The sequence below is a fragment of the Triticum urartu genome, chromosome 5A, assembly GCF_056163025.1.
Source record: "Triticum urartu cultivar PI428250 chromosome 5A, HENAU_Tu73, whole genome shotgun sequence".
Taxonomy (NCBI): Eukaryota; Viridiplantae; Streptophyta; class Magnoliopsida; order Poales; family Poaceae; genus Triticum; species Triticum urartu.
Window position 1 is genome coordinate 530,957,666 of NC_141877.1, and position 144,179 is coordinate 531,101,844.

Genomic DNA, 144,179 nt, shown 5'->3' on the forward strand with positions numbered 1-144,179 from the left:
TCATAGAGATGGCGTAGGCCGAAAAGCTAAATGAAGCCCACACGCACGCACTCGCCGCTGCGCGTTCCTCTCTAGTCTCTCTTCTCCGGTGCTTCCTATTCGGCACGTAGGGCGCCGTCGAGCAACCGCGCGCGTACCCCCTCGCGCGCTGGATTTCGTACGGGCCAACCCATTTGACGTTTTTCCTTCATTTTTTCCTTTTCTTTTTTCCTTTTCTGTTTTCCTTTCCTTTTTTCCTCTTTCCTTTTTATCTGTTTTCCTTTCCTTTTCTCTTTTTATTTAATATTTTCATTTTTGTGTGAATTTTCTTATCAAATTCGTGAACATTTTTTGTTTATCCAATTCAAAAAGTGTTCATCGAATTCATTTTCTGTTCATCGGGATTTTTTCATCAAATTCAAAATTTGTTGATTGAATTTAAGAAAGTTCACCAATTCGAATTTTGTTCATCATTTAAAAAAATTCATCAAATTTGAATTTTTTTTCGTCAATTTCTGAAAATGTTCATCAAATTCAAAATTTCTTCATCGAAATTCGAAATTGTTCATCCATATTTTTCAGAAAAAATGTTTATCTAACTCAAAAAATGTTCATTGTATTCAAACTTTGTTGACCATAATTTTTAAAAATGTTCATCAAATTCATAAAATGTTCATTCACTTTTCAAAATATTTGGCCAAATTTTCAAAATAAAATTCTTGAATTGAGAATTTATTCATCAAGTTCAAAAAATGTTCATCAAATCAAAATAGTTTCATCTTATAAAAAATGTTCATTAATATCCAAATTCACGAATATTTTTTGAAATCACTAACATTTTTCAAATTCGTAAATATTATTTGGAGGACATTTTTTGCTTCATGAAATTTTTCAAACTTCGCATTTTTTTGATTTGTGTAAATATTTCGAAATCCTGAATTATTTAAATTAGAAAAAACAAAAATGGAATAAAAAACGAAACAAGAAAAATACGGGGCGGCCTGCCGCCGCTCATGGGCCGGCTCAAATGGGCGCGCGAGGGGTGAGCTCCCCTCTTCTCCCATGTCCCCGCCGGCGATCCATCCGGCGCGGCGCGGCGCGGCCGGAGATTGCAGGCGCAGCCGCGGCGGTTCTTTTGCGAATCAGCGCTTCCTCTCCTCGAATCAGGTTCGTGTCAGGAAATACCCCTCTTCTCGCCGTAGATCCTGGCAGAATCCCGACTGACCGCGTGTGTGCGTGCGTGCGGGTGCGGCGCAGGTGGTCAAGGACGTGGCGGCGCGGTCGCTGGAGGTTGAAGAAGCTCGATCGCTTCCTCCAGTACGCCGAGAGGTAACCCCCTCGTTCGCATCTCTCCCGGCCTGTGAATGATTAGTCCAACCAGATCGGAGTAGATTCGAGGAGAAACGATCTCTTCTCTAGCAGACGCAACTTTTTTTCGGTGCATACTAGATATGTAAACAAGAATTTCTTTCTGATTTGTTAGACAAAGATCATGCTATTTCAGTATTTCATGGCTTACATCCACTGGATTTCTGAATAAGAATGATGTTTCTTTTTGTGTTGGGCATGCATGTGCTGTTGCAAGTGATTGTAATTATTATTTTTGTAATGCTACCGACCGCTGCAGGCGCCAAAACGAAGTTCTCATTTCTCTCAACGTATTCCACAAGGATTCATCAGCCTTATGGTAAACCTGGCTGGTATCGGATTATATGCCATGCTGTCGCTCCGCTTGTGTTGGTGGCTGTAAAGAAATTGCCGTATGTTAGCAAATGTACTGGTATGCACTTCGCAGCCTCTTGACTTGCTTCCAGAGGAAAGCACAGCTTTGGTGGAGATTTGTTTTGTTAAGAACAACCTGCTTCTCATTTTGCATTGATTCTCTGAATGAAGCCTGCTCATGGTTTTGCAGATTGTGGATACTTTCTTCTGTGACAATTCCTACGGAGTAGTGGGGGTGAAGCGACGGTGTCAGGAGGCCACTGAACCAAGAGTTTATTTATAGCTGAAGAGAAGTACTCCATGACTGGGCGAGGGGACAATACCATGATGAGTTCAGAACATGCAATTTGCAAGCAGATCAAGGCAACGTGATGGGGATCAGATATTGATATGGCGCCAATTGTTTGGTCCATGCTGGGTGCATCACAATGCACTACCAGTGCCACATTGGTGGATTAGTAGCATGAGGATCCCATGCAAACTGGGTTCAACATGTGAGGACCAGTTCTGTTGCTATCGTGCAATGAGATGTTGGCAGGCACGTCTTCTGATTGCCATGGGAAAAGCTAGCCAGAATGGTTCAGAAGTTCGGTGTTCAATGGTCTTATTTTAGCAGGTGAGAAGCTGACTTGATTGGGTTTGTGATTGTGCTTAATGTGTGTTCTTAATTTTTATTATTAAGGTTGAAGATAGACTCAGTTAGTTGATGCAAGGAACACAACTTGATGAACAGTGTTGTATCTTAGTTCTGTTGATGAGCATTGCATGTGGCATCCATTTCTTAGTGCCTTCTCTGCACTTTCGTATGGGTCATTTGACCAGCTGTAAAGCATGGTTTGTGAATTTAGCTGCTAACTGAAGGTATGAATAATAGACATGTACTCAATGCAGTACCGACACACTTCTCATTGAGCATTTTCTGGCCTACTGCCTGCTGTACAGTTTAATTGGTTCATGCGCATTCAAATTTTAGGTAACATTTAAGCATCAGTTGCTTGTTTCTACTAAAGAGACCTGCCGTATACTGCTAAATAAAACCTGGTTTCTCTTCCATTACCTTTTTTTCAACTAGTTTGGTATTTCTTACCCCGAGGACCTTCTCAAGTTATATCCTGAGGGTTCATCACTGCATATAGATTGTGCCGCACAGTCATTTCACTTTCTTACAGTTTTTATAATATTTTTTAAGGACTTACTTAGTGCTAGATTGTACAGAGGCAGAGAGATTAATTATTGTATTCAATTTAAATTTCAGTAAAACAATGACAGCTAGTGCTGAATTGCTGATTGCCCATGTCCCTGCTTGCTTGCTTGCATGATCAAAAAGCTTTACATAACAATTTCCTTTTCCTATTGCCTATTATCTAACTCTTACACTATCCAGGTATTAACTACAACAAGCAGAAGACAACATTAGGGTCTCTGCACACATGTTTTTCAGGGGTTACGAACAGCAAATTTGCTGGCTGGCTCCAACAGTTGGCATCACAGAAACAGTGTAGTGGCAAGATATCACCATAGAACTCAGCAATGCCTTCTCAACCTCGGCAGAGGCATCTCTGCTGAGCAAGCACATGACATACTCCATCACTGCGGCATCACAAGGCAGTGTGATCTTTCCATTGCTTGCGAAACCAAACTCTTCCTGGGACACTCTTAGGAGCTCTCCGAAGACCATCATGCTGAGGTACACCAACGGGACCTCGAAACGGCTTCCGTCGGTCGTGTACATGATGCAGTGGCCCTTTACCACTCCAGAGGTGCAGCATTCTTCATCTTCTTTGGCTGTCACTGTGAGCCTCTTCCTGCCAAGTGCCGCCACCCTCTGCCACTTCTTTGCCAGTTGAGCAAGTCTCTTCATGCTAATCATGGTTGGTTCTGGGTCTTATTTTTTCAGCTCCAGAGAAAGTGAGCTATGGGTGTTGTAGTGCTCAGTTGGTGGTGGGTGAGCTGATGAAGTGATGGTATTGAGCTTAGCCGCTCCCTGAATTTATAGGCAAGGTGAAGGGCATTGTGCTGGTGAAGAGTAGTTGTCACTGTGAAAAGTTGGCCAGGGACAAGGCCATGTGATCAGTGCATGCAGTGTTGCAGCATGATCACTTTGGAGTAGATTGTGATGGGGCCAAATGTTTGGGGCATGCTGGAGCCAATAGTGGTAGCAATAGCATCATGGCACGATCTATTCTGCGATGCAGATATGGATGGATTCAGTTGAGATATCATCAGTTTCGCACATCATGCTATTATTTTGGAGCTCCAAATTGACACTTGACCAGCTGAAAGGAAACGAAAGTGTGTTGGACTAATGATCAGGAACTTGTTCATGGTCTTACCAGTCGCCGCTGAACCTTCAGTCTTAGATGTGTTGTTGATCAGTCGGATGGTGTGCATGCCTGAATTAACTTGCTCGACAGATGTTGCTGTTTGTTCACTTCGTGATCTGCTCCATGCATGTCTGGTCTCCAGTCCAGCATCTCATGTGGTCTTCATTTCATTGTTGCTTCCACCATTTGGAGTCTTAAGTTAGAAAGGAAAGAACTCTATTTCAAAAGGTATGTATTGTAATTTTTCTCTAAAAAACCAGTGTAATTTTTGTCCAAAGTTGTACCATGTTTAGCTAGGGTCAAGTGTTCTGCAACTTGCTATAAATTACTGAATCTGTAGCTGGCTGTTTCTGCTGAGTGTTTTGTTTAATGGAAGTTTTCCTTCGGAAAGTAATTTTGACAACTAGTTTCCCGTGCATCATATATTCTCTCTCCCCTGTTTCTGATTTTCGCAGTTTGCATTTTTTTTTGAAATAATTCATGGATGCAAGCCGCATCTGTGAAAATTCATACCAAAATATAACTTCTTGTGACCTGTACAAAAATGATAACTTATATCATGTGCATGCTATTTAACTGAGCACTATACATTTGGATATTGTTTTTTTTGTCTAGGTCAGAAATGGTCATATTATTAGATGAATTTCTGCAGGTGCACATCATATAGCATTACTAACATCAATGAATCATTTGGAAAATCAGAAAATATAGAAAAGAGGAGAGAACAGAGAATATGGGTTGCACAGGCAACTGGCTGCACCAAATCCTCTCGTTTTTCCCTTCTTCTATTTCTAAGCTATTAAAATGGGAAACTCATTTGGCATGCATCTATGACTCCTAATTTGTCTTTTCTTAATTCGTTTGCAAATTATGCTCATGTCTCTTTCAGGAAAAAAAATGTCCAAAATTCAGTAGTTTATAGTTTCTAAAATAGGAGTGCACGTTAGTTGAAGAGAGATGCTACACCTATGGACGAATTCTTATGGGATTAAAGTTACAAGGGATGGGGGACTCACAGTGAAAATCAGGTTGGAGATATAATAAGCAATTGTTCATGCTCCTAATAATCTATTCTCTCTAAACATTCATATGAAATCTTGTGCTGGTCTAGTACATGATCTAATTGATTTTCGGCATTCCACATGGTAACTGTTTCTTCTTGCATTCCACATCTCTTGGGTACAAGGAGTAGAGGACTAGAACCAAACCTATAGTGAAGCAACTTGTTGAACAGAGTCATATCTCAGTTCTTGATGGCCTACCTGCCTTGTAGCATTGCATGTGCAAGCCATACCTTAGCCCTTTCTCTGCACTTTCCGGCCTTCAGGCAACTCGAACTAGCCTTTCGGGCCTTCAGCCGGCTGCGTGCCTGAAGATTGTGAATAATATGCGTATACCAAATCTTGTGCCCACACACTTGTTACTGAGCATTTTTCAGGCCTAGCCCCTACTCCCCCCCCCCCCCCCTTGCTTACGACTTCACCATTGAAAATGGCTCATCTTCCACCTTGTCATTTTACTAATTCAATATTTTTGGATCTTTTAATTCCCTGACTTAGCTGATAGATTGTAGAGAAACATCTAAAGATAGAATCACAACCATTGTTTGTTCATTGGACAGTTGTATGCAATTAAAAGATTGCGCAAGTCTTTTGGCACTGGCCATGGTTGGTTGTCGATCTTTGTGAGGATATAAAGAAGTATGTGCTATGGATGTTGCAGTGCTCAGTTGGTGGATGAGCTGATGAAGTGATGGTGTTGAGCTAGCCACTTTCTGAATTTATAGGCCAAGGGAAGGATACCGTGATGGTGAACTGTGTGGTTCTCACCGAGAAGAGTTGCCAAGGGACAAGGCCATGTGATGTGCATGCAGTGTTGCAGCATATGATTAGTTTCGATTAGATTGCTGTGTGGCCAAATGTTTGGTGTATGCCGGATCCTATGGTCGTAATTGGTTTGGTTTCTTACCTATCGTGGCTGCCATACCTAACCGTGTAGCGAATAGGAGACATTTCTAGAACAGGCATAGACAGAGCCATGGGCTCATAACATGCAGTGCTGCCTGCATGGGCAGGGCCAAGCAATGTGGTCTTGAGTTGATCTTTCTTGGGCCATCGGTTTGGGACTGGCGGTACTAGGAGTGCTTGCTTGCTTTGGATGTTTGGCCATCTCAAATTTGCTGCCATACTGACCTGTTTCTAGCAGTGGCTAAGATATATGCACAAGAGACATATGAGTGAGGACCACCTGTAAATTCGGTCCATTTCTGTTTGTGATCGTCCAAAGAGGTATAATTCGTTTTTTTGTGCTTGATTATATCCTAATGATAAGAAGCTTATAGAGTGGCCCCCGAGATCGACAAAGTGCTTCATGGATCTCTAACAGGAGTTATGAACATCCATTTGAAAGCTTGTGCTGGTCTAGGATGTGGTCTGAATGTCTGATTGATTTTCAGCATCTTACATGGTGGCTGTTTCTTCTTGCATTTCATATCTCACATGGAGTACATGACTAGAACCAAACCAGTGTCATACCTACCAGACTAACATCTGGAAGCTATTCCTTAGCTCTTTCTATGCACCTTCCTTTGGTGCTTCAACCAGCTGCATGTCTGCAGATTGTGAGTAACAGACATGTACCAAATCCTTGCACCGACACGATACACTTGTTATTGCACGTCTTTCAGGCCTAGTTCCTACTACCTTCTTTAAAGTTTTGTGGATTGCCTTATACTCACAAATAAACCTGCTTTCTGTTCATTTTGTGTTTTTATCCTAGTTTTTGTATGCCTTATATTTCCCCCCTGAGAGTTCACCATTGAAAACGGCTGCTCTTCCACCTTGTCGTTTCACTAATTAACAATTTTGTAGATCATTTTTATTGTCTGACTTGGATGATATAGGTCGTATAGAAACTTCTTGCGAATTCTCCTAGCAGCAGTATGAAACTATCAACATCTAAAAATAGTTGCAACCTTGTTGGGTCACTGGACAGTTGTATGCAACTAAAATGCAAGAGAAGTATGGCTGCAAGCCTGCAATTGCTAGTTGCCAGAATGCTGCTTTGTTGCTTTTATGAATACATACAGAAAACATCTCCTAGTGTCTCTTATCTAACTATCTTACACTATCCAGGCAAACTACGAAAAAACAGAAGGCAACATCAGGGTCTCTGCATTCATATTCTTCAGAAGCTACAAACAACAAATTTGTTGACTAGCTCCAACAGTAGGCATCATATGGCCAGTGTAGTGGCAAGATGTCACCATAGAGCTCAGCAATGTACTCTCGACGCCGGCAGTGGCGTTTCTCCTAAGCAGGGACATGACATACTCCATCACCCCGGCATCACAAGGCAGTGTGATCTTCCCATCGCTTGCAAAGCCAAATTCCTCCTGAGACATCCTTAGGAGCTCGCCGAAGACCATCGTGCTGAGGCACTCCAACGGGACCTCGAAACGCCTCCCATCGGCTGTGTACATGACACAGTGGCCCTTGGCCGGTATAGAACTGCAGCAGTCTTGGTCTTCTTTGGTTGACATTGTGAGCCTCTTCCTCCCAAGTGCTTCAACCCTCCACTTATTTGCCAATTGCGCAAGTCTTTTGGCACCGGCCATGGTTGGCTCTCTATCTATCTTTGTGAGAATTTGAAGAAGTGTGTGATATGGATGTTGCAGTGCTCAGTTGGTGGATGAGCTGATGAAGAGGTGATGGTGTTGAGCTAGACGCTTGCTGAATTTATAGGCCAGGGGAAGGACATCTTGACTGTGAACTGTGCTTGTCATTGAGAAAAGTTGGCACGGGACAAGGCCATGGGATCGGTGCATGCAGTGTTGCAACATGATTAGTTTGGATTAGATTGCAGTGGGGCCAAATGTTTGGTGTATGCTGGAGCCTATAGTCATAACTGTTAGGCATTGGTCCGCTTTCTTACCATTCGTGGATGCCATACCAAGCTGTGTAGCGAACAATAGACATGTCGAGAACAGGCTATTGGCAATGTGCTAGGAGGGAACAGTGATGGCTTCCAGATTCAGGGATCGAACAGTTCGGTAAGCCCTGATCGATTAGGCTATCTCTGTGCTTTCTCCTGGCAGATACTTGACATTGTAACGTGCATTGTTCATGCACCTGATCAATCTATTTTCTGCTGACATTCAGTCGAAAAGCCATGCTTGGTCTAGCAGATCATCCGTTTGATATGCGGCATGCCACATGTTTACTGTTCATTCTTGCCTTCTATTTCTTTTGGGTACAGGAGCATATGGCTAGAATCAGACCACTATATACTAATTTGAAGCTGAAGCAGATGTCTCTGATGTGTGTTGAGTTGACTCTGGGGTTCCGTATTCATGCATAACAATTTCAATGTGATGTTTCCAGTCATAGTTGGGTTTCTCAGGCACAACTTTTTGGACTAAATACAGATGATCCTGAAAAGGAAACCTCTCTCTAATTAAGAATGTCATGACATACATGTGTACTAATTCTCCTTTTGGCTCTGAACTTGTATGTATTTTTAGATATCATTTTTTTGGTAGACATGGTGCAGTTAATCTGTTCCATTGACTGAATTTGCAGGCAACGGAAAGATGGGACTGGAGGGGGCCACAGGGGGAGGCTGGTGAAGTGGGTTGCACCTGTCAGTGCAAAAAGGCAGCGAAAGGACTAGTCTCAAATTTGTTTTTCTTTTTTGCTTGGAGGGAAGAAGGGACTAGTCGGTCAGCAGGCAACATGTCCGTGCCATACCTCACCAGTGTGGTTCTGGTGCTTTGCTTGCACATTAATAGTGTTTGGCAGGTGAGGAGGTCATGAGCTTGGTGAGTGCAATGGTGGCTCCCAAGGGAGGCAGTGATATTCAGATAATGGCCATGCTTGTGTGTTCTTGGTTCTTAGGTATGTTGCTTAGAAATTCTTTATCTGTGAGTTTGTTGATGAAGTGGTGGTGTACTACTATGTAGCCCATGAATATATAGGCACAGACATATGACTAATTTGCATTTGGCAGGGGACAAGGCCATGAGCTTGGTGCATGCAATGGTGGCTGTAAGGGGCAGCAGCCAGATTCAGATCAGATTTTGCTGGGCCATGGCTTTCTGTATAGGCAAAGGTAGTGGACTACTTGCTAGGCACTCAGATGCATACTACAGTAGTACAGTCCTTGATGCTTTACTCGGTAGATGCATTTTGCAACCATCCAGGGTCCAGTATTTAGGGATGTGCTCTTTTTTGTTCAGCACTCTAATCAAGAGATTGGAAGATATGCTGATTCAAGAACAATCACTTTAATGTTCTGATGACCTATATCTGTGCCTTTGCTTCAACTGCGTGATTGCAATTAGGTGAGGTACAGAGCTAGCATCATAAGGGACATAGCACATGATGGTCCGGGAGCCTTTCACAGGCAGATGCGGAGTTCACTTCACTGCTTTCGGGTGTCTACTTTACACTTACAGTTGCAGCTGCATGTTAGGTGTTTGCTGGTTTAACAGTGATTTGATTGCTTCAGATCTGGCAGGTTGCTGGGAAGTTCCATATCTCATTGTCCACCCATGGTCTGCATGGTTTCTAGCATAGCACGTGTCAGCCATTTTCCGGTATCTTCCTTGCATTTAGCTGGGAATTTGAGAGTTTCCAGGCCACGCATATATCCTTGAATCTATCCAGTGACTTGTGATTAGTTTTGCTTTGGTATATCTTTTGAGGAAGTGAGCGCTGTAATGTGAGTCACAATGCAAGGCTTATTTGTTAGTCTTTATTAGACAATGAACCTGGCCTTGCCTGATGATTTACTTTGACTTCCATGACACAAGCATAGCATGAAATTTTGTTTTGCCAAGCACAAATCTTGATGAGTTTATTCTGCAGGACATACCTGATTTTTGAACATTTGGTGATTTTATCATCGGTTTAACAACTTGCAGTAGCCTTTGTCCAAAAGGTCACATCCCATCTCCAGCTGCATATACTCTATCATGGGTTGTCGGCTGAATAACTTTCTTCATAATATTTTGGGTCTGAGGCCATACAATTGCAAAGGAATTTGTCGACGCTTACTGCTTAGGCCCTAAAAAATCGTGATCGAATATTTGTCTTTGGAACAAAGTATATGCATACATTGAAAGAACATTGTCTCTAACTATGGTCCATCTTCCTTGATTGCTTCTTTGCCAGCAAGATCAAAATGCTTACACACAATGTGTTTTCCTTAATCTATTTTCCTATATCTCTGCAGATGGTAATCAGGAGCTGCAGACACCATAATGCTGGCTAACTCTGAGATGTTGCTCCGCATGATAGTGGCATGGCATCGCCATGGTGTTGAGGAATGCAGCCTCCATCTCTGAGGACGCATTTCTCCTGAGCAAGCACATGGCGTACTCCATCATTGATGCGTCACAGGGCAGCGTGATTCTGCCACCATCAACGCGTGTGAAGCCGAACTCCTCTTGGGACATCCTCAGGAGCTTGTCGAAGACGGTCGTGCCAAGGAACGCAAGCGGCACCTCGAACCTTGCACCGTCGGTAGTGTACACGACGAAGTGGCCCTTGCCAGCCACAGGCGAGCACGACGTGCCACACGGCCCTCCGGTTTCCTCCCCTGATGTTGATGAGGTGAGCCTCTTCCTCCCCATAGCCACCACCCTCTGCCACTTCTTGGCCAGCTGAGCGAGGTTCTTGGCACTCATCATGGTAGTTTCTTGTGTTTCTGGAAACTGGAGAAATTGTTCTGCTAGTTCAAGGCTGGAATGCCTTTTGTCTGTGGATGAAGTGGTGGTGTTAGGAGAGCATTTAGCCATGGATTTATAGTCCAAGGGTAAAGCTGGCGCCGACACGGTGGACTGTGATGGTATGCAATGGGTAGGGTACGTGCAGTGCTGCGGTTTTGGAGGTGCCATGGTGTGATCTGGATCAGGTCTGCTGGGCCCAAGTGCTTGGCACTTCCTGGAGCTTGCGTTGGAAAACTCGCCTGCACAGCCGTGGTGATCGGTTTGCTAGGGAATGGCACAAGCACGAGGACCCCATGTGCTTCTCTAACCAGAAGCACATTTCAGACATGGATGGCGCTTGGAAGTCTCATCAAAATCATCATCACGTTTGGTGTCTGAACATTGCACACAGAGCACTCATGGCATTGTCCCCTTTCCAATGCTCTTGCTGAGAGCTACACACTACCCACACACATATGCACTGCCCTGAGTCCTTTCTTCCTTATACTATAAATCCATGGCCTTCTCAGCACAAACTTCATCTCATCTCAAGCAGCATCACAATCTACAACACACCTTCAGACTTCCACAGCCAAAGTGAAATTTAGCCAGCCGGGAACACATCCGACTCAACCATGACCCATCCAAGGAAGCTTGCTCAGCTGGCCAAGAAGTGTCAGCGGATGTTGGTGGCCAGAGCTGGTGCCCGCCATCGGCGTGCCTCAGACACGGCCGACGACGAGTGCTGCAGCACAGTGTCATCTGTGGTTGCCGATGAGGGCCACTGCGTGATGTACACCGCAGACAGAACCCGGTTCGAGGTCCCTCTGGCGTACCTCGGGACTACGGTCTTCGCTGAGCTCCTGAGGATGTCTGAGGAGGAGTTTGGCTTCGTGAGCAGCAGTGATGGAGGCAGGATCATGCTGACCTGCGATGCCAGTGTGATGGAATATGTCTTGTGCCTGGTCAGGAGAGAGGCCCCTGAGGAGGTTGAGAGGCGTTCTTGAGCTCCATTGTTGGGCATTGGCACAACTACAATGCTAGCTGCATGATACCATCAATGGGACTCGGCCATCAGTTTGCTCTTTGTACTTAGCTACTAGCTTAGCTTCTGAAATATTTTTAATTAGGACTGAGAGGAGCTCTGTAGAGAGCCTCATGTAAGATTCAATGATCACAGGAAATGATACAAAGGGACAATTTTTTTGGGAGAAGTTGGATTGTTTTACACATCCTTGAACATAGTTCATACATATTCTAGTGAAGGAAGTAGAAGGAAACCATGGACTTAAAGTTTGTGGTTAGGTGGCTGAACTTGGTGATGGTGCTGCGAAGGGGTTGGGGATGAGAGGATTGATGGACAATGAACAAACTGCTGATTGTTTACTAAAAATAGAACTGCTGTTCCTACCTCCAACTATAAACGTTGGATTGAGACTGCGTGTCCCAGATGGAGGTGGGTTGAGCAGTTCATAAGTTTTGGTTAGAGGTAGTATGTGTCATTGCCGGAAGTGGCCAATTCCGGATCTCCATTCCTCATGTGCTAGAGACTGCTCTGCATTGGCTTCACGGATTCTCATCAGCTCACCACACTTTGGTGAAAAGCTAGCATCAGAGGGGACATGGCACATGATGGTCCAGGAGCCTTTCACAGGCACATGCGGAGTTCACTTCATTGCTTTTGGGTGTGTACTTTGCACTTACAACTGCAGCTGTATGTTAGGTGTTTGTTAGTTTAACAGTGCTTTGATTGCTACAGATCTGGCAAGTTGCTGGGCAGCTACATAACTCATTGTCCACACACGGTCTGCATGGTTTCTAGCATAGCATGTGTCAACCATTTTTCCAGTATCTTCCTTGCATTTAACTGGGCAGTTGAGGGTTTCTAGGTCACAGCCTTGAACCTATCCAAGGGCTTGTCATTAGTTCCATGTTGGTATTTCTTTTGGGGAAGTGAGCATCCTGATGAGGACATCTATGACACAAACATAGCATGGAAATTTATTTGCCAAGTACAAATCATGATGAGTTTATACTGCATGACAGACCCGATTTCTGAACGCTAGTAGGTTTGCTGGTCCTGACTTGAGTATAATTCGATGAATCTGTCATCAGTTGAACAACTTGCAGTAGCCTTTGTCCAAAGGTCACCTCTCTAATCTATCTGCCAGGACTTACCTGCGCAACCTAAACTTTCTTTGTAATAACTTGTGTCTGAGGCCATTTAATTGCAATTTTTTCTGTCGACGCTTAATGCTTAGGTCCTAAAAACTGTGATTAATCATTTATTTTTGAAACAAAGTATATGCATACACTGAAGAGTAATGTATCTAACTACTGTCCATCTTCCTTGATTGCTTCTATGCTAGAAAGATCAAAATGCTACACAAACTGTTTTCCTTAGTCTATTTTCCTATATCTCTGCAGATGGTAATCAGGAGCAGCAGACACCGAAATGTTGGCCAACTCCCAAATGTTGGGCCACATGATAGTGGCATGGCATCGCCATGGTGTTGAGGAACACGGCCTCTATGTCTGCGGAGGCGCTTCTCCTGAGCAAGCAGATGGCATACTCCATCACCGATGCATCGCAGGGAAGTGTGATTCTGTCACTGTCAACTCCTGCGAAGCCGAACTCCTCCTGGGACATCCTCAAGAGCTCACCGAAGATGGTCGTTCCAAGGAACACAATGGGCACCATCGGCAGCATACACGACGCATTGGCCCTTGCCGGCCACTGACGAGCACGACGTGCCGCACGGCCTTCTGGCTTCTTCTGTGGACATTGATGGCGATCAGGTGAGCCTCTTCCTCCCGATAGCCGCCACCCTCTGCCACTTCTTGGCCAGCCGAGCGAGTGTCGTGGCACTCATTATGGTAGTTTCTTGTGTTTCTGGAACTGGAGACATTCTTCTGCTAGTTGGAGGTTGGAATGCCTTTCTCTGTGGATGAAGTGGTGGTGTTTGGTGGTCACTAGCCATGGATTTATAGCTGAAGAGTGAAGGAGTACCCACATATGGTGTAGTGTGTGATGGTTTGGCAGGAGACAATGCCATGTGTATGGCACATGCGCTGTTGCAGTTTTGGAGGTGCCGTGATGTGATCTGGATCAGGTCTGCTGGGGCCAAGTGTTTGGCACTTGCTGGAGCTTGCGATGGACGTCCCACCTGCACAGCCATGGTGACCGGTTTCCTGGGGAAATGGCACGAGCACGAGGGCCCCATGGGGCTCTCTAGCCACAAGCACATTCATCACATTTTCTGCAGCTACTTCAACACAACGCTCTCACTGATAGCTACACACAACCTACACGCATATGCACTTCCCTTAGCCCTCTTTGTTGTTCGTTCTACTATAAATCCATGACCTGCTAAACACAGCTTCTTCATCTCATTTCTGCTCTTTGGGCTTACCTCAAGCCTTTCAGACTTTTTGTTACTTTGCTCTCTTAATTTATAAAAATTGCAGTGGGGTTTTACCCTACTGTTTATAGTCAAAAAAAAAACAATCTACAACACACATTCAGACTTCCAGAGCCAAAGTGAAATTTAGCCAGCTATGATCCATCCAAAGAAGCTTGCTCAGCTCGTCAAGAAGTGCCAACGGATGTTGGCAGCTGGAGCCGGTGCCCGCCGTCGGCATGCCTCAGACACGGCCGATGATGAATGCTGCAGTACAGCATCTGTGGCTGCTGATGAGGGCCACTGCGTGATGTACACCACCGATGGAGCACGGTTCGAGGTCCCTCTGGCATACCTCGGGACGACGGTGTTCGCTGAGCTCCTGAGGATGTCCGAGGAGGAGTTTGGCTTCACGAGTGGCGGCGACGGAGGCAGGATCATGCTGCCCTGCGACGCCACGGTGATGGGAGTATGTCTTGTGCCTGGTCAGGAAAGAGGCCTCCGAGGAGGTCGAGAAGGCGTTCTTGAACTCCATTGCTGGGCACTGTCACAACTACAATGCTAGTTGCATGGCCCCATCAATGGGAATCACCCGTCAGTTTGCTCTTTGTACTTAGCTACTAGCTTAGTTTCTGAAATACTGTTTTGGTTAGGACTGAGGAGATCTATAGTCTGATGTAAGATTCGATCATCACAGGAAATGATACAGAAGAGACAATTTTTTGGGATTTTTTTTGGATTATGTGACACATCCTTCAACATTCTGCTCAAAGTTCTTGAGGTGAATTGTGGGTGCAGCGGCTAAAAGCAGGGGATGTGAATGATGGAACTCGGCAACAGCGCCGGCGAAGGGGAGAGATGAACGATCAACGAGCTGCCTTTCCTACCTCTAGCAAGGACCATCGGATTGACAATTTGACATTGTGTGAGCTGTTTATAAGATTTTGGAGAGAACGTGCTCCACGTAGACCTGCCTCGGAGATGGACGCTTGAACTACCGCTGGCGTGTGATGTCCGATACGCAGCTAGCCTCTGTGTGGGTGTGCTCGGTGGCATCTTGCTTGCTCGAGCACCTCCTCCATACTCCGGTGGGAATTCCAGACTGGAGTAATCTCATAGCAAAGAGATCAAATTTGATTAGGTTAGGTCTGTAGTTACAGAAAAGATGAGCAAGTCGATCTGCTTTATGTAATTCAAGAAACCAAATAATCCAAGTTTAATTTGGATATAAAGTATTCACCTTTCTGAAGAAATTAGGACATCATACATATCTCTGATACTCTGCTTTTGATCTTTTGTTTTGTAGGCATTACCCCAAAAGTAGATAAACACTTAACATGGTTATACTGTGCTATAACATGATTTTTACTGGCATTTAAAAGAGGGTATCTGTTCATTATTTTTTTATGCAAATTGAATACATTTTTCGTTCAGATAGGTTCAAAAGAAAATCAGAAGAAAAAAGATTGACTGTAGGTGCTGGGTTAACAGGTTTCTGCTAGATTCGTTACAGCCTTGCAAGATTGAAAAGGCTTTACATAGCAATTTCTCAAGTGGAAGCGGGAAGAATGCCAATGATTTCATGAACACTAAGAGAAGCACAATTTCCATTTCCCTTCTATCTCTGTCCGACTACTTTACTAACACATAAACATACGGAGCTGCAAACAGCCAGTTCTTGCTTGACAGTTAACCATCACTTGCTTTTACCCCAATAATTGAAATCTTCCTTATGCCCATTAAAACTTGTGGAGTAAACCCTGCTTTCTATTCCATTTTGTTTTTGTTATCATACTTCATTTCTATTGGATTGTTGTCATTGCAATACTTTTCTAGAGGATTCATCATTAAAATGGTTCCTGTACCACCTGATCATTTCAATGATTCACAAGTTTTTAATGCCTTGGCTTAGATGATAGATTGTACAGAAACTTGTTGTGGAGCAGGATGGAACTACCGATGCCTAAAAATAATTGCAACCATTGTTGGTATATTGTACACTTGTACGGAACTGAAATGTATCCTCCTTGGGTGTTCCTTCTCGAGGCACGTCTGGTCCGAGATCCTCTCCTGGATGCGCATGACTTGCAGGCCCCCGAGCAATGAGGCTACCCTCTTTGATTGGTGGCATGATGCCCGGCAGGTCACGCCCAAGGCGATGCGCAAGGGGCTGGCATCCGCGACACTTCTTACCTCCTGGATGATCTGGAAGCATCGCAACGATTGCGTCTTCAACGACGCACGCCCTTCCATCCGGACGCTAGTTCACGGCATCAAGGAGGAGGCCAAACTTTGGGCTACGGCAGGCGCTGCTGGGCTCAGAGTAGTCTTGCCCCCGACCTGGGACGTGCACTAGCTCGTGTCCCCTGACTGTAATTCGCCTCCTAGGAGGACTGTAACATAAAACACTCTTTCTCTTCAATACAATGAAACGCAAAGCTTTTGCGTTTTCCCGAAAAAGAACAATGCATACTGCTGGTGGCCATAATACTGCTTTGTTGCATTATTGATCAGTTGCTATATATACAATTTTCCTGCTCCTAGTTTCTGCTGTCTTTTGTTAAAAAATAATAATTCTACTGTCTAACTATCTTACACTATCCAGCCAAACTACACAAGACAGAAGACATCATCAGGGTCCTGAATGCATGTTCTTCAGAAGCTACAAACAGTAAATCTGGTTGCTGTCTCCAACAGTAGGCATCACACAGCCAGTGTAGTGGCAAGACGTTACCATAGAGCTCAGCAATGCACTCTCGACCTCGGCGGAGGCCTTTCTCCTGAGCAAGCACATGGCATACTCCATCACTGCAGCATCACAGGGCAGTGTGATCTCGCCATCGCTCGCAAAGCCAAACTCCTCCTGGGACATCCTCAGGAGCTCACCGAATACCGTCGTGCTGAGGTACTCCAACGGGACCTCAAAATGCCCCCCATCAGCCGTGTACATGACACAGTGGCCCTTGGCTGGTACAGAACTGTAGCAGTCTTCATCTTCTTTGGCTGACGCCGTGAGCCTCTTCCTCCCAAGTGCTTCCACCCTCTGCAACTTCTTCGCCAATTGAGCAAGTCTCTTGGCACCGACCATAGTTGATTCTCGGTCTTTGAATTTTCAGCTGGAGATCTGAAGAAGTGAGCTATGGATGTTGCAGGGATGAGCGGATGAAGAAGTGATGGTGTTGAGCTGAGCCACTTGCTGAATTTATAGGCCAGGGGAAGGACGTCTTGACGGTGAACTGTGCTTGTCATTGAGAAAAGTTGGCAGGGGAGTGGGGCCAAATGTTGGTGTATGCTGGAGCCTATAGTTGCAATTGGTAGGCATGGGTCTGCTTTCTTATCATTTGCGGCTGCCATACCGAACCACGTAGCCAACAAGAGGTGTGTCGAAAACATGGCTACAGGCAACGTGCGAGGAATACAACAATGGGTTCCAGATTCAGGGACTGAACAATTTCGGTGAGCACTGATCAATTATATGCCATATATTGATGTGCTTCTCTTGATTGGAGTGTCATGATAATGTTTATTGTTCATGCACCTGATCAATCTATTCTCTGTGAACATTCAGTTGAAAAGCTCGTGCTCGGTCTAGCACATGATGTGTTCAATTTCCGGCATGTCACATGTTTATGGCCCATTCTTGCCTTGTGAATGGGCTGTTACTTTTTTTTTAGAAAAGGAGGATGACCCTCGGCCTCTGCATCTGGGCGATGCATACGGGAGTACTTGTTCATTATTCCAGAGGGAGTATTTGTTATGGGTACATGAGCACATGACTAGAACAAGACCTGTTCTGAAGCCGCCTTAATTTGTATCCTCTGAAAGTGTGGTAGGTACGTCATGTTTGCAAGGTGAAGCATACGCCTCTACCGTGTGTTGGGTTGACTACTCACTGGGTTCCGTATGTATGCGTGACGTTTGCAGTGTGATGTTTCCTGTTATAGTTGGGTTTCAAACACAAATATTTGGACCATCCTGAACTGAGAAGGAAACCTCTCTCTGAATGTGATGACACACATGTATGTATACTAGACATGTGTGCAGCTCCTTTTGTTTCTGAACCTGTGATCATTTAGTTTTTTCTTGAGCTACATTGGCCGCTTTATTCCCTTGAGATTTGACTGCTTGAGAATCATAGGATCTGGTTGGCTTAATTAGCATTGCGACTGAAACTGGTGGTTAGAGACGGTGCAGTTCCATCTGTTGAATAATGACTGAATTTGTGGGCGATGGAGAAGATATGATTGGGGGGCCTGGTGAAGTGCATTCTGCATTCTACTAGTACCTTTCAGTGTGGCAAAAAGGCTTCTAGTCAGTCAGCAAGCAACGTGTAATTCAGTCATTAAGCAAGGCGATGGAGAAGATATGCGGTTCCCAACGTGGCGAGCGTGTGTGGTCTCCGCTTCCATTGACAAGCAATGTGGTTCCCATGAAGCCTTGCACTTGCACGCGCCCTGGTTAATTAATTACGGACGCATTAAGCACCCTGATTTGATATCATCTTGGCTGGCTTTACGCTTTGCAGGTACGTGTATACTCCCTCCCTCCGTTCCTAAATGTAAGTTTTTCTAGAGATTTCAACACGGACTACATACGGAACAAAATAAGTGAATCTATACTCTAAAGTATATCTATATACATCCGTATGTAGTCCTTATTGAAATCTGTAAAAAGACTTATATTTAGAAACGGAGAGAGTATATATGTAGTATTGAATGTCGCGCTGACGTGGCGCGCTTCAAGGTGCCCCTGAGGCACTCGGCATAGCGGTCGTCGGCGAGCTCCTAGGGATGCTGCGGCGGTGACGGAGGACGTCATGTGTGTACTCCGTTCTCGGAAGGGGCGAAGGAGGCTGAGAGGGTTCGCCACTACCAAAATTGCTCCATCATAGCAGTCATCCAAGGGGCCTAGTGGAATAGTAGCGCTAGCTGCTTCTAGCTAGTTTCTGACGATGCACCATGTCTTAGACTAGCTTCTTAGCCATTATTTTCTTTAGAATGATGATGCATGTAAATGCTGCACTTAAAATTTTGAGACATGAATGACATTAGCATGGATTTCTTCTTCTCTTCGATCTCAAGATGAAAAAACCGCCCGATCTACATAAATAATGCGGAGGGGCGGTCCTCTCCTCCCACATCCTGGAGGGGCTGCTAGACCTGGGCATTCCGTAGAAACCGAAATTTCAGTTTCTACTGTTCGGTTTATTTGTGAATTCGGTTAGCAAAAATCAAAACCGAAATAAACACACAAAAAAAACAGCTAACCGAAATTTCGGTTCGGTTCGGTTCGGTTTCCAGATTAAACCGAACGATGCCTTGTGTTGAGCGCTTCCATTCTCAGGAACATATTATATCACCGAGCGCTCAGCGCTCTGTCCTCTTGTGCATGGCCAGTAGAGGTGGGGACCAAACCACCTTCACCTCCCATCGTACACTTCACTAGTCCACAGAAGCACGTCATGTTGTGTTTGGACTTTGCAATCACGTGGCCGGCTCATACTTATCAATCAACAACAGCCGCTGCCTAGCAGGCCTTGGGCCGTTCGTCCTGTAAGTGCTGGCTAGCGCATCTGGCGCTCGCACGCGGTGCGTAGCGGGCCGGCCCAATCAACCTGTGAAAAAAAACGAGAATGGAACATGTTCAACGTTAAATCGATAAAACAGGGAATCGATCTCTGCTCGCTTAATTGGACAGCTTCGAGCGTTCCCACCAGACTAGGCTAACTTTGTTGCCTTTGTCCAAGAAATAATCCTATTTGATCCCTCTTTTAGTACGAACATTAAAATATACTCAACTCTGTTCACGTTGATTAATATAAAAATGAAAAAGTTTACAAATTCAAAATGTTCACGGATTTTTTTTTAAAAGTTCATCAAATCTGAAAAAATTCATTGATTTTGAAAAGAGCTCACCGGATTTGAAATAAGTTCATTGGTTTTTTGAAAAAATGTTCATCGAGTTGAAAAAAGTTCACCGAATGTGAGAAAAAGTTCACAAATCTGAATAAAAGTTCGTAGAGTCAAAAAAAGTTCATCAAATTTCACAAAAAGTTCATCAATTTTAAAAAAGTTCACATATGCCTCAATTTAAATAATATTTTTAAATCATCAACTTTTAGAAATAGTTCACTAAAATAAAAGAAAAGTTCATCTATTTGGAAAAAGTTCCCGCATTTAGGAAATGTAAAAAAATTAAAATGGATGAGGGAAGAAACGGGGAAGAAGAAAAAAACAGAAAACAAAAGTGACAAAAAAAGAGAACGAAAAAAGAAGAAGAAACAAATAAAAGGAAGAAAGGTTGCAACATATCAGATCTCCCTCTCTAGCGGGGTGGTTATACAGCAAATTTGACAATTTTGACCTCTGGACGAAATCAATTCACAAAATAAACTGCCCGTGAAACAATTTCACGCCCCTGACTCTTTTGTGTAGCGCCCGCCACGCAGGCGCCACACCCTACGGTGTAACGCCCAGCTCGGGGGCGTTGCACGCCAGTCCACCGTGGCAGCCCCTGGGCCCGCACCCAGCAGTGCAGCGCCTCCGAGCTAGGCGCCACACATGTAATGTGCAGCCCCTAGGCCCGCACCCAGCAGTGCAGCGCCTCCGAGCTAGGCGCCACACATGTAATGTGCAGCGCCTAGCCGTCGGGCGCTGCACTGTGACTTATCCACCGCGGCGGCCCTCTCCTCCCCCCACCCCATTGCACCACCAGTTACAGAAACAGCATAGCCGCGGCGGCGGCCCTCTCCTCTCCCCCTCTCAATCCCCTCTCCCAAATTCTTCAGATCTGACGATTTGGTCTGTGGATTCCTTCACCAATCCATCCTAGAAGGCACTCTCCTCCGATCCCCTTCTTTCTATCCATAGAATGTATGATATTTTGAAGATTTGAGGAACCCTTGTTTGAATCTTGCATGTATTAGATTTGGGGAACCCTTGTTAGATTAGAATGTTGCATGTATTAGAATCTTGCATGTATTAGATACCTAATTTAGCAACCCTAGTTTAGTATATTTTATTGGAAAGATATGGTTTGGATACATAGGTTGACATGTTATTTTATATGGAAAAGAGATTTGTATTAAATCTTGCATGAAGTAGGCCTAGTTTAGTTTATTTGTGTTAAAATTATATTTGTATTGACAAGAATGCTTTGGATACATATGCTTTGAATTTTGTATGTACTAGGCGTACTTTAGTTTATTTGTATTCAAAAGATAATCGTGTTGACAAGAAAGCTTTCTTTCAAAATTGTTAGGATGGTTTGGCTTCTCGATGATCACTGGGACAAACAACACCGGTCATACGCTTTGGCGGTGGAGCAGCGGGTAATAATGAAAGTGGCTGGTTTTATGAATTTCGTGTTTATTTCAAACACAAATGCCCCATATGTAATGTTATGATTTGTTTGTTTGTAGGAGCTTGCACCTCTGAAGCTTCGTTCTCACGGGGTCACCCTTGGGTGGATGCGCTATGATGAGCGATACACACCATGTAAGGGAGACATGACTTCTCCCTTTCATTCAGATGGTCAGACGGTCGATGCCACCCAACAATGCTCCAGCACTCACCGCGCTTATTGATCATTGGCGGCCGGAGACACACAGTTTCCATCTTCGGACCAGGGAGATGACCGTGATGCTCCAGGATATTGCTATGATCACCGGTCTTCCTATCGATGGGAATCCTCTATGTATGAGCAACGATTCTGATGGGTGGCGCGCGCAGATGAATGCCCTTATCGGTATGGTTCCTCCGAAGCCTCGGGAACCAGCAACAGAAGACAAGAAGAAGGAAAGAGTCGCAGCCGATGCTCCTTTCACGTGGATTACTGAGCGCTTTGGTACTTGCCCACCGGAAGCTAATGAGGACACCGTCAAGACATATGCTCGTGTCTACATGTGGTACGTGATATCCAGGACTATGTTTGCTGATGGCACAGGCAAGAATGCTCCATGGATGTGGCTGAAGGCGTTGACCGTCTTTGATGGCAATTGGAGTTGGGGTTCAGTGACATTGGCTTACTTGTATAGACAGGTATGAAGTTGTTTCTTTTTCACTTCATTGCTACATTATGAATGCGATCTTGCTCTTAATTCAACCATGTTCTCTTTTATGTGCAGTTGGACGAAGCCTGTTGTAGGTCATCTGGAGGTATTGGTGGTTGTTTGCTCGCACTTTTCATATGGAGCTGGGAGCGTTTGCCGGTTGGACGCCCGAAGACCGTGAAGTGCGAGGATTGGGACGACAAAGGCGACCCACTACGGCTCCCCACTTGGGCTTACAAGTGGGATATGTTAAATGAGACGACAGATGATCCCTCGGTCATGTACAAGTTGTACCAGAGCGAGCTTGACGCGATCACGCCTGGGCAGGTGAATCGACATTGCATAAGTGGTTATGATGCTTCTATTGTAAGTCGATATCAATTTTGCATTCTATGCCATTTTGCAGGTGGTATGGGAGCCGTATGGGACAGGAGACAGTTTTGGTAACCCTATAGAGTTCAGGCTGAATCCGATGTGCACTAGGGATAGCGATCTCTAGCGTATGCGATGCCCACTCATATGCAACTGGGCGGTTGAGCTTCACCTCCCACATCGAGTGTGCCGTCAGTTTGGTTTGTCCCAGGCACACCCGCCGGAGTGGGAGGACACGGACAAGTTGCTACACGCGTAAGATATAATTAACCTTGAGCACTTAGCAGCTTCTCGGCAGTTTTGATGGTGCTAATATTCTGTTTCTAACTTGCAGGTTGGATAGGAAAAGGCAGCGGAAGATCAAGGATTGAGACGAGCATCACAGGAAGTATGTCGTACAGTTTACGCTTAGTGTGGAGCAAGCTAGGGCTGGAAAAGGAGTCCAGCTTCGTGAGCACTGCCCGATCGCATTCAACAACTATCTCACATGGTTTCTTGCAAGTACCCGTGTGGAGGTATGAGGAGATTTTGGAAGAACCCACCGTTTTTGATGAGGTAGCCCAGCACCAGTACAACGCATTAGTTAGGAAAGGCAACTCAGTGATCCCTTCAGCTCCAATGATGAACTTTGTGGTATTTTCCCTCTTTGCTTTTCATTCACACTACTCACATCTTCGCTTTCCTAACACGTTAATACCATTTCTGTTCATAGCGTGCCCAGATCAAGAAAGCAGCTGATGAGACCGAGACTATTCTTGAAACAACCCCGGCTGGCAAAAGCAATGGGGAAGGTGCACTTCGAGCATTCATCAAGGTTCACATCTCCTTCAAACTAGCACTTAACATGTGTTGCTACGTCGGATGTCTCATTCACTTGTACATGTTGCAGCGCCAGGGCCAAAAGTTAAGGCGGCTATCAAACCTTTTCGGTTGTCGTGACCCCGAGTATGTATCACCAGAATAGTCTAGGTCGGCGACACCATCAGATCCCGCTTCGGGGCAGGGCCATGGTGATCATTTGGAGGATGATGATGTGGGTGTGGTCACCCAAGAGGTTGTTGGGGATCGTAGCAGAATTTTAAAATTTTCTACGCATCACCAAGATCAATCTATGTAGTCATCTAGCAACGAGGGAGAGAGGAGTGCATCTACATAACCTTGTAGATCACGAGCGGAAGCATTCAAGAGAACGGGGATGATGGAGTCGTACTTGACGTGATTCAAATCACCGATGACCTAGTGCCGAACGGACGGCACCTCCGCGTTCAACACACGTACGGAGCGAGTACGTCTCCCACGCCTTGATCCAGCAAGGAGGAGGGAGAGGTTGAGGAAGAGGGCTCCAACAATAGCATGACGATGTGGTGGTGGTGAAGCTGCAGTACTCCGGCAGGGCTTCGCCAAGCTCCTATGGAGGAGGAGATGTGTTGGGGAGGGGAGGGGCTACGTCTTGGATGTGGTGTGCAGCCCTCCACTCACCCCTCTATTTATAGGGGAAGGGGGAAGGGGGCCGGCCCCCTCTAGATGAGATCTAGAGGGGGGGGGGCAAGGGGAGGGGGGCTTGCCCCCCAAGCAAGGGGGCGCCCCCCTTTAGGGTTTCCCCCAAACCCTAGGCGCATGGGCCCTAGGGGGTGTGGCGCCCCAGCCCACTTGGGCTGGTTCCCTTCTCCATACATCCCATAAGGCCCTCCGGAAGAGGTGGCCCCTCCCGGTGGACCCTCGGAACCCCTCCGGTGGCCCCGGTACAATACCGATATGCCCCCGAACCTTTCCGGCGACCGTATGACAACTTCCCATATATAAATCTTTACCTCCGGACCATTCCGGAACTCCTCGTGACGTCCGGGATCTCATCCGGGACTCCGAACAGCATTTGATAATCACATACAAGTCTTCCTAACAACCCTAGCGTCACCGAAACTTAAGTGTGTAGACCCTACGGGTTCGGGAGACATGCAGACATGACCGAGATGACTCTCCGGTCAATAACCAACAGCGGGATCTGGATACCCATGTTGGCTCCCACATGCTCCTCGATGATCTCATCGGATGAAGCACGATGTCGAGGATTCAATCAATCCGTATACAATTCCCTTTGTCAATCGGTACGTTACTTGCCCGAGACTCGATCGTCGGTATCCCAATACCTTGTTCAGTCTCATTACCGGCAAGTCACTTTACTCGTACCGTAATGCATGATCCCATGATCAGCCACTTGATCACATTGAGCTCATTATGATGATGCATTACCGAGTGGGCCCAGAGATACCTCTCCGTCATACGGAGTGACAAATCCCAGTCTCGATTCGTGCCAACCCAACAGACACTTTCGGAGATACCTGTAATGTACCTTTATAGTCACCCAGTTACGTTGTGACGTTTGGCACACCCAAGGCACTCCTACGGTATCCGGGAGTTGCACAATCTCATGGTCTAAGAAAATGATACTTGACATTCAGAAAAGCTACAGCAAACGAACTACACGATCTTTGAGCTAAGCTTAGGATTGGGTCTTGTCCATCACATCATTCTCCTAATGATGTGATCCCGTTATCAATGACATCTAATGTCCGTAGTCAGGAAACCATGACTATCCTTTGATCAACGAGCTAGCCAACTAGAGGCTCACTAGGGACGTGTTGTGGTCTATGTATTCACACATGTATTACGATTTCCGGATAACACAATTATAGCATGAACAATAGACAATTATCATGAACAAAGAAATATAATAATAACCATTTTATTATTGCCTCTAGGGCATATTTCCAACAGTCTCCCACTTGCACTAGAGTCAATATTCTAGTTCCATTGTGATGAATCGAACACCCATGCAGTTCTGGTGTTGATCATGTTTTGCTCTAGGGAGAGGTTTAGTCAACGGATCTGCTACATTCAGGTCTGTATGTACTTTACAAATCTCTATGTCTCCATTTTGAACACTTTCACGAATGGAGTTGAAGTGACGCTTGATATGCCTGGTCTTCCTGTGAAACCTGGGCTCCTTGGCAAGGGCAATAGCTCCAGTGTTGTCATAGAAGAGAGTCATCGGGCCCGACGCATTGGGTATGACTCCTAGGTCGGTAATGAACTCCTTCACCCAGACTGCTTCTTGTGCTTCCTTCGAGGCTGCCATGTACTCCGCTTCACATGTAGATCCCGCCACAACGCTTTGCTTGCAACTGCACCAGCTTACTGCCCCACCATTCAAAATATACACGTATCCGGTTTGTGACTTAGAGTCATCCAGATCTGTGTCGAAGCTAGCATCGACGTAACCCTTTACGACGAGCTCTTCATCACCTCCATAAACGAGAAACATTTCCTTAGTCCTTTTCAGGTACTTCAGGATATTCTTGACCGCTCTCCAGTGTTCCATGCCGGGATTACTTTGGTACCTTCGTACCAAACTTACGGCAAGGTTTACATCAGGTCTGGTACACAGCATAGCATACATGATAGACCCTATGGCCGAGGCATAGGGGACGACACTCATCTTTTCTCTATCTTCTGCCGTGGTCGGGCATTGAGCCGTGCTCAATCTCGTTCCTTGCAATACAGGCAAGAACCCCTTCTTTGACTGATCCATTTTGAACTTCTTCAATATCTTGTCAAGGTACGTGCTCTGTGAAAGACCAATGAGGCGTCTCGATCTATCTCTATAGATCTTGATGCCTAATATATAAGCAGCTTCTCCAAGGTCCTTCATTGAAAAACACTTGTTCAAGTAGGCCTTTATGCTTTCCAAGAATTCTATATCATTTCCCATCAACAGTATGTCATCCACATACAATATGAGAAATGCTACAGAGCTCCCACTCACTTTCTTGTAAATGCAGGCTTCTCCATAAGTCTGCATAAACCCAAACGCATTGATCGTCTCATCAAAACGAATGTTCCAACTCCGATATGCTTGCACCAGCCCATAAATCGAGCGTTGGAGCTTGCACACCTTGTCAGCATTCTTAGGATCGACAAAACCTTCCGGCTGCATCATATACAATTCTTCCTTAAGGAAACCATTAAGGAATGCCATTTTGACGTCCATTTGCCATATCTCATAATCATAGAATGCGGCAATTGCTAACATGATTCGGACGGACTTCAGCTTCTCTACGGGTGAGAAAGTCTCATCGTAGTCAACCCCTTGAACTTGTCGATAACCCTTAGCGACAAGCCGAGCTTTATAGATGGTCAAATTACCATCCGCGTCTGTCTTCTTCTTAAAGATCCATTTATTTTCTATGGCTCGCCGATCAACGGGCAAGTCAGTCAAAGTCCATACTTCGTTTTCATACATGGATCCTATCTCGGATTTCATGGCTTCCAGCCATTTGTCGGAATCCGGGCCCGCAATCGCTTCTTCATAGTTCGAAGGTTCACCGTTGTCTAACAACATGATTTCCAAGACAGGGTTGCCGTACCACTCTGGTGCGGAACGTGTCCGTGTGGACCTACGAAGTTCAGTAGCAACTTGATCTAAAGTTTCATGATCATCATCAACTTCCTTTCTAGTCGGTGCAGGCACCTCAGGAACATTTTCTTGAGCTGCGCCACTTACCGGTTCAAGAGGTAATACTTCATCAAGTTCTACCTTCCTCCCACTTATTTCTTTCGAGAGAAACTCTTTCTCTAGAAAGGACCCATTCTTGGCAACAAAGATCTTGCCTTCAGATCTAAGGTAGAAGGTATACCCAACAGTTTCTTTAGGGTATCCTATGAAGACACATTTTTTCGATTTGGGTTTGAGCTTTTCAGGTTGAAGTTTCTTGACATAAGCATCGCATCCCCAAACTTTTAGAAACGACAGCTTAGGTTTCTTCCCAAACCATAATTCATATGGTGTCGTCTCACCGGATTTCGACGGAGCCCTATTTAAAGTGAATGCGGCAGTCTCTAAAGCATAGCTCCAAAGTGACAGCGGTAAATCGGTAAGAGACATCATAGATCGCACCATATCCAATAGAGTGCGATTACGACGTTCGGACACACCATTACGCTGAGGTGTTCCAGGCGGCGTGAGTTGTGAAACTATTCCACATTTTCTTAAGTGTGTGCCAAATTCGTGACTCAAGTATTCTCCCCCACGATCTGATCGCAAGAACTTGATTTTCCTGTCACGTTGATTCTCAACCTCACTCTGAAATTCCTTGAACTTTTCAAAGGTCTCAGACTTGTGTTTCATTAAGTAGATATACCCATATCTACTCAAGTCATCAGTGAGGGTGAGAACATAACGATAGCCACCGCGAGCCTCAACACTCATTGGACCGCATACATCAGTATGTATGATTTCCAATAAGTTGGTTGCTCGCTCCATTGTTCCTGAGAATGGAGTCTTGGTCATTTTACCCATGAGGCATGGTTCGCACGTGTCAAATGATTCGTAATTAAGAGACTCTAAAAGTCCATCTGCATGGAGCTTCTTCATGCATTTGACACCTATGTGACCAAGGCGGCAGTGCCACAAGTATGTGGGACTATCATTATCAACCTTACATCTTTTGGTATTCACACTATGAATATGTGTAGCATTATGCTCAAGATTCATTAAGAATAAACCATTCACCATCGGAGCATGACCATAAAACATATCTCTCATATAAATAGAACAACCATTATTCTCGGATTTAAATGAGTAGCCATCTCGAATTAAACGAGATCCTGATATAATGTTCATGCTCAAAGCTGGCACTAAATAACAATTATTGAGGTTTAAAACTAATCCCGTAGGTAAATGTAGAGGTAGCGTGCCGACGGCGATCACATCGACCTTGGAACCATTCCCGACGCGCATCGTCACCTCATCCTTCGCCAGTCTCCGCTTATTCCGCAGCTCCTGCTTTGAGTTACAAATGTGAGCAACCACACCGGTATCAAATACCCAGGAGCTACTACGAGTACTGGTAAGGTACACATCAATTACATGTATATCACATATACCTTTCGTATTGCCGGCCTTCTTGTCCGCTGAGTATTTGGGGCAGTTCCGCTTCCAGTGACCACTTCCCTTGCAATAAAAACACTCAGTCTCGGGCTTGGGTCCATTCTTTGGCTTCTTCCTGGCAGCTTGCTTACCGGGCGCGGCAACTCCCTTGCCGTCCTTCTTGAAGTTCTTCTTACCCTTGCCTTTCTTGAACTTAGTGGTTTTATTCACCATCAACACTTGATGTTCCTTTTTGACTTCTACCTCTGCTGATTTCAGCATTGAATATACCTCAGGAATGGTCTTTTCCATCCCCTGCATATTGAAGTTCATCAAAAAGCTCTTGTAGCTCTGTGGAAGCGACTGAAGGATTCTGTCAATGACCGCGTCATCCGGGAGATTAACTCCTAGCCGAGTCAAGCGGTTATGCAACCCAGACATTCTGAGTATGTGCTCACTAATAGAACTATTTTCCTCCATCTTACAGCTGAAGAACTTGTCGGAGACTTCATATCTCTCGACCCCGGCATGAGCTTGGAAAACCATTTTCAGCTCTTTGAACATCTCATATGCTCCGTGTCGCTCAAAACGCTTTTGGAGCCCCGGTTCTAAGCTGTAAAGAATGCCGCACTGAACGAGGGAGTAATCATCAGCACATGTCTGCCAAGCGTTCATAACGTCTTGGTTCTGTGGGACGGGTGCATCACCTAGCGGTGCTTCTAGGACATAATCTTTCTTGGCAGCTATGAGGATGATCCTCAGGTTTCGGACCCAGTCCGTATAGTTGCTGCCATCGTCTTTCAGCTTGGTTTTCTCCAGGAACGCGTTGAAGTTGAGGACAACGTTGGCCATTTGATCTACAAGACATATTGTAAAGATTTCTAAGTTCATGATAATTAAGTTCATCTAATCAAATTATTCAATGAACTCCCACTCAGATAGACATCCCTCTAGTCATCTAAGTATAACATGATCCGAGTTAACTAGGACGTGTCCGATCATCACGTGAGACGGACTAGTCAACATCGGTGAACATCTTCATGTTGATCGTATCTTCTATACGGCTCATGCTCGACCTTTCGGTCTTCTGTTTTCCAAGGCCATGTCTGTACATGCTAGGCTCGTCAAGTCAACCTAAGTATACTGCGTGTGTAAATCTAGCTTACACCCGTTGTATTCGAACGTTAGAATCTATCACACCCGATCATCACGTGGTGCTTCGAAACAACGAACCTTCGCAACGGTGCACAGTTAGGGGGAACACTTTCTTGAAATTATTACGAGGGATCATCTTATTTAAGCTACCGTCGTTCCAAGCAAATAAGATGTAAAACATGATAAACATCACATGCAATCAAATAGTGACATGATATGGCCAATATCATTTGCTCCTTTTGATCTCCATCTTCGGGGCTCCATGATCATCGTTGTCACCGGCATGACACCATGATCTCCATCATCGTGTCTTCTTGAAGTTGTCTCGTCATCTATTACTTCTACTACTATGGCTAACGCTTTAGCAATAAAGTAAAGTAATTACATGACGTTTATGTTGACATGCAGGTCATAAATAAATAAAGACAACTCCTATGGCTCCTGCCGGTTGTCATACTCATCGACATGCAAGTCGTGATTCCTATTACAAGAACATGATCATCTCATACATCACATATATCATCCATCACATCCTTTGGCCATATCACATCACAAAACACTTGCTGCAAAAACAAGTTAGACGTCCTCTAATTGTTGTTGCAAGTTTTTACGTGGCTGCTATAGGTTTCTAGCAAGAACGTTTCTTACCTATGCCAAAACCACAACGTGAATTGCCAATTTCTATTTACCCTTCATAAGGACCCTGTTCATCGAATCTGATCCGACTAAAGTGGGAGAGACAGACACCCGCCAGCCACCTTATGCAACTAGTGCATGTCAGTCAGTGGAACCGGTCTCACGTAAGCGTACGTGTAAGGTTGGTCCGGGCCGCTTCATCCCACAATGCCGCCGAATCAAGATAAGACTAGTAACGGCAAGATAATTGACAATATCGATGCCCACAATTACTTTGTGTTCTACTCATCCATAGTAACTACACATAGACCTAGCTCTGATGCCACTGTTGGGGATCGTAGCAGAATTTTAAAATTTTCTACGCATCACCAAGATCAATCTATGTAGTCATCTAGCAATGAGGGAGAGAGGAGTGCATCTACATACCCTTGTAGATCACGAGCGGAAGCGTTCAAGAGAACGGGGATGATGGAGTCGTACTCGACGTGATTCAAATCACCGATGACCTAGTGCCAAACAGACGGCACCTCCGCGTTCAACACACGTACGGAGCGAGGACGTCTCCCGCGCCTTGATCCAGCAAGGAGGAGGGAGAGGTTGAGGAAGAGGGCTCCAACAACAGCACGACGGCGTGGTGGTGGTGAAGCTGTAGTACTCCGGCAGGGCTTCGCCAAGCTCTTATGGAGGAGGAGATGTGTTGGGGAGGGGAGGGGCTGCGCCTTGGATGTGGTGTGCAGCCCTCCCCTCACCCCTCTATTTATAGGGGAAGGGGGAAGGGGGCCGGCCCCCTCTAGATGAGATCTAGAGGGGGGGGCAAGGGGAGGGGGGCTTGCCCCCCAAGCAAGGGGGCGCCCCCCTTTAGGGTTTCCCCCAAACCCTAGGCGCATGGGCCCTAGGGGGTGTGGCGCCCCAGCCCACTTGGGCTGGTTCCCTTCTCCATAGAGCCCATAAGGCCCTCCGGAAGAGGTGGCCCCTCCCTGTGGACCCCCGGAACCCCTCCGGTGGCCCCGGTACAATACCGATATGCCACCGAACCTTTCCGGCGACCGTATGACAACTTCCCATATATAAATCTTTACCTCCGGACCATTCCGGAACTCCTCGTGACGTCCGGGATCTCATCTGGGACTCCGAAAAACATTCGGTAATCACATACAAGTCTTCCTAACAACCCTAGCATCACCGAACCTTAAGTGTGTAGACCCTACGGGTTCGGGAGACATGCAGACATGACCGAGATGACTCTCCGGTCAATAACCAACAGCGGGATCTGGATACCCATGTTGGCTCCCACATTCTCCTCGATGATCTCATTGGATGAACCACGATGTCGAGGATTCAATCAATCCGTATACAATTCCCTTTGTCAATCGGTACGTTACTTGCCCGAGACTCGATCGTCGGTATCCCAATACCTTGTTCAGTCTTGTTACCGGCAAGTCACTTTACTCGTACCGTAATGCATGATCCCATGATCAGCCACTTGATCACATTGAGCTCATTATGATGATGCATTACCGAGTGGGCCCAGAGATACCTCTCCGTCATACGGAGTGACAAATCCCAGTCTCGATTCGTGCCAACCCAACAGACACTTTCGGAGATACCTGTAATGTACCTTTATAGTCACCCAGTTACGTTGTGACGTTTGGCACACCCAAGGCACTCCTACGGTATCCGGGAGTTGCACAATCTCATGGTCTAAGAAAATGATACTTGACATTCAGAAAAGCTACAGCAAACGAACTACACGATCTTTGAGCTAAGCTTAGGATTGGGTCTTGTCCATCACATCATTCTCCTAATGATGTGATCCCGTTATCAATGACATCTAATGTCCATAGTCAGGAAACCATGACTATCCTTTGATCAACGAGCTAGTCAACTAGAGTGTCAGTAGGGACGTGTTGTGGTCTATGTATTCACACATGTATTACGATTTCCGGATAACACAATTATAGCATGAACAATAGACAATTATCATGAACAAAGAAATATAATAATAACCATTTTATTATTGTCTCTAGGGCATATTTCCAACAGAGGTATGGCATGAGCATATATATCCAATTGTTGATGCATTGCTAACTATATCCTCACACACGGTCTTTCCATATCTTTTGTTGATGCATAGGTTACTGATGATATGACCTTGGGGACGTACCAGGTTAGGTCCGCATACAGGTTAAAGCCTAGGACGGGAATCAACAAGTACACACCTGAAGACTTCACTGCTACGTCTCGAGCTAGCGTTGGTTTTCCCTAAAGAGGAGGGGGTGATGCAGCACAGTAGCGTAAGTATTTCCCTCGGTTTTTGAGAACCAAGGTATCAATCCAGTAGGAGGTCACGCGCAAGTCCCTCGTACCTGCACAAAACGGTAGCAACTCGCAACCAACGCTTAGGGGTTGTTAATCCCTTCACGGTCACTTATGAGAGTGAGATCTGATAGATATAATATTTTTGGTATTTTTGGTATAAGGATGCAAAGTGAAAAGTAAAAGCAAAACAAGTAAAATAAAGTAATGGAGATTGATATGATGAGAATAGACCCGGGGGCCATAGGTTTCACTAGTGGCTTCTCTCAAGAGCATAGATATTCTACGGTGGGTGAACAAATTACTGTTGAGCAATTGATAGAATTGAGCATAGTTATGAGGTTATCTAGGTATGATCATGTATATAGGCATCACGTCCGTGACAAGTAGACCGACTCCTGCCTGCATCTACTACTATTACTCCACTCATCGACCGCTATCCAACATGCATCTAGAGTATTAAGTTAAAAACAGAGTAACGCCTTAAGCAAGATGACATGATGTAGAGGAATAAATTCATGCAATATGATAAATACCCCATCTTGTTATCCTCAATGGCAACAATACAATACGTGCCTTGCAACTCTTTCTGTCACTGAGTAAGGACACCGCAAGATTGAACCCAAAGCTAAGCACTTCTCCCATTGCAAGAACTACCAATCTAGTTGGCCAAACCAAACGGATAATTCGAAGAGACTTGCAAAGATAACTCAATCATACATAAAAGAATTCAGAGAAGATTCAAATATTATTCATAGATAAGTTGGATCATAAACCCACAATTCATAGATCTCAAGAAACACACCGCAAAAAGAAGATTACATCGAATAGATCTCCACGAGAGAGGGGAAGAACATTGTATTGAGATCCAAAAAGAGAGAAGAAGCCATCTAGCTACTAGCTATGGACCCGAAGGTCTGAAGTAAACTACTCACACTTCATCGGAAGGGCTATGGTGTTGATGTAGAAGCCCTCCGTGATGGATGCCCTCTCCGGCGGAGCTCCGGAACAGGCCCCAAGATGGGATCTCGTGGATACAGGAAGTTGCGGCGGTGGAATTAGGTTTTTGGCTCTGTCTCTGGTCTAATGGGGGTACGTAGGTATATATAGGAGGAAGGAGCACGTCGGTGGAGCTCCGAGGGGCCCACGAGGCAGGGGGGCGCGCCCAGGGGGGGCGCCCTCCACCCTCGTGACCTCCCCGGAAACTTCTTGGAGTAGGGTCCAAGTCTCCTGGATCACGTTCGGTGAGAAGATCACGTTCCCGAAGGTTTCATTCCGTTTGGACTCTGTTTGATATTCTGTTTCCTCGAAATACTGAAATAGGCAAAAAACAGCAATTCTGGGCTGGGCCTCCGGTTAATAGGTTAGTCCCAAAAATAATATAAAAGTGGAAAATAAAGCCCAATATAGTCCAAAACAGTAGATAAAGTAGCACGGAGCAATCAAAAATTATAGATACATTGGAGACATATCAGGCACCCCCAAGCTTAATTCCTGCTCGTCCTCGAGTAGGTAAATGATAAAAAGAGAATTTTTGATGCGGAGTGATACTTTGGCATAATTTCAATGTAAATCTTCTTAATCATGGTATGAATATTTAGATCCGAAAGGTTCAAGACAAAAGTTCATATTGACATAAAAATGATAATACTTCAAGCATACTAATTAAACAATTATGTCATCTCAAAATAACATGGCCAAAGGAAGTTCATCCCTACAAAATCATATAGTTAGGCTATGCTTCATTTTCGTCACACAAAGATGTTCCCAACTTCTATACCCCCGATGACAAGCCAATCAATTGTTTCATACTCAAATAATCTCAAACTTTTTCAACCTTCACGCAATACATGAGCGCGAGCCATGGACATAGCACTATGGGTGGTATAGAATATGATGATGGGGATTGTGTGGAGAAGACAAAAAAGGAGAAAGTCTCACATCAACGAGGCTAATCAATGAGCTATGGAGATGCCCATCAATTGATGTTAATGCAAGGAGTAGGGATTGCCATGCAACAGATGCACTAGAGCTAAGAATGCTCAACAAAAGAAAACTAGTGGGTGTGCATCCAACTTGCTTGCTCATGAAGACCTAGGGCATTTCGAGGAAGCCCATCATTAGAATATACAAGCCAAGTTCTATAATGAAAAATTCCCACTAGTATGAACAAGACAACTTATGAGACTCACTATATGAAAATCATGGTGCTACTTTGAAGCACAATATATGAGACTCACTACATGAAGAACAAGGTGCTACTTTGAAGCACAAGTGTGGAAAAAGAGATAGTAGCATTGCCCTTTTTATTTTCTCTTTTTTTGGGCCTTTCTTTTTTTTCTTTTTGGCCTTTCTCTCTCTTTTTTTGATTGGGCAATGCTCTAATAATGATGATCATCACACTTCTATTGATTACAACATAATGATTACAACTCGATACTAGAACAAGATATGACTCTATATGAATGCCTCCGGCGGTGTACCGGGATGGTGCAATGAATCAAGAGTGACATGTATGAAAAATAATGCATGGTGGCTTTGCCACAAATACGATGTCAACTACAAGATCATGCAATGGCAATATGACAAAAGTAAAGCATGTCATGATGATGATGATGATGATGATGGAAGTTGCATGGCAATATATCTCGGAATGGCTATGGAAATGCCATGATAGGTAGGTATGGTGGCTGTTTTGAGGAAGATATAGGGAGGTTTATGTGTGAAAGAGCGTATCATATCACGGGGTTTGGATGCACCGGCAAAGTTCGCACCAACTCTCAATGTGAGAAAGGGCAATGCACGGTACCGAAGAGGCTAGCAAATGGCAGAAAGGTAAAAGTGCGTATAATCCATGGACTCAACATTAGTCAAAAGAACTCATATACTTATTGCAAAAATTTAGAAGTCATCAAAAATCAAGTACTACGCGCATGCTCCTAGGGGGATAGATTGGTAGGAAAAGACCATCGATCGTCCCCGACCGCCACTCATAAGGATGCACAAGCCAGGTACACTTCATGCTTCAAATTTGTTACACAACTTTAACCATACGTGCATGCTACGGGACTTGCTAACTTCAACACAAGTATTTCTCAAATTCACAACTACTCAACTAGCACGACTATGATATTATCACCTCCATATCTCAAAACAATTATCAAGCATCAAACTTATCTCAGTATTCAACGCACTAAAAAGAAAGTTTCACATATCTTGAATACCAAGTATATTAACATTAAGCAAATTACCATGCTATTAACGACTCTTAAAATAATCTAAGTGAAGCATGAGAGATCAAGTTTCTTTAAAACAATCCACCACCGTGCTCTAAAAGATCTAAGTGAAGCACTAGAGCAAAAATTATCACGCTCAAAAAGATATAAGTGAAGCACATAGAGTAAACTATCAAGCTCAAAAGATATAAGTGAAGCACATAGAGTATTCTAACAAATTTCAATTCATGCATGGCTCTCTCAAAAGGTGTGTACAGCAAGGATGATTGTGGTAGACTAACAAGCAAAGACACAAATAATACAAGACGCTCCAAGCAAAACACATATCATGTGGTGAATAAAAATATAGCTCCAAGTAAATTACCGATGGAAGTGGACGAAAGAGGGGATGCCTTCCGGGGCATCCCCAAGCTTTGACTTTTTGGTGTCCTTGGATTATCTTGGGGGTTCCATGGGCATCCCCAAGCTTAGGCTCTTGCCACTTCTTGTTCCATAATCCATCAAAAGAATTCACCCAAAACTTGAAAACTTCACAACACAAAACTCAATAGAAATCTCGTGAGCTCCGTTAGAGAAAGAAAACAAAAGACTACTTTAAGGTACTGTAGTGAACTTGTTCTTTATTTGTATTGGTGTTAAACCTACTGTATTCCAACTTCTCTATGGTTTATAACTATTTTACTAGCCATAGATTCATCAAAATAAGCAAACAACACACACAAAACAGAATCTGACAAAAACAGAACAGTCTGTAGTAATCTATTACTAACGCAAACTTCTGGAACCCAAACAATTCTACCCAAATTAGATGACCTGGGCAATTTGTTTATTGATCAGCAGCAATTGGAATCACTATTTTATCACGTTCTGGTGATTTTTGAAAATTCGGGCACTGAGCGCAAAGATTCTGGAAATTACAGCAAGATCAAATAACTATCTTCCAAGAAGATCTAATAGGTTTAACTTGGAAAAAACACTAATTAAAAGATAAAACCACATCTAAACAGAATCTAGATGGATTATTTATTACTAAACAGAACCAAAAATAAAAAACACAAAATAAAATTGGGTTGCCTCCCAACAAGCGCTATCGTTTAACGCCCCTAGCTAGGCATAAAAGCAAGGATAGATCTAGGTATTGCCATCTTTAGTAGTCAATCCATAAGTGGCTCTCATGATAGATTCATATGGTAATTTTATTTTATTTCTAGGAAAGTGTTCCATGCCCTTCTTTAAGGGAAATTGGAATTTAATATTCCCTTCCTTCATATCAATAATTGCACCAATCGTTCTAAGGAAAGGTCTACCAAGAATAATAGGACATGAAGGATTGCAATCTATATCAAGAACGATAAAATCTACGGGCACATAATTCCTATTTGCAACAATAAGAACATCATTAATTCTTCCCATAGGCTTTTTAATAGTGGAATCCGCAAGATGCAAGTTTAGAGTGCAATCATCAAAGTCACGGAAATCTAGCAAATCACACAAAGCTTTGGGGATAGTAGAGACACTAGCACCCAAATCACACAAAGCATAAAACTCGTAATTTTTAATTTTAATATTAATTGTAGGTTCCCACTCATCATGGAGTTTTCTAGGGATAGAAACTTTCAACTCAAGCTTTTCTTCATAAGATTGCATTAAGGCATCAACAATGTGTTCGGTGAAGGCCTTATTTCGACTATAAGCATGAGGAGAATTTAACACGGATTGCAACAAGGAAATACAATAAATTAAAGAGCAATTTTCATAGTTAAATTCCTTGATATCCAAAATAGTGGGTTTAGCAATATCTAGATTTTTATTTCTTTCAATCCCCTTTTTATCAATTTCATCATTAGGATCTAAAAACTCAGAATTCTTAGAACGCCTTCTAGGTAAGGGAAGATCATAATCAGATTCATCAAGATTCATATTGCAAAACAAAGATTAAATAGGGGACACATCAATAACTTTTAGATCTTCATCTTGATTTTCATAGTTATTCGGTTTAGCGGCCATCTTATTGACTAAGGTGGCTTGCATATCCGAAATGTCAGCGGTCATTTTTTCAAGATGAGCAATTTGGGCTCTTACACCATCAAATTCTTTGGACATATCATCGAGCTCTTTATTCATATAACTCATAAAACTCTTTTGTTACTTAAGCTCGTTTCTAAAGAAATTATTATGCTCAAATTGCAAGACCATAAACTTCCTGACATTGTTTTCGATATCTTCTAGCCTTTTAAGGTGAAGATCACCAAAATTAGGTAAGGCCATCGTGACGAACAAGCAAGCAAACTAACACACGAGCAAACAAAAGGCAAAGGGAAAGAGAGGGCGAATAAAACGGCAAGGGTGAAGTGGGGGAGACGAAAACGAGAGGCAAATGGCAAATAATGTAATGCGAGAGATAGAGATTGTGATGGGTACTTGGTATGTTGACTTTTGCGTAGGCTTCCCCGGCAACGGCGCCAGAAATGGCTCGTTGACGGGAGAGTAAATCTTGACTTGACTTGGCGTAGGCCTCCCCGGCAACGGCGCCAGAAATGGCTCGTTGACGGGAGAGTAAATCTTGACTTGATTTGGCGTAGGCCTCCCCGGAAACGGCGCCAGAAATCCTTCTTGCTACGTCTCGAGCTAGCGTTGGTTTTCCCTGAAGAGGAGGGGGTGATGCAGCACAGTAGCGTAAGTATTTCCCTCAGTTTTTGAGAACCAAGGTATCAATCCAGTAGGAGGTCACGTGCAAGTCCCTCGTACCTGCACAAAACGGTAGCAACTCGCAACCAACGCTTAGGGGTTGTCAATCCCTTCACGGTCACTTACGAGAGTGAGATCTGATAGAGATAATATTTTTGGTATTTTTGGTATAAAGATGCAAAGTGAAAAGTAAAAGCAAAACAGGTAAAATAAAGTAATGGAGATTGATATGATGAGAATAGACCCGGGGGCCATAGGTTTCACTAGTGGCTTCTCTCAAGAGCATAGATATTCTACGGTGTGTGAACAAATTACTGTTGAGCAATTGATAGAATTGAGCATAGTTATGAGGTTATCTAGGTATGATCATGTATATAGGCATCACGTCCGTGACAAGTAGACCGACTCCTGCCTGCATCTACTACTATTACTCCACTCATCGACCGCTATCCAGCATGCATCTAGAGTATTAAGTTAAAAACAGAGTAACGCCTTAAGCAAGATGACATGATGTAGAGGAATAAATTCATGCAATATGATAAATACCCCATCTTGTTATCCTCAATGGCAACAATACAATACGTGCCTTGCAACTCTTTCTGTCACTGAGTAAGGACACCGCAAGATTGAACCCAAAGCTAAGCACTTCTCCCATTGCAAGAACTACCAATCTAGTTGGCCAAACCAAACGGATAATTCGAAGAGACTTGCAAAGATAACTCAATCATACATAAAATAATTCAGAGAAGATTCAAATATTATTCATAGATAAGTTGGATCATAAACCCACAATTCATCGGTCTTAACAAACACACCGCAAAAAGAAGATTACATCGAATAGATCTCCACGAGAGAGGGGGAGAACATTGTATTGAGATCCAAAAAGAGAGAAGAAGCCATCTAGCTACTAGCTATGGACCCGAAGGTCTGAAGTAAACTACTCACACTTCATCGGAAGGGCTATGGTGTTGATGTAGAAGCCCTTCCGTGATGGATGCTCTCTCCGGCGGAGCTCCGGAACAGGCCCCAAGATGGGATCTCGTGGATACAGGAAGTTGCGGCGGTGGAATTAGGTTTTTGGCTCTGTCTCTGGTCTAATGGGGGTACGTAGGTATATATAGGAGGAAGGAGCATGTCGGTGGAGCTCTGAGGGGCCCACGAGGCAGGGGGGCGCGCCTAGGGGGGGGGCGCCCTCCACCCTCGTGACCTCCCCGGAAACTTCTTGGAGTAGGGTCCAAGTCTCCTGGATCACGTTCGGTGAGAAGATCACGTTCCTAAAGGTTTCATTCCGTTTGGACTCCGTTTGATATTCTGTTTCCTCGAAATACTGAAATAGGCGAAAAACAGCAATTCTGGGCTGGGCCTCTGGTTAATAGGTTAGTCCCAAAAATAATATAAAAGTGGAAAATAAAGCCCAATATAGTCCAAAACAATAGATAAAGTAGCATGGAGCAATCAAAAATTATAGATACATTGGAGACGTATCATTCACCCAAAGAGGCAAAAGGACGGTCGGCACCTCGCGGATGGCGGCTTTGGATGACTATTTGGATGACGATGTGGATGACGTGGAGGAACCGGAGCAGGAGCAGGAGCGGGTTCCTCTTCCTAGGAAGGTGAAGAAGTTAGCCAGCAAGAGGAGGGAGCAGCCAAAAAGCGCTCAAGGAACTAGTCATCGTCCTCTATTTGTAATGTTGAACTTGAAGTGGTGGTAGCTTGTAGTAATATGGAACTTGTTATATCGGTGAACTTGGAGTTGTGGTAGCTCTATGTTGAACTTGATCCTCTTGTATGTCTTAGTTATGTTGAACTTGGAGTGGTTGTCTTAGCAATGTTGAACATGTTGTCTTAATAATGTTCAACTGTGACTGAAATGTTGAACTTAACGATCCTGTCTGCTTATTCTAGGAAATGTTGAACTATGCCTGAAAATGACCAAGTTTGCAAGTTACAGCCGTGCAACGCCTAGCCTGGAGGCGCTACACTGAGTAGTGCAACACCTAGCTCCAGGGTGTTGCACTGCTCAGTGTGGCGCCTCCAGGCTAGGCGCTGCAGCGGCTGTAACTTGCAAACGTTTTGTTTGCTCTTTGTTTAGCTCATCCCAGGAGTGCAATGCCTCCCAGGAGTGCAACGCCTCCGAGCTAGGTGTCACACTGTACAGTGTGACGCCTATCCCTGAGGTGTTGCACTTCTTGGATGAGCTAAACAGAGAACAAACAAAACGTGATTGAAATTCTAACCATTCATCAACCTTGGGTGGGAACTTGTACTTGTACTTGCGCGGGTTCTCACTCGCTATCTATGCATCAATTTTCATCGAGTACTTTAGAAAGTACGCATTCATCTTGTCAAATGTGTATTGAATTATTTGAAGGAAATATGCCCTAGAGGCAATAATAAAGTTATTATTTATTTCCTTATATCATGATAAATGTTTATTATTCATACTACAATTGTATTAAGCAGAAACGTAATACTTGTGTGAATACATAGACAAACAAAGTGTCACTAGCTCGTTAATCGAAGATGGTTATGTTTCCTAACCATAGACATGAGTTGTCATTTGATTAACGGGATCACATCATTAGGAGAATGATGTGATTGACATGACCCATTCCATTAGCTTAGCACCCGATTGTTTAGTATGTTGCTATTGCTTTCTTCATGACTTATACATGTTCCGATGACTATGAGATTATGCAACTCCCGTTTACCGGAGGAACACTTTGTGTGCTACCAAACGTCACAACGTAACTCGGTGATTATAAAGGTGCTCTACAGGTGTCTCCAAAGGTACATGTTGGGTTGGCGTATTTCGAGATTAGGATTTGTCGCTCCGATTGTCGGAGAGGTATCTCTGGGCCCTCTCGGTAATACACATCACTTAAGCCTTGCAAGCAATGCAACTAATAAGTTAGTTGCAAGATGATGTATTACAGAACGAGTAAAGAGACTTGCCGGTAACGAGATTGAACTAGGTATTGAGATACCGACGATCGAATCTCAGGCAAGTAACATACCGATGACAAAGGGAACAACGTATGTTGTTATGCGGTCTGACTGATAAATATCTTCGTAAAATATGTAGGAGCCAATATGAGCATCCAGGTTCCGCTATTGGTTATTGACCGGAGACGTGTCTCGGTCATGTCTACATTGTTCTCGAACCCGTAGGGTCCGCACGCTTAACGTTACGATGACAGTTTCATTATGAGTTTATATATTTTGATGTACCGAAGGTTGTTCGGAGTCCCGGATGTGATGACGGACTTGACGAGGAGTCTCGAAATGGTCGACACATAAAGATCGATATATTGGACGACTATATTTGGACACCGGAAAGGTTTCGGGTAAGATTGGGACAATACCGGATCACCGGGAGGTTATCGGAACCCCCCGGGAGGTATATGGGCCTTATTGGGACTTAGTGGAAAGGAGGGGAAAGGAGCAAGGGAGGGGGCGCCCCCCCCAAGCCCAATCCGAATTGGGAAGGGGGCCGACCCTGATGAAGCTATGTACCTAGGGTAGGGGCACGGACCCGTCCAAAGAGTCCTACCCAAGGGCATCCCTAGAAGAAGTCACCTTTCAATCGACTTGAAGGTATCCCACTCGACAGGCTCAAGACACTCGACCAAGAAGCTATCACTCGACCATGAAGCCAACCACTCGACTGCCAGGAGACCTAAAGTCACTCCACAGGCAAACGGTCGGCTGCTAAGTAGTCTTTATGGTCATTATAGCACTTTATTAAGAGCGTTACCAGTAACGCCCGATCTTAAATGTGCCTTAAACCCTGCATTACTAAGGGCAGGAGGGGGCCGGCGAACTCTATATAAGCCACCCCTCTCCTCAGTATGAAGGGTTCGCACCCCCTGTAATCCATACACGCATAATCCAGTCGACTGCCTCCGGGCTCCGAGACGTAGGGCTATTACTTCCTCCGAGAAGGGCCTGAACTCGTAAACCTCGCGTGTAACAACTTCCCAATAGCTAAGATCTAGCCTCTCCATACTCACCCCCCTACATTACTATCAGAGTTAGAACCACGACAGTTGGCGCCCACCGTGGGGCAGGAATCTTAGCGCTTAGTTGGAGAAGTTGCGATCTTTTCCGATCCCTTTGATCATGGTTTCCTGCGGAGTTTTGGTGGAGGGCCGCGAGATCCATCTCGGCACGCTCACCTTCATCGCCGATGACTCCGTCTGGCTTCAGGAGGCACCACTCAACATCGAGGCGCTCCCCGTCCGCGGTGTGACGCACTTCCGTGCTTGCATTCATGGCGTCCTCCTGCGGCAGCCATCGACCCAATATCGGTCGGCCCCTGCGTCGTCTCCCCGCCCTGTCTCCCACCAGCGCAAGCGCTCCGGTCGGTCGAGACTTCAGCAGTGGGTGAGGCATGCCGTGTCCCGCCAGTCGGCAGTCCCACAAGTCGCGGCAATCGAGCCCGTCGAATCCCTCTACGGCCTGTTCGACTGGCTCCGCGGAGACCGCATCCGAGTGCGACAGCAGCGACCTAGTGGCTGAGGTCCTGGCGGTCGATGGGACACACAATCCCCCCGGTTTCCCTCGCGCGGATGGGGACACGGGTGGGAGCGACCCGTTGCGTCCCCACGATGAGTATCTCCCCGAACCTCTCACGTCATTCCAGCGAGAGGAACTTCGCCGCCGGAACATGGACGCACTCCACACTCCTATTGTCGGAGAAACCCCCGAGGCCCGGGCCTTGGAGGACGCGCGCCTGGCTAACCTGGCCGAGCGCACTCGACTGGAAAATCTCCAGCGAATACTCAACGAGCAAGCACGTCAGCGAGCTCCCGAGTCCAGTCAACGTCAACGAGCTCCCGAGTCCAGTCGGCGTCAGCTCTTCTCACCGCCTCAGGTATATCGAACCCCAGTTCAGAATTTGGCCGCCGTAGCCCGTATAGCAGAATCAATTCAGCCCTCCCAATCGGAGGCTGGCAGGGGCTTGTTGCAGATCAGAGCGTTGCTCCGGGCGGCGGGAAACCATAATTCCGCCATTTCTCAGTCGCGGGATAGGATCCACAGTCGATCCGTTGCGACAGAAACAGTCCAGTCAGCTCATAGCCCGAGATCTCCCCCAAGGCGTGAGGGGCGTGATGATCGGCGTGATCAGTACAGGAGGAATGAGCAGTATGACCACCGCCCCGATCGTGATGATCGACGTCGAGTGCCAACCCCTCCCCCGAGGAGTGGGTCATATGCGCCTCGACGGCAAGATAACAGACGTCCTCACAATATTGAGCAGAGGATTCCAGTCGACCCCAGGGACCCAGGCTTTGATGCGAGATCTATCCTCATTCAAGGTTTGGTTGACAAGAACAGAGCTCATCGTGGAGGTCACAACAGGGATGCGCCTGCCAGCAGCAGCAGAGCACATGTTTCAGGGCCAAAGTGTTTCAGTTGATCCATCAGAGCCGCAGTGATTCCCCCCAACTTCAGGTTGGCGACTGGAGTTAGCAAGTTCACCGGTGAGTCTAAGCCTGACACTTGGCTCGAAGATTACCGAGTGGCTGTACAGATTGGCGGTGGCAATGATGAGGTGGCCATGAAGCATTTGCCTCTCATGTTAGAGGGCTCAACCAGAGCATGGTTAAATCAGTTGGCACCCAGCAGCATCTACACTTGGGAGGACCTCTCCCGAGTGTTTGTCACAACCTTCGAGGGAACATGCAAACGACCCGCAGGCCTTACGGAATTGCGGTCTTGTGTGCAGAAGCCGAATGAAACTCTGAGGGATTACATCCAGAGGTGGATCACACTGCATCACTCGGTTGAGAATGTGCCAGACCATCAAGCAGTTTGTGCCTTCAAGGAAGGCGTCAAGTACAGAGAATTGAATCTGAAGTTCGGTCGAACTGGAGAGATGTCTCTGAATCGGATGATGGAGATTTCCACCAAGTACGCTAATGGTGAAGACGAAGATCGACTCCGGAGCGGCAAGTACAAGGCAGTCGCCCAAGAAACCGGAGGGAACTCCAGTCGGAAACAGAAGCGGAAGGCCGAGCCGGCTTCCCCTGGGGAGGCCCTGGCCGTAGCCCAGGGAAACTTCAAGGGAAAACCCAAGGGCACCTGGAAGCCCAAGAAAGTAAAGGATCAGGATGGAAACGATGTGTTGGATCTGCCATGTCACATCCACACCAAGAAAGATGCAGAAGGTAATTTTATTTACCCGAAACATACCACTCGACAGTGCCGGCTCCTAATCCAGCAGTTTCAAGGCAAGCAGTCCAAGGACAAGGAGAAAGAGCTGGACAGAGTTGAGGATAAGGAAGACAGTGACGATGGATACCCCAAGTCAATTCCACCCTGATGATTTTTGCCGATGTCGAGAGCAAAAGTCGACTGAAAGTCATTAACCGCGAGGTGAACATGGTTGCCCCGGCAACACCCAGTTACCTGAAGTGGTCTCAGACTGCCATCACATTCGACCGATCTGATCACCCGACGCACATTGCCACCCCTGGGAGGCAAGCTTTGGTGGTCGACCCAATTGTCGAAGGCACTCGACTGACCAAAGTCCTGATGGACGGTGGCAGTGGCCTGAACATACTGTATGCTAAGACGTTGAAAGGGATGGGCATTCCGATGTCCAGGCTCAGTACCAGTAACATGAGCTTCCACGGAGTCATTCCTGGGAAGAAAGCCCAATCGCTCGGCCAGATTGCTCTTGATGTGGTTTTCGGTGATTCAAAGAATTACCGCAAGGAAAAGTTGACATTCGAGGTTGTGGATTTCCAAAGTGCCCATCATGCCATTTTGGGCAGGCCAGCTTACGCACGCTTCATGGCCCGACCATGTTACGTATATCTCAAATTAAAGATGCCTGGCCCCAAAGGTGTGATCACTGTTACAGGCAATCGGAAGAAGGCAGAAGAGTGCTTTCAGAAGGGCTCAAAGATTGCAGATGCTCAGATGGCTGTGGTCGAGCTGCAAGAGTAACAAAAGACTGCCGATCCGAGTGAATTGCTACGAGCCAAGAAGCCTGCTTCAGAATCTGCTTTCCAGTCGTCCGGTGAAACAAAGACAGTCCACGTTCACCCGACCGACCCCGACGCTGCCCCGACTCACATCTCAACGACGCTCGACTCCAAATAGGAAGAAGCGCTCGTCCAGCTCCTCCATGAGAACTGGGATATCTTCGCATGGAAACCCTCTGACATGCCTGGAGTTCCCAGGGGGCTGGCTGAGCACCGTCTACGAGTCGACCCAAAATTCAAGCCTGTGAAGGAACATCTGCGACGGTGCGCCGTCCAGAAGAAGCAAGCCATTGGCGAGGAGGTGGCTCGGCTCTTAGCAGCAGAGTTCATCCGAGAGATCTACCACTCCGAGTGGCTTGCCAATGTCGTCATGGTTCCCAAGAAGGACAAGTCACTTCGCATGTGCATTGATTTCAAACATATCAATCGGGCCTGCCCGAAAGACCATTTTCCTCTCCCTCGCATCGACAAAATAGTCGACTCGACTGCGGGGTGCGAGAGACTGTCTTTTCTAGATGCCTATTCCGGGTACCATCAGATCCGTCTGTATGGACCCGACGAGATCAAAACAGCTTTCATCACTCCATTCAGATGCTTATGTTATGTCACCATGCCGTTCGGCCTCAAGAATGCCGGAGCTACGCTCATGAGAATGATTCACAAGTGTTTACTCACTCAAATCAGTCGGAATGTGGAAGCATACATGGATGATATTGTGGTCAAGTCACGCAAAGGTTCCGACCTGCGGACTGACCTTGCCGAAACCTTTGCCAACCTCAGGAGATATGATATCAAGCTCAATCCATCAAAGTGCACATTCGGAGTTCCAGGTGGAAAGTTACTCGGTTTCCTCGTTTCCGAACGAGGGATCGACGCCAATCCTGAAAAAGTCGGCACCATACTCCGGATGAAGCGTCCTGTTCGCGTGCACGATGTCCAAAAGCTTACAGGCTGCTTGGCCACCCTAAGTCGATTCATTTCTCGTCTCGGTGAAAAGGCATTACCTCTTTACCGACTGATGAAGAAGGCCGACAAGTTCGAGTGGACTCCAGAAGCTGATGCAGCATTTGCAGAGCTCAAAGCTCTGCTCTCCACCCAGCCGGTGCTTGCTACCCCAATCAGCAAAGAGCCTCTGCTGCTTTACATTGCAGCCACAGGGCAAGTTGTCAGCACAGTACTTACGGTCGAGCGGGAAGAAGGAAAGGCCTTCAGAGTTCAGCGCCCAGTCTATTATGTGTCTGAAGTTTTGACACCTTCAAAACAAAGATACCCTCACTACCAGAAGCTTGTATATGGGATTTATATGACCACGAAGAAGGTTGCGCATTACTTCTCTGACCACTCCATTACAGTCGCCAGCGACGCCCCGCTGTCAGAGATTCTGCATAACAGAGATGCAACTGGTCGAGTGGCCAAGTGGGAGATTGAACTCCTTCCCTTAGATATCTAGTTCAAAGCAAAGAAGGCCATCAAATCCCAAGCAATCGTAGATTTCATCGCCGAGTGGATTGAACAGCAACTTCCGACTCAAGTTCACTCGGAGCACTGGACCATGTTCTTCGATGGATCTAAGATGCTGAATGGGTCCAGTGCTGGGGTAGTATTAGTATCCCCCCGAGGAGATAAGCTCAGATACGTTCTCCAGATTCAATTCGATTCCTCCAATAATGAAGCAGAATATGAAGCACTTTTATATGGGTTGCGCATGGCCATTTCACTCGGCGTTCGTCGCCTCATGGTCTATGGCGACTCAGATTTGGTGGTCAATCAGGTGATGAAGGAGTGGGACGTCAGAAGTTCGGCGATGACTGGTTATTGCAACGCAGTGAGAAAGCTAGAAAAGAAATTCAAGGGGTTAGAACTTCATCACATCCCCCGACTGAAAAATCAGGCAGCTGACGATTTGGCAAAGATAGGCTCCAAGAGAGAAGCCATTCCCAGCAACGTGTTCCTGGAACACATTCACTCGCCGTCAGTCCAAGAAGATCCTTTTACAGAAGAAGCCCCACAGCCGAAAGGTGCCACAGATCCGACTGAAGTCGAAGTTCCTGCCGTGGTCGACCTGATCATGGAAGTCTTGGCCATCACCCCCGACTGGACGATACCGTACATCGCGTATATCCTAAGGAAAGAGCTCCCAGAGGACGAGGAAGAGGCTCGACAGATCGTCCACTGATCCAAGGCCTTTACAGTCATAAAGGGACAGTTGTACAGAGAAAGCGCGACTGGAATCGGTCAGAAGTGCATAACACTAGAAGAGGGTCGGATAATCCTTGATGATATCCACTCGAGGACCTGTGGTCACCATGCGTCCTCTCGGACCATTGTGGCTAAAGCATACCGAGCGGGATTTTACTGGCCAAGAGCAAATGAGATGGCAAAGGACATAGTCGACAAGTGTGAAGGGTGCCAGTTCTACTCCAACATGTCACACAAGCCTGCATCAGCCCTGAAGACCATTCCACTCATCTGGCCCTTTGCTTTCTGGGGACTAGACATGGTCGGTCCACTGAGAACAGGCAGGAGCGGTTTCACTCATGTGCTTGTGGCAGTCGACAAATTTACCAAATGGATTGAAGCTAAGCCCATCAAGAACCTTGATGCTTGCACTGCTATCAGTTTTGTCAGAGGACTAACATTCAGATATGGAGTCCCTCATAGCATCATCACTGACAATGGGTCAAACTTCGATTTAGACCAGTTCAGAGCCTTTTGCGCCTCTCAAGGCACGCGAGTCGACTACGCTTCGGTCGCCCATCCCCAGTCGAATGGACAAGCCGAGAGAGAAAACGGTCTGATTCTCAAAGGACTAAAGCCTCGACTAATGCATGATCTCAAGCACGCGGCAGGTGCCTGGGTCGACAAACTTCCGTTAGTTCTGTGGGGATTGAGGACCACCCCTAACCGGTCGACTGGAAGAACTCCATTCTTTCTGGTCTATGGAGCCGAAGCAGTTCTGCCGACTGATCTTCTTCACAACGCACCCCGAGTCGAACTCTACACTGAAGATGAAGCAGAACAAGCCCGGCAAGATGCAGTCGACCTCCTAGAAGAAGAGAGAGAGATGGCCATTATCATATCGACCATTTATCAACAAGACTTGCGTCGATTCCATGCCCGACATGTGAAGAGTCGGGCCTTCCAAGAGGGAGATTTGGTCCTCTGAGTGGATCAACAGAAACCACACAAGCTTGCTCCTACTTGGGAAGGCCCCTTCATCGTCACCAGAGTCCTCCACAATGGAGCGTATCACCTCTACAGTGTTGATCGCCAGATCGACGAGCCGCGAGCTTGGAACACGGAGCTGCTCCGCCACTTTTACACTTAAATTCCTTCCTCTAAAGATGTAATAAGAGAAACTTCTGCAGTTCATTTTTATCAAAGAAGAGAGTGTTCCAATGATTGCTGTCACTTTTGTTTGCATACGAAATCCCCCAGTGGGTGACTTAGCCGCGGACCCGTTTCGCCTAAGATTGAAAAATCCTACCGAGTGGAGAGCAAACCTCCCACTCGGGGGCTTAGCTGCAGTCCAGCACTCGCCTAAGTTCTCCCACTAAGAGACTTAGCTGCAGTCAGGCACTCGCCTAAGTTTGAAAAATCCTACCGAGTAGGGAGCAAACCTCCCACTCGGGGGCTTAGCTGCAGTCCAGCACTCGCCTAAGTTCTCCCACTAAGAGACTTAGCAGCAGTCAGGTACTCGCCTAAGTTTGAAAAATCCTACCGAGGGGAGAGCAAACCTCCCACTCGGGGGCTTAGCTGCAGTGCAGCACTCGCCTAAGTTCTCCCACTAAGAGACTTAGCTGCAGTCAGGCACTCGCCTAAGTTTGAAAAATCCTACCGAGTGGAGAGCAAACCTCCCACTCAGGGGCTTAGCTACAGTCCAGCACTCGCCTAAGTTATCCCACTAAGAGACTTAGCTGCAGTCAGGCACTCGCCTAAGTTTGAAAAATCCTACCGAGTGGGGAGCAAACCTCCCACTCGGGGGCTTAGCTGCAGTCCAGCACTCGCCTAAGTTCTCCCACTAAGAGACTTAGCTGCAGTCAGGCACTCGCCTAAGATTGAAAAATCCTACCGAGTGGGGAGCAAACCTCCCACTCAGGGGCTTAGCTGCAGTCCAGCACTCGCCTAAGTTCTCCCACTTAGAGACTTAGCTGCAGTCAGGCACTCGCCTAAGATTGAAAAATCCTACCGAGTGGAGAGCAAACCTCCCACTCGGGGGCTTAGCCGCAGTCCAGCACTCGCCTAAGTTCTCCCGCTAAGAGACTTAGCTGCAGTCAGACACTCGCCTAAGTTTGAAAAAATCCTACCGAGCGGAGAGCAAACCTCCCACTCGGGGGCTTAGCTGCAGTCCAACACTCGCCTAAGTTCTCCCACTAAGAGACTTAGCTGCAGTCAGACACTCGCCTAAGTTTGAAAAAATCCTACCGAGTGGAGAGCAAACCTCCCACTCGGGGGCTTAGCTGCAGTCCAGCACTCGCCTAAGTTCTCTCACTAAGAGACTCAGCTGCAGTCAGACACTCGCCTAAGTTTTTTAAAAAAATCCTACCGAGTGAGAGCAAACCTCCCGCTCGGAGGCTTAGCTGCAGCCCAGTGCTCGCCTAAGTGTCAACAAAATCCTACCAAGTGAGAGCAAACCTCCCACTCGGGGGCTTAGCTGCAGCCCAGTGCTCGCCTAAGTATGAAACACATCTCATTCCTCAAGGACGACGAGGGACAGGTCGACTGTCACCTTCTCCTAGAGAGCTTCGCCACAAATACAATGTGCGCTCCGACCCACTTTGGAGTAATAGGGTGGGGGTCGACGGCCACCTTCTCCTGGAGAGCTTCCCCACAAATACAATGTGCGCTCCGACCCACTCTGCAGTAACAGGGTGGGGGTCGACGGCCACCTTCTCCTGGAGAGCTTCGCCACAAATACAATGTGCGCTCCGTCCCACTCTGCAGTAACAGGGTGTGGGTCGACCGCCACCTTCTCCTTCGAGTGAAGATCAAGTTCCACTCAACGGATCATCCACAAAGATGTTCAACAATAAATCAAGTTCAAATAAAGCCTAAAAGGTCCCAGACCTCAGATCAAAAGTATTCAAGCCCTCGGCTCGACTGAGTTTAACTGTTACAATTCCACTCGGCATTCCGAGGCAAATTTAAGGCAGAAGTTCAGCGGTTACAGATCCACTCGGCATTCCGAGGCAAATTTAGGTAGAGCTTAAAAGTTTTTCATTCCTCAGGTGGAGGACTGGAAGGGGCGACGAACTCATCCAAGTCGATCCCATCTGCGATACGAGTGGCAGCAGCAATAAATGTCTCCATGAAGTCCTGGAAGTTGTGCTTCCTTGTGTTGGCAACTTGGATGGCGGCCAGCTTCTCCTCCCGCGCCTCCTTGCAATGGACGCGGACCAGAGACAGAGCCACATCAGCACCACACCGAGCAGAAGACTTCTTCCACTCCTGCACTCGGTCAGGGATCCCGTTAAGTCGAGTCATCAGAGACTCGAGGTCGTTCTGGAGCGTAGACTCTGGCCAAAGTGTCGGGTCGATCCGCGACATGGCAACCTTCAGTCGAGCCAAGTAATCCACGACGCCGTCAATGCGAGATTCCAGTCGGAGCAGATTCATGGCAGCTTCATCTTTCACCGGAGAGTTGATTGGATCCAAACCCGTTTCAATCTGCCCAGTCTCCTCTTCAAAGTTTTGGCAAAGCTCTGCATACACGATCCAAGGATAAGTCAATTTTCATAGGATTGAGTCGACACAAAAAGAAATCAGTCGGAACTGAATGTGCACCTTCAAGCTTGATGTACAACTTCTTGGCAAGGCTCCTCAAGTAACTCTCCAGGTCGTCCCTCCTGCGAGCGATGCCTTCCATCTTCTCGCCCTGGATGAGGTGCTCCTTCTTCCAACGCGAACACTCCCTGTTGGCATCATTTAGGGCGGTCTTCAACCTAGTATTCTCTCCCTCTAATTGGTCGACCGAAGCCAGCTTCTGTGCGGCCAGAGCGGTCTTGTCATCAGCTTCCTTACGGGCAGCAGCCAAGTCCTGATCCTTCTTCTCCAGAGCTTCTTTCAGTTTTTCTGCAAAGAAATGATGATCGAGTCGGAAATAGAAGAAAGATACTCAAGCCTGAAAACTAACCAGTCGACAAAGGCGTCTTACCTGCGGCGCCGTCTCTGACCTTCTGCAGCTCTGTTCTGGCTAGCTCCAGATCAAGGTTCAGCTGAATTTGCTGCTTCTCCAAGTCAGCCAAGCGGGCTCCAAGATCACAAGATTTCTAAAGTCAAAGGGGAGAAGTTATCATTTCAGTAAAAAAACAACAAAGGCAATAAATACTAAGACTACGGTCGACTGCCAGCAGTCCACCATAGTCTCGGGGACTACACCCAGTGGGTGCACTTAGCATGCCCTCACCGGCTCCTATCCCACCCGACCGACCCCCGAAGTCGAGTCCAAGACAAGTTGCTCCCGAGTAACTAAGAGACAATGATGGCGTTTCTAAGACTACAGCCGAAGCAAAAATTCGACAGTAGTCTCGGGGACTACACCCAGTGGGTGCACTCGGCGTGCCCCCACTGTAAAAAAAAGAGAGAAGAAAGTCGACTGCCCGCAGTCGACAGGATATCGTTCCATTCGACATGGCCCGACCAGACCGAGTGAAGAAATAAAGCTACAACAACTCAACAGAAAGACTACAGTCGACCGCCCGCGGTCCACCATAGTCTCGGGGACTACACCCAGTGGGTGCACTTAGCGTGCCCCCACTCGTCCAAGAATTGGCAGACACACCCAGTGGGTGTACAAACATAAAAATCTTCAGAAAAGAGATTCTTCAAAGAACATATCGTAACAGACCAAGAGATGGACGTTGCTCTGAAGGGCCAAGCTTGCGTCATAAGCCGCCTGGCAGGCCTCCCGAGCCACCTTCACTTGCTCCATCATGATCCCCGCCTGGCGTACAGCCTCCTTCGCAGTAGCCGCTTGGTCTTCAGGGACGGGGTACGCAGCAAAAGGCGAAGACGGATCCGCAGTCGACGCTGAAGGCTGCACACTCGTCGGAGGAATGGCGAAAGTCACGGAATCTCGAGTGGGTTTGCCATCGTCCCGAGCTGCGGCCTCAGGCGCCGGAGTGGATTGTGGGGTCCTGCTAGCCGACGCCCTCTTCTTCCTCCTCACTTTTAGCGGTTCGTTGTCATCGTCGTCCGGAAGGTCGATAACATGGGGAGGAGCTGCAAGGAAAACATTCAATCGACCAGAGTTGCAATAAAGGTTCAGTCGACTCAAAAGCAGGACGTCAGCGATCGTACCAGGGTTGGAAGTAACAGCATCCTCCATCTCTTGGTCATCGTCCTTGGCGGAGACCTCAGAAGTAGCACCGCTGCAAATCTCGAAAGTCAGTCAGTTGACTCAGTGAATCGACCAAGGATCCGTCCACGGTCGACAAAGAAAAGCAAGTCTTATATTTACCCGGAAATGGTAGCAACGGCTATCTTCATCTTGGGCAGAACCTTGGGCGGCTTGGATGGCGTCGCTCGTGGGTGCTTGGGAACCTTCTCAGTCGGCGGAGGAGAAGAGGTCCGAGGGCGTTTCGACGACTGCCCAACTGGAGCAGTCGCCTTGCCACGTTCCCGCGCTAGATCGTGGGTGAGCTTGGATCTCCCCTCCAGGCGGGGGGGTTCAACCTCCTCCTCCTCTTCACTGGAGAAGACGTCGTCGCCTCCCTCTCCCTCACCGTCGGACTCCCACTCGCCTTGGTCGTCCCCGCTCTCGCCTCCCCTTCCTCAGTCGACCCTTGTGCCCCGTTGGGCGTCGAGTACATCTCGGTGGTCGCCTGGAAAACAACAGACAAGACGAAAGTCAATCGACTTACTCAAAGAAGACCAATGCAGAAGACAAGATATCGGTCGGGAGCACAAAGGCATACCTGGTCCACCTCGTATGAGTTGTCGAGTGGGATTACCCTCCTGGCTCCTCGGGGGTTGTCTCTGTTCCCCGTGATGCTCGACAGCCACCCCTCCACCATCTCGTCGGTGACCTCCTCCGGGTGGACCCGAGTGGTGTCGTCGAGGCCCGAATACAGCCACATCGGGTGGTCGCAGGCCTGGAGCGGTTGGATGCGCCTTTGGAGAAAGACCTCCAGCAGGTCCATACCAGTCACACCCTCGCGGACAAGCTCAACCACTCGGCCTGCCAACACCTTGACTTGGGCTCTTTCCTCCAGCGCGACTTTCAGAGAGGCGGGTTTCTCGGCTCGGTCGAGGGAAAAAGGAGGAAGACTAGTCGACTGTCCCGGGGTCGCCTCGTCCTTGCAGTAGAACCAGGTCGACTGCCAGCCACGGACCGACTCCGGGAAGGTAATGGATGGAAAACAACTCTTCCCCCTCGTCTGGATCGCCAGGCCCCCGCACAGCTGGATCACCTACGTCCTCTCGTCACTCGACTTGGCCTTCTTAACCGACTGAGAACGGCAGGTGAAGATGTGTTTGAAGAGTCCCCAATGGGGGCGACAACCCAAGAAAGCCTCACACATGAAGATGAAAGCGGCAAGGTAGACAATGGAGTTGGGAGTGAAGTGGTGGAGCTGCGCTCCGAAGAAATTCAGGAAACTCCGGAAGAAAGGATGGGGCGGCAGAGAAAACCCTCGGTCGATGTGGGTGGCTAGGAGCACGCACTCACCGTCGCGGGGTTGAGGTTCTATCTCTCCCCCCGGAAGACGCGCAGCTTCATGGGGAATGACTCCCCCCTCGACCATGTCGTCGAGGTCCTCTTGCCGGGGAACCGATGGCATCCAGTCGCCCTGGATCCAGCCTTTGGGCAGAGCGGTCCTGGAGGAGGATCCGCCCCGAGCAGACCTCTTTCCTTTCCCCGCCGCCGCCGCCTTCTTCGCGCGCTCCAAAGCAGTGGTCTTGCCCTTCACCATCGTCGCCGGCGAGATCTCACGCGGGCTTGCAGTGCTAGGGCGAGAGCGGAAGCAGCGGAAGGACTAGCGAAGGAAGAGAGGAAGAAGGAAGAAGAAGAGAGTGCACGGCGTGGAAACCTCAAGCCGACAGCTTATAAGGGGCCGCTCCCGAGTGACTGACTGGTAGGCCCAGGCTATCCAGTCAAATCCCGCAGCAGACGCACGCGCAGTACGTGGCAAAAAAGGCGATGCGGAGATCGAGGAGCTTCCGCTTTATCGCTTCCGATTACTGCGGCTGCTCCCGTCCCGCGCGCTTCCCAAAATCCGAACCCCGCGACATCCGCGGGCCGCAGAAAAACTTGCCAGAAACAGAAGACCCCGCTCGCACCGACACTCGACATGTCACAAGCAAAGAAATTCACTCGACGAAAGGCCTAGAATGGATCAAGGCGACTGAAAGAGGTTGATCACGTCATCCGTGACGATCGGCCCGAAACGAGGCACTCGTGTAGCCCGAAGAACCAGTAGGAGAGGTCCCAACTCTTTCCCCACTCTAACCTCAATCCATTCGGGGGCTAATGATGAAGCTATGTACCTAGGGTAGGGGCACGGACCCGTCCAAAGAGTCCTACCCAAGGGCATCCCTAGAAGAAGTCACCTTTCAATCGACTTGAAGGTATCCCACTCGACAGGCTCAAGACACTCGACCAAGAAGCTATCACTCGACCATGAAGCCAACCACTCGACTGCCAGGAGACCTAAAGTCACTCCACAGGCAAACGGTCGGCTGCTAAGTAGTCTTTATGGTCATTATAGCACTTTATTAAGAGCGTTACCAGTAACGCCCGATCTTAAATGTACCTTAAACCCTGCATTACTGAGGGAAGGAGGGGGCCGGCGAACTCTATATAAGCCACCCCTCCCCTCAGTATGAAGGGTTCGCACGCCCTGTAATCCATACACGCATAATCCAGTCGACCGCCTCCGGGCTCCGAGACGTAGGGCTATTACTTCCTCCGAGAAGGGCCTGAACTCGTAAACCTCGCGTGTAACAACTTCCCAATAGCTAAGATCTAGCCTCTCCATACTCACCCCCCTACATTACTGTCAGAGTTAGACCATGACAGACCCCCCTTTCCTTCCTCCCTCCTTCCTCTTCCTTCCCTCTCCTACTCCTAATAGGAAAAAGGGGAGTCCTACTCCCGGTGGGAGTTGGACTCCCCCCTTGGGAGCGCCACCCTCCTTGGCCGGCCCCCTCCTCCACTCCTTTATATACGGGGGCAGGGGGGCATCCCAGAGACACAACAATTGATCATTGATCTCTTAGCCGTATGCGGTGCCCCCCTCCACCATAATCCTCGATAATATTGTAGCGGTGCTTAGGCGAAGCCCTGCTACGGTAGAACATCAAGATCGTCACCACGCCGTCGTGCTGACGGAACTCATTCCCGACACTTTGCTGGACCGGAGTCCATGGATCGTCATCGAGCTGAACGTGTGCAAAAACTTGGAGGTGCCGTAGTTTCGGTGCTTGATCGGTCGGGCCGTGAAGACGTACGACTACATCAACTGCGTTGTTATAACGCTTCCGCTTCCGGTCTACGAGGGTACGTAGACAACACTCCCCCCTCTCGTTGCTGTGCATCACCATGATCTTGCGTGTGCGTAGGAATTTTTTTGAAATTACTACGTTCCCCAACAGTGGCGTCTGAGCCTAGGTTTTATGTGTTGATGTTATATGCACGAGTAGAACACAAGTGAGTTGTGGGCGATATAAGTCATACTGCTTACCAGCATGTCATACTTTGGTTTGGCGGTATTGTTGGATGAAGCGGCCCGGACCGACATTACGCGTATGCTTACGCGAGACTGGTTCTACCGACGTGCTTTGCACACAGGTGGCTGGCGGGTGTCAGTTTCTCCAACTTTAGTTGAACCGAGTGTGGCTACGCCCGGTCCTTGCGAAGGTTAAAACATCACCAACTTGACAAACTATCGTTGTGGTTTTTTGATGCGTAGGTAAGATTGGTTCTTGCTAAGCCCGTAGCAGCCACATAAAACTTGCAACAAACAAAGTAGAGGACGTCTAACTTGTTTTTGCAGGGCATGTTGTGATGTGATATGGTCAAGGCATGATGCTAAATTTTATTGTATGAGATGATCATGTTTTGTAACCAAGTTATCGGCAACTGGCAGGAGCCATGTGGTTGTCGCTTTATTGTATGCAATGCAATCGCCCTGTAATGCTTTACTTTATCACTAAGCGGTAGCGATAGTCGTAGAAGCATAAGATTGGCGAGACGACAACGATGCTACGATGGAGATCAAGGTGTCGTGCCGGTGACAATGGTGATCATGACGATGCTTCGGAGATGGAGATCACAAGTACAAGATGATGATGGCCATATCATATCACTTATATTGATTGCATGTGATGTTTCTCTTTTATGCATCTTATCTTGCTTTGATTGACGGTAGCATTATAAGATGATCTCTCACTAAATTTCAAGATAAAAGTGTTCTCCCTGACTATGCACCGTTGCCAAAGTTCGTCGTGCCCAGACACCACGTGATGATCGGGTGTGATAAGCTCTACGTCCATCTACAACGGGTGCAAGCCAGTTTTGCACACGCAGAATACTCAGGTTAAACTTGACGAGCCTAGCATATGCAGATATGGCCTCGGAACACTGAGACCGAAAGGTCGAGCGTGAATCATATAGTAGATATGATCAACATAGTGATGTTCACCATTGAAAACTACTCCATTTCACGTGATGATCGGTTATGGATTAGTTGATTTGGATCACGTGATCACTTAGAAGATTAGAGGGATGTCTTTCTAAGTGGGAGTTCTTAAATAATATGATTAATTGAACTTAAATGGCGGCCCCTAGGCGCCATCCGGATGCCATGCAGCGGAACAACATCCGCCTAGTCAGCCGTTGCATGCACGTCATCTCAGCCATCCGTTCAAGCTCCCACATCCACGAGCCCATGACTCAGTCGTCGTCTTTCTCTATCTGTGCAACAAACAACTCGACAACATCCCAGCGGCACCAGATCGAAGCTTTATCGGAGCCTCGCCGGAGTGTCGTCGCCCGGTTTGCAGCATCGGCCTTGCAGCATGGCGGCACCGTCGCAGCACTGCCTCACAACACGTTGCCGGTTGTCGCAGGCTCGTAGCATCGGCTTGAAGCACAGCGGCGCTGTCACAGCACATCGTCGGTCGTCGCGGCACCGCTCGTAGCACGACGTCTGGTCGCAACATCACCGAAGTATCCTGAGCCGTCGTGATGTTTGTTGAGTCGCCGTCGCAGCACTAGTTCGCAACATGGCGGCTCTATCATAGTATCGTCGGAGCAGCTTGAGCCGCCGTCGCAGCACTAGTTCGCAACATGGTGTCATCGTCTCAAACATCAACATTGCTGCCAAAGCCACCATCACAGCATCCATCGCGCAGTTGAGCCCCGCCGTCGCAACATTGGTTTATGACTCGGCCGTGCCGTTGCAGCAACGCCGGACTAGCCTCACGCCGCCACCGCGACAGTATCCTGGCTACTTTGATGATTCTACAATGACATGCTTTGACGACTGCGGTGATGCTACGAGGCATGTTACGACGACCGTGACGATGGCACGATGACATGCTTTGAAACGCGTGTGGTGTGCTTCGACGACCGTGGCAATGCAGTGATGACATGCTTTGACGTCTGCGGTGATGCTACGAGGCATGTTACGACAACCGCGACAATGGCACGACGACATGCTTTGAAATGCCCATGGTGTGCTTTGATAACCGTGGCGATGCAGTGATGCCATGCTTCGATGGCCGTGGTGATGGTACGATGCGTGTTGTGACGGTCGCGACGATCCCATGGTGACATGCTTTGAATACGCGGGATGTGCTTCGACGATTGTGGCGATGCAGTGACGACATGCTTCGATGGCCGCCGTGATGCTATGATGCGTGTTGTGACAGCCGCGACGACAGCACAGTGACATGCTTCGAATACCCGTCGTGTGCTTCGACAACTGATGAATGCTACGACATCATGCTCTGAAGGTCAAGGACATGATGCGGGATCGTGCTTCAGACAATCGTGGCGATGTTGCGATGTCGTGCTTCGACGACCTCGGCGATGCTGTTACGGAGGCCCGACTACTTCAATGGTGTTGAGATGGCATTCTTCGTGATCACAATAGTGTTGCGACGACGACACGGCTGCTTCGACGATGTTGCGACGCCATTCTTCGACGGCCGTGGCGATGTGGCAATAACGGCCGGCCTACCTCTAGTGATGCTGCTATGTCATGCTTCGAAGAGGGCGGCGGCGGCGTTAGGATGCTTCTCTGAGTATTGCTAGAGGGGTGGGGATAAAGAAAAGGAGCCACGATTTTATGTGGAATTGTGGTAGCGCTATATCCAAACAACCTTTACTACATGAGCTTGCTAGTATCAGGTCAAACCAACACCTGTGAAGATGCGGTTTTACAATCCTCGTTTGGTGCTTGCTATGCGCTCCTCTTGAGATTATTTGTGCCATTACATGTATAGGTACATGCAAGCACTACCTGCGAAGTATAAGTGTAAAAAAGGACCTAAGGCTGTCACGGGGACCATCAGCTTCATACGCGTGGCAAAGAGTAAGATAGATGCACTACCTTCACGTGCCAGACACAGAGGCGCTGCGCCACACGATCGGATGGGATCGGATGGCGCCGGACCCGGCTGGCAATGCCTGAAAATCATCCGACTGTTTGTAAGCATTTTCCAACTTAAATTTATCATGAACTTAGTACCTGATAGTATCTTGCTTGTTTATGTTTGATTGTAGATAGATGGCCCATGCTGTTGTTCCATTGAATTTTAATGCGTTCCTTGAGAAAGCAAAGTTGAAAGATGATGGTAGGAATTATACGGACTGGGTCCGTAACTTGAGGATTATCCTCATTGCTGCACAGAAGAATTACGTCCTGGAAGCACCGCTGGGTGCCAGGCCTGCTGCTGATGCAACTGACAACGTTAAGAACATCTGGCAGAGCAAAGCTGATGACTACTCGATAGTTCAATGTGTCATGCTTTACGGCTTAGAACCGGGTCTTCAACGGCGTTTTGAACGTCATGGAGCATATGAGATGTTCCAGGAGTTGAAGCTAATATCTCAAGCAAATGCCCGGATTGAGAGATATGAAGTCTCCAATAAGTTCTATAGCTGCAAGATGGAGGAGAACAGTTCTGTCAATGAGCATATACTCAAAATGTCTGGGTATAATAATCACTTGATTCAACTGGGAGTTAATCTTCCGGATGATTGCGTCATTGACAGAATTCTCCAATCACTTCCACCTAGCTACAGGAGCTTCGTGATGAACTATAATATGCAAGGGATGGATAAGACAATTCCCGAGCTCTTCGCAATGCTAAAAGCTGCGGAGGTAGAAATCAAGAAGGAGCATCAAGTGTTGATGGTCAACAAGACCACTAGTTTCAAGAAAAAGGGCAAGGGGAAGAAGAAGCTGAACTTCAAGAAGAACAACAAGCAAGTTTCTGCTCAGGAGAAGAAACCCAAGTCTGGACCTAAGCCTGAAACTGAGTGCTTCTACTGCAAGCAGACTGGTCACTGGAAGCAGAACTGCCCCAAGTATTTGGCGGATAAGAAGGATGGCAAGGTGAACAAAGGTATATGTGATATACATGTTATTGATGTGTACCTTACTAGAGCTCGCAGTAGCACCTGGGTATTTGATACTGGTTCTGTTGCTAATATTTGCAACTCGAAACAAGGACTACGGATTAAGCGAACACTAGCGAAGGACGAGGTGACGATGCGCGTGCAAAATGGTTCCAAAGTCGATGTGATCGCGGTCGGCACGCTACCTCTACATCTACCATCGGTATTAGTATTAGACCTAAATAATTGTTATTTGGTGCCAGTGTTGAGCATGAACATTATATCTGGATCTTGTTTGATGCGAGACGGTTATTCATTTAAATCAGAGAATAATGGTTGTTCTATTTATATGAATAATATCTTTTATGGTCATGCACCCTTGAAGAGTGGTCTATTTTTGATGAATCTCGATAGTAGTGATACACATATTCATAATGTTGAAACCAAAAAATGCAGAGTTGATAATGATAGTGCAACTTATTTATGGCATTGCCGTTTAGGTCATATCGGTGTAAAGCGCATGAAGAAACTCCATACTGATGGACTTTTGGAACCACTTGATTATGAATCACTTGGTACTTGCGAACCGTGCCTCATGGGCAAGATGACTAAAACGCCGTTCTCCGGTACTATGGAGAGAGCAACAGATTTGTTGGAAATCATACATACAAATGTATGTGGTCCAATGAATGTTGAAGCTCGTGGCGGATATCGTTATTTTCTCACCTTCACAGATGATTTAAGCAGATATGGGTATATCTACTTAATGAAACATAAGTCTGAAACATTTGAAAAGTTCAAAGAATTTCAGAGTGAAGTTGAAAATCATCGTAACAAGAAAATAAAGTTTCTACGATCTGATCGTGGAGGAGAATATTTGAGTTACGAGTTTGGTTTACATTTGAAACAATGCGGAATAGTTTCGCAACTCACGCCACCCGGAACACCACAGCGTAATGGTGTGTCCGAACGTCGTAATCGTACTTTACTTGATATGGTGCGATCTATGATGTCTCTTACAGATTTACCGCTATCGTTTTGGGGTTATGGTTTAGAGACGACCGCATTCACGTTAAATAGGGCACCATCAAAATCCGTTGAGACGACACATTATGAACTATGGTTTGGCAAGAAACCAAAGTTGTCGTTCTGAAAGTTTGGGGCTGCGATGCTTATGTGAAAAAGCTTCAACCTGATAAGCTCGAACCCAAATCGGAGAAATGTGTCTTCATAGGATATCCAAAGGAGACTGTTGGGTACACCTTCTATCACAGATCCGAAGGCAAGACATTTGTTGCTAAGAATGGATCCTTTCTAGAGAAGGAGTTTCTCTCGAAAGAAGTGAGTGGGAGGAAAGTAGAACTTGATGAGGTAACTGTACCTGCTCCCTTATTGGAAAGTAGTACATCACAGAAACCGGTTTCTGCGGTTTCTGTGACACCTACACCAATTAGTGAGGAAGCTAATGATGATGATCATGAAACTTCAGAACAAGTTACTACTGAACCTCGTAGATCAACCGGAGTAAGATCCGCACCAGAGTGGTACGGTAATCCTGTTCTAGAAGTCATGCTGCTAGATCATGATGAACCTACGAACTATGAAGAAGCAATGGTGAGCTCAGATTCCGCAAAATGGCTTGAAGCCGTGAAATTTGAGATGGGATCCATGTATGAGAACAAAGTGTGGACTTTGGTTGACTTTCCCAATGATCGGCAAGCAATTGAAAATAAATGGATCTTCAAGAAAAAGACTGACGCTGACGGTAATGTTACTGTCTACAAAGCTCGACTTGTCGCAAAAGGTTTTCGACAAGTTCAAGGAATTGACTACGATGAGACCTTCTCACCCGTAGCGATGCTTAAGTCTGTCCAAATCATGTTAGCAATTGCCGCATTTTATGATTATGAAATTTGGCAGATGGATGTCAAAACTGCATTCCTGAATGGATTTCTGGAAGAAGAGTTGTATATGATGCAGCCGGAAGGTTTTGTCGATCCAAAAGGAGCTAACAAAGTGTGCAAGCTCCAGCGATCCATTTATGGACTGGTGCAAGCATCTCGGAGTTGGAATGAACGCTTTGATAGTGTGATCAAAGCATTTGATTTTGTACAGACTTTCGGAGAAGCATGTATTTACAAGAAAGTGAGTGGGAGCTCTGTAGCATTTCTGATATTATATGTGGATGACATATTGCTAATCGGAAATGATATAGAATTTCTGGATAGCATAAAGGGATACTTGAATAAGAGTTTTTCAATGAAAGACCTCGGTGAAGCTGCTTACATATTGGGCATTAAGATCTATAGAGATAGATCAAGACGCTTAATTGGACTTTCACAAAGCACATACCTTGACAAAGTTTTGAAGAAGTTCAAAATGGATCAAGCAAAGAACGGATTCTTGCCTGTGTTACAAGGTGTGAAGTTGAGTAAGACTCAATGCCCGACCACTGCAGAAGATAGAGAGAAAATGAAAGATGTTCCCTATGCTTCAGCCATAGACTCTATCATGTATGCAATGCTGTGTACCAGACCTGATGTGTGCCTTGCTATAAGTCTAGCAGGGAGGTACCAAAGTAATCCAGGAGTGGATCACTGGACAGCGGTCAAGAACATCCTGAAATACCTGAAAAGGACTGAGGATATGTTTCTTGTATATGGGGGTGACGAAGAGCTCATCGTAAATGGTTACGTTGATGCAAGCTTTGACACTGATCCGGACGATTCTAAATTGCAAACCGGATACGTATTTACATTAAACGGTGGAGCTGTCAGTTGGTGTAGTTCTAAACAAAGCGTCGGCGGGATCTACATGTGAAGCGGAGTACATAGCTGCCTCGGAAGCAGCAAACGAAGGAGTCTGGATGAAGGAGTTCATATCCGATCTAGGTGTCATACCTAGTGCATCGGGTCCAATGAAAAACTTTTGTGACAATACTGGTGCAATTGCCTTAGTAAAGGAATCTAGATTTCACAAGAGAACCAAGCACATCAAGAGACGCTTCGATTCCATCCGGGATCTAGTCCAGGTGGGAGACATAGAGATTTGCAAGATACATACGGATCTGAATGTAGCAGACCCATTGACTAAGCCTCTTCCACGAGAAAAACATGATCAGCACCAAGGCTCCATGGGTGTTAGAATCATTACTGTGTAATCTAGATTATTGACTCTAGTGCAAGTGGGAGACTGAAGGAAATATGCCCTAGAGGCAATAATAAAGTTATTATTTATTTCCTTATATCATGACAAATGTTTATTATTCATGCTAGAATTGTATTAACCGGAAACGTAATACTTGTGTGAATACATAGACAAACAAAGTGTCACTAGCTCGTTAATCGAAGATGGTTATGTTTCCTAACCATAGACATGAGTTGTCATTTGATTAACGGGATCACATCATTAGGAGAATGATGTGATTGACATGACCCATTCCATTAGCTTAGCACCCGATCATTTAGTATGTTGCTATTGCTTTCTTCATGACTTATACATGTTCCTATGACTATGAGATTATGCAACTCCCGTTTACCGGAGGAACACTTTGTGTGCTACCAAACGCCACAACGTAACTGGGTGATTATAAAGGTGCTCTACAGGTATCTCCAAAGGTGAATGTTGGGTAGGCGTATTTCGAGATTAGGATTTGTCACTCCGATTGTCGGAGAGGTATCTCTGGGCCCTCTCGGTAATGCACATCGCTTAAGCCTTGCAAGCAATGCAACTAATAAGTTAGTTGCAAGATGATGTATTACGGAACGTGTAAAGAGACTAGCTGGTAACGAGATTGAACTAGGTATTGAGATACCGACGATCGAATCTCCGGCAAGTAACATACTGATGACAAAGGGAACAACGTATGTTGTTATACGGTCTGACCGATAAAGATCTTCGTAGAATATGTAGGAGCCAATATGAGCATCCAGGTTCCGCTATTGGTTATTGAACGGAGACGTATCTTGGTCATGTCTACATTGTTCTCGAACCCGTAGGGTCCGCACGCTTAACGTTACGATGACAATTTCATTATGAGTTTATATATTTTGATGTACCGACACTTTGCTGAATCGGAGTCCGGGGATCGTCATCGAGCTAAACGTGTGCAAAAACTCGGAGGTTCCATAGTTTCGGTGCTTGATCGGTCAGGACGTGAAGACATACGACTACATCAACCGCGTTGTTATAACGCTTCCGCTTCCGGTCTACAAGGGTACGCAGACAACACTCTCCCCTCTCGTTGTTGTGCATCACCATGATCTTGCGTGTGCGTAGGATTTTTTTTGAAATTACTACATTCCCCAACACTATTGCCGTCACGGGTAATCCACGTGCACCTTTGAGCACCCTATTGAAGCATTCGGCCATATTGCTTGTCATTTGACCGTATCTCCGGCCATCTTCATCAAAAGCACGTTCCCACTTGTTCCGGTGTTGAATGTGCCTATTGATAAAGTCTTGACCCCCGGGATCAAGTTTTTTGTGTGTGAGCAATTTGTTCAACAAAGTGGCGAACCGCTTCTCGGAGAAAGCGAGACAACAAGCTCAAAGATCATCAGCCAACTCCTTAAGGCCACATGCCCTATAGAAGTTCGAACAAAAGTGCCTCATGCACCATCGATGGTGCAACGGAGCATGCTCGGGAATGTCAATCTCCACCGCGTTAAGAATTCCTGGATGCCGATCCGATATGACACAAATTTCCCTTTGAGCGGGTAACACCTTCCTCCTCAAAAGACGCAAAACCACTCCCAGTTGTCATTGTTCTCCGCCTCAACCAAAGCAAATGCCAATGGCAACACCCGGTTATTGGCATCACTTGCTATCGCAACCAACAAGGTGCCCTTGTATTGTCCGGTCAAGAACGTGCCATCAATGACGATGACCGGCCTACAGTTTTCGAAAGCCCTCACGCATTGCTCGAACGCCCAAAATGCACGGCCAAATACTCGGACTTTCCTTCCTTCATGAACCGTTGTTTGGTGCCCATGAGGCTCGACCACATGAACCATGCCCGGGTTTGTGGAGGCCATGGCTAACAACAACCTAGGGATTTGGTTGTATGCTTCCTCCCAAGTACCATACAACATCTTAAATGCGGCTTGCTTCACCTTCCATGCCTTGCCGTACTTCACCTTGTAATAAAAGATGGCTTTCACAAGGTCAATGACATGTTGGACGCTCATTGTTGGAAGTGTGGATATTGAGTTCGAGAGCCTGTAAGCGATGAACTCGGACGTGAGTTGTTTGTGGTCTTGGGACACAATCTTGCCATCCACCCTTTTCCTCGGCACATGTGAGTTGGCACACAACTCACTACGTTCCAAGTGGGACCTCCTTTCCATGTTCTTGCACGCACAATCCACGGACATATATCATCTTCACATGCACATGCAACCGTGTAGCGCACATTGACATCCGAGTGCACCACCTTGTGTGGACGGTAATGCGTAACCGAGTAGTTGTCGAGCCACATCTTCAATTCCAAGAAGGTTTCGAACTTAGACCCTTTAGCAATCCGGTTCTTGTCGTATCCCAAATCACGGTGAGAGCTTGGCCTAACCCCAAGAGATATAAATTTGCCACCATCCACAATGGCTTCATCCGCGAGACTAACATCCTTGAACAATGGTGTCTTCTGATCCCGACCGAATACCTTCTCGAAAGCATCGGCCTCCTTCACCGTGAACCCCTCCTCATCAACTTGTTCATCGGGACCTTCGTCATCCGAATCCGATGCATATGCACGGGAAAAAGGGATGGAATGGTCCATTGTCTCTTGCAAATGATATTTGTTGAGATCACCCACATTGTTGTCATGGAGATCAACTTCATTGTCATCGTCCGCATACTCATCATTGTCCTCTTGCAAAGCTTCATCTTGGTTGTTTGCAAACGGGCTCAATGTTGGCCTCACTTCTTGGGTCAAAAGAGGTTCAACAATTTCATCTCGCTTCAAGGGTGGGGGGCTACTAGCAACCAAAGGGGAGGGTTTCCGGTTCAAGTCCAAATGCAAAGTTGAATCAACCTTCTTCATTGCAAATAACTCAAGAGCCTTGTCAAGTGAATCGGCCACCGTTTCCTTGTATGCAACCCAACGTTGCTCCGAGTTGACACGCATTGTCTTCCAACGGATGTGCATTCCAAAACCTACATTATGCCTTCCCTCCAACTCAACGATATCACTAGGGTCCATCCAATTCAAATCTTTCCTCACTTGTTGCAAGAGCTCCGCATAGCTAGGACTACTATCAAACACCATATCAAGCTCATCCGGGTCCGGTTCGATATTGCCTTTCAAGAAGGCGTCTTTGTCCCCATGATGAACAAACACACATGTTCTTCCCATCCCTATAAGCATTCAAACAACACAACGTAACATTGCTTCCATGAGTACTAATTTAAGGATTAACATGGAATACAAACCCTAAAATATATATCAAACAACAACCCTAACCCTAACCATAACCCTAACAATAACCCTAACCCTAACCATAACCCTAACAATAACCCTAACCCTAACCATAACCCTAGCACCAAAATAAGAACACCCATAAAAATAACCCTAACATAATAATAAAGCCTAATCATAGGAAATTGGCAAACAAAGATCTCACATCTCCATGCAAATTTCTAGATCCAAACAAAACTAGGGTTTCCCCAAACTAGCAACAAATGAGCAATTAGATAACATTACTTGGATCAAAACAAGGGGATCGGAGAAGATTACCTTGAGGGAGGGTTTGACTTCGAAATCCATGGACAGATTCTTCAAATTTGCAAGATTTGGGAGAGGATTTGAGAGGGGGAGAGAGTGGGAGAGGGGGCAAAGCTCGGGTTGAGGTGTGTGGGGTGGGGGGAGGGGGCCCATCCCTATCTAAGTCATAGTGCAGCGCCCGACGGCTAGGCGCTGCACATTACATGTGTGGCGCCTAGCTCGGAGGCGCTGCACTGCTGGGTGCGGGCCCAGGGGCTGCCACGGTGGACTGGCGTGCAATGCCCCCGAGCCGGGCGTTGCACCGTAGGGTGTGGCGCCTGCGTGGCGGGCTCTACACAAAAAGGTTAGGGGAGTGAAATAGTTTCACGGGCAGTTCATTCTGTGAATTGATTTCGTCCAGAGGTCAAAACTGTCAAATTTGCCTGGTTATACATACAAACCTCCACGACTTCGGTCGCTGGTCGAGTCCTAGCTAGCGCTGTTATTTTTCATGGAATATAAGATACAGAGTGACGGGCCGTCCCAACAATTGGCGAATTCGGTATTTCTTTCTAGAGCAACTAGTTAACGAGCCCTCCTTCGGGAGCCTTGACGATCAGCACCACTTGGCATCTCTCAGGCATTTGCCACGTGTCGTGCTCTGGACGCTCCCTCCAGATTTTGTTTTTTTTATTTTTCCGCACGCGTTTTCGGCTTTTTGAATGGTTTTTTCCAGATTTTTTCGACGTTTTGGTTTTTCACCGGTCTTCCTTAGCTTTTCGATAAAAAATGATACGTGAAAAAACGTCTTTTTTTCTTTCGCGAGAGTCACGGTTTTGCTTCCGCGAGAGGCACGGTTTTGCTTTCGCGAGAGTCACGGCCGTGCCTCTCGGAAACGAAAAAAACGTGTTTTCTGTTTCCCCTTTCGTGAGAGTCACGGTTTTGCTTCCGCGAGAGGCACGGGTGTGCTTTCGTGAGAGTCACGGCCGTGCCTCTCAGAAACGAAAAAACACGTTTTCTTCTTTTTTTTCCTTTCGCGAGAGTCGCGGTTTTGCTTCCGCGAGAGGCATGGTTGTGCTTTAGCGAGAGTCACGGCCGTGCCTCTCGAAAACGAAAAAAACGTGTTTTTTGATTTTCGTTCTTTCGCGAGAGTCATGGTTTTGCTTCCGCGAGAGACACGGTTGTGCTTTCGCGAGAGTCATGGCCGTGCCTCTCGGAAACGAAAAAAACACATTTTTTGTTTTTTTCCTTTCGCGAGAGTCACGGTTTTGCTTCCGCGAGAAGCACGCTTGTGCTTTCACAAGAGTCACGGCCATGCCTCCTCGAAAACAAAAAAAACGCGTTTTTTCCTTTCGCGAGATTCACGATTTTGCTTCCACGAGAGGCACGATCGTGATTTCGTTAGAGGCACGGGCGTGCCTCTTTCGGAAAGGGAAAAAACCCGTGCTCCTGGTTCGGTTTTTTTGTCTGGTTTTTTCATGAAAAAAAGTTCACGAGAACCTATCAACATGAGATCTAGTTTTGAAGGTCTTGATGCGAGGAATCCAACGGTGAAAGCGGTTTGAGATTTGGATGCACGGTTTGAGAGATAAAATGTTTTGAATAAACAGATCTACGAAAAAAGAAAAAACTCCCATGTGCGCCACTTGTCGCAACCAGGGGAGTTGGAGTGATCTTTGCAACGACTACTCCTCAACTATTGATTTCGATTTCTTTCGGTTAGCGAGCCTAATACCGAATTGAAAGATTTGAATTCGGTTATTGAAACTAAAAACCGATTTTAGCAGTATCTGCGATAAAAACCAAAAATTCAATTTTTTTCGGTTTCGGTATTGATACGGTGTTCGGTTTGTCGGTTTTTATGCCCACCCCTAGAGGCCACCAGCTGGATCGCTGCCCCTCCCCTCGCTCCTCCAGTCCTCCTCCTCTACATGCCTCCTGTCCCCTGAATTTCGTCCAGGAAGCATCGAACAAACTTGCGCCGTTACCTTTTTGAAGGTGTTGTCTATTAGCCGTTTAGCTGGGCTTCATTGGCTAGTCTCGGCAACTAGGATGAAAATTCTTGTCTTGGCCATCTCCGGCCTGACATGGAGACAATGCTGCAAAAGACGTTTATTCCTTTTAAAGGGCTCTGATGTGGAAGAAGTCGACTTAGTCATGAGTGTTAATTTTACATCTTTTAATGGTTTGAGCATGGTTACCTTTATCATGTACTCTGCTTAATAATAAATAAAAATGATTGTGTGCAACAATGATGCAGAGGCCAGGGGTTTAACCTCATTAAAAAAAAATCTTCTTCTCTTCAAAATAATTTTTGACTTCTGAGTTCCAGGCGTGAGAAGAGGAATAGATGCAACACACGAACCGTATTGATCTCACGGGTAGTTGTACAGAATTACACGATGTCAAAATATGTCGAATATTACGTGTACGAGTTGTAGTACAGTTGGAAATGTGTTCCCTAGTTGCCCGCTGTTCACTAAGGGCATCTCCAGCCGTTGGCCCCTCAGAAGGGGCAAAAAATCGCCCTCTAGGGGCGAGCCGGCGCTAAACCGCGCACTGGGGGCGTGATGCCCCCCAGTCGCGGCGCCTACGTTTTTTTTAAAATTCAAATACGGTACAAAGACGACTGAAATTTGATGCAAATATCAGCGAGTTCGTTCAAACTTAAACATATTTTACAAAAAAAGAAAAAAAAACTTCCGCGGGCTACCCCCGCCGTTTCCCTCGCCGCCCACCTCGCCGCCTACATCCCGAGGAGGCGGTAGAACCGCGTGTAGTCGCCGCCGCCGCCGTCGTCGTCGTCGTCGTCGCCGGCCCCGCCTGCGCCTCCGCCGTCCCTGCTGCATCCCTTCCCCGGTTGGCGCGGCGGGTTGGACGGTCCGGGGCGTCGTCGTCGTCGTCGCTGTCGAGGACCACGACGCCGTGCTTGTCCTCGCGCCCACGCTTGCGGGCGGCGATCTCCTCCAGGGCCCGGCGCTGCCGGACCATCTCGTTGCGGAGGTAGTCGTCCCGCGCCCACCGCAGGGCGTCCTCGTCGGAGATGCCGCGCTGGGCTATCTCCTCGTACTCCGCGGGGAGGCCGCGCTCCGGCTTGGGCTTGACGAGGACGAAGCGGCCGGTGGGTGGGGAGGCATTGGCGCCGATGCGGACGCCGGAGCTGCGCGTGCGGGCACTGACCGGCGTGTCCTGGGGCTCCGGCTTGGCAGGGCGGAGGCAGGGCGAGCCGCCGGACGACGAGGAGGACCCCCCGGTCTCCATGCACCTCGGGGTCCAGGAGCTTCCCCGGCGGCGTGAGAAGGAGGGGGGCTCGGGGTACTCGAGGCGCGGCGTGTTGCCGCCCTCGATGTACTCGAGGACGGCCTCCAATGTGCGCCCGGGCACGCCCCACCACCGGCGCTGGCCATTGGAGTTGAGCCTGCCGGAGGGCACGACGCCGTTGGTGGCCTCGAGCTGCTCGGCGTGACGGCGGCGGAAGTACGGCTCCCAGAGCGGGCTGTCGGGGACGTACCGTGGCCCCTTCCTCGCCGCCCGTGGCAGGGACGCGCGGATGCGTGTGATCTCCGCACGCCGCGCCGCCCCGGTGGGTGGTGGTGGCACCGGCACGCCGCCGGCGCTGATCCTCCACGCGCCGGGCACCCGCATGTCCGGCGGGACCGGGTACCCGGCCTCGTAAAGGAGGCGAGCCTCGTCTTCGTGGAGATGGCGGCGGCCGAAGCCGTTCGCCGCCGCGCCGTCACCAGGGAAGCGCTCGGCCATAGATGGAGACGGCGAGAGAGAGGAGAGGGAGGGACAACGACGGCGAGAGAGAGGAGAGGGAGGGACGACGGCGAGAGAGTGTGATCGCCGAGCACGCTGGTGCGCGTCTTATATAGGCCGAGACGCCGCCCGTACGCGTGGCCGCCGTGTGTACGCGTGGCGGGCGAGGGAGGGCGAGGGACGCGCGTCGTCCGGCCTTCACTGCGCCGCCCGTGAGGCATCAATGGCGCAGGCTGACCGGTGCGGCAGCGCGGCAGCTTTGGCATTGATTCGCCGCGGGAAACGAGGCGATGAGGACGACGAAAGGATGAGAAGAGAGCCGTGTCGCTGACGCGGCGGGCCCGCGGCTTTTTCGCGCCAAAAAAGTTTGCCCGGCGTCCCCGGGCGCCCCCCAGCGCGCCGGGTTCGGTCTGGGTCCGCCGGCGCTGTTTTCGGCCCAGGCTGGCGAAAATCAGGCTCCTGGGGGCGCGACTGGGCCGATTTTTCGGCGCCGGCGCAAGAAAAACGCCTGAGGAGGCCTTCCTGAGGCGCGGCTGGAGATGCCCTAATGTGCACGTTGTTTCTGACCATGCCCTGTTAGTGGTTGACTCTGGGGAACGGTTGCTTGGACCACCATCCAGATTTCATTTCGAATTTGCATGGCTTGAGGTTGAATCATTCCCGGAGATGGTGATTTCTAAGTGGAGCTCCTTGATGGCTTCTAGGACTAGATCCTCCGGGCCTCTTGATAATTGGAATTTTTTTCCCAAAGATTGTGTCAGTTTCTGAAGGAGACCTGCTACACGTACAACAACTTTTGTACGACAGTCATCAGCAGCCGTTGATTCAATTCCACGTACGTGTGAGATCACGTTTCTGAAGGGATGGGGTGTGAATAGACATTGTGACTCTAACCACGCTAAAAATAACATTACCTCCGAGATCCGTGCCCTTGACCAAATTGCTGATTCCAGGTAAGGGTGGATGATCTCAGCAGTATGACCTTGAGATGAAGTTGATGGATATTCACTCCTAGGAAGAAATCTATTCGCGGCTGCGAGGCCGCCTAACCTAGACTCCGAAGGGCGACACTAATAGCATGGTTAATAATAGTATAGAAAATCGGCTATAAAGAGTTTATGTCATCTACAGCCAACCTAGCTAATAGCCAGCATGTACAATAGCATATTTTAATTGTGTGCTCTGTACTTCATGAATTATTGGCCCATTTTAGAACCTCACAAACTGTCTTGCGGCTTGTGTTGCAGCTGACTACAAACTAAGAGCTCGCTTTTTTTCTCTCTCCTCTTTTCTCATCTCTAACTAAGCAAAGATATAATATTTTAATCCTTATAGCCTGCTTCTGTCACCTTATTGTACTTGCTCTAACTCATATTATTTTCGCCGTCATAAGTGTTTCATTGCGCATCTCCCCTCGATGGAGGGGGACCTCTTTTCTTTCAATGCTATCCAGCATCATGTTTATGACTCCTATCATGGTCTTCTTAGTGGGGCCCTTATCCCAGGGTGCCTCTTGCTCCTGTGGTTTGGGTCTGGGATCCCGGGTCTCACCGGAAGACAACTAGTCACTTATGATCCCTTTCTCTTGTGAAGGAATTTACCTTGTGGTTTCGTCTTCCAAAATCAATACTGCACCGGGTTTGGATGATTTTTCGACTACTTTTTAAGAAGTTCTGTGGAACTCTTGAAGGTCTAGTTTACCTGATTCGTTATGGTTTTTGTTTGGGTATGGTGGACAAAAAAATGTTAAATTATGCCATCCTTTCCCTCGTCACCAAATGTAAAGGGGCTAATAATATCCATCTGCTTAGGCGGATAGCCTTCATTAAGGTGTTGTTCGAGTTCGTCGACAAAGCTTTTGCAACCCGGCTAGCCTCGATTTGCTACAAAACCCTTACTCAGACAAATTTATCAAGGGACGTAATATATACTTGATGCGAGTATGTCTCTCCATGAAATTGTGCACGGTCTTCATGTTTCTGGGCAGGAAACTATTGTGCTTAAACTTGATTTTGAAAATACCTACGGCTGTGTTAGACTGTTAGCCGAGACTTCCTTCGTGTAGTACTGTTGCGTAAAGGTTTCATCCCGGCTTCGTTCAGCGACTTATGCAACTGGTGTCTGGTGGACACGCCGTTGTGTGTATTCATTTAAAAGGGTAGTTTTGCCCATCCAATTTCTTCAACTAATCAAGACTAGCTAGAGCACCTACAGCTGAACTGGAACAAATCCGGGCCCTTATACGTCCACGGACGCGACTGCGGACGCCGCGACTCTGGCTATCAAATGTCCCCATTTGGAGCCACAATCCCTATTTTTGAAACCTAAAATCCATGCGAACACATGCATGTTGATCATCATGCACAAACAACGAGCACCGCACACAAATACAAATTATTTGTACATAAAAAATACATAATCCAAACATATAATTTGTTTATCATGCATAATTAAAACATAAAAAGCATAATTTAGTGATTTTCAGCGTGGATCCAAATATGCTCTAGAGGATCATCCACTAGTAGAAAAAGAGTCATATGTTCAGCTCATTAGTCCCGGTTTGTAATTGAGCCGGCACTAACGTGACCAATAGTGCCGGTTTCAACGGCTAGCTGGGCCGCTCTCATTAGTACTGGTTCGTGGCGAATCTTTAGCATCGGTTCGTATCACGAACCGATACTAAAGAGAGTGGTGGCAGGATGTTGTCATTCTGAGGCCCCTTCAGCACCTTTAGTACCGGTTCGTGGCATAAACCGGTGCTAAACGTCATCCTATATCAACCCTTCGTCCACCCACGATCGAGTTCTCTCTATTTTTCCCCTTTCCCCTCTCCTCTCTGTTCTTCCCCCTCTACCTCGAGCTCATCTCACATTTTGCCCAAATTTTGTCAAGATTTGAAGGCCCCCATTCATTCAAGTGATCACAAAGATAAGCAACTTTGTCCTTTCATCTCTCATTGCTAGATTAGCTTTTCTAATGCTTTATATAGTCATTAATTTATGGGTTTTAGTAATTTGGGAGGAATTATATGTGGTAGTTTATTTTATTTATATGCAATTTGAGCTCAAAATAACTCTTAGTTTTGCACACGTAGGTGTGGTTTACTTAGTGCCTTCCTGTTGGGGAACGTAGTAATTTCAAATTTTCCTACGCACACGCAAGATCATGGTGATGCATAGCAACGAGAGGGGAGAGTTTCATCTACGTACCCTCGTAGACCGTAACCGGAAGCGTTATGAGAATGCGGTTGATATAGTCGTACGTCTTCACGATCCGATCGATCCAAGTACCGAACATACGACACCTCCGAGTTCAGCACACGTTCAGCTCGATGACGTCCCACAAACTCCGATCCAGTAGAGCGTCACAGGAGAGTTCTGTCAGCATGACGGCGTGATGATGGTGATGATGTTGCTACCAACGCAGGGCTTTGCCTTAGCACCACTATGATATGATCGAGGTGGATTATGGTGGAGGGGGCACCGCACACGGCTTGGAACAGTCAACTTGTGCGTCGTAGGGTGCCCCTACCCCCGTATATAAAGGAGCAAGGGGGGAGGCCGGCTGGCCCATGCAGGGCACGCCAGGAGGAGTCCTCCTCCTAGTAGGAGTAAGACTCCCCTTTCCTACTGCTACTAGGAGGGGGAAAGGAAGGAGGAGAGGGAGAAGGAGGAAAGGGGGGCGCTGCCCCCCTTCCCTAGTACAATTCGGACCAGAGGGGGAGGGGGCGCGCGGCCGGCCATGGCCGCTCCTCTCACTCTCCACTAAGGCCCACGTGGCCCATAACTTCTCCCGGGGGGTTCCGGTAACCCTCCGGCACTCCGGTTTTTTCCGAAATCACCCGGAACACTTCCGGTATCCGAATATAGTCGTTCAATATATCAAACTTTATGTCTTGACCATTTTGAGAATCCTTGTCATGTCCGTGATCATATCCGGGACTCCGAACTACCTTCGGTACATCAAATCACATAAACTCATAATACCGATCATCACCGAACGTTAAGCGTGCGGACCCTACGGGTTTGAGAACTATGTAGACATGACCGAGACACGTCTACAGTCAATAAACAATAGCGGAACCTGGATTCTCATATTGGCTCCTACATATTCTACAAAGATCTTTATCGGTCAAACCGCATAACAACATACGTTGTTCCCTTTGTCATCGGTATGTTACTTGCTCGAGATTCGATCGTCGATATCTCAATACCTAGCTCAATCTTGTTACCGGCAAGTCTCTTTACTCGTTCCGTAATGCATCATCCCGCAACTACCTCATTAGTTGCATTGCTTGCAAGGCTTAGAGTGATGTGCATTTCCGAGAGGGCCTAGAGATACCTCTTCGACAATCGGAGTGACAAATCCTAATCTCGATCTATGCCAACTCAACAAGTACCATCGGAGTCACCTGTAGAGCACCTTTATAATCACCCAGTTACGTTGTGACGTTTGGTAGCACACAAAGTGTTCCTCCAATAATCGGGAGTTGCATAATCTCATAGTCATAGGAACATGTATAAGTCATGAAGAAAGCAATAGTAGTAAACTAAAATGATCAAGTGCTAAGCTAACGGAATGGGTCAAGTCAATCACATCATTCTCCTAATGACGTGATCCCGTTTATCAGTGACAACTCATGTCTATGGTTAGGAAACATAACCATCTTTGATCAACGAGCTAGTCAAATAGAGGCATACTAGTGACACTCTGTTTGTCTATGTATTCACACATGTATTATGTTTTCTGTTAATACAATTCTAGCATGAATAATAAACATTTATCATGATGTAAGGAAATATAAATAAAAAATTGATTATTGCCTCTAGGGCATATTTCCTTCAGTCTCCCACTTGCATAGAGTCAATAATCTAGTTCACATCGTCATGTGATTTCACACCAATAGTTCACATCTTTATGTGATTAGTTCACATCTTCATGTGACTAATACCCAAAGGGTTTACTAGAGTCAATAATCTAGTTCACATCGCTATGTGATTAACACCCAAAGAGTGATCATGTTTTGCTTGTGAGAGAAGTTTAGTCTATGGGTTTGCAACATTTAGATCCGTATGTATTTCGCAAATTTCTATGTCTACAATACTCTGCACGGAGCTACTCTAGCTAATTGCTCCCACTTTCAATATGTATCTAGATCGAGACTTAGAGTCATCTAGATCGGTGTAAAAAGCTTGCATCGACGTAACTCTTTACGAAGAACTCTTTATCACCTCCATTACCGAGAAATATTTCCTTAGTCCTCTAAGGATAATTTTGACCGCTGTCCAGTGGTCTACTCCTAGATCACAATTGTACTCCCTTGCCAAAATCACGCTAAGGTATACAATAGGTCCGGTACACAGCATAACATACTTTATAGAACCTATGACTGATGCATAGGGAACGATTTTTCATTCTCTTTCTGTTTTCTGTCGTGGTCAGGTTTTGAGTCTTACTCAACTTCACACGTTGCAACACAGGCAAGAACTCCTTCTTTGACTGTTCCATTTTGAACTACTTTAAAATCTTATCAAGGTATGTACTCATTGAAAAACCTTATCAAGCGTCTTGATCTATCTCTATAGATCTTGATGCTCAATGTGTAAGCAGCTTCACCGAGGTCTTTCTTTGAAAAAACTCCTTTCGAACACTCCTTTACGCTTTCCAGAAAATTCAACATCATTTCCGATCAACAATATGTTATTCACATATACTTATCAGAAAGGCTGTAGCGCTCCCACTCGCTTTCTTGTAAATACAGGCTTCTCCAAAAGTCTGTATAAAACCATATGCTTTCATCACACTATCAAAGCATATATTCCAACTCCGAGATGGTTGCACCAGTCCATAGATGGATCGCTGGAGCTTGCACACTATGTTAGCACCTTTAGGATTGACAAAACTTTCTTGTTGTATCATATACAACTCTTCTTTAAGAAATCCATTAAGGAATGCAGTTTTGACATTCATTTGCCAGATTTCATAACATGTGGCAATTGCTAACATGATTCGGACAGACTTAAGCATCGTTACGAGTGAGAAAATCTCATCGTAGTCAACACCTTGAACTTGTCGAAAACTTTTTGCGACAATTAGAGCTTTGTAGATAGTAACACTACTATCAGCGTCCGTCTTCCTCTTGAAGATCAATTTATTCTCCATGGCTTGCCGATCAATGGGCAACTCCATCGAAGTCCATACTTTGTTCTCATACATGGATCCCATCTCAGATTTCATGGCCTCAAGCCATTTTGCGGAATCTGGGCTCAACATCGCTTCCTCATAGTTCGTAGGTTCGTCATGGTCTTGTAACATGACTTTCAAAATAGGATTACCATACCACTCTTGTGTGGACCGTACTCTATTTGACCTACGAGGTTCGGTAGTAACTTCATCTGAAGTTTCATGATCATCATCATTAGCTTCCTTACTAATTGGTGTAGGAATCACTGGAACTGATTTCTGTGATGAACTACTTTCCAATTCGGGAGAAGGTACAATTACCTCATCAAGTTCTACTTTCCTCCCACTCACTTCTTTCGAGAGAAACTCCTTCTCTAGAAAGTATCCATTCTTAGCAACAAAATATCTTGCCTTCGGATCTGTGATAGAAGGTGTACCCAACAGTTTCTTTTGGGTATCCTATGAAGACACACTACTCCGATTTGGGTTCGAGCTTATCAGTTTGAAACTTTTTCACATAAGCATCGCAACCCCAAACTTTAAGAAACGACAACTTTGGTTTCTTGCCAAACCATAGTTCATACGGTGTCATCTCAACGAATTTAGATGGTGCCCTATTTAACGTGAATGTAGTTGTCTCTAATGCATAACCCCAAAACGATAGTGGTAAATCGGTAAGCGACATCATAGAATGCACTATATCCAATAAAGTACGGTTATGACGTTCAGACACACCATTATGCTGTGGTGTTCCAGGTGGCATTAATTTGTGAAACTATCCCACATTGTTTTAGTTGAAGACCAAACTCACAACTCAAATATTCATCTCCGCGATATGATCGTAGAAACTTTATTTTCTTGTTACGATGATTTTCCACTTCACTCTGAAATTCTTTGAACTTTTCAAATGTTTCAAACTTATGTTTCATCAAGTAGATATACACCCATATCTGCTCAAATCATCTGTGAAGGTCAGAAAATAGCGATACCCGCCACGAGCCTCAACACTCATCGGACCGCATACATCAGTATGTATTATTTCCAATAAGTCAGTTGCTCGCTCTATTGTTGCGGAGAACGGAGTCTTAGTCATCTTGCCCATGAGGCATGGTTCACAAGCATCAAGTGATTCATAATCAAGTGATTCCAAAAGCCCATCAGCATGGAGTTTCTTCATGCGCTTTACACCAATATGACCTATACGGCAGTGCCACAAATAAGTTGCACTATCATTATTAACTTTGCATCTTTTGGCTTCAATATTATGAATATGTGTATTGCTACGATCGAGATTCAATAAACCATTTATTTTAAGTGTATGAACATAGAAGGTTTTATTCATGTAAACAGAACAGCAATTATTCTTTAACTTAAATGAATAACCGTATTGCAATAAACATGATCCAATCATATTATGCTCAACGCAAACACCAAATAACATTTATTTAGGTTCAACACTAACCCCGAAGGTAGAGGGAGTATGCGATGGTGATCTTATCAACCTTGGAATCTATTCCAACACACATCGTCACTTTGCCCTCAACTAGTCTTTGTTCATTTTGTAAGTCCTGTTTCGAGTTACTAATATTAGCAACTGAATCGGTATCAAATACCTAGGGGTTACTATGAACACTAGTAAAGTACACATCAATAATCTGTATATCAAATATACCTTTGTTCACTTTTCCATCCTTCTTATCCGCCAAGTATTTGGGGTAGTTCCGCTTCCAGTGACCATTTCCTTTGCAGTAGAAGCACTTAGTTTCAGGCTTGGGTCTAGCTTTGGGCTTCTTCATGGGAGTGGCAACTTGCTTGCCACTCTTTTTGAAGTTCCCTTTCTTTCCCTTGCCCTTTTACTTGAAACTTTTGGTATTGTTAACCATCAACACTTGATGCTATTTCTTGATTTCTACCTTCGCCGATTTCAGCATCGCGAAGAGCTTGTGAATTACTTTCATCATCCCTTACATATTATAGTTCATCACCAAGTTCTAGAGCTATTCTCCTCCATCTTGTAGGCAAAGTACCGTCGGAGGTCTCCTACCTCTCGACACGGGCATGACTATGAAATACCAATTTCAACTCTTAGAACATCTTATATGCTCTGTGGCATTCAAATTTTTTTTGAAGTCCCGGTTCTAAGCTGTAAAGCATGGTGCACTAAACTATTAATTAGTCATCATACCGAGTTTGTCAAATGTTCATACACTACAGGAATCAGCTACTTTGCCGTCTGCCACGGCGGACGGCAAAGGCATGAATGGCGGACGGCAAAGGCCTTTGCCGTCAGCCGCGGACGGCAAAAGGCTCCGGCAAAGTAGGCTTCGGTAAACAGCTACTTTGCCGTCTGCTACTGATGGCAAAGTCTTTGCCGTCCGCCGCAGACGGCAAAGAGAGCGCGGCAGACGGCAAAGAAGGCGGACGGCAATAATTGCGCTGTCAGTCCGTTAAGTGGCTAACGGCAGGCCTTTGCCGTCCACCGCTGACGGCAAACTTTCTAGTGCCTTTGCCGTCCGCCGTATGATGTCATCTACACGTCACTACATGGCAGGTTCTTTGCCATCAGCCACTGATGGCAAAGTCTTTACCGTCTGCCACTGTAGGCAAACTGACCAAACGGGTCAGCTCCCAGGAAGCACAGCTGGATGCCACGTGCCTTCTTTGCCGTCCGCCGCGGACGGCAAAGAGCCCGTTGCCATCGGTGGCAGACGGCAAAGAGCCTGCATATTGGCTCTTTTATCTGTTTTTTATTAAATCCAACAATTTTCATCACAAATATATATGACATATATAGATATATTTCAAAAGGCCATTACAGAGCAAACATATAAGATATCCAACACATAACTTCATCATCCAACCATATATATTACATGCATAGTTCCGTCATACATAACAAGTTCAACATAGAGGCATCCAACCATATATATTACAATAGTTTCATCGAACGATACATGCATAGTTCAACGATACAAAAGAAACAGAGAAAGTGATAAGGAGCACTCCATCTATGCAAGCTTTCGTCAAGTGAATGAAATCTGCAAAATGAAAAATAAGAAAGTTAGAAGAAGAAGAGTAGAACAAGAAGAAGACTAGAACAAGAAGAGTAGAACAAGAAGAAGACTAGAACAAGAAGAGTATGCCATTTATGAGCTAACTTACGTGAAATGGATCATATATGAGCTAACTAAGTTGAAATGGGTCGTTTATGAGCTAGCTAAGGTGAAATGGATCATTTATGAGCTAACTTAGTTGAAATGGGTCGTTTATGAGCTAACTAAGGTCAAATGGATCGTTTTTGAGGTAACTAAGGTGAAATGGATCGTTTTTTAGCTAACTTAGGTGAAATGGATCATTTATGAGCTAACTTAGTTGAAATGGATCGTTTTTGAGCTAACTTAGGTGAAATGGATCATTTATGAGCTAATTTAGTTGAAATGGATCTTTTTGAGCTAACTTAGGTGAAATGGATCATTTAAGAGCTAATTTAGGTGAAATGGATCGTTTTTTAGCTAACTTGGTGAAATAGATCGTTTATGAGCTAAATTGGTTGAAATGGATCGTTTATGAGATAACCTAGGTAAGATGGGTCATTTTGGAGTTAACCTAGGTGAAATGGGTCATTTTAAAGCTAACGTAGGTAAAATGGATCATTTAGGAGCTAATCTAGGTAAAATGGGTCATTTTTGAGCTAACTTGGATGAACTGGATCATTTATAAGCTAACCTAGATAAAATGGGTCATTTTAGAACTAACTTAGGTAAAATGGATCGTCTATGAGCTAACTAAGCTAATTATGTAATTTTTGACATAAGTAAGCTAAGTACAGATCGTTTTAGAGCTAACTTAGGTAAAATGGATGGTTTTGGAGGTCAGTAAGCTTATTAAGTCATTTTGGAGGAGAAGAAGCTAAGTCTAGGTCATTATGGTAAGCATTGGAGGAAATAAAGCTAAGTCTAGGTCTTTATGCATGTGTTAAGGAAAACACTAGATAAACTTACCAAGATGTAGGAGGTGTAGGAGCGGGGTGGCTCGTGTCGGTAGCTGGAGAAGGATCGTGCGATGCTTGTCTGGAGTTACGCTGCACCAAAGATCATTTCCAATGTCTTGTTAGCATGATGACACTCAAATGTTAAGACTAGCAAGTAATGTCCATTCAAATAAAACTCACCGTGGTCCCAGGAGCAATCACTGGCATCGGCGGAGCGGTCTGACCTGTCTTCTCGCACACAGACTGCACATTTGGTTTTGACGACTCAGTCATACTAGTTAGTAATGAGACAAACACTACATGAATGTTTTGGCTAATCTGCAGAAGAAACTTACCACAAGGAGCTCGTACATGGCCCTTGCCTGCATGTCATTCCGTGCCCTCTCCTCCTCCATCATCTTTGTCGTCCTCTCCTCCAACTCCCGCTGCCTCTCCGCCGCCTCCGCCAGAAGTTTCTCCGTTCTATCTCTCTCACTCTGTATAGCAGCCTGCAACACCACTCACATGACCATTTGTAATCATTGATGGAAGCACACACAATGTAATGGAGAAAGATAACTGAGTACGTATCACTAACCTTGATGGCGAGTTGCACTGGCCGTTCACGAGGCCTTATCTCAGGAGCGGAGCTCGACTGGCGCGCCTTGATCTCCGGGAGAGTGCTAGGACAACGGATAAGTCCATCTCCAATGGCTATGGAGCCATGGGACCTCCCGCCACCAGATATCATCAACAGCTCTGGATCAATGGGACCCTGGCTCGGGTTAAAGTCCTCCCCTTTCCTCGCCTTCCCCTCATCTCTATATCTCACGAGCTTGTTGTGGGAGGAGATGTTGGTGAAGTTGTTTGCATCATCGAGGTCAGACTAAGAGAAAGCCTTGACTTTCTTGAAAGAGGCAGTGTGGGCCATGGCATACAGGTCGTACACCTCTGGCACCTTATCCGCCTTATTGTAGCGTGCCTGAAAGAGAGAAACAATGAAAATTAGTAATTAAAGGGCTCAAGCTAGCATGATGAATGAATTGCATGAATCATGAAGCAAACCACATACCCAGTTGCGCCCGAACTGATATAAGTTGGAGCTGCCTTGATGGTGTGGCACACCTTCCATTTGGGCACGTTTGTCCTTGGCCTCGTTGTGGAGGGCTAGCCATCGTTGTGAGCACCACTCATCGACCAACACCTCCCAACAATCCATCCGATCCGCACACCATCTCGGAGGCGCCTAAGTTAGCAAATAGAAACTTGAGCGCTACGGCTAAGAATTACTAAATGAAGGAACTTAAGTAGAGAAGGCCTTAAGAATTACCTTCATGTACTGCTCCTTACTCAGGAACTTATCGCGGCATGCCGGCTTGGTCTTCTTGATACCACGCAAGGCGTAGTAGTCTCGAACAGCCTGCACCCGAGCCTCGTGCCGTAAGTTCCGGAGTAGGCGCTTGCAGACGTTCTCGATAACATGTGCCGCGTCCTCCTCGTATCCCTCCTCACACCTGTAGAATGTCTGCAATCAAATGAGACAATATTGATTAGTACAATTAATAACTAGCTAGTTGACGATTTTTAAATGTGTAAAGGAGAAATTACCCAGAACTTTCTGATCACCATGTCTGCCCTCGTGTTGCACACGACACCGTCGATAATCTCATCCGGCGGGGCCGGGGCAGCCACGTAGTGCTCCCAGCTCAATCCAAGCTCTGGAAGCCGACCCTCACCAGGCAACGTGACAAACCCCGGGAAGTTTTGCCGGCAAAGAACTCCAAGGACGGAGTTGGGCCGGCGGACACTATGATGGTGGTCCCAACCCCTGCAGCATGACAAGGCCAACGCATTAGTTATTTGAAAAAACGTGAATGCACAAGGTACAAAAATATTAAATGCACTTACGTACCTCTCCCCATCAGGGAAAATCAACCACCTCTGCTCGCGGGTCACCAGCACGGACGGGAGCCGTGTAGCACCACGCTGGTAGACGGTGCCCCCCTCCTCAAGATCAGTCGGCTCCCCGCCATCATCAGCATGGCCACTCGGCTCCTCGGGCTGATCCGGCCAGGTACCCCATCCGGACATGTGCTCCTCCGGGGTCACGTGGGCCAAACTCTCGTGGGCCGAAGGCCAGTCGACCCGAGGCTCGTGGGCCCAAGACCCGTGGACCGGAGGCTCGTGGACCAGAGTCCGTGTAGCCTCCTCCTCGGACGAGTCCACCCTAGCAGTCACGTGCTCGGGTGAAACGGCTGGGGGTGGCGGCGAGGAAGGCGCCGTAGCAGTCACCCTACCTCCTCTCCCATGACCACGTGCCCCACCTCCTCTCTTCCTACCTCGTCCCCTGCTGGGCACCGCGGTCGACGAAGAAGGGCCCGGCGGTGTGGCCATACTGTCCAGCAACGCTCGGCGGAGAGGTGCGTCTGGAATGGAAGACCTCAGACCACGCTCCCGACCAGCGCCCACCATCTTTCAACACCTTCCATGACAAACAGTAAACGAAATTAGTACAACATAAAAAAAGACCGACATGAATAATAATATGTGTATCACTTAAGTGTATCATCATCAAGTACAACATAAAAAAATGTAATACCTGACACTACTAATAATCTCGATCAGTATCATCAATAAATGCATAATCATCATCATCACTATAATCAATGACGGGCTCATAGGGTTCATTGGCATCAACATGTGCAAGGCCACCTTGACGTAATCGGTCAAGCATTGACAGGTCATCCGCAGCAGTAACCTCTTCTTGTTCCGGCTCTTCTTGTTCCTCCTCTGGGGTGATGTCGGATTCATTGTCGCTGTCTACTTCAATGTTTTGGGGTGAAGTATAGCGGTTCTTGAAACGCTTTTTGGAAAGACGTGTCTCTTGGAAGAATTCTCCTTCATATGTGTCTGGGTTAATGTGAGGTTCATAATCCTCTTCCTTTGGGGGAGAAAGTCTAGCACGTGGCGGCACTTCATAAACGACATCCCAACCTTTCAGATTTGGATTAGTTTGGCAGGCCCACGGTAGATAGAATACTTGGGTCGCCTGTTGAGCCATAATATAGACATCAGGAACATCTAAATGAGTGCTTTGGTTGATTTCAACTAGCCCTACATGTTCATGAGTCCTTCTAGTCTCCTTCGGCTGAAACCAATAACATTTGAAGACTACGACATTCGGTGGATTTTCACCATAGAACAGAAGTTCATAAATTGCTTCAACTCTCCCATAATACTCGGTACCTCCTTCGCCGATAGCAGATACACAACAATTTGTTGACTTTCGGTCGGCCATAGATAGCTCTTTGCCATAGGTACGAAAGCGATACCCGTTGATGTCGTACTTGTCAAATGAACGGACCTTATAGTCAAAACCATTAGCGACTTGTCTCAATTCGGCGTCCATAGACTCTGAATTAGCCTACAAGTTTAATATGAAAGGATTGTTGCATTATGCACAAATTAGCGAATGATATGAAATTGTCTAATAGAAATTACCGTTTGTTTGAACCAAGAGATGAAACCGGGATAGCCACCTCCTTGCTTTGCGAGAAGCTCATACTCTTCGACGGAATCCTTTTGGATCTCCGCTCCATACGAGAATATGGTGACGTATCGACTGTATGACATATCCAGGAATAAGAGTAGTTCAAAGGAAATAGAAGTTGCGAAACAATGTACCGAGAACTTACTCGATGTACGGCCGCACTTCTATCAGGTTGTTGAAGATATACAACGAAATGGTCCGCCATTCTTCGTTATCCATAGATACTGGATGTGAAACACTAGCTGGTGCGAGATTCCCTTTGAATAGGCTGAGGTTGGATCCACCCTTTTTAGGCTCGTCAGCATTGTATCGAGGCTTCGGATTATGCAAATGACGATTTTTGGCTTCGTAGTGCGCTGTTACGAAGTTTGCCGCCTCCTCTGTGATGAATGCCTCAGCCATCGATGCTTCAATTCTACGTTTATTTTTACATTTTTCTCGAAGCGTCTTCTGCATCCTCTCAGTTGGGTAGCACCAACGATTTTGCACGGGCCCCCCCAATCTTGCCTCGGTCGGGAGATGCAAAATCAAATGCTGCATTGGATTAAAGAAGCCCGGTGGAAAGATCTTCTCTAACTTGCAGATCAACTCCGGCGCCAACTCTTCCATTTCTTCTAGCACGCCAGGCGATAGTTCTTTCGCACAAAGAACACGGAAGAAATAGCTGAGTTCTGCCAGTACTAGCCATTCATCCTCAGGGATGAAGCCACGCAACATCACCGGCATTACCCGCTCAATCCATATGTGCCAATCATGACTCTTGAGACTAAATATCTTCAGTTTATCAAGATTCGCTCCCCTCTTTAGATTCGCTGCATACCCATCGGGGAACATCAACTGCTGTTGCACCCACAAGAGAATTTCCCTCATAGCTGGCCTTCCAAGATTGAACCATGCCTTTGGCTTCATCCAGTTCTGCTTTCCTTTCGGTTCTTTCATGTTTTGTAACGGCCTATCACATAGCGCCTCCAGATCGACTCTAGCCTTAGTATTATCCTTTGACTTCCCATCTATGCCGAACAATGTACCAAAAAGTGCCTCGGCGATATTCTTCTCAGTGTGCATCACGTCGATGTTGTGTGGGCAAAGGAGGTCTTTGAAGTAAGGCAGATCCCATAAGCATGTTTTGTGAGTCCACGCGTGCTTAGTATTATACCCCTTGAAGTACCCTGGACGTTGTGGATCTGGCTCGAGAGCGTTTAACTGATCCAGGGTCTGTTGGCCTGTCAATGCAGGTGGTGCAGAGTTTTTGACAACTCTACCCCTGATGAAGTTCTTCTTGTCTTTCCGGAACTTATGGCGAGGATCCAGGAACTGTCTATGCATGTCGAAGCAAGAAAACTTGCGACCGGCCTGAAGCCAACGAAACTCAAGAGCTCCCTTGCATGTGGGGCACGGGAACCTTCCATGCACACACCAGCCAACGAATAGCGCATACGCCGGCAAGTCATGTGTCGAGTACATGTACCAGACACGCATTATGAAGTTCCGTTTGCTAAAGGCGTCGTATGTCTTGAACCCATTATCCCAGGCTTCTTGCAATTCGTCCTTAAGAGGCTGCATGTACACATTCATATTTTTGCCCGGATAGTAGGGTCCTGGAATTATAAATGTCAGGAAAATGTTCTTTCTTTGCATAATCTGTCCGGGGGGGAGATTGAGTGGAAAGACAAATACGGGCCAACAACTGTATTGGGCTGCCGTCATACCAAACACACTGAACCCATCCGTGCTGATGCCAACTCGAGGATGCCTCGGATCTTCCGCTTTGTCAGCATGTAATTCATCAAACTTTTTCCACGCAACACCATCCGATGTGTGTACCATCATCAGATTCCCATCTGCATCTAGTTCGGTTCTTTTGCCTGTTTTGTGCCATGTCATCTGTCTGGCCGTCTCTTCAACCATGAAAAGACGTTGAAGTCTTGGTACGATTGGCATATACCGAAGAACACTAACGGGGATTTTGGTCTGTGTCTTCTCACCCATACCGTTGTCTACCACAATATACCTGGAAGACTTGCAAATGGGACAATAGTTCAAGTCCGCATAGTCAAGCCTAAATAAGGCACATCCTTTCTCACAGGCATGTATCTTCTCATAGGGCATCTTCAGTGCACGGAGGATTTCGTCCGACTGGTACAGGTTTGCAGGCATTACATGGCCTTTGGGTAGAAAGCATCCAAATACTGTCATAATTGCGTCATAGCATTCTCTGCCCAAGTTGAACTGAGCCTTCAGAGCCATTACTTGTGAGATGGCATCCAACTGACAAAGCTCAGTGTGCTCGTGGAGCGGACGTTTCGAAGACTCCAACATTTCATTGAAGGCCTTTGCAGATTCCTCCATCTCCTCGTCCGAATCCCGAGCATCATCATAGCCTTGCACCATGTTTTCCATCTCGGTACCATGCTCGTCAGTGCGACGATGATCCACCTCAGCTTGGTCACGTTGGGCAGACTCACCATGAAATGTCCACACCGTATAATCGGGCGTAAAACCACTCTTCTGCAGGTGTTTGCCCATTTTAGCCTCTGTCTTCTTTTCCCAATTGCCGCACCGGAAACAGGGGCACCAGGTTTTCTTTTGGCCATTTGCAAATGCGGCTTGCACAAACCCCTTAGTTTTTGTGAACCATTCAGCGCTCCATTTGTTCTGACCAGTGTGACCGGTATACATCCAAGCACGGTCACTCATCTTGACTTTCAGAGCTACTGGACACACAACAAGTATATATGTAATTCACCATGTATATATTCATCAGTTGATCTACTTTGTCAATTTTATTACGTCCATGCAACCTACACTCTAATAGGTAATGATAGGTCCTAATCCCACCCGTGTATGTGTAGATTGGGTTTATTTTCCCATGCTATGCTCCGGATCCGACGCAAAATTTCGGCAGCACCTCCCCGCTGTTCTCCTGATACATGTCTCTGCAATAAACAGAGAGGATGTGTACCCGGAGAACAACAGGGGAGGCACTGACGAAATATATGCGTCGGATCCGGAGCAAAGCATATGGGAAAACGAACCCAATCTACACATACTCGGGCTGTCCATGGATAGCTTTGGACAATTCGAAAGAATCAAGGTTATAAATATGCAAATGCATGCATATTTATAACTATGACGCTTTCGAACGGGAGACACATATTGGTTACGCATACTGATGATTCAAGACACATATATAGCTAGCTATCAAGTTTCATCGGAATACATCAAATAATTAATGGGGGAGGAGGACTTGTCATTTGTGCTCACCCACGAACAAAGGGGCAGAGCTCGTCAAACGCACGGCGAGGTCGTCGAACACCAAACCTCGCAGCGATGAAACAACTGCACATTTAAAACTACACGATCAACACAATTATATATGATGTTTTTCATAACAAAATCGAAAAATATATGACCTAACTAATAATTCACAAATATATGACCCCGTCGGCCTCTGGAAGGCCAAAGAACACCTTTTCGGGAGGTGTTGGTGGTCGGGGTGTCCTGTCGGTGTCGGGGTGCCATGTCGGGGTCGGGGTGCTGTTTCGGGGTCGGGGGGTCGGGGTGTCGTGTCGATGTCGGGGTAGTGCCGTGTCGGTGTCGGGGTGTTGTTTCGGGGTCGGGGTGTGGTGTCGGGGTCAGGGTGTCGGGTCAGGCTCGGGGTCGGGTGTCGGGTCAGGCTCGGGGGGTCGGGGTGTCGGGGTTGGGGTCGGGGTGTCGGGGTCGGGGTGTCGGGGTCAGGGTCGGGCTCGGGGTGTCGGGGTCGGGGTCTCGGGGTCGGGGTGTCGTGTCGGGGTGCCGGGTCGGGGTCGGGGTGTCGGGTCAGGCTCGGGGGGTCGGGGTGTCGGGGTCGGGGTCGGGCTCGGGGTGTCGGGGTCGGGGTCTCGGGGTCGGGGTCGGGGTGTCGTGTCGGGGTGCCGGGTCGGGGTCTTTTTTCCTTTTCTTCTTCTTCCTCTTCTTCCTTTTCTTCCTTTTCTTCCTTTTTTCCTTCTTCTTCTTCTTTTTCTTCTTCTTCTTCTTCCTCCTTTCCTTTTTCCTCTTCTTCTTCTCCTCCTCTCCTGTTTTTTTCTTCTTCTTCCTCTTCTTCTTTTTTCTTCTCCTCCTCCTCTTCTTCTTCTCCTCTCTCCTGTTTTTTTCTTCTTCTTCTAACTCTTCTTGTTTTTTCTTCTCCTCCTCCTCCTCCTCTTCTTCCTCCTTTCCTTTTTCCTCTTCTTCTTCTCCTCCTCTCCTGTTTTTTTCTTCTTCTTCTTTTTCTTTCCTAAAACTGAACTAAACCTAAATCTAATCTAAACATAAACCTAAAACTAAAAAAACAGAAAAAAGGAAAAAACTAAATCTAAACCTAAAACTAAACTAAGACTATACCTAAACCTAAAACTAAAATTGAAACTAAATCTAAACTAAACATAAATCTAAAACTAAAAAAACAGAAAAAAAGGAAAAATAGAGGAGAGGTAGAGCTCACCTGGGCCGGTGGAGGAGGTGGCCGGTGGAGGAGGGGGGCGGGGCGGCCTGGGGGGGCGGCACCGGGCCCAGGCCGGTGGGGCGCAGGGGGGCGGGGGGCCGAGGCGCGGCGGCGCTGAGACGGGCCGGGGGCCGGTGGAGGAGGGGGCGCGGGGCGGCGGCAGTGGCGACGAGGCGGGGGGCCGGTGGAGGAGGGGGGGCGGGGCGGCGGCGCCGGGCCCGGGGCGGTGGGGCGCGGGGGGGCCGGGGCGCGGCGGCGGCGAGTGGTGGTGGCGGCGGCGCGCGTATGGGAGGAGAGAAACAGAGAGAGAGGGCGCGGGGTGGGGGGCGGGCCGTTAGATATGTTAAATCTTTGCCGTCCGCCCCCTTTGCCGTCCGCTTATTTGCTCTTTGCCGTATGCTAGCAGACGGCAAAGAGGGGGGCCCGTTAAGTTTTTTTTAACCAGCTCCTCAGTGGGCCCCCCGCCCTCTTTGCCGTCTGCTAGCGGACGACAAAGAATCTTTGCCGTCAGCTAGCGGACGGCAAAGAACTGGCTGATGGCAAAGGCTTTCTTTGCCATCAGCCAGTTCTTTGCCGTCTGCTTTTGGGTAGCTGATGGCAAAGGGCTTCTTTGCCATCTGCTAGCGGACGGCAAAGAGCTGGCATATGGCAAAGTAGCTGATTCCAGTAGTGATAACATCTGCATTTGCTCCTACAATAGTTATGTCACCTAGCGGTGCATCAAGTACATAATTCTTCTATGCAGCAACGAGGATAATCCTCAGATCACGGATCCAATCCGCATCATTGCTACTATCATCTTTCAACATAGTTTTCTCTAGGAACATATCATAAACAAAACAGGGAAGCTATATGCGAGCAATTGATCTACAACATAGATATGCAAATACTATCAGGACTAAGTTTATGATAAATTGAAGTTCAATTAATCATATTACTTAAGAACTCCCACTTACATAGACATCCCTTTAATCATCTAAGTGATCATGTGATCCATATCAAATAAACCATGTCCGATCATCACGTGAGATGGAGTAGTTTTCAATGGTGAACATCACTATGTTGATCATATCTACTAATGATTCATGCTCGACCTTTCGATCTCAGTGTTCCGAGGCCATATCTGCATATGCTAGGCTCGTCAAGTTTAACCCGAGTATTCTGCATGTGCAAAACTGGCTTGCTCCCGTTATATGTGAACGTAGAGCTTATCATACCTGATCATCACGTGGTGTCTCAGCACGAAGAACTTTCGCGACGGTGCATACTCAGGGAGAACACTTATACCTTGAAATTTTTAGTGAGGGATCATCTCATAATGCTACCGTCATACTAAGCAAAATAAGAAGCATAAAAGATAAACATCACATGTAATCAAAATATGTGACATGATATAGCCATCATCATTTTGTGCCTTTGATCTCCATCTCCAAAGTACCGTCATGATCTCCTTCTTCGCCGGCATGACACCATGATCTCCATCATCTTGATCTTTATCAATGTGTCATCACATGGTCGTCTCACTAACTATTTCTTTTGCAACTATTGCTATCGCATAGCGATAAAGTAAATCAATTACATGGCGCTTGCATCTTATGCAATTATGAGACAACCATAAGGCTCCTGCCAGTTGTCGATAACTTCAACAAAACATGATCATCTCATACAACAATTTATATCTCATCACGTCTTGACTATATCACATCACAACATGCCATGCAAAAACAAGTTAGACGTCGTCTACTTTGTTGTTGCAAGTTTTACGTGGCTGCTACGGGCTGAGCAATAACTGTTCTTACCTACGCATCAAAAACCACAATGTAGTATAGTGATTGCTTTTTGATCTTCAGAAAGAACCCTGATCATTAAAACCGATTCAACTAAAGTTGGTGAAACAGACACCCACTAGCCACCTGTGTGCGAGGCACGGCGGTAGAACAAGTCTCGCGTAAGCATACGTGTAATGTCGTTCTGGGCCGCTTCATCCAACAATACCGCCAAATCAAGAATCAACTAGTAACAGAAAGCATTATGTATATACTCACGCCCACAACTCCTTTGTGTTCTACTCGTGCATATAACATCTACGCATAGACCTGGCTCGGATGCCACTGTTGGGAAACGTAGTAATTTCAAATTTTCCTACGCACACACAAGATCATGGTGATGCATAGCAACGAGAGGGGAGAGTTTCATCTACATTCCCTCGTAGACCGTAAGAGGAAGCGTTATGAGAACACGGTTGATGTAGTCATACGTCTTCACGATCCGACCGATCCAAGTACCGAATGTACGGCACCTCCGAGTTCAGCACACATTTAGCTCGATGACGTCCCACGAACTCCGATCCAGCAGAGCTTCACAGGAGAGTTCCGTCAGCACGACGATGTGATGATGGTGATGATGTTGCTATGGACGCAGGGCTTCGCCTAAGCACCACTACGATATGATCAAGGTGGATTATGGTGGAGGGGGCACCGCACATGGCTTGGAACAATCAACTTGTGTGTCCTGGGGTGCCCCTGCCCCCGTATATAAAGGAGCAACGGGGGAGGCCGGCCGGCCCTTGCAGGGCGCGTCAGGAGGAGGAGTCGTCCTCCTAGTAGGAGCAGGACTCCCCTTTCCTACTCCTACTAGGAGGGGGAAATGAAGGAGGAGAGGGAGAAGGAAAGGGGGCGCCCCCCTTCCCTAGTCCAATTCGGACCAGAGGGGGAGGGGGCATGCGTCCTACCCTGGCCGGCCCTCTCCATCTCTCCACTAAGGCCCATGTGGCCCATAACTTCTCCCCGGGGGGGGGGGGGGTTCCTGTAACCCTCCTGCACTCTGGTTTTCTCCGAAATCACCCGGAACACTTCCAGTATCCGAATATAGTCGTCCAATATATCAATCTTTATGTCTCGACCATTTCGAGACTCCCCGTAATGTCCGTGATCATATCCGGGACTCCTAAATACCTTCAGTACATCAAATCACATAAACTCATAATACCGATCGTCACCGAACGTTAAGCGTGCGGACCCTACGGGTTCGAGAACTATGTAGACATGACCGAGACACGTCTCCGGTCAATAACCAATAGCGGAACCTAGATTCTCATATTGGATCCTACATATTCTATGAAGATCTTTATCGGTCAAACCGCATAAGAACATACATTGTTCCCTTTGTCATTGGTATGTTACTTGCTCGAGATTCGATCGTCGGTATCTCAATACCTAGCTCAATCTTGTTACCGAAAAGTATCTTTACTCGTTCTGTAATGCATCATCCCGCAACTAACTCATTAGTTTCATTGCTTGCAAGGCTTAGAGTGATGTGCATTACCGAGAGGGCCCGGAGATACCTCTCCGACAATCGGAGTGACAAATCCTAATCTCGATCTATGCCAAATCAACAAGTACCATCGAAGACACCTATAGAGCACCTTTATAATCACCCAGTTACGTTGTGACGTTTGGTATCACACAAAGTGTTCCTCCGATAATCGGGAGTTGCATAATCTCATAGTCATAGGAACATGTATTAGTCATGAAGAAAGCAATAGCAGTAAACTAAAACGATCAAGTGCTAAGATAACGGAATGGGTCAAGTCAATCACATGATTCTCCTAATAATGTGATCTCGTTTATCAAATGACATCTCATGTCTATGGTTAGGAAACATAACCATCTTTGATCAACGAGCTAGTCAAGTAGAGGCATACTAGTGACACTCTGTTTGTCTATGTATTCACACATGTATTATGTTTCCTGTTAATACAATTCTAGCATGAATAATAAACATTTATCATGATGTAAGGAAATATAAATAACAACTTGATTATTGTCTCTAGGGCATATTTCCTTTAGTCTCCCACTTGCACTAGAGTCAATAATCTAGTTCACATCGTCATGTGATTGCACACCAATAGTTCACATCTTCATGTGATTAGTTCACATCTTCATGTGATTAATACCCAAAGGGTTTACTAGAGTCAATAATCTAGTTCACATCGCTATGTGATTAACACCCAAAGAGTGATCATGTTTTGCTTGTGATAGAAGTTTAGTCTACGGGTCTCACTACAAGAAATATGTCAACTAGTGACCTTCTGTCAGTGACCCTGAAAGAATTGGTCTTAGATCTATGACCATTTGAGACCAATTTGTCAAAAGCTGTTTGGGGGGCTCCAAACCGTAAACTATAACGACCATTTTGGTCAGAAAGGTCGTAATTTCCTTACACGAAATGGTCATAAAGCAGATAGCACTGGTCCGCCGCCTTATTTCTAGCTGATCATGACCAATATAGATGGTCATAACCTTGTAAATTGTGGTTGGTTGCTATGACTAGGCGCCACCTCATCAGTTTTGCCTATGTGTCATGTCCATGTGGCAGTTTTTGCCCTAGGTTGTGAAGCAACCTATATTTCTGTCATTCCCAAAATTCCCAAAAAATCTCATAAATTCTTTGGGTCATATCTTAGTCAAATATGTAAAAAACCTTCCTTGCCTAGTTCAAAAATAATTCAACAATATTCATTTTCCTATTCTGTTCACAATAATACTTTGTGAAGGAAGTGCTATTTATATATTCTTGATTGCCCTAAAAAATTTTGGGCACTCTTTTCTATCCAAATCATTGCCTCATGACAAAATTCAGCTCCATTTGCCCAGTAAATCTTCCTCGGCAAATTTTCTAAAGTTTTTTTCCACCTAGAAGCATTGTGAAGGAAGTACCGTTTTTATATACCCAAATGACATGAAATTTATATAGTTCATTCATATGCCCAAATTATCACCCTCCTCCAAATTGCAGCCCAGTCAAATCATCTATGTGAGCCCAAGTTCAATTTATATTTTATGGCCGGATTGGCACATTGCAAAGCAAGTGTTATGCAGATCCCTCCTATTACCCTCAAACTTTTTGGGTACTCTTCCATACCCAAATCATTGCGACATGATAATATTTAGCTCCATTTGCCTACTAAATCTTTCTCAGGAAATTTCCAAAGTTTCTATATCGAGAGAAGCTTTGTGAAGTAAGTACTAGCTAGGCTTACCCAAATGATCTGAAAATTTACTAGGGCATGACCATACCTATGTAACTTACCTACACCAAATTTGAGCTCATTTAATTTATCCAATTTCTCTCGCTAATTTTCCCAAGTTTCTGTCCAAGGAATAGCATTGTGAAGGAAGTACCACTTTGGCATGTCCAAATGGTATAAAATTTTGACAGTGCTTTCCTATGCCCAAATAACCACCCCCACCAAATTTCAGCTCAATCCATTCATTATTTTGAGCCCAGCTTCAACATTCATATTTATGTCCAGAGTGGTACTTTGCAAAGCAAGCACCACCTAGGCTCCTCCTTTTGAGCTAAAATTGTGAAGACAGTCTTCTTAATAGATGATCATCCTCAGCCAAAACTCACGCCCATTGGTCACGTGCATTTCCTGTATCGCTAATCAAACACTTGGCTGCTAATTAATGTTTGAGCATAGTTCGGTCTCCTCGTGATAATTTATGTTGTAATTTTCTTCCTAGCACCTGCCTGGGGAGTACCCAACCCCCTAGACATGCCTAGGCCGCCCAGAACACATGGAAATGCCACAGCCATGCGGTGACCACGCGGCGGGCATGCGAGTTTACGCGCTTTGGAGTTGGGGCCCTCGTCCACCATCCAAACCTTGATGTATCGCCACCAAACCATGTATTTATGATTAAATAGATACTTATATACCTAGAAATGATTTTTTTAAAAAATAAAGAGCAAACTATAAGGTAGACGCAGTTCAAAATTGACCCGCTTCCTGCTGAATCGGCAAAAAAATGTCTTTTTCAAAAGTGGTGGACCAAAACTTTTGACACCAAACCATTTTGTCAATTATGCATTAGATATGGCCTATATTTTATAAAAATGATTTGGTCCAATTTTGCAACAAATATATGATAGGTCCTTCACAAAAAGAACTCAATTCGGGCACTCAGAAAATGGAAAATGAATTTTCCGTGCAAAGAAAATAAAAACTCCCTTAGGCAACATTGTTTGGAATTCCAAGATGCACCCTTGTGCACAATATGAGATCATTTGAACAAACTATGCCATGAATATGGCCATGAGATTGATCATTTGGCTTGAAAGCCATGAATCTTCACGCATGATTGCTCATTTCTGAGAACACTTTTAAAAAATAATTGTTGTATTACAAGTTTATTATTTTTCCTGGAAACTTTGTCACACATAATGACACAATGCAAAGGTTTTCCAATTTTTTGATTTTTTTGAATTTTTTATGCCCGTTTGGAAATGCGATCAAAACGACGGGTTTGACCGTTCCTAGCTAGTGGTTGAATCTTGGAATTTTTTTGATGTTTCTCTGATTAAATAGATACTTATGTATATAGAAATGATATTTTGAAAAAATAAAGAGCAAACTATGAGGCAGCTGCAGTTCAAATTTGACCCGCTTCCTACTGAATCGGCAGGAATTTGTCTTTTTCACCAGAGGTGGATCAAGGCTTTTGACACCCAACCATTTGGTCAATTGTGAATCAAATATGTCCTAGTATTTTAGAAAATTTATTTGGTCCAATTTTGCAACAAATATATGGTAGGTCCTTCACAAAAAAAACTCAATTCAGGCACTCGGAAAATGGAAAATGAATTTTCCGTGCAAAGAAAATGAAAACTCCCTTAGGCAACATTGTTTGGAATTCCAAGATGCACCCTCGTGCACAATATGAGATCATTGGAACAAACTATGCCATGAATGTGGCCATAAGATTGATCATTTGGCTTGAAAGCCATGAATCTTCACGCATGATAGCTCATTCTGAGAACACTTTTTTAAAATAATTGCCGTATTACAAGTTTACTATTTTTCCTGCAACCTTGGTCACATATAATGACACAATGCGAAGGTTTTCCAATTTTTTGATTTTTTTTGAATTTTTTATGCCTGTTTCGAAATGCGATCAAAACGGCGTGTTTGGCCGTTCCTAGCTAGTGGTTGAACCTTGGAAAATTTGTGTTGTTTCTCTGATTAAATAGATATTTATGTATCTAGTAATGATTTTTTGAAAAAATAAAGAGCAAACTATGAGGCAACTGCAGTTCAAATTTGACTCGCTTTCTACTAAATCGGCGGAAATTTGTCTTTTTCACCAGAGGTGGATCAAGGCTTTTGACACCCAACCATTTGGTCAATTGTGAATCAAATATGGCCTAGTATTTTAGAAAATTTATTTGGTCCAATTTTGCAACAAATATATGGCAGGTCCTTCACAAAAAAACTCAATTCAGGCACTCGGAAAATGGAAAATGAATTTTCCGTGCAAATAAAATAAAAACTCCCTTAGGCAACATTGTTTGGAATTCCAAGATGCACCCTTGTGCACAATATGAGATCATTTGAACAAACTATGCCATGAATGTGGCCATAAGATTGATCATTTGGCTTGAAAGCCATGAATCTTCACGCATGATAGCTCATTTCTAAGAACACTTTTTTAGCATAATTGCCGTATTACAAGTTTATTATTTTTCCTGGAACTTGGTCACATATAATGACACAATGCGAAGGTTTTCCAATTTTTTGATTTTTTTTGAATTTTTTATGCCCGTTTCAAAATGCGATCAAAACGACGGGTTTGACTGTTCCTAGCTAGTGGTTGAATCTTGGAAAACTTTTGATGTTTCTCTGATTAAATAGATACTTATGTATCTAGAAATGATTTTTTGAAAAAATAAAGAGCAAACTATGAGGCAGCTGCAGTTCAAATTTGACCCGCTTCCTACTGAATCAGTGGGAATTTGTCTTTTTCACCAGAGGTGGATCAAGGCTTTTGACACCCAACCATTTGGTTAATTGTGAATCAAATATGGCCTAGTATTTTAGAAAATTGATTTGGTCCAATTTTGCAACAAATATATGGTAGGTACTTCACAAAAAGAACTCAATCCGGGCACTTGGAAAATGATTAAAAATAGATAGAAAGATCAGAAATATATACAAATTGGTGCTCATCCATAAAATGTGGTCTGACTTGAGTGAAAATTTGTGTGATTCCCTTTTGCAAAATAGTTTTGATAGTTACTTCACAAAATCCCTCTATTTTTAGTACTTTGAAACTATTTTAAATCACTGTTTTTTCGAACCAATCAAAACTCTTCCCATAGATCGATGACATGGCACCCATCCATCCATATATGCATCCCACATCCATCCATCCATCTATCTACAGAAAAAAAAGAAAAAGAGATAACCCCCCCCCCCCGCAGCCCAAACCCTAGATTAGATCCATCCACCCCCTGCTCCCAATCTCCCCGCCGCCGCCACCACCTCCTCCCCGTACCCGCCCCCTCCCGATCCAGTCCTCTCCCACCCAGCCCTGACCTCGCCGTCCTCCCTCCCCTCCCCGCATCTCCCGGCCACCTCTACACCCTAGGAGATCGAGCGAGCGCCCGAGCATGCCCGTCCTCACAGCCTCCTCCCACGATTCCCCGCACCCGAGCCCCACGAGAGGAGCTCCTCTTATGGTTTTGCATGCCGCCGCCGGTGACCACCAACCACAACTTGTCGGAGCCAGCAGATGAGTGCCACCCTTCTTCCCATGCTCTCTTTCTTCCTCCTTTTTCTCTCTCACACATCTCAATTTCTCTCTTTGTCTCAAATAGTGCACTCTGACGCCATGGACGCTCGCATCCCCGACCTTGCAGCGTGCCGCCCCGATGCCAAGTCCCTCCTCGCCGTTCCTGCACCGCCGAGCCAAAGCATCGCCCAAGTCCAAGAGCTACCGCCGTTTTCCTCCTCGCCATGGCCTCCCCTGCTTCGTCTGCTTCACGGACAGAGCTCCGTCTCCGTCAACGTGTCCTCCCGCCATCTCTGTTCACTGTCGGGCTCAATCGACTCCAGCAGCACCCCCACGGTGACGCTTCGCTCCTCCTAGCCCCGTCTCCTGTGCATTTTGTTCCTGTAGTCGTCTTTCCATTTGATTTTGAGCCATGGCCGCCATGGACAACACTCAGGATATATATGCCTTTCTTATCATATAATATATTGTTTGTTTCCCCTGCTGAAATAGTGTGCCTACCAGTATTATGTGATTTCTATCCCGCAATGCTATGGCGGTACTGCAATTGTTGCTGCTGTATTCTGATTACTTGTATTATTATGTATCTATTTGTGGCCTTTGTATGTGCTATCTTCTGCTTGTAAAAATGTTTGCAGATGTGTTGTAAAATAGCACAGATAGTAATTAATCACCTAGAGCCGTTGCTCTAGTGATGCTGCAGCTGTATGCTTGTAAACTTATGTTGTATAAGTACTAAATAGCTTAGATTGGTAGTGCCATCATCATCTGCTGGCTTAGTTCCATTTTGTGTTGCTTCATCCTGGCGGTTGTCGTGCTTCTAGTGTCCTTGTAAGACAAGTTTACATATCCGTTGTAAGAAATGTTATTACATATACCTATTGAGCTTGCGCGTTGTTTGTTACACACCATAATTGCTTTACATATCCATTCTAGATGGTCGGCACATAGGACTGCATGAGCTCTATGGAGCCTGATTTCTACTTGTACAAGTTATGCCACATCGGAAGATTGCCTTTTGCATTTACGCTTGCTATAAGTGTACTCATGATATGTCAGAAAAGTTTTGACTCTTTCATGCTAGATCTATGACAATGTTATATTAATCAATTAGCTCGTGGGAATTGACTATATTGGTATTATAAGTGTTGCATGTGTAATTAATAACTGGCAGAAATAACACCTGCTTGGAATCTCCCGGTCCTGGCGTGTGTGATCTGACTGGGTTGCGTTGGTGTGTGGTTGCAGGACAAGGTGGTGAACCCGCTGTTCAAGAAGAGGCCGAAGCAGTTCGGCATCGGTGGCGCCCTACTTCCAAAGAAGGACCTCCACCGGTTCGTCAAGTGGGCCAAGGTCATGCGCATCCAGCGCCAGTGCCGCATCCTCAAATAGCGCCTCAAGGTGCCCCCGGCGCTCCATGAATTCACCCGCACCCTCGACAAGAACCCCGATATATATGAAACTTGCTTGCTCATTCATCGTTGGACTCGGAATTCACAATGCCCGGGGTCATTTAGTTGCTTTGCTGTATTATTTTGACTTGTGGGTATGCAATAGCTAAGTGAGCGAGTATTAACTTGGCCAAGATAATGAAAAGAGTTGATGGATGTGTTTTAAGATTCCTGTTGGTAGATACATTGGGAGCCTCCTCTTGTGTGATAAGGGCAATGCATGTTGTTGTCCTACATACCTACTACTATATTTATTTTACTGAATATATTGACATGCCATGACATTATGAAGTAATAGACTGGTTAGTAGAAGCTTTCACTTCTAAGGATGCTAGTAGGAAGAATCATTGTAGTTAAGTGACTGTGTGGCTGTTGTGGCCTTGCTATGTTTGTACCTGAAGTCACACCTCTATAATTGCTTTTTCTTTTATGTTGGAACATGTCTAGTTATGGCACGGTGAGCTCTCTCTTTCCTGGATTTTGAATTACATCATTATGTGATCTACTCATGTTCGTGCTAATTGACCAATACATGCTTTTCTGTAACTTTAGATATTTTCAAGAATAGTTTGCTTGGTCCTTCATATCTAAAGCTTGCATGTATTGTAGAAGCTCTACTTTATGCTAATACCTGCTTGTGTAACATTTTGCATGGCATACTTCTAAATGGACAAGTACATGCGATGTCCAGTGTCAACGATGTGCGGACCATATGTTCAACTGCAGCCCCATCGTCCATTGCATCGACACAAAGGTATGTACTCGTCTTGCTGAACAGATATGGGCCTAATGCTTGATGTCCTTATGCCTAATGCATGTATCATGTGACACACACATTAGTAAACCTGAATTAACTTTGACATAATTTCTCTGTTAGAGTAGATTGCAAGATGAATAGTTAGTGTCTGTTTAATTCAATCATGCACCTAGTAGTTTAATAGGAACTACTGATTGAATATGAATGTTATTCCTTATACTCAAATGGAACTTCGATCTGCTATAACTTTAAATGATGGTTTTTAAACCTTGTCATGTATGTGAAACATTCCATACTCGTTTGCTGCTAAGTTTGTCATATGTGCCAGTTCAATTCCCAATTTTGATGAATAGCCATATCCTAGATAAGTAGAATGATCTAGTTAAAAATAATAATAAGTAGAATGATAATATACTGGTGTATCTTTAGTTTTTATTTTCAGTGACATATATTTTCTTCTCTTTTGAATGCTCAGATCTTTTGCATCAGCCTATCGTTGCTAAGGGAGAAGCGGGACTTGGAGAAGAAATCTTTCCATTAAGCAGATTACATGTTTGGTTGCTGTGAAGTACCAGATAGGCTAGTTCTATTTTGTCACGATCCTGGAGTATTTCAGCAGCGCCATGCAAATGCAGTAGCGTTAGGTTTTTGATTCACCTTTTGTAAAAACTTAGTTAGCCCGCAGTCAGTCAGTAGTAGCTCAGCCAGCCAGCCAGCCTCAAATAGTATTGCCGGAATGAATGGTTGTAATATAATAACATTGCACGCTGCTTTGAAAATGTATCAGAACTGGGCTAGGCCCAAGATAGCTTGTGGTGTGATGTGTTGTAATGTCAATGGCATAATATTTTTTTTCGATTGGATCAATTTTTTCAGAACTGGGCTAGGCCCAAGTTATATTGGACAATTATTTTTGAGGGAAAAACATGAGAGGCCCAGCAATGAAATGTCCCAGAAAATACATGATCAAAAAGAAAACGTGCTGTTAAATGGGCCTTGCAAAGAAATCAAAGGCTGAATTGTTGGGCCAGACCCATGTAGCTAATAACAGCACAGGAAAAAAACATTAAAAAGGCTGAATTGCTGGACTAGGCCCATACAGAAAACCGAATTGGAGTGGGCTGATTCTTGTGCCACATCAGCTTGCCACACTGGATGCCTACGTGGTCTTGGGAGGTTGCTAGTGACCAAAATTTTGGTCGAAGAACCAACGACCTTTTACAAAAGGTCGTTAATTTCAGTTTACGACCGCTAGCTTTTGACCTTCTGTTTTTGGTCAAAAAAGGTCGCAAATGAAAAACAATGACCTTTCAGCGGCCAATAGTGAGGGTCACAAATTTACATATATCTTGTAGTGTCTGCAACATTCAGATCCGTATGTATTTCGCAAATTTCTATGTCTACAATACTCTGCACGGAGCTACTCTAGCTAATTGCTCCCACTTTCAATATCTACCAAGACTGAGACTTAGAGTCATCTAGATCAGTGTAAAAAGCTTGCATCGACGTAACTCTTTACAAAGAACTCTTTATCACCTCCATAACCGAGAAATATTTCCTTAGTCCTCTAAGGATAATTTTGACCGCTGTCCAGTGATCTACTCCTAGATCACAATTGTACTCCCTTGCCAAAATCATGCTAAGGTATACAATAGGTCTGGTACACAGCATAACATACTTTATAGAACCTATGACTGAGGCATAGGGAATGCCTTTTCATTCTCTTTCTATTTTCTGCCATGGTCAGGTTTTGAGTCTTACTCAACTTCACACGTTGCAACACAGGCAAGAAATCCTTCTTTGACTGTTCCATTTTGAACTACTTCAAAATCTTATCAAGGTATGTACTCATTGAAAAAGCTTATCAAGCGTCTTGATCTATCTCTATAGATCTTGATGCTCAATGTGTAAGGAGCTTCACCGAGGTCTTTCTTTGAAAAAACTCCTTTCAAACACTCCTTTATGCTTTCCAGAAAATTCAACACATTTCCGATCAACAGTATGTTATTCACATATAATTATCAGAAAAGGATGTAGCACTCCCACTCGCTTTCTTGTAAATACAGACTCCTCCAAAAATCTGTATAAAACCATATGCTTTGATCACACTATCAAAGCATATATTCCAACTCTGAGATGGTTGCACCAGTCCATAGATGGATCGCTGGAGCTTGCACACTTTGTTAGCACCTTTAGGATTGACAAAACTTTCTTGTTGTATCATATACAACTCTTCTTTAAGAAATCCATTAAGGAATGCAGTTTTGACATTCATTTGCCAGATTTCATAAAATGTGGCAATTGCTAACATGATTCGGACAGACTTAAGCATCGTTACGAGTGAGAAAATCTCATCGTAGTCAACACCTTGAACTTGTCGAAAACTTTTTGCGACAATTCGAGCTTTGTAGATAGTTGATACGTCTCCAACGTATCTATAATTTTTGATTGTTCCATGCTATTATATTATCTGTTTTGGATGTTTATGGGCTTTATTATACACTTTTATATTATTTTTGGGACTAACCTATTAACCCAGAGCCCAGTGCCAGTTTCTGTTTTCCCCTTGTTTTAGTGTTTCGCAGAAAAGGAATATGAAACGGAGTCCAAACGGAATGAAACCTTCGGAAAAGTTATTTTTGGAAAGAAAGCAATACATGAGACTTGGAGTGCACGTCAGGGGATCAACAAGGAGAGCATGAGGCAGGGGGCGCGCCCACCCCCCTGGGCGCGCCCTCCACCCTCCTGGGCCCCTCGTGGATCCCCTGATGTATTTCTTCCGCCTATATATATATATCCATATACCCTAAAACTATCAAAGAGCACAATAGATCGGGAGTTTCGCCGCCAGAAGCCTCCATAGCCACCGAAAACCAATCTAGACCCATTCCGGCACCCTGCCGGAGGGGGAATCCCTCTCCGGTGGCCATCTTCATCATGTCGACGCTCTCCATGACGAGGAGGGAGTAGTGTTCCCTCGGGGATGAGGGTATGTACTAGTAGCTATGTGTTTGATCTCTCTCTCTCTCTCTCTCGTGTTCTTCAGGTGGCACGATCCTGAAGTATCCCGAGCTTTGCTATTATAGTTGGATCTTATGATGTTTCTCCCCCTCTACTCTCTTGTAATGGATTGAGTTGTCCCTTTGAAGTTATCTTATCGGATTGAGTCTTTAAGGATTTGAGAACACTTGATGTATGTATTGTGTGGCATACCCGTGGTGACAATGGGGTATTCTATTGATCCACTTGATGTATGTTTTTGTGATTGCTACCTCTTGAGCACTGCGTTGGTTTTCCTCGAAGAGGATGGAATGATGCAGCAAAGTAGCGTAAGTATTTCCCTCAGTTTTTGAGAACCAAGGTATCAATCCAGTAGGAGGCTACGCTCGAGTCCATCGTACCTGCACAAAACAAATAAATCCTCGCAACCAACGCAAATAGGGGTTGTCAATCCCTATAAGGCCACTTACGAGAGTGAGATCTGATAGATATGATAAGATAATATTTTTGGTATTTTTATGATAAAGATGCAAAGTAAAATAAAGGTAAAGTAAAATCAAAAGAAATAACTAAGTAGTAGGAGATTAATATGATGAAGATAGACCCGGTGGCCATAGGTTTCACTAGTGGCTTCTCTCAAGAGCATAAGTATTCTATGGTGGGTGAACAAATTACTATTGAGCAATTGCCATATTTGAGCATAGTTATGATAATATCTAGGTATGATCATGTATATAGGCATCACGTCCGAGACAAGTAGACCGACTCCTTCCTGCATCTACTACTATTACTCCACTCATCGACCGATATCCAGCATGCATCTAGAGTATTAAGTTAAAAACAGAGTAACGCCTTAAGCAAGATGACATGATGTAGAGGGATAGACTCATGCAATATGAAGAAAACCCCATCTTGTTATCCTCGATGGCAAAAATACAATACGTGCCTTGCTGCCCCTACTGTCACTGGGAAAGGACACCGCAAGATTGAACCCAAAGCTAAGCACTTCTCCCATTGCAAGAAAGATCAATCTAGTAGGCCAAACCAAACTGATAATTCAAAGAGACTAGCAAAGATAACCAATCATACATAAAAGAATTCAGAGAAGATTCAAATATTGGTCATAGATAGACTTGATCATAAACCCACAATTCATCGGTCTCAACAAACACACCACAAAAAGAAGATTACATCGAATAGTTCTCCACAAGAGAGGGGGAGAACATTGTATTGAGATCCGAAAAGAGAGAAGAAGCCATCTAGCTACTAACGATGGACTCGTAGGTCTGAGGTAAACTACTCACACTTCATCGGAGGGGCTATGGTGTTGATGTAGAAGCCCTCCGTGATCGATGCCCCCTCCGACGGAGCTCTGGAACAGGCCCCAAGATGGGATCTCGTGGATACAGAATGTTGCGGCGGCAGAATTAGGGTTTTGGATCCGTGTCTGGTCGTTTTGGGGTACGTAGGTATATATAGGAGGAAGGAGTACGTCGCTGGAGCAACAGGGGGCCCACGAGGGTGGAGGGCGCGCCTGGGGGGGGGGGGGTAGGCGCGCGCCCCTACCTCGTGGCCTCCTCTTTTCTTTCTTGACGTAGGGTCCAAGTCTCCCGGGTCTTGTTCGTTGAGAAAATCACGTTCCCGATGGTTTCATTCCGTTTGGACTCCGTTTGATATTCCTTTTCTTCAAAACCCTAAAATAGGCAAAAAACAACAATTCTGGGTGGGCCTCCGGTTAATAGGTTAGTCCCAAAAATAATATAAAAGTGGATAATAAAGCCCAATAATGTCCAAAACAGTAGATAATATAGCATGTAGCAATCAAAAATTATAGATACGTTGGAGACGTATGAAGCATCCCCAAGCTTAATTCATGCTCGTCCTCGAGTAGGTAAATGATAAAAACAGAATTTTTGATGCGGAGTGCTACTTGGCATAATTTTAATGTAATTCCTCTCAATTGTGGTATGAATATTCAGATTTGAAAGATTCAAGACAAAAGTTCATATTGACATAAAAATAATAATACTTCAAGCATACTAACTAAGCAATTATGTCTTCTCAAAATAACATGGCCAAAGAAAGTTCATCCCTACAAAATCATATAGTTTATTCATGTTTCATTTTCGTCACACAAGAATGCTCTCATCATGCACAACCCCGATGACAAGCCAAGCAATTGTTTCATACTTTAGTAATCTCAAACCTATAAACTTTCACGCAATATATGAGCGCGAGCCATGGACATGGCACTATGGGTGGAATAGAATATAATGAGGGGGTTATGTGGAGAAGACAAAAAAGGAGAAAGTCTCACATCAATGAGGCTAATCAATCGGCTATGGAGATGCCCACCGATTGATGTTAATGCAAGGAGTAGGGATTGCCATGCAACGGATGCACTAGAGCTATAAATGTATGAAAGCTCAACAAAAGAAACTAGTGGGTGTGCATCCAACTTGCTTGCTCACGAAGACCTAGGGCACTTGAGGAGGCCCATTGTTGGAATATACAAGCCAAGTTCTATAATGAAAAATTCCCACTATTATATGAAAGTGACAAAACAAGAGACTCTCTAACATGAAGATTAAGGTGCTACTTTGAAGCACAAGTGTGGCAAAGGATAGTAACATTGTCCCTTCTCTCTTTTTCTCTCATTTTTTTGGCCTTCTCTTTTTTTATGGCCTTTCTCTCTTTTTTATAATTCCTCACTTGGGACAATGCTCTAGAAAATGATGATCATCACACTTCTATTTATTTACAACTCAATGATTACAACTCGATACTAGAACAAAAGATGACTCTATATGAATGCCTCCAGCGGTGTACCGGGATATGCAATGGACCAAGAGTGACATGTATGAAAGAATTATGAACGGTGGCTTTGCCACAAATAATATGTCAACTACATGATCATGCTAAGCAATATGACAATAATGAATGTGTCATGATGAACGGAATGATGGAAAGTTGTATGGCAATATATCTCGGAATGGCTATGGAAATGCCATAATAGGTAGGTATGGTGGCTGTTTTGAGGAAGATATAAGGAGGTTTATGTATGAAAGAGCGTATCATATCACGGGGTTTGGATGCACCGGCGAAGTTTGCGCCAACTCTCAATATGAGAAAGGGCAATGCACGGTACCAAAGAGGCTAGCAAGGATGGAAGGGTGAGAGTGCGTATAATCCATGGATTCAACATTAGTCGTAAAGAACTCAAATACTTATTGCAATAATCTACAAGTCATCAAAAACCTCGGTACTACGCGCATGCTCCTAGGGGGATAGATTGGTAGGAAAAGACCATCGCTCGTCCCCGACCGCCACTCATAAGGAAGACAATCAAATAACACCTCATGTTTCAAATTTGTTGCATAATGTTTACCATACGTGCAGGCTACGGGACTTGCAAACTCCAACACAAGTATTTCTCAATTTCACAACTACTCAACTAGCATGACTTTGATATTATTACCTCCATATCTCAAAACAATCATCAAGCATCAAACTTCTCTTAGTATTCAAAACACTCTTAAGAAAATTTAACTAACTTTGAATACCTAGCATATTTGGATTTTAAGAAAATTACCATGCTATTAATACTCTCAAAATAATCTAAGTGAAGCATGAGAGATCAATAGTTTCTATAAAACAAATCCACCACTGTGCTCTAAAAGATATAAGTGAAGTACTAGAGCAAAACTATATAACTCAAAAGATATAAGCGAAGCACAAATTCCAAATCATGTATGGCTCTCTAAAAAGGTGTGTACAGCAAGGATGATTGTGGTAAACTAAAAAGCAAAGACTCAAATAATACAAGACGCTCCAAGCAAAACACATATCATGTGGCGAATAAAAATATAGCTCCAAGTAAAGTTACCGATAGAAGTAGATGAAAGAGGGGATGCCTTCTGGGGCATCCCCAAGATTTGGCTTTTAGGTGTACTTAGATTATCTTGGGGGTGCCATGGGAATCCCCAATCTTAGGCTCTTGCAACTCCTTGTTCCATAATCCATCAAATCTTTACCCAAAACTTGAAAACTTCACAACACAAAACTTAAAGTAGAAAATCTCGTGAGCTCCGTTAGCGAAAGAAAATAAAAGACCACTTCAAGGTACTGTAATGAACTCATTATTTATTTATACTGGTGTTATACCTACTGTATTCCAACTTCTCTATGGTTTATAAACTATTTTACTAGCCATAGATTCATCAAAATAAGCAAACAACACACAAAAAACAGAATCTATCAAAAACAGAACAGTCTGTAGTAATCTGTATCTGGCGCAAGATCTGGAACCCCAAAAATTCTAAAATAAATTTCTGGACGTGAGGAATTTATCTATTAATCATCTTCAAAAAGAGTTAACTAAATATCACTTTCCAAATAAAAATGACAGCAGTTCTCGTGAGTGCTAAAGTTTCTGTTTTTTACAGCAAGTTCAACAAGACTTTCCCCAAGTCTTCCCAACGGTTCTACTTGGCACAAACACTAATTAAACACAAAAAACACAACCAAAACAGAGGCTAGATAAATTATTTATTACTAAACAGGAGAAAAAATCAAGGAATACAAATAAAATTGGGTTGCCTCTCAACAAGCGCTATCGTTTAACGCCCCTAGCTAGGCATAACAAGCAAGAATAGATCTAGGTATTGCCATCTTTGGTAGGCAATCCATAAGTGGCTCTCATAATATATTCATAAGGTAATTTAATTTTATTTCTAGGAAAGTGTTCCATGCCTTTCCTTAATGGAAATTGGAATCTAATATTTCCTTCCTTCATATCAATAATTGCACCAATCGTTCTAAGGAAAGGTCTACCAAGAATAATAGGACATGAAGGATTGCAATCTATGTCAAGAACAATTAAATCTACGGGCACATAATTCCTATTTACAACAATAATAACATCATTAATTCTTCCCATAGGTTTCTTAATAGTGGAATCAGCAAGGTGCAAGTTTAGAGAGCAATCATCAAAATCACAGAAACCTAACAAATCACACAAAGTCTTTGGAATCGTGGAAACACTAGCACCCAAATCACATAAAGCATAGCATTCATGATATTTAATTTTCATTTTAATAGTTGGTTCCCACTCATCATAAAGTTTTCTAGGGATAGCAACTTCCAATTCAAGTTTTTCTTCATAAGATTGCATCAAGGCATCAACGATATGTTTAGTAAATGCTTTATTTTGACTATAAGCGTGAGGAGAATTTAGCATGGATTGCAACAAGGAAATACAATCAATCAAAGAGAAATTTTCATATTTAAATTCCTTGAAATCCATAATAGTGCGTTTAGCAACATCTCGGGTTTTAATTTCTTCAATCCCACTTTTATCAATTTTAGCATCAAGATCAACAAATTCCGAATTCTTGGAACGCCTTCTAGGTAAAGGTGGATCATATTCAGTCCCATAATTATCAAGATTAATAATGCAAAACAAAGATTTAATAGGGGACACATCAATAACTTTTAGATCTTCATCTTTATTTTCATAGGAACTAGAAGAACACGCTCTTATAAAGGCATCTCTCTTAGCACGCATCCTAGCGGTTCTTTCTTTGCACTCATCAATGGAAATTCTCATGGCTTTGAGAGACTCATTGATATCATGCTTATGTGGAATAGATCTAAGTTTCAAAGAATCAACATCAAGAGAAATTATATCAACGTTCCTAGCCAAATCATCAATCTTAAGCAATTTTTCTTCAATCAAAGCATTAAAATTCTTTTGCGAAGTAATAAATTCTTTAATTTTAGATTCAAAATCAGAGGGCATCTTATTATAATTTCCATAAGAATTTTTGTAGGAATTACCATAATTATTAGAGGGATCACTAGGATAAGGCCTAGGGTTGAAATTTCCTCTATACGCGTTGTTACCAAAATTGTTCCTACCAACAAAATTCACATCCATAGATTCATTATTATTATCAATAAAAGTAGACAAGGGCATATCATTAGGATCAGAAGAAACACTCTTATTAGCAAATAATTTCATAAGTTCATCCATCTTTCCACTCAAAACATTAATTTCTTCTATCGCATGCACCTTTTTATTAGTAGATCTTTCAGTATGCCATTGAGAATAATTAACCATATTATTGTCTAGGAGTTTAGTAGCATCTCCTAAAGTGATTTCCATAAAAGTGCCTCCCGCAGCCGAATCTAAAAGATTTCTAGAAGCAAAATTCAATCTGGCATAAAATTTTTGAACAATCATCCACAAATTTAAACCATGAGTAGGGCAATTATGTATCATTAGTTTCATTCTATCCCAAGCTTGTGCAACATGTTCATGATCAAGTTGCTTAAAATTCATAATATCGTTTCTAAGAGAGATGATCTTAGCGGGAGGAAAATACTTAGGGATAAAAGCATCTTTGCACTTATTCCATGAATCAATACTATTTTTAGGCAAAGACAAAAACCATGCTTTAGCACGATCTCTAAGCGAAAAAGGAAATAGCTTCAATTTAATAATATCATTATCCACATCTTTCTTCTTTTGCATGTCGCACAAATCAACGAAGCTATTTAGATGGGTTGCGGCATCTTCACTAGGAAGGCCGGAAAACGGATCTTTCATGACAAGATTCAGCAAAGCAGTATTAATTTCACAAGATTTAGCATCGGTAAGAGGAGCAATCAGAGTGCTAATAAAATCATTGTTGTTGGTATTGGTGAAGTCACACAATTTCGTATTATCTTGAGCCATCGTGACAAGCAAGCAAACTAACACACAAGCAAACAAAAAGCAAGCGGGCAAAAAGAGGCAAATAGAGAAAGAGAGGGAGAATAGAGAGAGAGGGCGAATAAAATGGCAAGGGTGAAGTTGGGGAGAGGAAAACGAGAGGAAAATGGCAAATATAGTAATGCGGGAGATAAGGGTATGTGATGGGTACTTGGTATGTTAACTTTTGCGTAGACCTCCCCGGCAACGGCAGCAGAGATCCTTCTTGCTACCTCTTGAGCACTGCGTTGGTTTTCCCCGAAGAGGAAGGGATGACGCAGCAAAGTAGCGTAAGTATTTCCCTCAGTTTTTGAGAACCAAGGTATCAATCCAGTAGGAGGCTACGCGTGAGTCCCTCGTACCTGCACAAAACAAGTAAATCCTCGCAACCAACGCAAATAGGGGTTGTCAATCCTATAAGGCCACTTGCGAGAGTGAGATCTGATAGATATGATAAGATAATATTTTTGGTATTTTTGTGATAAAGATGCAAAGTAAAATAAAGGTAAAGTAAAAGCAAAAGAAATAGCTAAGTAGTAGGAGATTAATATGATGAAGATAGACCCGGGGGCCATAGGTTTCAATAGTGGCTTCTCTCGAGAGCATAAGTATTCTACGGTGGGTGAACAAATTACTGTTGAGCAATTGGCAGATTTGAGCATAGTTATGAGAATATCTAGGTATGATCATGTATATAGGCATCACGTCCGAGACAAGTAGACCGACTCCTGCCAGCATCTACTACTATTACTCCACTCATCGACCGCTAGCTAGCATGCATCTAGAGTATTAAGTTAAAAACAGAGTAACGCCTTAAGCAAGATGACATGATGTAGAGGGATAGACTCATGCAATATGAAGAAAACCCATCTTGTTATACTCGATGGCAACAATACAATACGTGCCTTGCTGCCCCTACTGTCACTGGGAAAGGACACCGCAAGATTGAACGCAAAGCTAAGCACTTCTCCCATTGCAAGAAAGATCAATCTAGTAGGCCAAACCAAACTAATAATTCAAAGAGACTTGCAAAGATAACCAATCATACATAAAAGAATTCAGAAAAGATTCAAATATTGTTCATAGATAGACTTGATCATAAACCCACAATTCATCAGTCTCAACAAACACACCGCAAAAAGAAGATTACATCGAATAGTTCTCCACAAGAGAGGGGGAGAACATTGTATTGAGAGAAGAAGCCATCCAGCTACTAACTATGGACCCGTAGGTCTGAGGTAAACTACTCACACTTCATCGGAGGGGCTATGGTGTTGATGTAGAAGCCCTCCGTGATCGATGCCCCCTCCGGCGGAGCTCCGGAACAGGCGCCAAGATGGGATCTCGTGGATATAGAAAGTTGCGACGGTGGAATTAGGGTTTTGGCTTCGTCTCTGATTGTTTGGGGGTACGTACGTATATATAGGAGGAAGGAGTATGTCGGTGGATCAACAGGGGCCCCACAAGGGTGGAGGGCGCGCCTGGGGGGGAGGTAGGCGCGCCCCCTACCTCGTGGCCTCCTCTTTTCTTTCTTGACGTAGGGTCCAAGTCTCCCGGTTCTTGTTCGTTGAGAAAATCACGTCCCCGAAGGTTTCATTCCGTTTGGACTCCGTTTGATATTCCTTTTCTTCGAAACCCTAAAACAGGCAAAAAGCAACAATTCTGGGCTGGGCCTCCGGTTAATAGGTTAGTCCCAAAAATAATATAAAAGTGGATAATAAAGCCCAATAATGTCCAAAACAGTAGATAATATAGCACGGAGCAATCAAAAATTATAGATACTTTGGAGACATATCAGTGATCAACTTGCGGGTTCCGTGACCTTGGGAATCTATGCATAGAGGTTGTCACACGTTTTCGTCTTGACTCTCCGGTAGAAACTTTGGGGCACTCTTTGAGGTTCTATGTGTTGGTTGAATAGATGAATCTGAGATTGTGTGATGCATATCGTATAATCATACCCACGGATACTTCAGGTGACATTGGAATATCTAGGTGACATTAGGGTTTTGGTTGATTTGTGTCTTAAGGTGTTATTCTAGTACGAACTCTAGGGCTGTTTGTGACACTTATAGGAATAGCCCAACGGATTGATTGGAAAGAATAACTTTGAGGTGGTTTCGTGCCCTACCATAATCTCTTCGTTCGTTCTCCGCTATTAGTGACTTTGGAGTGACTCTTTGTTGCATGTTGAGGGATTGTTATGTGATCCAATTATGTTATTATTGTTGAGAGGACTTGCACTAGTGAAAGTATGAACCCTAGGTCTTGTTTCAACACGCTGCAATACTGTTTATGCTCATTTTTATCATTAGTTACCTTGCTGTTTTTGTATTTTCAGATTACAAAAACCTTTATCTACCATCCATATACCACTTGTATCACCATCTCTTCGCCGAACTAGTGCACCTATACAATTTACCATTGTATTGGGTGTGTTGGGGACACAAGAGACTCTTTGTTATTTGGTTGCAGGGTTGCTTGAGAGAGACCATCTTCATCCTACGCCTCCTACGGATTGACAAACCTTAGGTCATCCACTTGAGGGAAATTTGCTACTGTCCTACAAACCTCTGCACTTGGAGGCCCAACAACGTCTACAAGAAGAAGGTTCTGTAGTAGACATCAGGCTCTTTTCTGGCGCCGTTGCCGGGGAGGTTAGCGCTTGAAGGTATATCTTTAGATCTTGCAATCGAGTCTTTTAGTTTCTTGTTTTATCACTAGTTTAGTTTATAAAAGAAAATTAAAAAATGGAATTAAGTTTGCCTCATACACTTCATCTTTTTAATATCTTTCGTGAGTATGATGGAAAGGAAAATTGTGCCAAAGTGTTAGAAGAAGAATGCATTAAAATGTTTGGCACTAAATCTTTGAATGATGAGCATGATTGCAATGTTGTTAGTATGAATTCCTTGAATATCCATGATGCTAATGATATGCAAAGCCACAAGCTTGGGGATGCTATGTTTAATGAAGATGATATTTTTAGTCTCCCAAGTTTTGATATGCAAATTTATAATGATGATAGCATGCCTCCTGCTTATGATGATTATATTGATTAAAGTGGGTTTGGAAGAGTTTTAACTTTAGGAAGTAATGATCCCATTATTTTTAAGGATGTTGAATCTTATTATGATGATTATGAAAGTGGATTTGGAGAGGTCATGACTTTATTTAGTGATGATTCCACTATCTTGGAAGAGGTTTCAATCAATTATGATGAGAACAAAGTTTCTACTTATGATAATTATTGTGATGATACATATGTTATAAAAAGTAGTGATGATTATATTTATAAAACTTGTCATGATTATGATTACCCTTTTTCTGAATATTACTCTTTTAATGCGGAAACAATTTATAGTATTCGAGTTTCTTATGATACTCCCACTATTCCGAATGAGAAAAATTTTGCTTATGTGGAGAGTAATAAAATTTCTATGCTTGTAGATCATGAAAAAAATGCTTTAGGTGCTGGTTATATTGTTGAATTCATTCATGATGCTACTGAAAATTATTATGAGGGAGGAATATATGCTTGTAGGAATTGTAATAATATCAAGTTTCCTCTCTATGTGCTTAAAGTTTTGAAGTTATGCTTGTTTTACCTTCCTATGCAAGTTGATTCTTGTTCCCACAAGTTGATTGCTCACAAAATCCCTATGCATAGGAAGTGGGTTAGACTTCAATTTTCTAGTCATATTCTTCATGATGCTCTCATTCCGTTACAATTCCTATCTTTTATGTGAGCATCATAGAAATCATCATGCCTAGCTAGGGGCGTTAAACGATAGTGCTTGTTGGGAGGCAACCCAATTTTATTTTTGTTCATTGCTTTTTGCTCCTGTTTAGAAATAAATAATTTATCTAGCCTCTTTTATTATTGATTTTTTATGTTTTAATTAGTGTTTGTGCCAAGTAGAACCGTTGGGAAGACTTGGGGAAAGTCTTGTTGATCATGCTGTAAAAAAAAAAGAAATTTTAGTGCTCACGAGAAATGCTGTCATTTTTTATTGGAGAGTGATATTTAGTTAATTCTTTTTGCATATGATTAATAGATAAATTCCTCACGTCCAGAAATTTATTTTAGAATTTTTGGGGTTCCAGAAGTATGCATTAGTTACAGATTACTACAGACTGTTCTGTTTTTGACAGATTCTGTTCTTCGTGTGTTGTTTTCTTATTTTGATGAATCTATGGCTAGTAAAATAGTTTATAAACCATAGAGAAGTTGGAATACAGTAGGTTTAACACCAATATAAATAAAGAATGAGTTCATTACAGTAACTTGAAGTGGTGTTTTTTTCTTCTTTCGCTAACGGAGCTCACGAGTTTTCTATTAAGTTTTGTGTTGTGAAGTTTTCAAGTTTTGGGTAAAGATTCGATGGACTATGGAATAAGGAGTGGCAAGCGCCTAAGCTTGGGGATGCCCAAGGCACCCCAAGGTAATATTCAAGGACAACCAAAAGCCTAAGCTTGGGGATGCCCCAGAAGGCATCCCCTCTTCCGTCTTCGTTCACCGGCAACTTTACTTGGAGCTATATTTTTATTCGCCACATGATATGTGTTTTGCTTGGAGTGTCATTTTATTTTATTTAGTTTTCCTTGCTGCTTGAATAAAATACCAAGATCTGAAATTCTTAAATGCTAAAGAGTCTTCACATAGTTGCACAATTATTCGACTACTCATTGATCTTCACTTATATCTTTCGGAGTAGTTTGACATTTGCTCTAGTGCTTCACTTGTATCCTTTTAGAGCATGGTGGTGGTTTTATTTTATAGAAATAGATGAACTCTCGTGCTTCACTTATATTATTTTGAGAGTCTTTAGAACAGCATGGTAGTTTGCTTTGGTTATGAAACTAGTCCTAATATGATGGGCATCCAAGAGGGATATAATAAAAACTTTCATATAAAGTGCATTGAATACTATGAGAAGTTTGATACTTGATAATTGTTTTGAGATATGGAGATGGTGATATTAGAGTCATGCTAGTTGAGTAGTTGTGAATTTGAGAAATACTTGTGTTGAAGTTTGTGATTCCCGTAGCATGCACGTATGGTGAACCGTTATGTGACGAAGTCGGAGCATGATTTATTTATTGATTGTCTTCCTTATGAGTGGCGGTTGGGGACAAGCAATGGTCTTTTCCTACCAATATATCCCCCTAGGATCATGCGTGTAGTACTTTGTTTCGATAACTAATAGATTTTTGCAATAAGTATGTGAGTTCTTTATGACTAATGTTGAGTCCATGGATTATACGCACTCTCACCCTTCCACCATTGCTAGCCTCTCTAGTACAGCGCAACTTTCGCCGGTACCATAAACCCACCATTTACCTTCCTCAAAACAGCCACCATACCTACCTATCATGGCATTTCCATAGCCATTCTGAGATATATTGCCATGCAACTTTCCATTGTCCTGTTTACTATAACACGCTCCATCATTGTCATATTGCTTTGCATGATCATGTAGTTGACATTGTATTTGTGGCAAAGCCACCGTTCATAATTCTTTCATACATGTCACTCATGCATCATTGCCATCCCGGTACACCGCCGGAGGCATTCATATAGAGTCATACTTTGTTCTAGTATCGACTTGTAATCATTGAGTTGTAAATAAATAGAAGTGTGATGATCATCATTAATAGAGCATCACTACTAGGGAAAAGCCTATACACAGAATCTTACCAGTAGAGCTGTACAAAATCAAACGCTACTGCTACTTAGTAGCAGCGCGCGTAAATAAACCGCGCTACTGCTATGACTTTTGCAGTAGCGCGTACTGGTGAAAATCGCTGCTGCTATGTTTGAACTGGGCGCGCATGGCTAGCCCAACCTAGCAGTAGCGCGTATATTGGCCCAGCGCTACTGCTACTCTCCTTAGCTGTAGCGCGCTTACGTGTAAGGCGTTGCTGCTACCGGAAATAAAATAAAGTGAAAAACAAGTAGAAAAGTAAATGAAAATGGAAGAAATAGAAAAAGGAGAAAGGAAAAAATAAAATGTAAAGAAAAATAAAAGAAAAAGGGAAAAAAGGAGAAAGGAATAGCAGTAGCGGGTTTCAGGAAACGCGCTATAGCTAACTTAGCTATAGCGCGTTTTCGGAAACGCGCTACCGTTACGTTTCACTTAAACAGCGGTTTCCCCTCGGCCCCCGGGCCACCACTTCTTCCCCAAATCCCTCACCCTCGCCGCCGTCTCCCCAATTCGCCGTCGCCCCACTTCGCTGCCGTCTCCTGTCGGCGTGGACTCCCGCAACCTCACCGTCTCCTCCCGAGGCCGCTGTCATCCTCACCGCCGCCGCCCGAGGCCGCCCTCAGCCTCACCGCCGCCGCCCGAGACCGCCCTCGATGTCACCGTCGGCGCCCTCCACCTCATCGCCGCCCGAGCCCACCCAGGACCGCCATTGCCCGTGCCCGAGCCCGCCCTCTCCGCCCCTGCCTCCATCACCGAGCACCTCCCCGCCACCGTCTCTCCCCTCTCTGTAAGTCCCCCACCCCTCCCCCCACTCATCTCTCTCTGCATTCTAGAGAAAAAATTAGTAGAGCAAAAGTTTGTTTATAGCAAAAAAATTAGTTTAGAGCAAAGGATGTTAAGTAGTAGATGTTAGAGCAAAAATTAGTTTAGAGCAAAAAATTTGGTTTACAACAAAAGTTAGTTAGGGCAGTAGGGTTTAATTAGGGTAGATGCTGCTTGTATAGTATATAGTGATACTAGTAGATGTTAATTAGGTTAGGGCAATAGTGGTACTAGTAGATGTTAATTAGATGTTTTTCAGTTAGGGCACTAGAGTTTTGCTAGGTTAATTAGGTTAGTAGTGCTGCTAGTAGTATTGGTACAGTAGGTTAATTAGGTGATGTTAAATGAATAACCTAAATGAATGAAACTAGTAGTTAACTGAATTTTTTTTCCTTTCATCATTATAGAGCACTAAAGTTAACTGAATTTTGTTCTATTAGTAGTTAAATGAATTTTCTTCTACACTGTTTGCACATGTGGTTGCTCGTGTATATTTGGACACTGTTTGTAGGGAATGATGCTTAGTGGCCTATGTTTTGTCGGAATGTTGATTCATTTCTTTTCCGACAAATTTCAGGTTCTCGATTTGTCCACTTTTTAGCAAAGCTCATGCCGAAATTTTCCGTGAATTTTGGCATGACTTGTGCTACAAACTGGGACATATCGAGTGCACGTGATTTGCCGCACCAGGAAGGAGTCAACATTCCTGCAAAACAATAGGCCTTTTATGTCATTATTCATTTTATTAGGTCTAGAATTAATTGACTAGATTTAATCATAGGAAACATGGCTAGCAACGATGAAGGACAAGGTTCTGGTGATTGCGATGATGCCTATGGGGCGGCAGACAAATTTTTTAGCCTTACCGATGATCAACCGATGTTATTGCTGGGCCCACCGGTGGCATCGGGGACTGAGACCGACACGCAGACCGGTGCTGAGACTGAGACCGGCGCTCAGACTCAGACCGGCATCGAGACCGGCGCTGAGACTGAGACTGGCACTGCCTCGGGGAGCGGAGCCGGTGTAGAACCGAAAGCAAAGAGGCAACGGGTTCCTAACAAACTCAGGACTACTAGAGTGGTGGTCACGGAGGTGCACGACGGCAATTTTGAGCCAACTGCGCCCGAGGAAGCGCGTCGATGCTACGGCAATCAAATAGGCTGCATCGTACGGACAACCGCCACCATCAACGATGAGAAACTATAGAAGATAGAAAATATGAGGAGCTCCCTCCTAAAGAAGTTTCACCAGATATTCTTGTTCCTGGGCCGGAATGAGAAGGATTATAAAGATCCAGATGAGGACCCGGCAATGAAGAAGATAAACAAACATGCCATGACCAAGTTTAGCGACGCATTGGCCGCCTGGAAAAATCGAGTGAAAGCAAGGATCATCGACAAGAAGGAACCCTACTCCGAGATTGTAAAGGATAATCCGACAATCACGGAAGAGCAGTTTCAAATATTCAAGGAGGCTTGCGAGGCTGAAGATGCCAAAAAAAGTCTAAGTACATGAAGGGGCTTCAAGAGAGGAACATTGGGAGCCACCACCTCGGAAGCCGTGGTTATGGCGGAAAGAGGTCCAAATGGGCCAAGGAGGACGCGGAAGCCGCGAGTCTGGGCATCCCAGACCCCTTGGCGGAGTTCACCGTCCCGCAGGAGCGTGACGTCCTCAGGGCCCAGCACCGTTGGGACCCAGTGAAAAAGGTTTACGAGACAACACCGGTCATTACGGAGTTCATGAGACTGCTGGTAATTTTAGTTTCTGATCAATTCAACAGCAGATGTTAGTCATATTTGTAAACGATCGTTGTGCCTTTTGCAGAGAGAGCAGCACAGGATTGCGGCCGAAAGTGACTCGCCGTCTGAGGCATTGGCGAGGCCCAAGTGGGACACTCCATTCAACCGGGCATTGAACATATTGAAACAACAACCAGTGGATACTCGACCGTCGTATGGACGCGTGCACGGTGTCGGAGACGGCGCCACGTAGAAGAAGTACTACCGTGAGACCACGGAGGAGAGAAAGGAAAGACGGAGGTTAAATGAAGAAAACATCGACAAGAGGGTTGAGATTGCGGTTGAGAAGAAATCAACTGAGACAGTCGCAACAGCGGTAGCTGCCGCAAAACAAGTGGCTTTAGATATTTCTACTACCTTGGTTCCGGCCGTTTTCAATTGGACCAGGCAAAATCCAAAAAAAGATGCAGCGGACTTTCCCCTTGCTGACTTCTTGGCGGGGAGCAGCGCGACTAGCGTTGCACCAGCACCTGCAGCTGCACCTGCTCCCGCACCGGCTCCCGCACCGGACATGCTAGGCGGTGCTTCGTCTTTGGCTGAGCTCGACGTCCTCACGGTATCTGTCACACCGGCCCCCTTCAATATAAATGTATAATCTCCCGTTTTCGTTGCCTTTCGGATGTCTCACGTCGCAGACTTTTCTTTGCAGACTGACGAAACCCCGTGCACCATATTGTACACCATCGGCGACCAGAAGGTGGACGTGGGGAAGGCGACAATAATGGAGCCGAAGGAACCATTGTTCCACAGCCGGCCGATCCCCCCGAACGTCTTCAAGGTTTCCGTGGCCAGTTTCAAACCGGGCCACGAGAATTTAGCTCCTCCAGTACTACTGGGGGATGACGACGAGACACTGCGGCGGCTTGGTGATTGTTGCAATGCTGGGTGGGTCCTGTTGTGGCCAAAGAGTCTGCTTCGTCTGGAGGCGGCCGGGAGCACACCCACGAGCACGCAGCCTCAGCAAGGTATGAACATCAACACCCCACCTACCCAATTATCGTCGGGTGTCGAGTTGGGTGATAGCGGACGGGGTAAGGAGGAGGCTCCATTAGTCGCTGATGACGTCGCCATGGATGAGGATGAGGACGACGATGGCGCTGCTGAACAGTATGTCTATACTGGCGCCTCCTCAGGGTTTGAGCGTCATGAGTCGGTGCCTGAATTGCCGTCTCAACATATTATGGACGACCTTCCGGTAGTAAAGAAGTTTAGGAAGAGAGCGAGGAAAGGCAAAAAAGCTGTTTCTATGATCCAGCCGCCTCAGCAGCCTCGGCTTCAAGACCGTATAGATATCCCCGGTGCGGATAAATGGCATATCCCCGGTCAACCAATCCTACCTGCAACAGCGCTACGGGCCAGATTCGGCGATCTAAAGAGACTTCATGACGATGTGCTGCGGGTAGAGAAAGACCTCATCGCCTCGAAAGATCCAGGATACCCACTCTACGTGGTTAACGTTCCGAGGCATATGTCATACGTCGACAGCTTCCCTGCGGATAAATTCTTCCTCCGATTCGATTACATATTCGACATGTTTCACGTGAAGAAGCTGGATTTTACGTTTGTCCGCCTTTATGCCTTGCACATGAACTACATCATCGGGGTTGAGCAGATATCTCATATCTGTGTCGCTGACCCGTACTACATGCACGAGGGCTTCTTGGGAGTCTGCGCAAATCACCGTGAATACGCGAGGGATTACATCGTCAATTTCATGCTCGCCAATAAGGACAAGGAGGCGATTCTCGTGCCTTATCATCCCGTAAGTCATCCGCGCTGCTATCCTTCCTTCGATTTCAATCATTCATTTGCATGGTGGAGGCTAATTAATTTGAGGACTTATTTTGCGCAGCGGCGGGCGCGCCGTCCTCATCATCCTCTACCCCCGATTCTCCCACGCTCTTTACTTGGACTCGTCGAAGAACATTCATAAAAAGGATTACACCCACATCAAGGATGTTCTCGACAGTGCTATGTTGTACTACCAAGCAAGGGGTGGAGAGGTCAGGGACAAGAAGAGAAGGGGCGGCAGGGTCGCCTTCGGCCATAAGACCGACTTCTGCTGCATCCAGCAACCGAACGATTCTCTTGATGATGGATTCTATGTCCTACACCACATGCTGGAGTACAGACGGGATCACCAGAACCTTCGCATGTCACCTAGATCCGGCGATGCCCATATTCTGCAATGGGCAAAGGACATAGGAGATATCGAGGATCATCGACTTTGAGCTGAGTTCTATAACATCCAGCGCGAACTTGCCCAAATCATCATGAAGGAGGTCGTCGGAAAAACAGGGATGTTCTATGGAGAAGGACAAATGTCGCAGGAAGACGTCTGAACATGGATAGCCTCTCAGCGTCTCGACCTGAAGCCTTTCACTAGGCTCGGGGACTATCTCCCTGACTTGGATGGATGGAACGACATGTTGGAGTGATTGTCGATATATGACAATGTGTCCGTTTAGTCCATACTTTCTGTATGACAAAACTTTGAGTTATGCACGGTGAAACTTTATTTGTGATGTAATTAAACCGTCCTCCTCCTCGACTAGCGAAAATCACTCTAGTTAGGGCATTTTGGGGTACGATGAACTTTGTTATTTATGCTTATGATATGTTGTTTTTATTTTTGCCAAGTCTGTCTCTTTCTGTTGCTCAACTATATATGTTGCATATCATCGACTCATGTGATGATGCAGGTGCATAGATCATAGATGGCGAAGAAGTGCTATGCCAGGAGTATATATACGACAAGTGGCCGGAGTGTCAGGCCCTTCCGGTTTCCGAGCGACAGGCAGTAGTTAGTTTAGAGGTTCATGCTAATGCGAAAGAGGGATACGAACTCATGTTCTCAAAGTGATAACTCTTCTCGCGTATATCATTGTTTAGATGGATGACGATGTATTTGCATATCATTCGAGACTTGTATCGCTATTTTCGAGATGATGACGAGAGACCACTTTGTGTTGGATGATGATTATGATGATGACATGATTTGATGAGACTAATTGTATGTATATGCTATGATTACATTTGTATGTGTATGATATGCTAAAGATTATTGTGTAAATCCTATTCAAATACAAAACAAATATGCAGGAAAAAAACTAATAAATAAACTAGTAGTAGCGAGGGGGAAAATTTAGCAGTAGCGCCGCATTATCAGTAGCGCGTCCCAGCAAACAGTGCTGTAGATAATATCAGTAGCGCCCTTTCCCAAAGAGCGCTATAGCTATTCATGTATAGCAGTAGCGTGGGACAACCGGCGCTACTGCTATACGTTAGCTGTAGCGCCTTATTAGTAGCGTCGGTGCCCGCGCTACTAAGAGGCCCAAAACCCTCGCTGCTGCTAGGCTTTTCCCTAGTAGTGCATTGTCCCAAAAAAGGCCAAAAAAGAGAAAGGCCAAATAAAAAAGAAAGGCCAAATAAAAAAAAGAAAGGCCAAATAAAAAATAAAAGGGACAATGCTACTATCCTTTTTTTCCACACTTGTGCTTCAAAGTAGCACCATGATCTTCATGATAGAGAGTCTCTTGTTTTGTCACTTTCATATACTAGTGGGAAATTTTCATTATAGAACTTGGCTTGTATATTCCAACAATGGGCCTCCTCAAGTGCCCTAGGTCTTCGTGAGCAAGCAAGTTGGATGCACACCCACTTAGTTTCTTTTGTTGAGCTTTCATACATTTATAGCTCTAGTGCATCCGTTGCATGGCAATCCCTACTCACTCACATTGATATCTATTGATGAGCATCTCCATAGCCCGTTGATACGCCAAGTTGATGTGAGACCATCTTCTCCCTTTTTGTCTTCTCCACAACCACCATTCTATTCCACCTATAGTGCTATGTCCATGGCTCACGCTCATGTATTGCGTGAATATTGAAAAAGTCTGAGAACATCAAAAGTATGAAACAATTGCTTGGCTTGTCATCGAGGTTGTGCATGATTTAAATACAATGTGTGGTGAAGATGGAGCATAGCCAGACTATATGATTTTGTAGGGATGGCACGATCCTGATGTATCGCGAGCTTTGCTATTATACTTAGATCTTATGATGTTTCTCCTCCTCTACTCTCTTGTAATGGATTGAGTTGTCCCTTTGAGGTTATCTTATCGGATTGAGTCTTTAAGGATTTGAGAACACTTGATGTATGTCTTGCGTGGGATACCCGTGGTGACAATGGGGTATTCTATTGATCCACTTGATGTATGTTTTGGTGATCAACTTGCGGGTTCCGTGACCTTGGGAATCTATGCATAGGGGTTGGCACACGTTTTCGTCTTAACTCTCCGGTAGAAACTGTGGGGCACTCTTTGAGGTTCTATGTGTTGGTTGAATAGATGAATCTGAGATTGTGTGATGCATATCGTATAATCATACCCACGGATACTTGAGGTGACATTGGAGTATCTAGGTGACATTAGGGTTTTGGTTGATTTGTGCCTTAAGGTGTTATTCTAGTACGAACTCTAGGGCTGTTTGTGACACTTATAGGAATAGCCCAACGGAGTGATTGGAAAGAATAACTTTGAGGTGGTTTCGTACCCTACCATAATCTCTTCGTTCGTTCTCCGCTATTAGTGACTTTGGAGTGACTCTTTGTTGCATGTTGAGAGATAGTTATGTGATCCAATTATGTTATTATTGTTGAGAGGACTTGCACTAGTGAAAGTATGAACCCTAGGCCTTGTTTCAACACATTGCAATACTATTTACACTCACTTTTATCATTAGTTACCTTGCTGTTTTTATATTTTCATATTACAAAAACCTTTATCTACCATCCATATACCACTTGTATAACCATCTCTTCGCCGAACTAGTGCACCTATACAATTTAGCATTGTATTGGGTGTGTTGGGGACACAAGAGACTCCTTGTTATTTGGTTGCAGGGTTGCTTGAGAGAGACCATCTTCATCCTACGCCCCCTACGGATTGATAAACCTTAGGTCATCTACTTGAGGGAAATTTGCTACTGTCCTACAAACCTCTGCACTTGGAGGCCCAACAACGTCTTCCTCTTGAAGATCCATTTATTCTCAATGGCTTGCCGATCAACGGGCAACTCCATCAAAGTCCATACTTTGTTCTCATACATGGATCCCATCTCAGATTTCATGGCCTCAAGCCATTTTGCGGAATCTGGGGTCAACATCGCTTCCTCATAGTTCGTAGGTTCGTCATGGTCTTGTAACATGACTTCCAAAATAGGATTACTGTACCACTCTAGTGCGGACCGTACTCTATTTGACATATGAGGTTCGGTAGTAAGTTGATCTAAAGTTTCATGATCATCATCATTAGCTTCCTCACTAATTGGTGTAGGAATCACTGGAACTGATTTCTGTGATGAACTACTTTCCAATTCGGGAGAAGGTACAATTACCTCATCAAGTTCTACTTTCCTCCGATTTGGTTTCGAGCTTATCAGTTTGAAACTTTTTCACATAAGCATCGCAACCCCAAACTTTAACAAACGACAGCTTTGGTTTCTTGCCAAACCATAGTTCATACGCTGTCATCTCAATGAATTTAGATGGTGCCCTATTTAACGTGAATGCAGTTGTCTCTAATGCATAACCGCAAAACGATAGTGGTAAACCGGTAAGAGACATCATAGATTGCACTATATCCAATAAAGTATGGTTATGACGTTCGGACACACCATTATGCTATGGTGTTCCAGGTGGCATTAATTTGTGAAACTATTCCACATTGTTTTAGTTGAAGACCAAACTCATAACTCAAATATTCATCTCTGCGATATGATCGTAGAAACTTTATTTTCTTGTTACGATGATTTTCCACTTCACTCTGAAATTCTTTGAACTTTTCAAATGTTTCAGACATATGTTTCATCAAGTAGATATACACCCATATATGCTCAAATCATCTGTGAAGGTCAGAAAATAACGATACCCGCCACGAGCCTCAACACTCATCGGACGCATACATCAGCATGTATTATTTCCAATAAGTCAGTTGCTCACTCTATTGTTCTGGAGAACGGAGTCTTAGTCATCTTGCCCATGAGGCATGGTTCGCAAGCATCAAGAGATTCCAAAAGCCCACCAGCATGGAGTTTCTTCATGCACTTTACACCAATATGACCTATACGGCAGTGCCACAAATAAGTTGCACTATCATTATTAACTTTGCATCTTTTGGCTTCAATATTATGAATATGTGTATCGCTACGATCGAGATTCAATAAACCATTTATTTTAAGTGTATGACCATAGAAGGTTTTATTCATGTAAACAGAAAAACAATTATTCTTTGACTTAAATGAATAACCGTATTGCGATAAACATGATCCAATCATATTATGCTCAACGCAAACACCAAATAACATTTATTTAGGTTCAACACTAATCCCGAAGGTAGAGGGAGTATGCCATGGTGATCTTATCAACCTTGGAATCTCTTCCAACACACATCGTCACTTTGCCCTCAACTAGTCTTTGTTCATTTTGTAACTCCTGTTTTGAGTTACTAATCTTAGCAACTGAATCGGTATCAAATACCTAGGGTTTACTATGAACACTAGTAAAGTACACATCAATAATCTGTATATCAAATATACCTTTGTTCACTTTGCCATGCTTCTTATCCGCCAAGTATTTGGGGTAGTTCCGCTTCGAGTGACCATTTCCTTTGTAGTAGAAGCACTTAGATTCGGGCTTGGGTCTAGCTTTGGGCTTCTTCATGGGAGTGGCAACTTGCTTGCCATTCTTCTTGAAGTTCCCTTTCTTTCCCTTTCCCTTTTACTTGAAACTAGTGGTCTTGTTAGCCATCAACACTTGATGCTATTTCTTGATTTCTACCTTCGCCGATTTCAGCATTACGAAGAGCTTGCGAATTACTTAATTATCCCTTGCATGTTATAGTTCATCACTAAGTTCTAGTAACTTGGTGATAGTGACTAGAGAACTTTGTCAATTACTATCTTATCTGGAAGATTAACTCCCACTTGATTGAAGCAATTGTAGTACCCAGACAATCTGAGCACATGCTCACTGGTTGAGCTATTCTCCTCCATCTTGAAGGAAAGTACTGTCAGAGGTCTCCTACCTCTCAACACGGGCATGGCTATGAAATACCAATTTCAACTCTTAGAACATCTTATATGCTCTGTGGCATTCAAAAACATTTTTGAAGTCCCGGTTCTAAGCCGTAAAGCATGGTGCACTAAAATATGAAGTAGTCATCATACCAAGCTTTGTCAAACGTTCATAACGTCTGCATTTCCTCCTGGAATAGTTATGTCACCTAGCGGTGCATGAAGGACATAATTCTTCTGTGCAGCAACGAGGATAATCCTCAGATCACGGTTCCAATCTGCATCATTGCTACTATCATCTTACAACATTGTTTTCTCTAGGAACATATCATAAATAAAACAGGGAAGCTATATGCGAGCAATTGATCTACAACATAGATATGCTAATACTATCAGTACTAAGTTCATGATAAATTGAAGTTCAATTACTCATATTATTTAAGAACTCCCACTTAGATAGACATCCCTTTAATCGTCTAAGTGATCATGTGATCCATATCAACTAAACCATGTCCGATCATCACGTGAGATGGAGTAGTTTTCAATGGTGAACATCACTATGTTGATCATATCTACTATATGATTCATGCTCGGCCTTTCAGTCTCAGTGTTCCGAGGCCATATCTGCATATGCTAGGCTCGTCAAGTTTAACCCGAGTATTCTGCATGTGCAAAATGGGCTTGCACCCGTTGTATATGAACGTAGAGCTTATCACACCTGATCATCACGTGGTGTCTTAGCACGAAGAACTTTCGCAACGGTGCATACTCAGGGAGAACACTTATACCTTGAAATTTTTAGTGAAGCAAGGTAACTAATGATAAAAGTGAGCGTAAACGGTATTGCAATGCTAGGAAACAAGGCCTAGGGTTCATACTTTCACTAGTGAAAGTCCTCTCAACAATAATAACATAATTGGATCATGTAACTATCCCTCAACATGCAACAAAGAGTCACTCCAAAGTCACTAATAGCAGAGAACAAACGAAGAGATTATGGTAGGGTACGAAACCACCTCAAAGTTATTCTTTCCAATCAATCCGTTGGGCTATTCCTATAAGTGTCACAAACAGCCCTAGAGTTCGTACTAGAATAACACCTTAAGATACAAATCAACCAAAACCCTGATGTCACCTAGATGCTGCAATGTCACCTCAAGTATCCGTGGGTATGATTATACGATATGCATCACACAATCTCATTCATCTATTCAACCAACACATAGAACCTCAAAGAGTGCCCCAAAGTTTCTACCGGAGAGTCAACACGAAAACGTGTGCCAACCCCTATGCATAGGTTCATGGGCGGAACCCGCAAGTTGATCACCAAAACATACATCAAGTGGATCAATAGAATACCCCATTGTCACCACGGGTATCCCACGCAAGACATACATCAAGTGTTCTTAAATCCTTAAAGACTCAATCCGATAAGATAACTTCAAAGGGAAAACTCAATCGATTACAAGAGAGTAGAGGGGGAGAAACATCATAAGATCCAACTATAGTAGCAAAGCTCGCGATACATCAAGATCGTACCACCTCAAGAACATGAGAGAGAGAGAGAGATCAAACACATAGCTATTGGAACATACCCTCAGCCCCGAGGGAGAACTACTCCCTCCTCGTCATGGAGAGCACCGGGATGATGAAGATGGCCACCGGAGAAGGATTCCCCCTCCGGCAGGGTGCCGGAACGGGTCTAGATTGGTTTTAGGTGGCCACAGAGGCTTCTGGCGGTGGAACTCCGGATCTAATGTGCTCCTCGATGTTTTTAGGGTATATGGGTATATATGGGAGGAAGAAGTACGTCGGTGGACCTCCGGGCTGTCCACGAGGCAGGGGCCCCCTGGGCGCACCCCCACCCTCGTGGGCAGCCCAGGACTCTCCTGGTCCAACTCCGATACTCCATGGGCTTCTTCTAGTCCAAAAATAAGTTCCGTGAAGTTTCAGGTCAATTGGACTCCGTTTGATTTTCCTTTTCTGCGATACTCTAAAACAAGGAAAAAACAGAAACTGGCACTGGGCTCTAGGTTAATAGGTTAGTCCCAAAAATCATATAAAATAGCATATAAATGCATATAAAACATCCAAGGTTGACACTATAATAGCATGGAACAATCAAAAATTATACATACGTTGGAGACGTATCAAGGGATCATCTCATAATGCTACCGCCGTACTAGGAAAAATAAGAAGCATAAAAGATAAACATCACATGTAATCAAAATATGTGACATGATATGGCCATCATCATTTTGTGCCTTTGATCTCCATCTCCAAAGTACCATCATGATCTCCTTTGTCGCCAGCATGACACCATGATCTCCATCATCTTGATCTTTATCAATGAGTCATCACATGGTCGTCTCGCTAACTATTGCTTTTGCAACTATTGCTATCGCATAGCGATAAAGTAAACCAATTAAATGGCGCTTGCATCTTATGCAATTATGAGACAACCATAAGGCTCCTGCCAGTTGCCGATAACTTCAACAAAACATGATCATCTCATACAACAATTAATATCTCACGACGTCTTGACTATATCACATCACAACATGCCCTGCAAAAACAAGTTAGACGTCCTCCACTTTGTTGCTGCAAGTTTTACGTGGCTGCTATGGGCTGAGCAATAACTGTTCTTACATACGCATCAAAAACCATAATGTAGTATAGTGATTACTTTTTGATCTTCAGAAATAACTCTGTTCATTGAAACCGATTCAACTAAAGTTGGAGAAATAGACACCCACTAGCCACCTGTGTGCGAGGCATGGCGGTAGAACCAGTCTCGCGTAAGCATACGCGTAATGTCGGTCTGGGGCGCTTCATCCAACAATACCTCCGAATTAAGAATCAACTAGTAACGGCAAGCAATATGTATATACTCATGCCCACAACTCCTTTGTGTTCTACTCGTGCATATAACATCTACGCATAGACATGGCTCGGATGCCACTGTTGGGAAACGTAGTAATTTCAAATTTTCCTACGCACACGCAAGATCATGGTGATGCATAGCAACGAGAGGGGAGAGTTCCATCTACGTCCCCTTGTAGACCGTAAGCGGAAGCGTTATGAGAACGCGGTTGATGTAGTCGTACATCTTCACGATCGGACCGATCCAAATACCGAATGTACCGCACCTCCGAGTTCAGCACACGTTTCGCTCGATGACGTCCCACAAACTCCTATCCAGCAGAGCTTCATAGGAGAGTTTCGTCAGCACGACAGCGAGATGATGGTGATGATGTTGCTACCGACGCAGGGCTTCGCCTAAGCACCGCTACAATATGATCAAGGTGAATTATGGTGGAGGGGGGCACCGCACATGGCTTGGAACAATCAACTTGTGTGTCCTGGGGTGCCCCCTGCCCCCGTATATAAAGGAGGAAGGGGGAGGCCAGCTGGCCCTTGCAGGGCGCGCCAGGAGGAGGAATCCTCCTCCTAGTAGGAGCAGGACTCCCCTTTCCTACTCCTACTAGGAGGGGGAAAGGAAGGAAGAGAGGGAGAAGGAAAGGGGGGCGCCACCCCCCCTTCCCTAGTCCAATTCGGACCAGAGGGGGAGGGGGCGCGCGGCCTGCCCTGGCCGGCCCTCTCTCTCTCTCCACTAAGGCCCACGTGGCCCATAACTTCTCCCGAGGGGTTCCAGTAACACTCCGGCACTCCAATTTTTTCCGAAATCACCCGAAACATTTCCGATATCCGAATATAGTCGTTCAATATATCAATCTTTATGTCTCGACCATTTCGAGACTCCTTGTCATGTCCGTGATCATATCCGGGACTCCGAACTACCTTCGGTACATCAAATCACATAAACTCATAATACCGATCATCATCGAACATTAAGCGTGCGGATCCTACGGGTTCGAGAACTATGTAGACATGACCAAGACATGTCTCCAGTCAATAACCAATAGCGGAACCTGGATTCTCATATTGGCACCTACATATTCTACGAAGATCTTTATCGGTCAAAATGCATAACAACATACGTTGTTCCCTTTGTCATCGGTATGTTACTTGCTCGAGATTTAATCGTCGGTATCTCAATACCTAGCTCAATCTTGTTACCGGTAAGTCTCTTTACTCGTACCGTAATGCATCATCCCGCAACTAACTCATTAGTTGCATTGCTTGCAAGGCTTAGAGTGATGTGCATTACCCAGAGGGCCCAGAGATACCTCTCCAACAATCAGAGTGACAAATCCTAATCTCGATCTATGCCAACTCAACAAGTACCATCGGAGACACCTGTAGAGCACCTTTATAATCACCCAGTTACGTTGTGACGTTTGGAAGCACACAAAGTGTTCCTCCGTTAGTTGGGAGTTGCATAACCTCATAGTCATAGGAACATGTATAAGTCATGAGAAATCAATAGCAGTAAACTAAAACGATCAAGTGCTAAGCTAACGGAATGGGTCAAGTCAATCACATCATTCTCCTAATGACGTGATCCAGTTTATCAAATGACAACTCATGTCTATGGTTAGGAAACATAACCATCTTTGATCAATGAGCTAGTCAAGTAGAGGCATACTAGTGACACTCTGTTTGTCTATGTATTCACACATGTATTATGTTTCCTGTTAATACAATTCTAGCATGAACAATAAACATTTATCATGATGTAAGGAAATATAAATAACAACTTGATTATTGCCTCTAGGGCTTATTTCCTTTAGTCTCCCACTTGCACTAGAGTCAATAATCTAGTTCACATCGTCATGTGATTTCACACCAATAGTTCACATCTTTATGTGATTAGTTCACATCTTCATGTGACTAATACCCAAAGGGTTTACCAGAGTCAATAATCTAGTTCACATCGCTATGTGATTAACACCCAAAGAGTGATCATGTTTTGCTTGTGAGAGAAGTTTAGTCTACGGGTCTGCAACATTCAGATCCATATGTATTTCGCAAATTTCTAAGTCTACAATACTCTGCACGGAGCTACTCTAGCTTATTGCTCCCACTTTAAATATGTATCTAGATCGAGACTAAGAGTCATCTAGATCGGTGTAAAAAGCTTGCATCCACGTAACTCTTTACGAAGAACTCTTTATCACCTCCATAACCGAGAAATATTTCCTTAGTCCTCTAAGGATAATTTTGACCACCGTCCAGTGATCTTCTCCTAGATCACAATTGTACTCCCTTGCCAAAATAATGCTAAGGTATACAATAGGTCTGGTACACAACATAGCATACTTTATAGAACCTATGACTGAGGCATAGGGAATGATTTTTCATTCTCTTTCTATTTCTGTCGTGGTCAGGTTTTGAGTCTTACTCAACTTCACACGTTGCAACACAGGCAAGAACTCCTTCTTTGACTGTTCCATTTTGAACTACTTCAAAATCTTATCAAGGTATGTACTCATTGAAAAAGCTTATCAAGCATCTTGATCTATCTCTGTAGATCTTGATGCTCAATGTGTAAGCAGCTTCACCGAGGTCTTTCTGTGAAAAAACTCCTTTCGAACACTCCTTTATGCTTTCCAGAAAATTCAACATCATTTCCAATCAACAATATGTTATTCACATATACTTATCAGAAAGGCTGTAGCGCTCCCACTTGCTTTCTTGTAAATACAGGCTTCTCCAAAAGTCTGTATAAAACAATATGCTTTGATCACACTATCAAAGCATATATTCCAACTCCGAGATGGTTGCACCAGTCCATAGATGGATCGCTGGAGCTTGCACACTTTGTTAGCACCTTTAGGATTGACAAAACTTTCTTATTGTATCATATACAACTCTTCTTTAAGAAATCCATTAAGGATTGCAGTTTTGACATTCATTTGCCAGATTTCATCAAATGTGGCAATTGCTAACATGATTCGGACATACTTAAGCATCATTACGAGTGAGAAAATCTCATCATAGTCAACACCTTGAACTTGTCAAAACTTTTTGCGACAATTCGAGCTTTGTAGATAGTAACACTACTATCAGCATCCGTCTTCCTCTTGAAGATCCATTTATTCTCAATGGCTTGCCGATCAACGGGCAACTCCATCAAAGTCCATACTTTGTTCTCATACATGGATCCCATATCAGATTTCATGGCCTCAAGCCATTTTGCGGAATCTGGGCTCAACATCGCTTCCTCATAGTTCGTCGGTTCATCATGGTCTTGTAACATGACTTCCAGAATAGGATTACCGTACCACTCTGGTGCGGACCGTACTCTATTTGACCTACGAGGTTCGGTAGTAACTTGATCTGAAGTTTCATGATCATCATCATTAGCTTCCTCACTAATTGGTGTAGGAATCACTGGAACTGATTTCTATGATGAACTACTTTCCAATTCGGGAGAAGGTACAATTACCTCATCAAGTTCTACTTTCCTCCCACTCACTTCTTTTGAGAGAAACTCCTTCTCTAGAAAGTATCCATTCTTAGCAACAAAATATCTTGCCTTCGGATCTGTGATAGAAGGTGTACCCAACAGTTTCTTTTGGGTATCCTATGAAGACGCACTACTCCGATTTGGGTTCGAGCTTATCAGTTTGAATCTTTTTCACATAAGCATCGCAACCCCAAACTTTAAGAAATGACAGCTTTGGTTTCTTGCCAAACCATAGTTCATACGGTGTCATCTCAACGAATTTAGATGGTGCCCTATTTAACGTGAATGTAGTTCTCTCTAATGCATAACCCCAAAACGATAGCGGTAAATCGGTAAGAGACATCATAGATTGCACTATATCCAATAAAGTACGGTTATGATGTTCGGACACACCATTATGCTGTGGTGTTCCAGGTGGCATGAATTTGTGAAACTATTCCACATTGTTTTAGTTGAAGACCAAACTCATAACTCAAATATTCTTCTCCGCGATATGATCGTAGAAACTTTATTTTATTGTTACAATGATTTTCCACTTCACTATGAAATTCTTTGAACTTTTCAAATATTTCAGACTTATGTTTCATCAAGTAGATATACACCCATATCTGCTCAAATCATCTGTGAAGGTCAGAAAATAACGATACCCGCCACGAGCCTCAACACTCATCGGACCGCATACATCAGTATGTATTATTTCCAATAAGTTAGTTGCTCTCTATTGTTGCGGAGAACGGAGTCTTAGTCATCTTGCCCATGAGGCATGGTTCGCAAGTATCAAGTGATTCCAAAAGCCCATCAGCGTGGAGTTTCTTCATGCGCTTTACACCAATATGACCTATACGGCAGTGCCACAAATAAGTTGCACTATCATTATTAACTTTGCATCTTTTGGCTTCAATATTATGAATATGTGTATCGCTATGATCGAGATTCAATACACCATTTATTTTAAGTGTATGACCATAGAAGGTTTTATTCATGTAAACAGAAAAACAATTATTCTTTGACTTAAATGAATAACCGTATTGCAATAAACATGATCCAATCATATTATGCTCAACGCAAACACCAAATAACATTTATTTAGGTTCAACACTAATCCCGAAGGTAGAGGGAGTATGCGATGGTGATCTTATCAACCTTGGAATCTCTTCCAACACACATCGTCACTTTGCCCTCAACTAGTCTTTGTTCATTTTGTAACTCATGTTTCGAGTTACTAATCTTAGCAACTGAATCGGTATCAAATACCTAGGCGTTACTATGAGCACTTGTAAAGTACACATCAATAATCTGTATATCAAATATACCTTTGTTCACTTTGCCATCCTTCTTATCCGCCAAGTATTTGGGGTAGTTCCGCTTCCAATGACCATTTCCTTTGTAGTAGAAACACTTAGTTTCAGGCTTGGGTCTAGCTTTGGGCTTCTTCATGGGAGTGGCAACTTGCTTGCCATTCTTCTTGAAGTTCCCTTCCTTTCCCTTGCCCTTTTACTTGAAACTAGTGGTCTTGTTAACCATCAACACTTGATGCTATTTCTTGATTTCTACCTTCGCCGATTTCAGCATCGCGAAGAGCTTGTGAATTACTTTGATTATCCCTTGCATATTATAGTTCATCACTTAGTTCTAGTAACTTGGTGATAGTGACTAGAGAACTTTGTCAATTACTATCTTATCTGGAAGATTAACTCCCACTTGATTGAAGCAATTGTAGTACCCAGACAATCTGAGCACATGCTCACTGGTTGAGCTATTCTCCTGCATCTTGTAGGAAAGTACTGTTAGAGGTCTCCTACCTCTCGACACGGGCATGACTATGAAATACCAATTTCAACTCTTAGAACATCTTATATGCTCTGTGGCGTTCAAAAACATTTTTGAAGGCCCGATTCTAAGCCGTAAAGCATGGTGCACTAAACTATTAAGTAGTCATCATACCGAGCTTTGTCGAACGTTCATAACGTCTGCATTTGCTCCTGCAATAGTTATGTCACCTAGCGGTGCATGATAACCCACAAGTATAGGGGATCACAACAGTTTTCGAGGTAGAGTATTCAACCCAAATTTATTGATTCGACACAAGGGGAGCCAAAGAATATTCTCAAGTATTAGTAGCTAAGTTGTCAATTCAACCACACCTGGAAACTTAATATATGCAGCAAAGTGTTTAGTAGCAAAGTAATATGATAGTAGTGGTAACGGTAGCAAAAGGTAATGATAACAAAAGTAATGTTTTTGGTATTTTGTAGGGATGATAGCAATAGCAACGGAAAAGTAAATAAGCGAAGGACAATATATGGAAAGCTCGTAGGCAATGGATCGGTGATAGAGAATTATGCCAGATGCGGTTCATCATGTAATAGTCATAACCTAGGGTGACACAGAACTAGCTCCAATTCATCAATGTAATGTAGGCATGTATTCCGAATATAGTCGTACGTGCTTATGGAAATGAACTTGCATGACATCTTTTGTCCTACCCTCCCATGGCAGCGGGGTCCTAGCGGAAACTAAGGGATATTAAGGCCTCCTTTTAATAGAGTACCATACCAAAGCATTAACACATAGTGAATACATGAACTCCTCAAACTACGGTCATCACCGGTAAGTATCTCGATTATTGTCACTTCGGGGTTAACGGATCATAACACATAATATTTGACTATAGACTTGCAAGATAGGATCAGGAACTCTCATATATTGATGAAAACATAATAGGTTCAGATCTGAAATCATGGCACTCGGGCCCTAGTGACAAGCATTAAGCATAGCAAAGTTAAAGCAACATCAATCTCAGAACATTGTGGATACTAGGGATCACACCCTAACAAAACTAACTCGATTACATGCTAAATCTCATCCAACCCATCACCGTCCAGCAAGCCTACGATGGAATTACTCACGCACGGTGGTGAGCATCATGAAATTGGTGATGGAGGATGGTTGATGATGACGATGGCGACGGATTCCCCTCTCTGGAGCCCCGAACGGACTCCAGATCAGCCCTCCCGAGAGGTTTTAGGGCTTGGCGGCAGCTCCGTATCATAAAACGCGATGAATCCTTCTCTCTGATTTTTCTCTCCCCGAAAGAAAATATATAAAGTTGGAGTCGAGGTCGGAGGAGCTCCAGGGGGGCCACGAGGTAGGGGGCGCCCTAGGGGGGCAAGCGCGCCCCTACCCTCGTGGCTAGGGTGTGGGCCCCCTGGTCTTCATCTTTTGCAAGGATTTTTTATATTTCCAAATAGACGTTCCGTGAAGTTTCAGGTCATTCCGAGAACTTTTGTTTCTGCACATAAATAACACCATGGCAATTCTGCTGAAAACAGCGTCAGTCCGGGTTAGTTCCATTCAAATCATGCAAGTTAGAGTCCAAAACAAGGGCAAAAGTGTTTGGAAAAGTAGATATGACGGAGACGTATCAACTCCCCAAAGCTTAAACCTTTGCTTATCCTCAAGCAATTCAGTTGATAAACTGAAACTGATAAAGAAAAACTTTTACAAACTGTGTGTGCTCTTGTTGTTGTAAATATGTAAAGCCAGCATTCAAGTTTTCAGCAAAGATTATAAACTAACCATATTCACAATAACGCTAAGGTCTCATGTTTACTCATATCAATGGCATAATCAACTAGCGAGCAATAATAATAAATCCCAGATGACAACACTTCTCAAAACAATCATAATATGATATAACAAGATGGTATCTCGCTAGCCCTTTCTGAGACCGCAAAACATAAATGCAGAGCACCTTTTGATATGACCGTGGGTAATTTAGCTACCGTAGTTTCTATTATTCCGGCCGCTGCTGATAATGTGCCCAACAACGATCATGATGAACTTACTGATGTGCATGTTCAACGGCACATAAGTTTTGATGGGAAGTATGAAGAAGGGTTAGAAGGGTTAGTGGTTGTGACTTGTGCGCATGCTGCATGTTGTACGGAGACAAACGTGGTGGAGTCAAATTGCACCATGTTTCAACATGCATCAGAAGGAAATCAAGAAAAAGAATATTATAATTATTTTAGTAAGCCACGTTGTGGAGGAGGCCTCAAGGAGTCCATGTTGGATTTCAAGTACTTGCTTGCCGGGATTATTTGTTACTTCAGGATTACTAAAACAAGAAGATTATTTACATTTCTTTTCCTGCCCATCAAGGAAAAGATCAATGCGAGGATTCTATTAATTAGGGAACTATTCAGTTTGAAGGATGTTGGGTGGGGCCCGCCAGGACAAGCACGCAAGTTGTCAACGCATGCACCAAAACTAGTAGTTTGTGTTTTCCTAAATATTAGATCAAGTTGGTTTAGCCTACGTATACGTCTAGGTGTTTTTTATATACGTACCAAGTGCTTGTTTTCCAAGATAGTCAAGGTATACGGCTATTATATAAAGCCAATTTAGTTCTTTGTAAAAGGCAGGTTATATTTTTATGAAATAGACACGATGTGTTTTTAGGGTAGACACCCGTATCAAGTTTTGGAGGGATCTTTAGAAAACCTCTGTGTTGCGATTTCTCTTCATGGAAATTGTTTTGCGCGTGAGTACCTTCGTCGAGATTGGTTTTCTCGTGCTAGGCCGCAAGGTTCAAACCCTCTACATCGTGTACATCGCGTGCGCGGGCGAGAGGTTACTGCTATTGGTGGTGGAGTGTCGTGAAAGGTTGGGCCGCAACGACGGATCGGATCTCGCATCGAGGTTCGGTCTTTATCACCTTTAAAGATCAAGGACTGACTAGACATTGTAATTCATGGTAAAAGAGATCCAGTCAAGTCATACTCAATGTAAACTAACATTAATGCACGCAAATGACAGCGATGCTCTCAAACTGGTGCTTTTTAATAAGAGGATGATGACTCAACATAAAAGTAAATAGATAGGCCCTTCGCAGAGGGAAGCAGGGATTTGTAGAGGTGCTAGAGCTCGGTTTTGGAATAGAGATGAATAATATTTTGAGCGGTATACTTTCATTGTCAACATAACAACCAAGAGATGGCGATATCTTCCATGCTACACACATTATAGGCGGTTTCCAAACAGAATGGTAAAGTTTATACTCCCCCTCCACCAACAAGCATCAATCCATGGCTTGCTCGAAACAGCGAGTGCCTCCAACTAACAAGAGTCCCAGGGGGAGTTTTGTTTGTAGTTATTTTGATTTGATTTGCATAAAGCATGGGACTGGGCATCCCCAGCCATTTTCTCGTGAGTGAGGAGCGGAGTCCACTCCTCTTGAGAATAACCCGCCTAACATGGAAGATACGGACAGCCCTAGTTGATACATGAGCTATTCGAGCATACAAAACCGGATATTTATTTGAAGGTTTAGAGTTTGGCTCATACAAATTTACTTGGAATGGCAGGTAGATACCATATATAGGTAGGTATGGTGGACTCATATAGAATAATTTTGGGGTTTATGGAGTTGGATGCATAAGCAGTATTCCCGCTTAGTACAAGTGAAGGCTAGAAAAAGACTAGGAAGCGACCAACTAGAGAGCAACAACAGTCATGAACATGCATTAAAATTAATCAACACCGAATGCAAGCATGAGTAGGATATAATCCACCACGAACATAAATATTGTGAAGGCTATGTTGATTTTGTTTCAACTACATGCGTGAACATGTGCCAAGTCAAGTCACTTAAATCATTCAGAGGAGGATACCACCCTATCATACCACATCACAACCATTTTAATAGCATGTTGGCACGCAAGGTAAACCATTATAAGCTCCTAGCTAATTAAGCATGGCATAAGCAACTATGATCTCTAGTTGTCATTGCAAACATGTTTATTCATAATAGGCTGAATCAGGAACGATGCACTAATCATATTTTCAAAAACAAGAGAGGTCGAGTTCATACCAGCTTTTCTCATCTCAGTCAGTCCATCATATATCGCCATAATTGCCTTTCACTTGCACCACCGAATGATGTGAATAATAATAATAGTGCACATGCATTGGACTAAGTTGGAATCTGTAAGCATTCAATAAACAGGAGAAGACAAGGCAATATGGACTCTTGGTTAAATCAACAATAATGCATATAAGAGCCACTTCAAAAATTTAATCATGGTCTTCTCCTATCGACCCCCAAAGAAAAGAAAAGAAATAAAAGTATTTACATGGGAGAGCTCCCAACAAGCAAAAGAAGAACAGGAAATCTTTTTGGGTTTTCTTTTAGATTACTACTACAAGCATGGAAAGTAAACTAATTAAAAACTACAACTAATTTTTTTGTTTTTCTTAAGGTTTATTAAACACACAAGAAGAAAGCATAAAAAGGAAATGAACTAGCATGGATGATACAATGAAAAGGTATGAGCACAGACATCTAGCAATGAGTGTGTGGACATGAATATAATGTCAGTGAGAAATATGTACTCCCCCGAGCTTAGGCTTTTGGCCTAAGTTGGTCTATGACCACGGTTGGCCTAGCGGATATCCATAGTAATAGTTGGGGTCGTACTGCAAAGAAGAAGACTCTGATTGCCACTGCTTGGCAATCATCTCCGGATCCCAATGGTAATTAGACTGTCGTGGAGGATCAACTAGCGGTTCCGACTCTGGCTTTGTGGCTGATGTAGGGTTCCGGTAGGCGTGAATAGCCTCTAACGGAACAAGGTACTGGCCTGCAGATAAATCAAACAAGGAAGGAGCAGGCAGCGTAATAGTCTCAGGATGATGTTTATCAAAGAACAATTTGTATTTAAGCTCCCCTTCCCTATTCTTAACAATAAAATCGTGTGCCACCATACTCTTATAATCTAAATAAACACGGGGCAGCAATTTTTCTTCCTTCTCATAATGCCTAATAGGTATGTTAAAATGTGCAGCTAGGCGTGAAGCATAGATGCCTCCAATGATGGGGCCCTTTGTACGGTTCAGACTTAACTGTTTAGCAATAATACCACCCATACTAACAAAGTTATCAGAAAATAAACCGTGGAACAAAATAATAATATCAAGAACACTAAGATTTCCACAGTTTCCGCGACCAATTAAGCAACGACTAGCAAATATTGCAAAGTAGCATAAAATAGGAAAATGTATGCTAGTGATTCGTGCATCGGAAACCTTCCTCATTTCCCCCGCAGTGATGGTATCAATAAACCCATCCACATCACCGCGATGTGGTTCCTCTATCATGCCCTCAAAAGGGATCAAACAAACCCGACAAAAATCATAAAGTGACATCTCCTTATGCTCATCATATAAATAAAACCCCACCATAGGTGGTGAGCTCCTAGCATGGAAATGAAAGTTTTGCACAAAGATATTTGTGAGTAAGAGATACTGTTCGCGTTGGTCGTGGAGGAAGGCGGTGAGGCCAGCATTCTCAGCCAATTCATAAAAATCATCATAAATCCCGACTGCTCTCAAGAAATCATCGGAAGGCCATTCACACGGCCGAACCTCCGCGGAGCGAGGCAGATTATATTTGGGCTTCTTTGCTTCTTCATTTTGCTTTTCCTTCGAGCTTCGACTCGATGAGCCCCTCAAAAATCTCTTCATTATTTTCTGAAAAATTCTGAAATTTTTAGTAACTTCAAAATAAAAGTAAACCAAACTCAACAATATTGATAGCAACTACTCCTACAAGTGCCTAGAGAGCCTATATCATGCATCAACACTACTTTTAACCATATAAATTTGAAATGCAAGCTCAAGAACATGGTCACCTAGGCACCAAAAATTTGCAATGAATAAAGCACTAAAACAAAAACTAATTGGACCAATGGAGGAGTCACATACCAAGGAACAATCTCCCCAAGCAGTTTTGTGAGAGGTGCTTTGAGTAAGGAGATCGAAAATCACAGCAAAATGAGCTAGAACTCGTGCTTGAGCAGGATATTCGTGTTTGTGGGAGGAAGAAGAAGTGTGTGGGTGCAGGAATAAGTGGAGGAGGGCCACCGTGGGCCCACGAGGCAGGGGGGCGTGCCCTCCACCCTCGTGGCCAGGTGGATGCCCCCCATGCTGTGTTCTCAGTGCCAAATATTCTCAAATATTCCAGAAAAAATCATATTTAATTTTCAGGGCATTTGGAGAACTTTCATTTTCGGGGTATTTTTATATTGCACGAATAAATCAGATAACAGACAGAAAAATACTATTTTTATTTTAGTTATTATAAATAACAGAAAGTAAAAGGAGGGTACAGAAGGTTGTGCCTTCTAGTTTCATCCATCTCATGCTTCATCAAAAGGAATCCACTAACAAGGTTGATCAAGTCTTGTTTACGAAATCATTCCGAATAACATGGAACCGCAGAAATTTCGAATAACACTATGTTACCTCAACGGGGATATGCACATCCCCAATAATAAGAATATCATATTTCTTCTTGACAGTAGGAAGAGGAAATTCAAAACCTCCAAATATAATCGATGGAATTTTTCCAATAGAGTTGATACTATGAACTTGAGGTTGTTTCCTCGGAAAGTGTACCGTATGAGCATTACCATTAACATGAAAAGTGACATTGCCTTTAGTGCAATCGATAAAAGCCCCTGCAGTATTCAAAAAGGGTCTTCCAAGAATAATAGACATACTATCGTCCTCGGGATTATCAAGAATAACAAAGTCTGTTAAAATAGTAATGTTTGCAACTACAACAGGCACATCCTCACAAATACCAACAGGTATAGCAGTTGTTTATCAGCCATTTGCAAAGATATTTCAGTAGGTGTCAACTTATTCAAATCAAGTCTATGATATAAAGAGAGATGCATAACACTAACACCGGCTCCAAGATCACATAAAGCAGTTTTAACATAGTTTCTTTTAATGGAGCATGGTATAGTTGGTACTCCGGGATCTCCCAGTTCCTTTGGTATTCCACCTTTAAAAGTATAAATAGCAAGCATGGTGGAAATTTTAGCTTCTAGAATCTTTCTTTTATTAGTAACAATTTCTTTCATGTACTTAGCATAAGGATTCATTTTAAGCATATCAGTTAATCGCATACGCAAAAAGATAGGTCTAATCATTTCAGCAAAGTGCTCAAAATCCTCATCATCCTTTTTCTTGGATGGTTTGGGAGGAAAAGGCATGGGTTTCTGAACCCATGGTTCTCTTTCTTTACCATGTTTCCTAGCAACAAAGTCTTTCTTATCATAACGTTGATTCTTTGATTGTGGGTTATCAAGATCAACAGCAAGTTTAATTTCTATACCATTATCATTGCTAGGTTGAGCATCAACATGAACATTATCATTAACATTATCACTAGTTTCAGGTTAATTACCAAATTGTGTTTCAGCATCAGAAATAGAAATATCATTTGGATTCTCAGGTATTTCATCAATAGGTTCACTAGAAGCATGCAAAGTCCTATCATTTTTCTTTTTCTTCCTTTTAGAAGGACAAGGTGCATCTATATTATTTCTCTAAGAATCTTGCTCAATTATCTTAGGGTGGCCTTTAGGATACAAAGGTTCCTGAGTCATTTTTGTTGGGGAACATAGTAATTTCAAAAAATTTCCTATGCACACGCAAGATCATGGTGATGCATAGCAATGAGAGGGGAGAGTGTGATCTACGTACCCTTGTAGACCAACAGCGAAAGCGTTAGCACAACGCGGTTGATGTAGTCGTACGTCTTCACAGCCCGACCGATCAAGCACCGAAACTACGACACCACCGAGTTTTAGCACACGTTCAGCTCGATGACGATCCCCGGACTCCGATCCAGCAAAGTGTCGGGGAAGAGTTCCGTCAGCACGACGGCGTGGTGAAGATCTTGATGTTCTACTGTCGCAGGGCTTCGCCTAAGCACCACTACAAGATTATCGAGGATTATGGTGGAAGCGGGCACTGCACACGGCCAAGAAAACGATCACGTGGATCAACTTGTGTGTCTAGGGGTGCCCCCTGCCCCCGTATATAAAGTAGAAAGGGGAGGAGGCTGGCCGGCCCTATTGGCGCGCCAAGGAGGAGTCCTCCTCCTAGTAGGAGTAGGACTCCTACTAGGAGGGGGAAAGGAAGTGGGGAGGGAGAAGGAAAGGGGGGCGCCGCCCCCCCTCTCCTAGTCCAATTCGGACCAGGGGGGAGGAGGCGCGCGGCCCATCCTGGCTGCCCTTCTCTCTTTCCACTAAGGCCCATATGGCCCATTACTTCTCCCGGGGGGTTCCGGTAACCCTCCGGTACTCATGTTTTCTCCGAAATCACCCGGAACACTTCCGTTGTCCGAATATAGTCATCCAATATATCAATCTTTATGTCTCGACCATTTTGAGACTCCTCATTATGTCCGTGATCTCATCCGGGACTCCGAACTAACTTCGGTACATCAAAACTCATAAACTCATAATATAACTGTCATCGAAACCTTAAGCGTGCGGACCCTACGGGTTCGCGAACAATGTAGACATGACCGAGACATATCTCTGGTCAATAACCAATAGCGGAACCTGGATGTTCATATTGGCTCCCACATATTCTACGAAGATCTTTATCGGTCAGACCGCACAACAACATACGTTGTTTCCTTTGTCATCGGTATGTTACTTGCCCGAGATTCGATCGTCGGTATCTCAATACCTAGTTCATTCTCGTTACCGGCAAGTCTCTTTACTCGTTTCGTAATACATCATCTTGCAACTAACTCATTAGTTGCAATGCTTGCAAGGCTTATGTGATGTGCATTACCGAGAGGGCCCAGAGATACCTCTCCGACAATCGAAGTGACAAATCCTAATCTCGAAATACGCCAACCCAACATTTACCTTTGGAGACACCTGTAGAGCTCCTTTATAATCACCCAGTTACATTGTGACATTTGGTAGCACACAAATTGTTCCTCTGGCAAACGGGAGTTGCATAATCTCATAGTCATAGGAACATGTATAAGTCATGAAGAAAGCAATAGCAACATACTAAATGATTGGGTGCTAAGCTAATGGAATGGGTCATGTCAATCACATCATTCTCCTAATAATGTGATCCCGTTAATCAAATGACAACACATGTCTATGGTTAGGAAACATAACCATCTTTGATTAACGAGCTAGTCAAGTAGAGGCATACTAGTGACGTTTAGTTTGTCTATGTATTCACACAAGTATTATGTTTCCGGATAATACAATTCTAGCATGAATAATAAACATTTATCATGATATAAGGAAATAAAATAATAACATTATTATTGCCTCTAGGGCATATTTCCTTCAATTTTACCACCTCTAGTCATAACTCTAACAACATTATCATTATTCTTACTATTCAATTCATTGAGCAAGTCATTTTGAGATTTAAGTACTTGTTCTACTTGAGTGGCTACCATAGAAGCATGTTTACTAATAAGTTTAAGTTCACCTTTGACATTAGCCATATAATCACCCAAGTGTTCAAACATATTTGAATTGTATTTCAACTGTCTACCAAAATAAGCATTAAAATCTTCTTGCTTAACCATAAATTTATCAAACTCATCTAAGCATGGGCTAGCAAACTTAGTAAGAGGGATTTCAGCTTTATCATATCTATAGAGAGAATTTACCTTTACTACCTGTGTCGGGTTATAAAGACCATGTATTTCTTCAATAGGTAATGGATTAAGATCATATGTTTCTTCAACAGGCGGTAAATTAAGAACATGTATTTCTTCAATAGGGGGTAAATTCTTAACATCTTCAGCTTTAATACCTTTTTCTTTCATGGATTTCCTTGCGTCTTGCATATCTTCAGGACTAAGAAGTAGAACACCTCTTTTCTTCAGAGTTGGTTTAGGAATAGGCTCAGGAACTACCTCAGGAAGTGTCCAATTATTTTCATTTGTCAATATATTATTCAATAGAATTTCAGCTTCATCCGGTGTTCTTTCCCTAAAAACAAAACCAGCACAACTATCCAGGTAATCTCTGGAAGCATCGGTTAGTCCATTATAAAAGATATCAAGTACTTCATTTTTCTTAAGAGGATGATCAGGCAAAGCATTAAGTAACTTGAGAAGCCTCCCCCAAGCTTGTGGGAGACTCTCTTCTTCAATTTGCACAAAGTTGTATATATCCCTTAAAGCAGCTTGTTTCTTATGAGCAGGGAAATATTTAGCAGAGAAGTAATAAATCATATCCTGGGGACTACGCACACAACCAAGATCAAGAGAATTAAACCATATCTTAGCATCACCCTTTAATGAGAACGGAAATATTTTAAGGATATAAATATAGTGAGTTCTCTCATCATTAGTGAACAGGGTAGCTATATCATTTAATTTAGTAAGATGTGCCACAACAGTTTCAGATTCATAGCCATGAAAAGGATCAGATTCAACCAAATTAATTATATCAGGATCAACAGAGAATTCATAATCCTTATCAGTAACACGGATAGGTGAAGTAGCAAAAGCAGGTCAGGTTTCATTCTAGCATTAAGAGATTGTTGCTTCCATTAAGTTAATAACCTCTTGAGCTCGTATCTATCTTTGCAAGATAAAATAGCTAGAGCAGCTTCTTTTTCAAAAACATAACCCTCAGGAATAACAGGTGATTCATATTTATTAGGGGAAGATTCTTCATCATCACTTTCATCAATATTATCAGATTCAATATTTTCATTCTCTCTAACCCTAGCAAGTTGTTCATCAAGAAATTCACCAAGTGGCACTGTAGTATCAAGCATAGAAGTAGTTTCATCATAAGTATCATGCATAGCACAAGTGGCATCATCAATAACATGCGACATATCAGAACGAATAAGAGAGGCAGGTTTAGGTGTCGCAAGCTTACTCAAAACAGAAGGTGAATCAAGTGCAGAGCTAGATGGCAGTTCCTTACCTCCACTCGTAGTTGAGGGATAAATCTTGGTTTTTGGATCTCTCAAGTTCTTCATAATGATAAACATATATAAATCCCAAGTGACTCAAAGAATAGAGCTATGCTCCCCGGCAACGGCGCCAGAAAATAGTCTTGATAACCCACAAGTATAGGGGGTCGCAACAGTTTTCGAGGGTAGAGTATTCAACCCAAATTTATTGATTCGACACAAGGGGAGCCAAAGAATATTCTCAAGTATTAGCAGCTGAGTTGTCAATTCAACCACACCTGGAAACTTAATATCTGCAGCAAAGTGTTTAGTAGCAAAGTAATATGATAGTAGTGGTAACGGTAGCAAAAGGTAATGATAGCAAAAGTAATGTTTTTGGTATT

The 144,179-nt window shown here is 44.5% G+C and overlaps 8 pseudogenes across 1 annotated transcript; 3 read left to right on the forward strand and 5 right to left on the reverse strand.

Annotated features, from left to right (window-relative positions):
- Nucleotides 1-3,086: 3,086 nt before the first annotated feature.
- On the reverse strand, nucleotides 3,087-3,571 carry LOC147972533 (auxin-responsive protein SAUR36 pseudogene; annotated as a pseudogene).
- A 3,647-nt stretch (nucleotides 3,572-7,218) lies between these two features.
- LOC125510294 (auxin-responsive protein SAUR36 pseudogene) lies at nucleotides 7,219-7,641 on the reverse strand (annotated as a pseudogene).
- Nucleotides 7,642-10,266: 2,625 nt separating this feature from the next.
- Nucleotides 10,267-10,923, reverse strand: LOC125510290 (auxin-responsive protein SAUR36 pseudogene; annotated as a pseudogene).
- Nucleotides 10,885-13,295, forward strand: LOC147972534 (auxin-responsive protein SAUR36 pseudogene; annotated as a pseudogene). Its single transcript, XR_015602592.1, has 2 exons — nucleotides 10,885-12,419; nucleotides 13,162-13,295. The product of XR_015602592.1 is annotated as an auxin-responsive protein SAUR36 pseudogene (transcript).
- LOC125510291 (auxin-responsive protein SAUR36 pseudogene) lies at nucleotides 13,169-13,715 on the reverse strand (annotated as a pseudogene).
- Nucleotides 13,533-14,834, forward strand: LOC147972535 (auxin-responsive protein SAUR36 pseudogene; annotated as a pseudogene).
- Nucleotides 14,835-16,741: 1,907 nt separating this feature from the next.
- On the reverse strand, nucleotides 16,742-17,421 carry LOC125510293 (auxin-responsive protein SAUR36 pseudogene; annotated as a pseudogene).
- A 52,400-nt stretch (nucleotides 17,422-69,821) lies between these two features.
- LOC147972536 (uncharacterized) lies at nucleotides 69,822-97,635 on the forward strand (annotated as a pseudogene).
- The last annotated feature ends 46,544 nt before the right edge of the window (nucleotides 97,636-144,179 follow it).